Source organism: Coffea arabica, chromosome 9c, assembly GCF_036785885.1.
Source record: "Coffea arabica cultivar ET-39 chromosome 9c, Coffea Arabica ET-39 HiFi, whole genome shotgun sequence".
NCBI classification, from domain to species: domain Eukaryota; kingdom Viridiplantae; phylum Streptophyta; class Magnoliopsida; order Gentianales; family Rubiaceae; genus Coffea; species Coffea arabica.
Genome location: NC_092326.1, coordinates 39,352,552 through 39,476,505, shown reverse-complemented (window position 1 = coordinate 39,476,505; position 123,954 = coordinate 39,352,552). Strand labels below are relative to the sequence as shown.

The window sequence follows — 123,954 nt, the reverse complement described above, 5'->3', positions numbered from 1 at the left end:
AAAATGGGTAAAAAACAAAAAAAATCCCATGTGATAAACCTAATACACAGAAAAGCCTTCCATGGTTTCAAAATATACAACACGACCTCTCATGCTTTGAACTAAATTGTAAAGGTAACGGAATTCGTTAAATTTAACGGAAATGAACAAAATGACCAAAATGCCCTGATATAATAAAGCAAAAGACAACTCAAAAAAAATCATTTGTTTTATTCTCTAAATAGAGAGAATTGAGGGTTAATGGGTAGAATAAGTATATTTGATAAAAATTAGGTATAAAAAAATTTTTTTAGGTTCCAATAAGTCATTTCCGTTAAATTTAACGGATTCCGTCACCTTTACAATTTAGTTCGAAACATGAGGTGCCATATTGTATATTTTGAAATCATAAGGGGCTTTTCTGTGTATTAGGCTTACCACAAGGGGTTTTTTTGTTTTTTACCCTAACAAAATCAATCCAAATAGAAAAACTAATATTGAAAAAGTATTTTAAAAGAAAAGAGATAAAATTTTTATTCGATAAATACCCCTTAGGCATATATATATATATATATATATATATATATATATATATATATATATATATGTATATGTTGTATTAATAAAAGAATAAAAAATATTAAAAATTATAAACAATTAATACACGCATTTCACCGCTCAAAAAATTCAAATTTAATAAATTAGATAACACAAACAAGTAGCAAAACTACAATAATGATCATAAGATTCAACAAAACATACTAGTCATCTTTTTTAACATGATGTTTGTGTATGATTCTTGTGATTTTAAATAGAAAAACTTTCAAATTTTGCCTTTCTTTTCCCTCGTTTCTCTTTTACTTCTGTGAAATTACTTTATAACTGTCACAACTTTAAGAGTTAAAATAAACACCTTATAAACAATCTTCTTTTGGCATGTATTTTATCTTTTATCAAAGTTCTTCTTTCTCACGTCCTGTACAACTGATTTTTTGTCATTGTCAAATTCTATTAATCACAAAATAGCATCATTAGATTTATCAATTGGTGTATTTGGTAACTACAAGTCATCGTTAATCATTAAAAAATTTTCAACTATTATTTCCATTAATTAGTGATTGATAGTTAATTAGTACTCTAATTACTTAATCATTAGATATTAACAAAGGATAAATTAGGAAAAAGAAAGACAAAAATTTGAAATTTTTTCCCAAAATCACAAAAATTGTAACAAATATCATGTCAAATGAGATGACTATTTTATTTTACTGAATCCTATGATCATTAGTGTAGTTTTGCTGTTTATTTGTGTTGTGTAATTTATTGAATGTAAACTTTTAAATGGTAAAATGTGTGTATTAATTGTTTCTAATTTTTAATTATTTTGTTCTTCTACTAATATAACTTATATATATACATAAGAGGTATTTATGGAACAACAGTTCCATCTCTTTCATTAAAGTACTTTTTTAATATTATTTTTTAATTGGACTATTTTTGTTATCAAAACTTAAACTCATTGGAGGTTTGTATAATTTTGCTAACTTAGGAAAGGCTAGTGAAATTATCGGATGCCTTATAGGAGGTTTCTGAAATTATCCCTTGTTTGTTTCTGAAACAATTATCAAGAATGGCTTTTCTCCAAATGGAAAATTTTAAATTTGGTGTAAAGGTTTTACCTTTCCTCTATTTTGTGAACAAAGAATCTATCATTAATGTAAAACATAAATGTGTGTTTGGATTGTAGATTATTTGGGATATTTTTTTTGAAAAAAATACTATAACACTTTTTTGAATGTGATACGTGTGAAGTAAAAATATAGTTGAAAAATGTGTTGCTAATGTAAGTAAACAAATTTTTGGTAATACATTAACCAAACAAACCTAATCAAAAGAAAATTAACATTTAATTACTAGGAAAATAGAAGTTAGGGAATGAAGCGATTGAAAATGTATTCAACCCATCTCAAATTATTAGCAAAAATGAAAACGTGAGTGTAAGAGTAAACATTTATAAGGAGTGCCTGAGATTCTATAAAATAAAATGTATTCGATCCATCTCAAAATAAAAAATGGATTCTTCTAATGGTACATAACGAGCACTTGTTAAAGTATCTAAATCACTCTTAATTCACCGTATAAATATATGCATTAACAACTATCATCTTATATTGCATTTATAAAGTTTATCTATTTAATTATATTTCCAAAATATTAAGTACTCGTTAGACAAAATCATTAATATATATATATATATGATTTTTCTAATTGGTGCCCACTGGCACTCAGTATTTAAAATTTATTTAACTTATCATGTTTATACACATACTATAATAATTATCCCCATTGCATTTATATAACTTTTTTTTATTTAACCTTACCTACCTTTCCTTATATTGTTTAGATTAGAGCTGTTAATGAATTGAACTGTTTATTAGTTCAACTTATCTAGGCTCATTGGTATTCAATAATAGTTATTTGATTGTATATCACATTATGTGATAAGTGAATAACTTATCACTTATTTTTTAAAGCAAATTTCGTGTAGAAAATTCAATGCTATTTAATTAATTCAAATGTTTAATTTTTAATTATCAAATGCATCTGAACATATTAAAATTTGAATCTATTAAATTTAAATGTCGAATGGAATTATCAAACAGTGCCTAAGTCAAATCAAGAGCCTCAAAGTTACTTGACTAATGTTAGGGATAGTTTCACATAAGGGTGCAATCGAGTTGAATAGTGCACTACTTGAATTTTAAAAAAATAGGGTCTGTTTGGATTGCTCGATTTTTAAAAACAAGTTTTTCGTATACAATGCTACAGTAATACACAATTTTATCAGTAATTGTTAGATGACAAGCAATTTTATCAGTAATTGATTTTGAAATAGAATTTATTAAAGAAGAAAATAATTCTCTTCCTGATTTTTGAGTACAATTTCATCTCTCTCATTAAAGTACTTTTTTTAGTATTATTTTTTAATTGAACTAATTTTTTTTATCAAAACTTAAACTCATTGGAGGTTTGTATAATTTTGCTAACTTAGGAAAAGCTAGTGAAATTATTGGAAGCCTTATAGGAGGTTTCTGAAATTATCCTTTGTTTGTTTCTGAAACAATTATCAAGAATGGCTTTTCTCCAAGTGGAAAATTTTAAATTTGGTGTAAAGGTTTTACCTTTCCTCTATTTTGTAACCAAAGAATCTATCATTAATGTAAAACATAAATGTGTGTTTGGATGGTAGATTATTTGGGATATTTTTTTTTAAAAAAAATACTATAACAATTTTTTTAATGTGATACGTGTGAAGTAAAGATATGGTTGAAAAATATGTTGCTAATGTAAGTAAACAAATTTTTGGTAATACATTAACCAAACAAACCCAATCAAAAGAAAATTAACATTTAATTATTAGGAAAATAGAAGTTAGGGAATGAAGCGATTGAAAATGTACTCAACCCATCTCAAATTATTGGCAAAAATGAAAACGTGAGTGTAAGAGTAAACATTTATAAGGAGTGCCTGACATTTTATAAAATAAAATGTATTCGATCCATCTCAAAATTAAAAATGGATTCTTCTAATGGTACATAACGAGCACTTGTTAAAGTATCTAAATCACTCTTAATTCACCGTATAAATATATGCATTAACAACTATCATCTTATATTGCATTTATAAAGATTTTCTATTTAATTATATTTCCAAAATATTAAGTACTCGTTAGACAAAATCATTAATATATATATATATATATATATATGATTTTTCTAATTGGTGCCCACTGGCACTCAGTATTTAAAATTCATCTAATTTATCATGTATATACACATACTATAATAATTATCCCTATTGCATTTATATAACTTTTTTTTATTTAACCTTACCTACCTTTCCTTATATTGTTTAGATTAGAGCTGCTAAATGAATCGAATTGTTTATTAGTTCGACTTATCTAGGCTCATTGGTATTCAATAATAGTTATTTGATTGTATACCGCATTATGTGAAAAGTGAATAACTTATCATTTATTTTTTAAAACAAATTTCGTGTAGAGAATTTAATGATATTTAATTAATTCAAATGTTTCATTTTTAATTATCAAATACATATGAACATATTAAAATTGGAATCTATTAAATTTAAATGTCGAATGGAATTATCAAACAGCGCCTAAGTCTAATCAAGAGCCTCAAAGTTACTTGACTAATGTTGGGGATAGTTTTACCTAAGGGTCTGTTTGGATTGCTTAATTTTTAAAAACAAGTTTTTCATATACAATACTATAGTAATACACAACAAAAACAACTTAAAAAATACAGTATCCATACAATATATAAAAAATAATTCCAAATATAAAAAAAAAAATACACCACTATCCAGCACCATCACTCTCCACCACCACGGTCACCATCTTACTGCCACCACCCCCACACCCATGACCCCTTTCTCTCTCTCCGCCCATATTTCCTCACTTTCTCCTCCTCCTCCTCCTTTTTCCCTACTTCTCTCTTTCTTTCTCCTTCCTTCTTTCTTTTTTCCCTTTCCTTACCCCCCAATTTTTTTCCCCTCCACTGACCACAACTTTTCTAGTCACGATCAAATATGATCACGACCAGAAGCCGCAACCAATACGGTCGCGATTTGAGTGGTGGCTAAAGTCACGGTCACCACCTGCGAGCGGGAGAGGGGTTTGGGGTTGGGGGAAATGAGAGGAGAGGAGAGAAGGGAGAAGAGAGGGGAAAGAGGGATGAGGAGGAGAAGGCTGGGAGGAAATAGAGGGGCGAAGGAAAGAAAGAGAAAGTAGAGGGGGAGGGAAAAGGAGGGAGTGGTGGTGAGTCGTGTAAAATTTTAAAAAAATATCTCAAAAAAATTGTAAATTATAAAAATATTCAAAAATATATATTAAAAATATCTCTAAAAATAATCCAAAAAAATATACAGTAAAATTTTTTCATATACACAACTACAGTAAAGTTTTTGAAAAATATTCTCAAAAAAAGCTAATCCAAACAGAGGCTCAAACTCAAATTCAAACTTGCCGAACTCAGTTACATTTTGTTTTGCATTACTCAAGTTCAACCTCAAGCTCATACTCATTGAATTCAATTGAACTTAATTCGAGTTCAATCGACCTTAATCGAGTCTAATCCAATTGAATAAATATAAATTTATATTTTATATAATTTTAAATAAAGGATAAAATAGACATTTTATACTAAAGAATAAAAATTTTTTAAAAACATATATATGTGAACCTCGATTGAGTTTAACGAACATTTAAACTTCAAATATTAAGTTCGACCTCGAGCTCAAACTCAATTTACGTGATTGGAACTTGAGTTTTGATGATACAAGTTCGTAACGTACTTGATTAAGTTTGATTCGTTTGCACCTTTACTTCCACTTCCACGTTGTTTTTGATCTTCGTCACTAGTGGCTCGCTCTATAAATGGGCTGAGTCTTATGAGGTGTCTAACTACGTAATTCCATTCGACCCATAGGATTAGAACCCGATAGATTTCCACCCTCAAGCACAACTCACCATATTACAAAGGCAAGCCCGCCAGCAGGGATATGCGCCTGGGCTGGAGTAGGAAAGCCTACCATTCTCCGTCACAAACGCTCGTGGAGCAGGTAACGAACCTCCTTGGGTGGACAGAAGCGTAGGTTAAAACTTAAAAGTTCCGTCCTATGACTAAAGAGCGCCACGTTTCTGTCCACAAACATTTTTTGGTAAAAAAGCTAATCTCACCTTGGATCGATCAATCAACACTTTTCTACATTGGTGCTATAATACTTGGCTGCCACCAGTCCATCATTGTAGCAACTAGCCGACAACCGAGAAGGGACCAGTTTTTTCTTACTCAATGTAGCCTTCTTTGCTTTGAGCGCCAGGAATTCCTCCCAACCCCACCACCTGCCATTTTTGTATTTATATTGGGAATATACGCCTGCCTTCTTTGCCGTTACGGATCCCAGATTTCCCATACACACCATAGTTTGGGTCCAATAAAAGTTCAAGAAAGATCAGATTTTTATTCAATTTTTCAAACCAATCCATGTCCTTAATCACCACTGGTGCTAGGCATTAATGTTATAGGAGTACCAAGTATTTTGGAGGAGGAGAATAAACAGAAAAAATGGTTTCTTTAATTGAGATTAACGAAGAGAGAGGAGGAAGGAGGAGGAGCAGCAGAGGCAGTAATTATAGTTCTACTAATGGTACAGGTGCTGGTGCACAGACTACTACTACTAGCAGGAGTGGTAGTAATGGGAGTGAGAAAATGAGGAAATTGTTATTGGGAATCGGATTTTGGGTGCAGGGATTGAGGTGTTTACCATGGCTTGGGGTGAATTTTTTCCTGAAAGATGGGCTGAGAGTAGACCCTGCTACTTCGCAGATTCTTCAGAATTCTGCTACCTTGCCAATGGTGGCCAAGCCCCTTTATGGTATCATCTCTGATTCATATTATATCTTTGGCCAGCGTCGAACTCCCTATATTGCTATTGGAGGTATTACGCTTTCTTAGATTATTTTTTGTTTAATTTTTTTATGTTACTTTTATGCGCATTGGTGTTTTATTTTATTCTAACTTGTTTAACATATGTGGATGAATGCTAATTAGAAAGACTGAGTTGTGAAGAATTCTATGCTCTGAATGTTTTTTTATATTCAAATGATTTGTCCCGAGTAAAATACAATTGGACTCATCGAATTTATATCTTTCCTTTCATCAAATTAGCTTTTTCTAGTAAGTTTCCCTTCAGGCTGTAAATGGGCCTCAACTTTTCGATCATCTAGCAAAACCCAATCCTGTTGAATCTAGAATCTGCAGCCCTGGCTGATGGATTAATGTTCAAGTAGAAATGAGATCAGTAACATATTGTAAAGTAGTAAAAGAGATATACAAATATTTTTGTTTATCTGTATCTATACTTGTATACATATAGAAAGTGTATAATGCAAGAGTAACTTCGCCATGGGGTTGTTTCTTCGACCCCCCCCCCCTCTTTCCAAAAAACAAAAATTTGGGGGCCGGAGTGTATACTTCTAGGCAATGGGGGACTTTTGGGTGGAGATCTGATGTAACAATGTGCCAACGTTTTAGTGATAAACTATTGAGAGCTTGCCTTTAGATCCATGGATGGCTTCCTGTAATAGCAATCGAAGTGCTGCAATTCATTTTGGTACTACAATTAGCTCAAAAGGTCATGAGTGAGAGTACCAGTTTTTATGGCTCCCAATCATTGAAATCTTGCCTACCTTGTTCCCCAGCATTAGAAAGAAGTTATGTGGAACAGATCCCAGGCTTCTGGAGTCACTACCAGTTGATACCATATCCGAGACTGTGCTTCTTATTTAAGCCTGATAAATAGTGACTGCCCTATTGAATTGTAGTTGGAAGAAAGAAATGAGCCGGAAAAATGGGTTCTTCAATTGTCAATGATGAGGAAGGAGTTGGAGGAAGGAGGACAAAGGCAGTAGAAATGGTAGTACACATAGCAGTCCTAATAGTGCTGTTCCTGGTTAACAATTTGTTGCTACTACTAGTACTACGAGGTTAGGAATAGGGCTTTGGCTTCAGGGTATTCAGTTTTGTCCGTGGCTGGCAGTGAAATTTTTACTAAAAGATGGCCTAAAAGTAGACCTGTCTGTGAATCAGTTCCTCGGGACTTACTGCTTATGTGTCTATGATGGCCAACCCCTTTTTGTAATCATCTCTGATTCTTATTATATCTTTGGCCAGCATCATAATGCTTGGGCTTCTTCTTTTTTTTTTTTTTCCTCCTCTCACTTTGGTTATCCTTTGGCTTGTTGCAGTGACTTCTGAAAATATTTGGCCTATTTAAATGATGAATGTCAAGTTGGAAAATGAAGGAAGGAAGATACTGGTTTTATTTAGCATTATTAGTTTCAGTTTTGACCTCTTAATATCCAGTGTATTTGATCTCTAAGTACTGGGTGCTCTTTAATATGTAGCTCCAATTGCAGAGCCCGTTTAATTGTTGAACAGTGGGTAGATATCGATGTACAAATATAGTTTGACATATGCAATTCTGATGTCTAAAACTCAAGAGTCTACTTAACCTTTTATGAGGAATAACCAGCCCAGAATAAATTGTATTACAAGATTTCAGAGTAATTAATGTGGCTGTAGAGTGTCTGAACTGTGAAATTCATGACTCCACTATCAGTTGATCAATGTCTTCCTTGCTGTTTTTCAATACATAGTGTCCACTCATCTTCTCAAACCATATCAAATAAGTGTGATATCAGGCGCATTGCCTGCAGATAGGAGGTTACTGATGTGAGGAAAGAAAAGGGGAAAAAGGGAAGTAGCAAATGTTGTCGAACCTTTGGCATCATTAGTTAGTTTCTCTGCCAAGATAGGATATATATATATATATATATATGTATATGTATATGTATAATATTTCATTGCTTAAGAAGACAGGAATGAGGAGTTGGAGGCCCTTATTCTTCTTTGCCTAATTAGTTTAAAGTTTTTATTGCCTTCATTTCTGTCTAAATGCTTGAATGGAACTGAAATTTAATCCATTGACAAATCCACAGCTTTAGTATTGGAACCTTAAAAGTGATTATTGACAGTAAGAACAATTTTCCAGAATCTAGGTTTAACTGAGTGCTTTTCCCTTTTACTATTGCATTTCAATGTCTTGAAATAAGAAAGTAGGAGTCTTCTAAGAAAGACATTATTTGTTGACGTCTGTTTTCTGGACTTAAACATCTGTCTTCTGTGTGCTGACTAAATGTTTACCTTTGCAGCTATTCTACAATCAATTTCTTGGCTTGCTATAGCATTTCTTTCCAGAACAAGTATCTCATTCTTCATGGTCACGTTTCTTCTCCTGCTTGGCAACTTTGGTGCTTCAATAGTGGAGGTTGCAAATGATGCAATTGTTGCAGAGACTAGTAAACAGCCTGCTTCATCGAAGAACTCAAAACCTTCTTCCTCTGGCAAGCTTCAGTCATTTGTCTGGATGGCCTCTGCCATTGGCGGAGTTGCAGGAAACCTCCTAGGTGGTGTTGCTATTGAACATTTTTCTCCTCAAGTAATATTCTGGATGTTTGGCATTATCCTCACAATCCAGTTTCTCATAACTGCTTTCATTCATGAAAGCTTTCTAAACCTCCCAAAGACTTCATCCAGTTTGGGGATAAAAAACCAACTTTCCGAACTCCTGGCTGCACTGAGGAAACCCGAGATCTTTTGCTCAATAGGTTGGTTTGCAGCAACTTATGCCATAGTTCCTTCATTGATAGGCACTATGTTTTACTATCAAACAGAACATTTAAAGATTGAATCATCTGTCTTGGGGATATCTAAGGTAGTCGGTCAGGCAGCTATGCTTCTCTGGGGTGTCATCTATGAGAAATACCTCAAGTTGGCGCCCCCGAGAAAAGTAATCTCATCCATTCAGGTTACCCTGGCCGTTTTCATGCTATCGGACATTTTATTTGTGAAGGGCGTATACAGAGCAATGGGATTTCCAGACTCTCTATATGTGGTGGTTTTCTCAGGAGTTCTTGAGGTTTTGTTCTTTATGAAAATTCTTCCTTTCTCAGTATTAATGGCTCAACTCTGCCCAGCAGGATGTGAAGGATCTGTCATGGCATTTCTCATGTCATCCATTGCCCTTGCCCTCATAGTGAGCGGATACTTTGGTGTTGCGCTTGCTTCCTACTTCAGCGTCACGGGTAACGACTTCTCAGGCCTCCCAGTGGCCCTTCTTATACAGGCAGCATGCACAGTTCTACCACTTCACTGGTCTTACTTTGTTCCTGATGCTGTGAAGTCCAAGACTAATGCCAAAGAAAACTGAGCAGCAGGCTTGGTTCAATGTCCAGCGTTTATATGTGCAAATCCACTATTTCTTTTAGGAATTCTTTGTATTATAGATTTAGTTCACTTGGCTGTGGATGAGGAATGTATATTTTGGTCCAAAGAACTCAAAAGGCCGAGAGTTTCTCATCTTATATTTGATTTAATATTACAGATAATTCCTCTCAGTCTCAGACCCTGGCCGATGTACAGCCCAGGAATTTATCGACATTAAACAAAAGAAAAAGGGATGAGTATCAATATGAGAAAACAGAAAGAAAGAATATGCAATTCACAATTCTCTTTCCATGCATGAAACACATTTCTTTGTTCGTTAACGTGTACACAAGATTACAAAAAGGCAGGCAAGATTACTAAGGCAGACGGTCGGTAAGAACAGGAAAAGGAATCATGGCAAGGAACTGGACTGGAAAACTGATGAAAGCAAAGGGAATAATGGAACGCAAGAAAGGAACAGCTACTGAGGATGAAGCTCTAGCAGTAAGAGCTGTGCTCGTGATGGCCCAAACTGCAGGATGGACTAAAATGGAAGTCCAATCAGACTGCAAATCCGTGGTCGACCAAATCAATGCAAGCCATGTCCAAGACATTAGCATTGCAACAGTCCTAGAGAATATTGAGGAGAGGAAGGAAGATTTTGAACAGTGCAACTTCTCCTTTGTGTATGGAGCAAGTAACATGTGTAGCCATACACTAACTCAAGATGCAATCAAACTAATACATGACATAGAATGGGACAATGAGTTCCCTGTATGGCTGATGGATATTGCTAGGAGATATATGACGGTAGTTGCCCCTAACTCTTGTACTATCAAGTGTTTAATATATAAAAGTTCTATGGCAGCAACTAGCCATTTTCAATGCAATGACTTGGAACATGTACTTGGGTCTGAGACAAAAGATTAAACCTGTGCTGTTTCTTTGATCGATTGAGACTTTAGATTTCTTGAACGTTTACAACTTCTCAATGTAGAAAAGAGAATTTCGCAGGCTGGCAAACCAACCACAAGCTGTAGAGAAAATGCTGAAATTTCTTAAAGAAACTGCAAGAAAGCTGCTAACGAGCCTTTTGTCACTAGCACGAGTTCCACTTGAAAATGGACAACACTAGCTATGAAAGTCCGGGCTTCTTTTAATCACAGGACATCAAATATCAATTGCACCACACAATATCTCTATACTATATATAAAGCGCAGCAGATGGATTGGTGTGTAAACTTTTTTGTGTCAGCAATATGCATTTCTTCTTGTTTTATTTTTTTAACTTATTTAGTAAACCTTAACTTTTATTAATAATTATCAATTATGGTTATGAATTACTACTAAATAATTATTTGTTTATACATTTAATTTTAGTGAATTTTCTACATATTTACTATTACAACATAAAACTATTTTTCTTCAAAATGATTTTAGATATTCTCAAACAAATTTGATACAGAGTTCTTTTATTAGTTTTGAAACAAATACCTCTAGTAATTCTTTTCAAATACTGCTTCTCAATCAATCAAGTACTTGAGATATTCCTCCACCTAAAACCATTTTTAATCTTTTATAATTAAATTATCACTAGCTATTTCTTTCTTTTTATTAAATAAGTGTGTTTGGATACAAAAATTTTTTCTACACATTTTTTTATAACAATTTAAATATTTTTTTATAAGTATATTCACACTAGCAAATTATATATATATATATATATATATATATATATTATATTATTTCACATATATCACAAAAAATATTAGAATAATTATTTCAAATAATACTACTCTATAATACACTTCTTCTCTTTCTTCCCTCCACTGACTCCATTGCTTTCAGTAAAAATCTGTGAAAACACACAGTCACACACTTGAGCGTCCTTTCTTGAGAGTGGGTGGCTTTCTTACTCTCTAGCTGATAATCGAGATTCCTAATTTGTATAATTGTTTGATGGCGAAATGCTCAAGTAATTTTCCGCCATCATCATCGTCGCCAGCATTAATGCCGGATAGTTTAAAGCCCTTCCAAACCCTTACTGGCATTCAACAGCTTGCTGAATCTCATAAATTCAAGGTAAACAGTCGACTGCTTTGCTTTGCTTTACTATTGATTTTCATCATTTATCAGCTTAATGTTTAATTATCATTTCACCATTTTGCATATTCAGGATATCTTATGAGAATTCTTTAGTTTCATGAGATTGTATATTGACAAATGTACTTTTGTACAAGTTCTTATCAAGTTATAGTTTTTAGTAAATTCTCAAAAGGGTTTTCTTTTTTCTTTTTAATTGGCTTTGTAGTCTTTGATATACTGCCAAAAAGGGTTCTAAGGCATTGCTTAATGCTTATAATTAGGAGGAAAATTCATTATAGACGCGGCAAGGGGCGTTTTGTACTTATGATGGTCAGTGCAGGGTTGGCTATTGGACCAGTTTGGAGTTCTGCACGATGGGAAAAAACCTTATCCTGGGGCAATTTCCACATGTATGTTTTCCTTTACTACTAGCTAGTTTTCACGTTCTGGTAAGCTTGTTGTTTTGCATTGTGTGGTTTGGCTTTGAAAGAAGGAACTATTTCAAAATGGTTACTATCTTATCAACTGCTTGGACTTATTACAGTGGAGAAGTTGGCCAATTACGGTGCTAAGATGGTGATTATAAGTCATTCTTCAAGACGTGCGTGTACTACTTTGGAAAAACTTAAGAGCCTTGGATTTGATCCCTCACTTTTCGTGGGGGCAATCACTAGTGGAGAATTAACACATCAGCACCTTCAAAGGTTATTCATTCTATCAGTTAGATTAATTGACCAGTTTCGCTTGTAGTGTAAATTTTATGGAAGTTTTTATGGGAACTGAAATCAGACTAACTGGAGTACTGTTTTATTTTATAAATTGTACAAGAGGTAATGTTTCTCCCAAACTGATTTTGCTCTCTGATTGTATGTCATGCTAATGTTAAATTATCTGCAGCATTGGCATATTGGTTTGATAACTGTGATGTATGTTGTTATTGTTTATGAGTCTGTCTTAATGACAAGTGACACACATTGCCTTGTTCAGCTGATAATTTTGTAGACGATGCTTCATTGTCTTTTTTCTTTTCACATTTTATAGTTATGTCCTGTGTAAACAGCTGGGAGATCCGCTGATTTTTTAGGTGCAACAGAACTGTATTCTTGTATAGATTACTGTAACATTCCTGTCATGCTTTTCGTTCTAAGTTGAAGAAAATGGAACATGACACTGTCAAGTTGAAATTTAGTTCCATTGAACTAGCTTATTATCTGCCCAATTAGTTCTTTTAACTCCACAAACTTAAGTCAGAAGAAGTATCAGAACCTGCGCCATTTCAGAGCACTAATTTAACAGTACGAGTTCTAATTGGATACAAGTTGGGGTTGAGGATCTTAAACTAAGGACAAAAACTTTTCTTATTTTCACGAGCCAACTAATATTGTATAGAGATTGGTTTCTCTACTTGGTATTCGGATGATGATGTCAAAGGATACCTTTCCCAAGAAAGTGTTTGTCCTTTCAAATTACCTCGAGGGAAGCTATTTCATCTGACTGGCCTATTCATAATCATTTTGAATGTTTCCTTGCATATTTCAGTCATTCATGGTCATATTTCGAGCACAGCTTTTTGTTGCTTTACTTCTATTTGGTTTGACATTCTTTTGGCTGCAAATTTACTGAACAGGAGAGATGATCCATGGTTTGCAGCTTTAGGAAAGTCCTGCATTCACATGACCTGGAAGGATCGGGGTGCTATATCTCTTGAGGTATGATATACTTGTAAGCTTCTCGATGTAGTAACTACATCTAGATGTAATTGAATTTGCAAATCATGATTGGTAGGTGCTTGTTCATTTTAATTGCTTCTTTTCTAGGCATACCTTTTTTCTTGAGATGCTTTTTTTGTCCTCTACCTATCTACTCCCAGATTAAGAAGGCAAAGTACACCTTCTTCACGAGATAGTTGTTAAAATCTACAATACTTCATGAGTCAAAGTGGATTATCCATGAAGTATTCGGGGAAATCGAAGGTCAGAAAGAATAGAACTAGTTAGAACCAACCTTTAAAAAGAAAGAAGCAAATTCAGCAATGAGAGATAAAGGGAGCAATATCTGGATAATAGGCTTAGTACCTTTATTGGCGTAATTTATATGAATTAGTTAAAACCCAAAATGATGTACCACAAAAATTGTCTATCTGGTTCTTTTGATTAAATCACAGATAGTGTGTTTACCAACGAATTTTACACGAATCACTGCCAAGAGCGTTAAAAACTTTTGACCAGCTTCAAAATGGTACTAGACCATTGTAGAAATTACATGAATTCTTGATAAGTCTTTGAGTTGACCTCTCTTGATTCAGGGCTTGGGATTACAAGTTGTGGAAAATGTTGAAGAAGCCGAGTTTATTCTAGCCCATGGAACTGAGGCGCTGGGGCTTTCTTCTGGAGCTGCAACTCCCATGAAATTGGGGGATCTTGAAAAAGTTCTTGAGGAATGTGCAGCTAAAAGTATTCCTATGGTTGTAGCAAATCCAGATTTTGTGACTGTTGAGGCCAGAGATCTGCCCGTGATGCCTGGTAATGGCGATATATACATAATAACCTTTGCGTGTGTGTGTGTGTGTTTCTCTCGGATAACAGATACTGCACAATGATCTGCACCCCACATGTGACAATAATGAAATCTCTAAACTGTCTCTATACCTTTTGCAAATTCACCCACTTTGCTTGACTAGATGCTGCTCAGTGAAGCAAAATGAACTCATTCTGTATACGAGAACCTTTTGACCCTTGGTATACAAAAGACTCTAGAGTTAAATCTGACAGCAATTGCTATCAACTCATTCATCATGGCTGCTTTTGGCTGTATAGCTCCATCCCAGCTCTCTCTTCCCATCCCTTTCTTCATCTGTGCATGCCTTTTTGATTGGAATTGTGAGATTGCAAGTAAAGGAGTTTTCTGTAACTTTTCTAACAGGAACATTGGCAGCCAAATATGAGAAACTTGGCGGTAAAGTGAAATGGATGGGCAAGCCTGATAAGGTAATCTAATTCAGCCGGATCTAAATGTTCAGGAGTTCCTCCATTCAATCATCTTTCCACTTGCTTATGTGGAGGTTTTTTTTTTTTAATCAATGCAAGCATTTTTGAGATGGCTGCAGCATACATTGGGTTAACTTGAATGCTGAACAATGCTCAGAAGCAGAACAACTGAGTAGATCTGCTTTTGTCTGGAAAAAATTGAACTTATTATATTCTATTCAGAGTGCAAATTATTAGGCCTTTATTAGTTTCTTTACCATTATTTGTACTGATAGCTAGTATTACTCAAAAGTTCATTCATGAAATTGTGTTGCATATACTTTTTCAGAAATTTTAAATTAAGCAAGCTGATTAATTTGAACCATAGCAGGATAGTAAGTAATCTGGGTGAATGTCAGAGAATATTTTGGAGTTTTCATTTTTTTATTGACCCTATCGAAGAAGTAGAGAACAACAAAAGTGATGAAGTAGAGGGGTGAGAGCGAGAGAATTAAGGCTATTTCCTTGAATTGTTACTGTGATATATTCTAAATGCATTTACTGCTTTCCCTTCCTCTCTGATTCTCATCTAACCTTGCCTATTAGTTAGTTAATGTGTCATGTTTAGTGGTATCACCATGTGAAACATCCTTCCTGACATTAAGAAAATTGAACATGTTATATGACTTGGAAATTGTAGTTTTTCCATAATCTAAGATTTTCACATGGTCTTTCGGGTTTTGATTTGAGACAATTATCAGAGAAATATCATACAGTGCCAATTTGGTCTCTTTTTTGCTAAAAAAGTTTCATGTTATTCTTTTTAATTGTCAATTTTTCTTTGTGTCTGAATCTGATTTCAAAGTGCTAATCCATGTATGGTCAATTCATGTCAGATCATCTATAAAGCAGCTGCGGAAATGGCTGCTATAGATCCTTCACAGTGTGTTGCCATTGGAGATTCTCTGCACCATGACATAAAAGGTGCAAATGCCGCTGGTATCTCATCAGCATTTATCACTGGTGGGATCCATGCGACTGAACTTGGACTTGATACCTTCGGAGAAATTGCTGATGATTCTTCTGTGGTTGCTCTTGCCTTAAGACATGATGCTTATCCATCATATGTGTTGCCTTCATTCAATTGGTAGTCTGATGGTGAGCTTTCTTTTTTCATACAAGAAAATAATGTTTCTGTTGCAAAATGTATCTTGATCCTTTAATTCTAGTGGACTGTCATCTTAAATCATGGCCAGACGTTGTGCCAAAATGGTATAAATACTGAGTACGTGAATTAGGAATCTTTAGGAAATTTGGGATTATATAATTTTAGGTTACGAGTCCTGGTTTGAAAGGAGACAAGTAATTAGCCCAAATTTGAGCGAGTACCTTTAGTTGGGTACCCAAATAAGCTCCATTAGTTGTTCAAAAATGTTATAGGCTATAATCAACGTTTAAATTTCTTGCTCTGATGTATTCACCCTGTGTTAAAACTGCCATGACTATTCTTACATCAATGGCCGAGCTTGCTGTACCTCTGTCTGCGCATATATTATTGACTGGCGTGATTGCGTATCTGTTGATAAAGTGAGATCTTTTTTTTCTATTTGCAGGTTTGAGAATAGAGGTTCTACTGATGCCATTGCTAATGTTCCATTTTCTATAGCACCCTTTGTAGCTACGGCGGCAGCTTTTAAGTTACCGTTCAAGGAGCCATCATCGTGCTTTTCATCTGTTTTGTTGTGATCAGTTGTCTCAACTACAGCAATGTACGAGAAAGCTGCTTATTTCTTGGTAGCTAATGGGTTACCAGCAATGGGTGGTAATATAGTTTTAATTTAATGACTGTATGTTCTGGGTGACAGGGTGATCAGCTCATTAGCAGACTTGTCTTTACTAAAAAGTTCAGAAATACAAATTGCTCAATTTCAGAATGCTACTTGCAGATAAGGAAATAATGATGCAAACAAGAGATTTTTTGGTGCAGTCAGGTTATGCATTTCTTCTACTAAGAGCTCCTTTCACTGAATTTCTGCTGAATATATGGTAATGATGTGAGAAGATTATCTTCCGTAGTTCTAAATGACTTGTAGATGAGATAACCGTCAATGCACCTTTTTTTTTTTTTTTTTTTTTCTTTCAAATAACATCATCTGTATTTTCCAAATTGCTGTGTCTAATGAGGGGTTTTCTACTTGAGATTTTCCTTGCATCTCCATGTTTCAGCTTAAAGCCCGTGCTTTGGCTCAAGATTTAGGCCCTCCTATTCCTTTTGGAGCTTTTCCTATCCAAGGTTCAAGAATTTGTCAAGTTTGTTTGCTACAAGTTTTTTAACTATTAGCTATAATAATATTAAAAAAATTTTCAAATTTTTTAAATCATATATTTCAAAATATTCAAAAATTTACACACTTTAAAATTTTTTTCTATAACTTTTATAATAAGGTTCAGTAGTAAAATTTTAGATAAATACTTAAAAAACTCATTTGCTAAACGAGGCAAGACTATGGATAGCCTTAACTAGGGACAGTAAAAGAACTCAAGAGCACAAGGCCTAGGTCAAAAGATAAAACCCTTCTGGGTAATTGGAAACAGCCAAGGAAAAACTTCTTCTTCTCATTTTCTTTTATTAGACAATGTGCATAAATAAGTACGAAAGGTAAAAATTCAACCATTTATTTATTTAGACCACAACAAAATAAACAAAGTCCTCGAATTTGCTAATTCAAATACCTCATCAAATGAGCGCTTAGATACAATACTCAATAAATAAACTGCAACTACTGCACAAAGAGCTTCCAGTTTCAGTTCAAAAGCTTCAGCGTATTACAATCTACACCTGCAAAAAGCTGGCATACTTCGCACCTAGGAATAGCCTTTGGATGCACAGAAGGGCATTCTTGGTGACCTCGCCGTTCTCATGGTTCATCAACTTCATCACCCGATCCTTAGCTTTGAGGTCAGTAACTATTACCCGACCAGCAGGATGGTGCTGAATAAATTGTGAGAGATCAAAGCAAGCAACAGCGAGCGTCCTTGGGTCATTGGAGGTGTCCAAAATTGTGATGAGAACTCGCAAGATCTACAGTGAGAGAACAGAAAATTCCCTTTAACACACAAATGACTATGAACAAGATGGATTTGTCAAAGATGGGTATTTGCGACCAATAGGCACAATGTATAAAGGAAACCAAAAAATAATAATAATAAAATAGATTCTTAACTGCATTGTGCAATTTGCCTGTGGATTTTGATTCTTTAAATGTACTTGCATTTTTTAACTTGCTTACAGTTACAGGTTCCCACTCCTAAATATTTCTCTTGTCTTCCTATTTTTTGTGTTGTTATTATAATCACTGAGAGAGAGAAATGATAGGTTGTATATTATTTTAACCAAAAATAAATAAATAAATGAACAGGTCATATTGGTTAATTCAATAGCCTGTGGCCATCTTACACCCCATCCAATTTAAATCCCATTTACACCCAGCACCCATTCAAAACCCACCTGACTTGCTCATTTGACAGCTGTAATGAGTTGGTACAAGAATCCACAAGCAGCAATAGCTTCACCGAAATTGGTTGTAGAGTTCTTATTAAAGCTAAATATCAAAAGAAGCAAATGGCTACCTGGAAGTCATTTTCCTCAAAAGTTGTGATGTTTTCTCTCCAGAAAATGGGATCTTTGTGCATTGGGGACCAATCAAGATGGCCAAGCAGAACTTCCTGCTTGTACTTATCAAAAGAACTCAATTTCTTGATGTTGTCCTTCAACCCTTCTTCCAGTTGATTCAAGGCCTCCAACAAATCCTAATGGATGACCAGAGTTCAGTATATTATTCTACAAGAACAACATTTACTTGCAAAGAAATAATGGAATCTAACTCCTACTTGAAATGGTAAAAAAATAAAAATAAAAAAATAATAAATCTACCCACTTCCACAGCCCAAGAAGGGAGGAGGAGTTCACACGACGGTGTACAGAATGGTCTAATGTCTAACTGGAAACTTAGTTCTATCTTATTGAGAAGCATAGAAAAATGAAAGAGAGATGAAAAGAAACAAAAAACTTGAGGTTTCTGATGACTTTGGCAAGGCTAGAATTATGCACCCTTAAGACTCCAGCCTCTAGCTGAATCAATCTTTGTGATACATGCGATTAAATGTAATATCCAAAAGGGAGGAATGCAAAGCCTCCAAAACAGGCACCATAGCTATATATGCAAAATAGACATGATTAAAAGATATGCACCAAAAGCTATACTACAGCATATACAAGCATTCAGAGACCATCATTAAACAGTGACATCTAGGCAGGTCAACAACCCTTTTTTTTTTTTTTTGAGACAGACAAAATAAAAGTCATGGTCATGAATAGCTAATGACTGAAATTAGGCCCAAAAAGAACCAAAAAAAAGGGTAATGAAGTATTACAAGGATATCAATGAAACGTGACTATCTTGTCCAGTAACCAAATTTCTACATGCATAAACTCCCAATCCTGATGTCTACGAATTACATTGACTGTGAGTTTCTGACATTGTTCGATAATATCACAATACGGTTAAATGGTAATCACTATCAAACCATTATAGAGTACTCTCTTACCTCATCGCTCCAAGCCTGTGCTTTCAAACTTTGAACAATTTGTGGCAGTCCCAAGTCCACCATTTGAGCACCAAAGTTCCCTTTGTGGAGCAAATTCCTAAGCGTTAAGACAACCACCCTGACAACCTAGTATATATGAATGAACAAACGTCACAATGCCTATGATGAGATCTATACCAAAAATAAATTGAAAAAAAAAAAAGAACGAATGTCACAAAATTGGGTAGCATAAGTATTGTTCTATATGATTCACAAACAACTTATAGATGCTAAATTATGCCATTGATCTACAAACTGTGGCTGAACAATTAAATGAAACTGAGAATAAAGAGAGCCAATACTGAAAGAGATAAGCATGACAACACCAATTATATTGTGAAAGCAGGCAGTTTCTAAATAATTGCATTAGAATAATGGGTTCGTTCAGATTGAAGGCTATCTGGAAGATTTTTTGGTTTTAGTATAGCACTCTTTTGATGTGATGTATGTAAGTTATAAGGTGGTTCAGAAACGTGTTTTGTGAATAATAAGGAAAAATTTTTCCAAATATCCAATCCAAACAGACCACATAATTATAAGGACCAAAGATTACCTTTTCCTTCGTTGAACCTTTAACAACTTCAACTAATCGAGGTAGAGCCCTAGAAGTAGCCAGATATTCGAGTGCTGGTTCATAGTAAGACAAAAGCCAGACACACAGGCATGTTTCGTAAAGGAGCTGTTTCATAGAAGAATGATGAATTAGAAAGATCAGCTCCAGTTACCATAAATACAAAAAGCACAACAAATGAGACCCAGACCAACTTTTTGCATTTCTAATTAGTCAAACCAGATGCACATCCACTTAATGGACAATTCAAAGGCCGTGATGCAATGATCAGACAATGTAAATAGTTGTAACTTTAGCTATCAGAAAAGTTCAATTACCTGCATGGACTGCTGAGTTGAAGCTGGAGATATTAAAGGAACAAGTAACTTCACTCCGTCCACTTGAACAAATGAGGATCGAACCAGTGGCTCTCTCAATAGAGTTGCAAGGCAAGTGATAGCTGTTGGGATGCCACGACTAGGATGAGAAGGCTTCTTCAGCTGTGCAAATGAAGAGAGCTCACAATTTACAACTTCTATCATTTACCAAACAGCTTTTATGCATACCCAGAATAGCTAATTAATGAGTGCCTTCATCTCCCTTCATTTCTCTTTTATTTCATACAAAGGAGTTGAATTTTTTTTTTCCTCAATGAAGCATGCTCCTCTTTTTTTTTTTTTTTAGCCGATGTGGAGGCAGGGGTTTAATAATTCTATGTGCATATGTTAAAGCTATAAGATAAGACGCATAACATACCCATCAAATGTTACTCTAAGAAAGACTGTAAAGATCACCACCCGTGATTTAGTCCAATTCAATGAGACAACAAAATCCTAAAGCTGTTTACACAACTGATACACCCTGTTGGATGGTTAGATGGAGCGCCTGTGTCTTCACTTCATTAACCAGTGAAACAGCATATCCAGGCTACCATTCTCAGATGCACCAACTATTGAGTGACAGTACAAAGCAGTGTCTCATATAAATTCCCATTCTTCTTTTAGGCAATGACATACCCAGTTTGACTAGCCAAAACACAGATCATAATGCTTTTACATTTCAATCCCATCGAAAGCACCACTTCGCCCATGCTCCCTTCACCTCCACCCCAAATGTTACCAATTGAAGCACGCAAGCTTAGGAACAGCAGTGACAATTGCATGTCAACTGAATGCTGAAATTAACCACCTTCTCTTGTAAAATACCAAAAGTTAATCCTAATATAATCTGTGCTGTAACTTGATATACATCATGGTCCTTCACTAAACACAAGTAAACTGCCCACCCCTTCCTGACGAGCATAATACCTTGCAGCATACAAGAAAGAAAAACACATCTCATTTAAAGCACAACCGTTAAAGTGGAATAGACATACCTGGGCACAAAGCCACTCCACCAGGCCTTTCAAAACATCATCAATGGTGGTGACTTTCTTTTTTGAATCTGAAGTTTCTCCATTTGTGGTGAAACCATCATGAACCTTTGGTCTAGCACTGCAATAAAAGTTGATAAAATCATATTCAGTGCAAGATCTGCTAGGTTAGAATTACATGACATAGTCATGATTGCAGTACCTTACTAGTAGTGACAGTATCTTACAGCTCTTCTCTTGAATAAACCAATTACCTTTCCAGAGCAATCTACAAGTTGAAAATCATTGCAGTCTTTCAGCTTTCATTCTTATAGAACAGAAAGAAAACGAAATGCACTTAACTGGGGGTCTCTTTGGAGCCTGTATCAATTCAAGTGAGAAAAAAACTAGATGGACTGCAGCAAACAGGGGTCTTTTTAGATCCCCTTATCAAAGCAAATGAGGAAGCACTAGATGGCATGCAGCAAGAAGTTATTGAAGTTTTATTAAGCCTACTTTGTGAGGTTAGCGGAAATAAGAAGAGAAGTTTCTCTGCGTGTTGTTTGGGATTCTAGGAGAGGAGAAAACAAAGGTGATAAGTTGTAAATATTTTACAAATTTAGCCCTTCTAAACTTCTATAGATTCATATAATCCAAAATTTAACAAAAGAGATCAATTATCTCGCACATAAACTTGGGGTATGAGGAATCCAACACTGTCCATTTCTCGTCTTCACTCCCAGTCAGATATTACAAACCAGAAAAGAAAATGTTTTCTCATCGTGTCCTTTGTTTTTTCTTCCAAAACTTACCATCCAAACATAGTGTAAAGGACAGAAGCAAAAAGGACTTGAAATTGGCATGGAGAAAAGATAGAACAATTATCGATATGTTTCCAATAGTTCAGCTACAGCTGTGGTCAATGAGATTATAGATTTTCATCAAGGAAGTGATGTAATTATGCTGCTGTTTAAGACGTTCCCTTGCGAGTAAAAACCTTTTGGATTTTGTCAACTCTTTCATGCAAAACTAACTAAGACTTGATACCCCTGGACAATCCAACATCTTGGGTAGCGCAAGCTGATTCATGAAAGAAGAGTCTAAAATTTTACCAATGATAATAGGCAATATCACTAATACCAAGAAAGGCAAATAGTTCATCACTAACAGCTGCCTTTACAAGTACAAAGTAAAGGAAAAAGTTCAATAGATGTGTGAAGGACTTCTTTGCCTGAAAGAAAGAAAGGAATAAACAATATATTCATCAAACAGTCTTAAGCTCTTCCTACTCAGTATAGCTTTCTCCTTCAATCTTGATCTCATGGGTGAATATTAACTGCAGCTTTAGATGCTTCTCTAAAGTAAAAGAAGAACTACATGGTTCTTGATATTGTGCATAGGCCTGATTTTTAGCCTACAAAACTTGTGTACTAGCATATTTCCCACTCTAATGTTGCCTGTACATGCACGTAAGTGGAAAGTGCAAGGCCATACATGCAATGCTTGTCAGTGGGAGGGAACAGGAAGTGCGGATGTGCCAACTGACATAGAAAGATGAAAGAAAGTTTGTAAAAAGTGAAAAATACAACAAAAAAATATCATTGGCCCATTCTTCAGTTGGCAGGGAAAATGACAAGAATAGGCTAATAACCTTGTTGACAAAAGGAATTTGGATGAAATTTTGTTGAGCAACAAGACTACAATAGGAAGGAAGATTACTGGCTCTTTGAACGCATATGATGACAGGTATATCATCTTAACCAAATATAACTGAAAAATCATAATCAAGTATAAAGAAATAAAACATAAACATTGGAGAAGAAGTTTGCCTTAGGAAAGGTTCATAAGCATCCTCGCTTGCAAGGGACTTGTCATGAAACAATCTTGCCCTTTTGGGATTTGCTGCAAAAGGGAAACAAATTAGGTGACTTGAAATGTTAAAACATTCCTGCAAGCCACATTACTCAGGCCAGTTGGAATGCAAAATTATAAGTGAAGGCTCTATTATTTCCTTCCTTACCAGTAAGCATTTCATCAATCAGAGCTAGAACATATTCCACCGTTTCTTCTTTGAATATGTCTCGTAAAATGCTGACAAACACACGGATATAAGATGGGCCATCCTGTAAGTCAAGTTCATTACAATTATTAATCCAATCCACATTTAGTGACCCTGGATGCTGTCCTATTAAAATATGTCAATTATCAAGACTGAAATACAATGACATCCAACTAGGTAGCACTACGAGACTCAACAACAGTGCGAGCATATAATGAGCCTCCAACACAACCATTTGCTTCCATTAGCGAGGGATATGACTATAAAGGAGCAGAGGCCATTAAGGCAACATAAAGAATCTGATATGACATTGTAAAGATTCAGATGAAACAAATGTAATCACGTGCAACCAATTGAAAGTGAAAACTTAGATATCAGGTAGAGTAAGATCATTAAGTCACCCTAATGTCAGTTTTAGGGCCTCCACATAAAATTTCAACCATGCAATTAATTGCCCAATTCTGGTAGCAGTAATTTACCAGAACATAAATTCCCTCAAGACTAAGAACTGTTAAGGACCTATCCATATTGTCAGCAAATTCATCATCTAATATGACAAGAACATGTTGCAAAAGAAGATGTACAATTATTTATTCGGTATAATGATTATAACAAGTATCTATCAGCATTCTTTATTTAGAGATAGTCAAACGCATCATTTTTTTATGCATAGGATGAAAACGTAACTGTCAAGTTGAATAAAGAAAGAAAGACTCTTGTCGGGCTGGAAACAAAATAGTAATAGAGATGAAAATTACATCATCGAGTAATTGGGCTTTGTAATTTTCAGCCTTTTTATCATATCGTCTTAACAGCTGAAGCCCAGTTCCAGTTATCAGCTTAGTTGTCATGTAGGTCTCCCATGGTATATCCCTCCTCAAAACCTGAAATGAATGAACAGATAAGATTCTTGATCAATTTGATCACCCAAATAAATGAAACATAAAAGAGAAATAAATTTTAAAAAAAGGTGATATCTGAATTTATACACTATCTTTGTACTTATCCAGGAAATGAACAAACGAACAGAACAACAGGGGTGAAAAGTTCATAATCCATTATACTCTTGAGGCATCTTAGAGCTGAGCTAGAATGCTGTGACGCTTTCCTTGAGGGACCAATTATCTTTTCCGGATAAGAAGGAAAATGCTATTACTACATTTTGTTAACCATGGATTAAAAAGAAAAAGGAGTAAGCAACTTGATCATTCATAGCACACTCAGACATACTGCACAGACAGGTAAACCGCACCACTATCAATATTACCAGCAATATCACAGTTCAATACCCAAAACGCGCGGCAGAAGAAACCCGATTCACAAGATTTTTGCCTATCAAAATAAATTAACAGGTTCTTGTCTTTATAATTTAAGCTGTTGACATCGAATTCGAATAGAATCAAAACTAACTAAAGGAAAATGCACAGTATGCTCATATATCTAAAATTACAGAAAAACTCTAAACCCCTTAATCTTTTGCCGAAATCAACTTGAGCATTGCTTAAAAGTTAAAACATTATCTTCCATAGTGCCAAAAATACATGCCCAAAATCAGCTTTTCCAATATACCAACAAAAGTCACCTGTTTACAACCATAATCAAGGCAATTGCAGGATAACATGCGGAATTTAAACCAACAATCTAACTAGATCAGAAATCCAGAACGAAACAAGAGTCAACAAAACAAAAAATCGATTTTCCATTAGACCTACTCTTTTTAACAAATATAACTGCTTAAATGCCTACCTGCTCGGTCGTAAGCTCGGCGTGATCCATCGTCATTGAACAATTAATCCTATATGAATTATACCTCTCGCTTGCGAGATCGAAATGGAGATGAAATTCAGCTGCTTAAAGCTCTAAGATGAGATAGGAGATCGGGGGTCTACGCTCTCTGCTGTCTCTCCCCTCTGGTTTTTATGACACCAACGATTTATTAACAAACGGTAGTTTCCCGTTCCCCCACGATTTTTTCTTCCAGTAGATGACGGATTGCAGATCGTTGCAGACAGTTTTAACTGGCTCGGGAAGCCCAATAAAGCAAATGTTACACAGCGCTTTGTCCAGCCCATTAGTATTTTCACTTCTCAAAACTTGGGCTTGGACATGCAAAGTAGTTCCTTGACGAAAATGAGAATTCATCTCTATTTACTCATAAACAAAAATACAAATGCATAATTTGCAAGTCAAATCTCCAATAGATAGAAGTTATCCTATCCACAGAGTTGCTCATGAATTATGTTAAATGGAAAACCAACAATGGCTAAATATCCCATATAAAATGCAGTATTAACTTTGGGATGCACCAAGATAGCAGTAAAAGCTGTTGAAAAGCGAAGGCGTAAACGAATCGAATCAAGACGAACATTCTCGTGCTCAAACTTGTTTGATTGTATTAACGAGATTAGAATTTTTGTTCGAGATTGATTTGTTTATTTGACGAATCGAACTTGAACGAATTTTTTTATCGAGTTTGAATGTTATCAAATGTAAAATGTTGTTCAATTTGACTAGGTTGCGAATCAAGTTTGAACGAATTCTTATCAAATTAAATTCAAATTAAGCATCAAATAGTTTGATTCATCTTTCAACCCTGGTATTCCATTTTTAGAAGCATAACAAAACTTCCAAACTTCTAATGCAAAAGAAAAAGGACAACGCTTCCATTTACATGTCTTGAAAAAACTTCCAACAACTACAAAAAAAAAAAAAAAAAAAAAACCTAAAAACTCCTTTGCTTTTATTTATTTATTTATTTATTTTAGATTTGCACACACCTAAGGAGTGTCATTCCTACTAGTAATAAAAAATGTACCAAAAAGAAATTTTTTACCAAACTCCCATCTCTCTCAAAAAATAAAGAATATCGATGTTAATGCCACAACTTGAATTTTATTTGCACAAGTATTGTTGAATAAAATGCTAGAATCACCCTTCAAGGTCCAAATGCAAATTTGGATTTGGAAGGGGGTGATTTTATCATTTTTAACAAGAAAATAAAAATTCCGCTATAGAAGTAGCGAAGTGAATTTATATGGATTGTAAGTTTCTATTAAAAATAAATAAATCTTAACAATACAATAGTATATATGAGATAAAACGTAATTAAAAAATGCATAGAAAGAATTTTTCTATAGATTCTGTCCAAGGGCGGAGGTAGATTAGATTTATTAGTCCAGACTTATAAATGCTCGTTTGAAATGATTTGGCGGGGCTGCCGCCGATAATAAAACACTCCCGTCCAAAAAATAAATAGAAAAAGAAAAAAACAGAGGAAACGCCACTTAACTAAAAAGAAAGAAAAGAAAAGACAAAAAAAACTCGCAAGAGAGAGTGTGACGTCTACCCTGCTGACAGTACGCTAGTATGTAGTATTTGTTTGTATCTAATCAAGGGTTTGGGGATCGATATTGTTGAAATGTGCTTTAATCTGCAAGATTTCATGATCAAATCAGTAACTAGGGATTCAATTTTCTGATTGTATGCACTTCCAGAAGACAAATTCTTAAGTAATTAGGGTTATAGTTAGTTGAGTTAGTTGAAAAAGCCCCATGGATTCTTCCGCCGTTGCTCCTTCAACTCCTCGATGGAACCTCGATCGCCCTTTTCTCACCGGCCGCTTTCACCAGGTTCCCTCTCTCTCTCTCTCTTTACTTCCATTCCAATGATGTTTTTATTGCTGCAATATCTTGAGCTGGTTTTTTCAAAATGTTTGTGCAGGACACCATCTTCACTTCTGAATCCAGGGGTTTTATTGCAGATTCTTTTGAGTAAGGCGACATTTTTATTACTAGTACTTAGTGTCCTTGTTTTTAATTGCTAGCATTAAAAAAAATATGAATGAATTGATTTTTGTGTGGATTTTATTGTTCAATTCTATGTAGTGCAAGGTTGGACAAGGCCATAGGTTGCTACCATGCGTCAATTCAGGTTTGTTAATGCAGCTGGATTATGAAATTAATCGCCTTTTTTTTTTTTTTTTTTTCATTTCTTGGTTATCATGTCCTTGAAAGATTGATTAACTCAACATCGCAGTTCTCTTTTCCCTTGCAAGCTGATGGGTGTTCGGTTTTATGTTATTTCTATGCCAGGTGATCATAGGGTTATTTTTGTGCTCCTTAGTGTACTAAAGGTTTTGGAAACAATCGGGCAACTTCTAGTTGATCTAAAATGTAATTAAAAAAATAAAGGTGAAAAACTCGCAGAGCTGCTGTATTTAGGCAATGTGAGGAAAGAATGTGACAATGTGTATAGCTACTATTAATGCAATAATTTTTGGTATTGCACGTCTTATTATAGCTGGTATCTGTAGACCTTATGTTTTGTATCGTAACTATTGCTTGTCTTCATTTATCATTTCTTATTATCCATTTAAGTTTTCAGAGCTCTAAAAACATACAGCATGTAGCGGTTCCATGACTACGAGTAAATGAGATTATTTTTTTTTAGTTATATGCATTATAAAACACATGCAGATTGACCTAACTGGCCTTTCATGTACAGGAATTGATTGTAATTGATGATCTCTTGTCTGCTTTGGTTGGGATTGAAGGGCGGTACATTTCAATAAAAAGAGTGCGAGGGAAGGAAGATACTGTAGCATTTCAAGTTGATCCATCAATGGGTTTGACTCTGCAGGTTAGTATGACATGATCCTTGCTTGCCAGGCTTAACCCATTCCATAGCAAGAGCAATATATTCGTCCGTGATCATGTCATTGCAACTTGGGATTATTTAGATTGCAGAGAAAAATTTATCTTGCTTTAAGATCACATTTTGTAATGTTGAGTTTCTACTGCAGCGTTGGTGTGGTAAAGATGCATTTTTTCTTGGGATATAATTGACGTTAAAGTTAACTCTCCTTTTGTATTATAAACATTGCAGGAATCTGCGAAAAGGATCTTTCCTTTGTGTGAGAGCTATTTGTTAATTAATCAATTTGTTGAGTCGAGGTCGCTGTCCAAGCATGGCTTAGTTAACCATGCATTTGCTGCTGCTCTGAGGGCACTCCTTCTTGTAGGTTTCTTGTGCTGTAAGTCGTAGAATAACTTATTTCCATGAGAGGTTATTCTTGCTTTTTTACTTGACTCTTGCTTCCAGAAACTTCTACTGTATATTCTTTTGCATCCTGGGAAAAATTTTTAGTTTCTTGTTTCCCCCTTTTCAAAGGTATGTGAACACCGTAGGTTCCTTGTAAGTTTTTCCTCCCAAAAAGTCAACTTTTATTTAGTGATCTGTTTATGTATGTCACATACAAGATATAAATAAGCATTCATCCTTGGAGACATCTAAATGGATGGAATTTTCTGCTGTTTGCTCGTGATTCTGGACTGAAGTATGACTTATGGGTACTGCAGTGTAGTTCTAATGAACATTCTTAATCCTGTTGCAGGATTACCAAGCCTTGGTGGCCCAGCTTGAACACCAGTTTAGATTAGGGAGGCTTTCTGTTCAAGGACTTTGGTTCTACTGCCAGGTTTGCCTTGTTCATACATACTAACTTCTCTCCTCAAATGTTTAGCTTCGAGTATGTGTACTAACTTCTTCATACTAACTAATTCAGCCAATGATGGGATCAATGCAAGCTTTGTCAATAGTGATAAGGAAGGTTTCAGCCAATAACTTTATAGGTTCTACAGTTCTCAACCTTTTGCAGAGTCAGGTTAGAAGAAACAAGTATCAAAAATTTTGAAGAGTTTTAGCCTGCTTTACCCGTGGAATGTTAAATTCAGCAGGTCACATCACTTAGTTCCTTGACATTTATCTTTTTCATGATTCTTTATTTCCAGGCCAAGGCCATGGCTGGTGATCATGTTGTGAGATCTTTGCTGGAAAAGATGATACAATGTGCAAATGCTGCATACCTTAGAATATTGGAAAGGTATTCAACAGAAGTTGGTATGAGTTTGGACAGACTCATCTCATTCTTTTATTATACTTTGATTAACGTGCTCACAGTTCAAAATCAAGATTAGGCCATTTTCCTAAGAATAGCAAATCTCATTTCTGTTGTGGAAATGTTGTTAATATCGCCTTAGCTACCTCCATGACTCTTCTTTCACATTATAAGATCTCCGCCTTCCTCCTTTGCGACTTTCTTGATTTTGACCTCTCTATCATCCCCAAGGTGAATTTAATACACAACAAACGATCTATTTGTTACCGTACAGCCTGCATTTACTAGCTGTTAGCCAGATATTCTGTTCTACTTACAGCTGCAACATGGCATACAAGAAAAGCCACACCTGCTTTATGAGTAAGCACAACAAAATGGATTAATATTCTCTACATAGTTGCAACATATACCTAGATACTTCCACAAGAAATTTCAGAATATGCTTTATAAAGTTTTATGGAAATGTTAGCCTACTAATTACACATTGTTGAAAATGCAAAGTTGAAAGTTCTATCTTTTATATGCTCCTTCATTGTCTCGAATACATAAAATCCAATGGTGGAACTGAGTCAACTTACTGAAATTTCAGATGGGTATATGAAGGAGTGATTGATGATCCCTATGGTGAATTTTTCATTTCTGAGAATAAGTCTCTTCAAAAGGTATGGCTTACTTTGGAAAGTGATTAGAATTCTTTCTTTATGCTGATATTGCTACTCTTGTAGGAGAGTCTTGCTCAAGATTATGACGCTAAGTATTGGCAACAACGCTACAGCCTCAAAGATGATGTTCCTAGCTTCCTTGCAACTGCTGCTGAAACAATCTTGACCACTGGGAAATATTTGAACGTTATGAGAGAATGTGGGCACAATATTCAGGTTTATGGAGTTGTTCCATTATGTCTACACTTTCCAGATTAACATCATGGACCTACATTAGTGAAAAATGAATATATCCTTATTTTCCCCCTTTTTCAGTTTAATTGGTTTTTGGTGCATGTCATGAATATTTTACATCCTAATCTTTTCTGAATCACATGGTTCAAGCTCTTGATTAGATTGTTTTCCATAGGTCCCTGTAGCTGAAAATTCAAAATTGACAAGTGTGGGATCAAATCATCATCATCTTGAGTGTATTAAGGCTGCTTATGATTATGCTAGTGGTGAGCTATTAAATCTCATTAAAGAAAAGGTATGATTTTAGATAAGCCTTTGATCTTCCAAGTAATTTTGCTTGTGTGATTTAAGAACCTAGGCTTTCAACGACTGCAATTACTTTCTCCTGTGGTGCACTTATGTATTTTTTCTTTTGTTTTGCAGTACGATCTGATGGCAAAGCTGCGGTCAATCAAGCACTATCTTCTTCTTGACCAGGTATGAGCTCATTCACAAGTGGAGGGAGGGCTTCCTCATGTTATGTTTAAGAATTTGTCTTGGGATGTAAATTAAGATGCACGTATCTCAAACTTATATTGGAGTATAAATAAGTAGGTGATCATAGTTGAGAATCTACAATTCACAGAATTACTTCTAGCTTTCTTTACATCTTAAGGTTCTTGTCATAATTTTTTTTTTCATTGCCTTGACCTACTATTCGCGTAATAATTGTCTTCTCCAAATTTTGTTGATATTCTTGTCTCCATGGAGGATCACCAAGGCTTATGTTAAATAATTGAATTTTCTTGTGTCTTGCCTTTGTAGGGTGATTTCTTGGTTCACTTTATGGATATAGCTCGAGAAGAGCTAAGCAAAAAGCCAGATGATATCTCTGCTGAGAAGCTGCAGGTTCTTGTCTATTTATTATTATGTAAAGCAAGAATGATGCCTAAGAATATATTTTTTCTGATGTTAATCAAAACTTGAAACTGCAAAGTTTGTTTATGTGTGTATCCTTTTCCCATGCAAATTAGTCACTATTGGATCTTGCCCTGAGGACCACAGCTGCTGCAGCAGATCCTTGTCACGAAGACTTAGCATGTTGTGTGGTCAGTAAATATTTGTCTTTTATCTGGGAAACATGAGCCAGCAAAACATTTCGCGAAATACTTCATACCGAATTTTCTGCTTTTAAGGTGTCACCATATTTCTTGCAGGAAAAAACTACATTGTTGAAAAGGTTGAACACCCTCAAAGATCTTGAGATTAGCCAGACTGTCTCTGATAGTAACGAGTTGGAAGAACAATTGAGCATCACTGGGTTGGAGACATTTTCTTTGAGTTATAAGGTATCGGTTCAGTGCATTTCCTCTCCTGATCTTCTGTTTCTCTTCTTGGCAGGACCAGCTTTCTGAACTTGCTTTCTAGAGCTAAATTTTCACTAGCTTTCTGATGTCCAATCATGGCTAAAAACCCAAGGAAGTTCTTTTTTGTTGATTGTGAATAAAATCAATAGGTTGTTATTAGTATGCTATATATTTAGTGCCGAGATGATGTCCTTATCTCCTATTTCTGCTTTTAAACATGTATGTGGGCATATTTGAAGTCCTGTATTTGATTTAGTTAACTTTGTTATGTCATCAATCCTCTGTCAGGTTCAATGGCCATTATCTCTTGTTATCTCGAGAAAAGCTTTGACAAGATATCAGCTTATTTTCCGCTTTCTATTTCATTGCAAGCATGTTAACAGGCAACTTTGTGCAGCATGGCAAATGCATCAAGTATGTGGCTTCTGTTTCTTTCGCTATGTGTTCCTTAGCTATGTGTCCCTTATTCCCCCCTTCTTCTAACCTTGTCTTTTTTTTTTCTTCATGTTGTAGGGTGTTCGCAGACTTGACATGCAGGGGATTGCAATCTCTGTGTCATCTTTGTTGTGTCGCAGCATGCTTAGATTCATTAATAGCCTTGTACACTACTTGACCTTCGAGGTAGTTCTCATCCTATGATTTCCCTGTGTGTTCTCGAGATTTTTGGATAAAAATTAACTGTCACCTTCTTTGCATCCTATCATCCTTTATGACTTGAATTAAGTTTTTAAAGCAAAAATAAAAATATCTGCATATTTTTGCTTCAATATGGCCATTATTTTTGAAGATTGTCGGACAGGCTGATCCTGTCATCATTTCATTCAATATCTTGATTTTCAGGTTTTGGAGCCAAATTGGCATGTGATGCATAATAGGCTTCAAACTGCTAAGAGCATTGATGAGGTAGGAAGAATGCAATCTGCCATAGAACCTCAGTTGTCATGTTTTTTTTTTATCTCAATCATTTTCATCCCTTCTAATTTCCTCTTCTGATATTGATCATTTTCTGCAGGTTATTGAATATCATGAATTTTTCCTTGAGAAATGTTTGAGGGAATGTTTACTTCTTTCACCAGTTCTTCTCAAGGTTTGTAAGATTTATTAGGTTTTTGCTTGCAGTTTGCTATCTTTCCCTGCCTATTTGTTTGTTTGATGTTGTTTGGAGGCTTAAAGGGGATAGGAAAGTCTATTGCAGATATCATATTCTTTGCTCGGAAGGTAGCCTTTCTCAGGAGTTTGTTTTAAACCTTTTCATTCTCTTTTGATACCTTCTTAACTTCACGTCTTCTTAGTCAACAATTGCATCATACAAGTTCTTACTAATGGTTTTTCCTCAACTTGAATTTCCTGGTTTTGATCTGATTAATGAAGTTGCCTTAACCTAGCAGAAGGTGGAGAGGCTGAAGCTATTATGCCTTCGCTATGCAGCAGCAATACAGCGATTAATTACGTCTTCTGTTGACATCCCCACTGGAATTGTATCTAATGGCTCTCTTGAGACTGAAAAGTACAAGAGATTGAAACTAAGGAGCCGATCTCAGACGCTGAAATTAGCACCTGAAAATGCATCAGTCATTGAATCAATCCTGTATGTCAAGACAATTTTGTGCTACACATTTCTTGCTTCATCTCTTTTCTGTTCAATTCTCTCATCCATGCAAAAATTTCAATGTCTAGGAAATTTGAGAGGGATTTTAGTGCTGAGCTTCAGAGTTTAGGTCCAATTCTGAGCAACAGTTCTCGAGCAGAGCCGTATTTGACTCATCTTGCACAATGGATTCTAGGTGTAGGGAAGGACCAGTGAGCAGTTGACCTATTTGATCAATCAGCTGGATGCCTGCCTGTGGTTTCAGTAGTCAATCGAGCTGCCAACCTGCAAGCATATTGCTATTTGTTTATTTACTTCTTTTTGACGTTGGTGTTCTCTTTTGAGTGTTGGGAGGATGAAGCACGCACTTAGCTGCCTATTATTTGTATACAGATGCCATGGATCACTCAGGGAAGGAGAAAAAGGAGGAAATTGGGGTATACACGATAGCTTCAGACTATTACTTTTGTAATTAAATCTATGTATGTGAAGTTCTGCAAATTTGTCAAGGCGCCTGGCTAGGTTTGATTGAGAAGACTTGAATATCAAGCGTTTTGCAACTACGCATCACTTTCATTTGAGTGAAAAACTACTGCACCGAGGAATCAATCAAAGGTGAAATTTACAGAACTCAGCAGAGTTGCATTCCGCAATTGCAAGTTTCTTTTTAATTTCTGAACAGGGACTTGTTTGCTTGGTAAATAACTTCTAGCTCCTCGTAGTCCTCTACACAAATTTGAAACTAGATCATATCAAGAAGGCGCGATGAACAAAATCCCAGAAAACATAAACGCGTAGACCATAAAAAATGATTCTTTGCTTGTACACAATATCACTTCATCTCTAGAGGCCTGGAACAAAACAACTCGGACTTGGCATGCCTTGGGCTACAACATGTTACAAATTTGGCAACGATAATTAGCTTTCTGCATCTGCTCACTAGCCAGCTTCCTCTTTCCTGTTGTTGCTGCCTAATCATGTATTCCTGCCTCACTTGAAGTTCTGGAGGAGGCAGCATTGAAGGAGGTGTTACTTTTGCTCTCCTGGTAAATGTATAGATCGATAAGCATTTTTGACAGCGGTGAGGCTGCTGCTCCCGTTGGACATTTGGTGGCATCTCTGAACTCTAATCCGCTCCACGGTGGTGGTGATGGTGGTTCTGTACGTGAGGGCTTGGCAAGGTGCCACATGCGGGGTAAATGATATGCGACCCAACTTTTGTTGAGCGCCACCCGATTAAGCAGTGAAGTTGGATCCCTGGTTTTATGGTAAGGTACAGCTTCAAATCAGGCATGTGTAACCTGTATCCAGTAACTTTTCCTCACTGAGATCCAAGAGGTCTTCCAGTAACTTTTCCTCACTGAGAGCCAAAAGGTCTTCTATAAAGACTGCTGCAACTGTGAACTTTTCATTCTGTTTTCTTATCCTGCAGATTAGCACGTTCATGCCTGAGAGCTTCTATTCATATTCAAGTCGGCAAATCATCTGGCAAATCCACCAAGATATGTATACATCATTATGAAAATGCTCCCAACCACTTCTTGGTTAGAAGAGTCACAGATCTAATTTAAATAAATTTGACATCTTTTCTTTCTTGGGAAAATAATAAGCAAAAAGGAGAAATGAATTGAAGATAATTCTTGGTTATAGAAGCTGAAGGGCCAAATGCTGCCATCTACTTTTCTATCTTTTCTTTTTTTGTCTTCCACTTTTGTCTTCTTCTTTTGGGCAACAAGATATCTGATTAGAACGCCATCTGAATTAGACAATGGCAGTGTGTTAAAGTCAATCCTGATATAGACTTCTAGAAACTTTTCCTGATCCATCGTCCAAGCACTGGCCAAACAGTTGGGATATACCCAATACCTCAAGCTTTTATAGGTCTTGTGATCTATTCCTCTTCTCTCTTGAATTTCATTTACCTATGCACTGTCCGAATGAAACTGCTGCTTATTAAATGCCACAAATTACTTCTGCCTAGTAATCATTAACATTCTCTTGTGAAAAGTAATCAACAAAACTCTTCAACTTCAATCCAAAATCCAGGGTTTTGTCTCAAATCAAGGAAGGTTTTATGCCTCCTTAAGCCGTTCCAGTGAATTATTAACCCTTCCTCCTTTTTGTTTGTTTGTTTCTGGATATAGTCTTGAATTCTTTAGACTTTGGAAGCATTCTTAACCTTGCAAGCCAGGGTTTTGTTAATTCAATTGAATTGCAAATTCTGCCTCACACTTATTATAAAGAAAACAAGGTAAATTTATCGTAACTTAACACAGTTTTGCAGGACATTCTCTGTTCTCTATGAACTGGATGCAAATACAATGAGATTTATTACATTAAGCTACATATGGTACTCTTATTATCCATTTTCTTCTCAGTTCTCCCAATGAAGGAGATCAGTGATATAATTTTGATAAGCATCTTTTTTAATTCCAAAACTTTTCCTTCATTTTTCCTCTTCAGTTGTGAAAAAAAGGGACTATTTATGCATTTGGTCAAATGAGGAACTTACAGGTACACAGCTGGATATGGTTAAGTAATTCAATTCATGCAGAGTTAAAATTTTAAATTCACTGCATCAACCCTTACTATTAACAACGATTTGTCCTGGGGATGCAGTCCTGTTTTTCACTGTAGTGGGACTAATTCTTAGACGCAAAGTGATTAGAACATACCTTTAGCAAGGACAACCACAAGCTTGCTCTTTAAGAACAATCATCTGCAGAGCGGTTCATTGATGCCTTATGGTATCTCAATTTTTCTATTTCCATCTCCAGAAAATCCAACGTTGTGTCAGTCACATGGTTTGGGGCACATCCTGCATCCAGCATCATCTTTAAGAACTTGTAGGCATCTTTTAGTCTCCCAGCCTTAGAATGAACTTCAATGAGTGTATTGTATGTGATAACATCAGGGCTTATCCCGCTAGTCTGCATCTGATGAAACAGCTTGATTGCCTCCTCTATACGACCTGCCTTCCCAAGTGCATTAATCAATGTGTTATACATAACTATGTCTAGATAACCACCTTGCTTCATCAATTTATCAAGGACAGCACTGGCAAGATCTGCCCTTCCCATCTTTCCCAAGCATTGAATTATAACGTTATAGGTTGCTATATCTGCAGGGCAAAGCATCTCACCCATGCCTTGGAGAACACCCCAAGCCTCATTGAAGTAACCCTTCTTAACAAATGAACTCATTATGGAATTGTAAGTGTAACTAACTGGATCAACACCCATGTTGGTGAAAATCTCAAATAGTTTACAAGCCAAGCTCAACTTCCCCTTGGACAAAAAAATGGATAGGTACGTATTGACCATGTCGATATCAAAAGAATCTGTTTCCTTGGCCTCAACCCTTTTTCCTCTAGACAAAGAGAATAAACTGGCAGGGCTGACTTCATTGGCAAGGAGATCCATATGTGGGGAAGATGACCACTCATCAAAATCATCAACTTTTGGCTCAACATTTCCTGCAGCAAGACTAGAATCAATTTGTCTGTCGGCTGAGCTTAATAGACTCAAAATATCAGTAAAGTTTCCCCTCAAAGGAAACATAGGCGCAAAATCCTTTTTCTTGCTTTGTGGGACTTTTAGTGATGCCTCCATAGTTGCTTTCCACTTGAGAACATTTGACACAAAATTCCCATCTCTAATGTACTTCATCAGTCTTTCTATTGAATCCCACATACCGTTCCTATAAAGTGCAATCAGCAGGGAAGTTATGGTAACCAAATCAACAACAAACCCTCTAGCTTCCATCTCCTCCACCAACTGCAGAGCTTCCTCAACTTGATCCTCCTTACAAAGATGCAAAACAACAATGCTATAAGTTATTTCATCCACAAAGTTATTGCTCTTCTTCTTCAGATCAAGAAACAAGCTATATGCAGCTGCAGCCCTTCCATTCCTGAACAAGCCATCAATGAGTATATTGTAGGTCCAACAAGAAGCCCTGACACCATCTTCATCAACCATTTTCTCGAACAAATTGCAAGCTTCCACTAACTTCCTCGCTTTCAATAACCCATCCAAGAGGGAGTTATAAACAACAGTGTCAGGACGAAACCCCCTATACTGCATCTCAGCAAATATTTTCGAGGCATCACCTATCCGGTAGGCTTTAGAACAGCCCTGAATGAGGATACGGTAAGTGAACAAATCAGGCTCATGACCAGAGGAGCTCTTGAGTTCTTCCCAGACAACAAGGGCATCATTTACCTTCCCAACCAAGCACAGCACTTGGATAAGGCTGTTGTATGTGCATAGATCAGGGCTAAAGGAACCACTCTTATCCTTCATCTCTTTGAAGAGACTTAAAGAAGTAGCCAGATCATCCCAACACCCAAATGCATGAATGCATATATTATAACCCCATCTATCCAATGGAAAGGATCCAATTTCTCTCAGTTTATGAAATACTTGCTTGAATTGATCCCTCATATCAGCCTTCCTAAGACCAACAAGCAGCTCATTACAAGAAACAGCATCAAGAATGCCACTATTTCCATTTGTACTGGAATTCTCCAAGAGTTTGAGGAAGATTGAAAGAGCTATACCAAGCTGGCCTTTACGGACAAGGGCAATGAGGATAGAGCTATACAAATCAGCGTTTAACGAGATTGTCATGCATAAATCTTTCTCCACGTGGTTCAAAATTTCCAGTGCAGAGTCGAATCTTCCAGATCGGATAAAAGCATCGAGGATCAGCTTGAAGGTTGTTGAATCAAGGACCAAGCCATCACGCTTCAAGGAAGTGAGAAGATTAAAAATCTCATCATGGTATTGAGGGCAGTGACAGATTGTATGAAACATCTGAGAGTAAGTACCCACAGAGTGCTTGTAGTTGGGCCTAAGAGAGCACCAGTGAAAGAAATCCAACTTTTTAGATGCTGCCAGAGAGTTCCTGCGGAGAACTTGGAGAACAAGATCCTCAGACAAGTTAACAGAGGCCATGTTCTTATCCAGGTTTCTAGTTCCTCCAGGCTCTGAAAGAGCTTTTGCAATTGAAGCAACAACAATGAGACTCCCAACTTTGGACGCTAATGGTTTTGCTCTCAATCCAGTTGTCAACGTTGTGATAAATCTGTTTTTTGAGCCAAAGATCACAACAAAAGCCAAAGAAGAATGAAACATCACCCCTGCACCACTTTGCCCATGATGCATTTTCTTGTTTGTATTTTTGTTAAATCACCAATAGCCACATAGATGTCTCTATGACAACTAAAACATTTACATTAATAAAACCCAAAGCATATGTACAGAACCCAAAAGCTGATTTCAGCCAATAAAGTCCATCATGATTGCACCCAACTCCATTAGCTGGAAGACAACAGTTCCCAGGAAGCTCTTGTATTAGGTCCTTGATTGTTTCTGGAACTATTACTTCCTTTATTGCTCTTTATCTTCTCACCATTTGAAATTGACAACAGAAAGATTTCGGTCAAACTCCCACATTTGCTTATCTTCCCTTCCAAAGTCCTTATCCCAAATGCTTTTGGAATGCATCAATTTCATTCGTGTAATATTTTTCTAAAAAGTAAGATTTCAAGAAACTAAATCACACCCTATAATAGCTATGTCAGAATAGGACCCCACAAACTTGTCTACAGGACCCGAACAAAATTCTTCCAAAATTTTACTTTCATGAAAAATGTCTTCCAAAACTCCAACTTCTCCCCTACACTACATAAACCCAATTTGTCATCTGAATTTTCTCCCATATTTCACTACTCCTCTCCGGATACCCACTCCATAGGCAAGGCTCCACTCGATACTCCTTCACATCCCAAGTAAAATCCTGGATTGCAAAATAATCAAAATTAACAAGAAATCCATATGGACGGGACTTGCATTCAAGAACTCAATAGATAATAGAAACCAGAACCAGATAAAACAGATAAAGAAACGTGACCCGGTGGTTGGATGCTCGCTCCATAGTGCAGAAGGTGAAGAGTTCAACCTTTAGTAACCTCCTCCCCGTAAAGATCGCTAAAAAACGAACAAGATGATTTCTACAAACAGGTGGTGTTCAAAACATGAAACTGGCATAGACTAGCAAAACCCGTCATGGGAAATTCTTTTCCAATCAGAAGCATTCTTCTTCTATTCATTTCACCATTTTTCAAGAAACTCTTACAGCTTAAACTCTGTAAATTAGCTCACAATCCAAATTAGCTGACTAAATCAAGTGATCAAGTGCCTTTTATTTTCAGGGGGTGGATACTTTCTTGGCCTGAAATTGCCTGTGGTTGCTGTGAATACTGTAAAATAGAAAACGGCGCTACGAGAACATGGGATTCTCCGGGGACTAGGAACAAACGTCCAGGATGTTTTCCACTGTTTTTTTTTTTTTTTTTTTGGATGTTTTCCTCTGCCTAAATTCGTTTTCCTCCACGGTTGGTTGTTATGCAAACGGCCTTTAGGAATTAGGCCTCCTTGTACCCAAAAGGGCCCAAAAAAAAAAAAGTAATGGAAAAAGAGCAAATCGAGTTATCATTCTTTCTTTTTCGATTTACATGCAGTATTTCTTTTAAAACAATATTAAAATGGGATTGATTTACTATTAATTGAGAACAATTTGACATATAGGAATTCATGTAAACTACATGAGGATGTTAACTCCATGTTATAGAAATAATTACCTTGTTATGAATTAGAGTTCACCAACAAAAAAGTGATGAAAATTGTTATGTGTCTAAAATTTTATTTTATCATCAATCCAATTCTCGTTCACTCTTTTTCTTTTTTCTTTGTTTATCAATGAATAGATCTTTTTACCTATATGATTTAGACGTCTCATATTTCTTAAAAAAAGTGATTTTAGTAGTGATGAAGAAAGAGAATTCTTGATTGAGTTTTTCACCTAAACAATAGAAAGAAAAATTGATTAAATTCTATTGAGTCTGACTCATATTGATCATTTATCAAATAATGACTTTGGTTATCAAATAATTGAACAATCTGGAACAATTTATTTACGATACTTAGTTGACATTCATAAAAAATATCTAAATGTAAAAGTAACAAAAAGTTGGATCGCCATTTAATTAGATAGAAATAGGTGGACCCTCATTTAATTGTATAAATTGCATGGTAGAATTTTCCTATGAATTATAAGAAAGTCATGCAAGCACTTTGTAAACAATGGCCATAAGTTAAACCACACAAACTATGCTGAGGAGGGTCAAATATCATACATTGGTTTGATAGTTAAGAAAGAATTTAACTCATAAGATGAATGTTCGCCCCGTGTGGTACCACATTTCATTTAACACGGATTACGCACTGTGTGCGCGAGCACGACCGTACCCGATTGGCCAAGTCATGCACACTATAAATAGTATGTTGGCAGAAAACTTGGACTCTTAATAGACCCACACCTCATTCTTCCAACTAAGTGCCAAGCCTTATTGGTTTGACTAAGGCATGGAGGCTACACCATATGTTGTTAGAAGCATGTAGAATATGTTAGAAACTTCCAAAACGTTCTAAGCTATTCAAGAGTCTTGTGAAATGGCTTAAAGCCTTGCACTTGTAGACAAGAGAGGACTGGTGTAGAGGTTTCTACGGACCAAGTGTAGATGTATATTTTATAGAATTCTCTAGAGTTGTGTATAACTTCTTGGCTTGCTTATAAATAAGCTAAACCCTTTCTATTTGTAGTAACCTTTGTACAAGAGTTCTTTAGTGCAATATAAGCTTTCCTTTGCCTCCCATACTTTTTTGCTTTGCTTACCTCTTTTACGCTTCCGCACAACTGTTGCACATTTAGTAAAACGGCTGAACAAGTCAACCGTTTATAGTTCAAGACTTGAATGATTGCTAATGTCGCACGAAATGTTGACTTGTAGGAAAATAAGCAGCCGGTGACACTTTTATCATTTGAGGTGGGACAAAACCATGAGGCCATATATCAGTCACATTAATCCACAGACTTTAGTATCAACATCATCATGAGCCCAAAGACAGATTCTAGCATCCAACATTTTCCAATGATGACAAAGATTTTAAATGCGAGGACATTTTGTACAATTTTTTTTGAAGTAAAAAGAAAAAGGTAAAATCCTCCCAAACTCGTAAGCATCAAAAAATCGGACTTGGAACTTCAAACTTTTATTCCCCCGTTGCAAAATATTGACATGCAAGTTAGAAAATTTATTCCTCGAATACAGAGTCTTTTAGATCGAATCCAGTCGAAAGAGTAATTAATCTACTTCTGCTGACTGTTCTTTAAGATATCAGTGAGGTGAAGAACTTAAATTACAAAAGCATTCAAGATACCTCGTAGCCATCTCAAATGGGCATCTAAATAGAAACATTGGCCTACTTCCAACTAATTTCTACATCATTAATTAAATAGATCATTCTTCAGAGTTCTATGACTGCTTTGAAGCATAAAATCCCACATTTCAACCATTTCAACATCCCAAACAAGAAGAAGTTAATTCTTGGTCAGTAGGGAATTGATTAAAATGTGTACGTGCGAACATGATCCTCGATCCTGTTTGGATTGCTTTTTTTTTTTTTTTTTTTTTTGTTGAGGTTTTCATAGAAACTGTAACAATTTGACATATGTGAGATAAAAAGATGATTGAAAAATATGTTTAAGAAAAATGTAAAAATTTTCTGCTAGAAAACTATAATTTAAACATCACAATACGAGGCGGTTTTCAACTAGCCTCTATATAGCCTCTGAAGGTCCGCCAAATCCTGATTTCGTTGCATCTATGAAGCATTCTTATTAACCTCACTTGCTCCCCTACATCAAATGCAACACCTACTCCAATCTTACCCAAGTAGAATCACTCATCCTGCATTCTGAATGCATTTTATCTAAATTTTATACGAGATTGATGTGTCCGTATCATCCACAAAAAATTTACAACTCCAATCCAGAGTCACGGATTGAGTTCAGGAATGCCCTATCCATCATTTTACTCTCTATATTGCAATAAATGTCAAACAGTAATAAATGTCTCCAACCCATTGATACTTCAAGCGGTCACCATGACAGTACGTAGAATCGAGAGCTTTTGTAGCTTTCCGTAAATGTACCTGGTAACCAGAAAAATGTTGAAGTCATGACATTGCTTCTGTGAGTTTTTGTCATGTTTTGCCAGCTTCAGTTGTTTCACTTTCTTCAGTTTGACTACCTAGCTTGACAATATCTTCCACAAGGATTTTTCCTTCTGTTGCAGAAACAAAAATAGACTTGATTAATATCAAAGTCATGACTAATTCAGGATTCTGACATTATTATGAAGAAATAAAACATAAGAGGCTCTTCTAAGCCGTCAAACCCACAGAGGAATCCAGAGGATCACGGAGGCTTTATCAGCAAAAGAGCTACCAAAGGAAAGGGATGCAGTCTCTCCCTTGGCTTTTTAGACACAAGCAACATTTGAAATGTAAATGCAGCTTTCACAAGACAAGTTTTCTCAGAGTGCTTAACAAGACAAGTTTAACTCTAGATTCCACTGTGTCTTAAAAGAAGAAGCATCTCCCTCCACCCAGAAAAGGAAAAAGAAAAGGAGATGTATCTCAAGATTTTATAACTCCCAAGTCTTCGTTTTTTGGTCCATCCTTCTTTATCTTATTGAAGTAAGGGCTAATGGAGTCGGGCTATCAATGTAAAACTAAACCAACAAGTCCTTTTCCTTTAAATTTTTCATTTCAGGTGGTGAAGGGTGGAAGGGGGTGCTCAATAATGTTGCGAAGTGAAAATATCAGACAACAAAAATAAGAGAACAATGTCATAACTGACCTTTGTCTTTGGAAAGTTTATTTATAAGTTCTTCAATACCCTCTTTACCGAAGGTGTCCCTCAGGTACATGGCAGCAGATGCTACTTCCTCGGGTGTGACTTTGCCATCATAGTCCCTGCCCAACACATTCAAAATCTCAAACATCATACACGTGATAGGAATGTTTCCTTGCTACATAAGATTGGTGAATCTTAGAAGAGACTAGGATCAAATACTTCCAATGAAAAATGTAGAATACTTAAAAAAAAAAAAAAACCATAAAACCCAAACAAATATTGGATGCATGTACCAGAAGGTCTACTGAGAAGTACTATGCCACAAACTAGCATAGAAACATCAGCAGATCAATCAAGCTCACACACTTACCAAGACAATACCATTTTGTCCAGTCAATTTGGACAGGTAGATGGCTACTATTACTTGTGTCACTTGTGCGGCTCTAAATAAGTTGCACAAATAGATTCATATATGCACCAGAACAAAGCTTAATCATGCAAAAGATTTTAGACACGAATTATAGCCTGTTACCATACCTATCGAGCAAACGCCAACGATCACCAATTGTGGCATCCACATCATCAATTTCTTTTTCAAGCTTTTGAAGCATAGCATCAACCTGAAATTGGGAAGCCAACAAAAAAGTTGATTGTCTAAACACAGAAAATGCTTCAACCAAAAGGTATGTAGCCACCTTTAGCAAAGAAATCAAGGAAAATACTGAAAGTCTGTGGGAATTAAAATCATAAATCATCTTTACCCTGTCTCTGAGTGCTGAATAAACTTTGTCACCTAAAGCCCTCTCTACAGCTTGGTTGCTGTCTTCCCTAGCTGCTCTGTATGCCTTCTTTGCTTCTTCTGCACCATCTGTACCTTCTTTCTCCACCATGCTATTATACAACTCTATCTGCAAAAGAAAACTGTCAGCACAAAAAGAAGATTATCACCTCTAAGATTGCAACTGTATGCAGAAATAGTCTTAGAGTACCTCCTTGTTAACAAGTCTCAGGAATTCTTCACGTTCCTTGCTCACGGACTGGAAGAGAACAAAAAAAAAATAAAGCAAGTAAAAATCTTAATTGGACAAAGAAGCTACCTAGAAACAGCAGATTGGATCCTTACAGAAGCTGATGCTAAAACAGCCAATGCTTTACTGATTTCACAAAGCTGCTCTTGTTTATCCAAAATCGCTGCTTTCATCTGTTGAGCTTCTTTCATTGTTGGAGACGTCATCTCTTCCAAAGCCACATCCTTCTGCTTTTCAATTGACTCCTTAATCCTCGCATGCTCTTTTTCCTCTTTCTGCTCTTCCTCCTGTTCATTTACTACTTTAAAATGAATAACATAGAAGATAATGGCCTAAAAGAACCTATTGTTTATAGGATGAAAGGCAAAGGCCAAAAGGAAACTTGTCAAGCAGAAGAAATAGCAAACAAGAAGTATACGTTTACAACCAACAAACTGTAAGGTCTGAAGCTGAAGAAGTATCTTCAGTTGTGCCCCCATAAAAACTGATAAGAGCATCGTGGAGATCTATGTATGAATTACTGAGGCCTATTAGAGTTCAAATGCAATCTAAAGCTAGATTTGGGATAATGTCTCTGAGTGGTGGGAGAACATTACAAGTAATTAGAGAAACCTCCTAGTCTACAGGCCCACTGGACAGAAGTCCATATCATCCAAGAACAACCTTCTAAGCATGCTCTGTAGGTTAAAACAAACTTTGAATGCTAATTCAACATAATTTTTATGACCATCTATGAATGGCTACACAAGTAGATATTGCTCCAACTTACAAAAATTTCTAATTCTTCTTTGTATATTCATATAGTTAAATACCACTATAGCTCTCAAAAAATGCCAAGATATATGCGACTGAACAACCTTGATTAGTTCTTCTTGCATTTCCAGGAACTCCAGTTTTCTCCTCCTTTCTGCAGCAGAATCTTCAGAGGGCAAAGATGTAACTTGAACAGTATCCACCAGCTCATCTGGCAAAGATGAGAGCGTTGCTTGAACAGCTTCCTCTGGCTTCACTTTGCCGGCCACCAAAAAGGCTCTGCAAAGAGTAACAAAACAGAAAAAGGAGTGCATTGCTGACGTCCAAAACTGAAAAACTCACACACACAAAAAACAAATATTTATAAATGCACATTTCAAAGTTAAATTACCTAGAAAGAATTAACAATGAAGATGGAACAGAATGATTGAGAGATAAGTCCAGCCAATCCCGTAGCTGCAGATGATAAAAGTAAATTTCTCGTTACATCTTCACTATCTCACCATAAAAATTTCAAAACACAGAAAGTGAATCATCATTCATGGATATAGCTAGAAGTGCAATGTTGGAAGCTCTACTAGATAGAAGTAAGATCAAAACCAGGAAGCGCAAATTCTTTGCATAAAAGTCACATTCCTTTTATTATCTTCTTCTTCCTCCAACTGATATCAAAGATGCGTGTTCATGACCCAATGAGTTCTAAAAGCAGCTCAAACCAATTTCCAGAGGCAAAGAAAACATAGTGAGAAAATAAACTTGAAGAAGTTATACAGTTTAAGGCAGAATAACAACAATGATCATGAGCAACAAGAGATTCATATTAACAGCTGATAATTTAACTAACAAAAGAAAAATCTTTGCATTGTTTGAGAACAAGCAAACCTATCACAAATTAATGTTGCAGAGGGATTGCAGGCAAGTAGAAATACAAATGAATTTGTGTGCCTGGATAGATGCATTGAATCAAATGTTATATCCAATTACAGAATTTGAATTCTGCAAATTTCAACTTTCAGCTGGTACCATAGCAACTTTTGCTACTGGAATCCAAAAATAAATCTCTAGTGTTTCAACTTTTCTCCCTTCAGATTAGTATAATGAATAGCAGTGTCTTGTAAGTGTATATGCATATAAATGGTGTACAACTGTCGAAGATATTATCTCCTATGATTATGGGAGATATTATCTTCCATAATTACCTCCCATAATTATGGGATTTTATTGCTTATGATCAATCAAGTTTGAATAGATAGGATATGAGTTGATTATGTAATCCCTAAAATTATGGTTCTATTACCTTAAGTGGTGGCAGAACTATGATAGGGTTGTCCTATATATGCCTACCTTGTAAGCATATTTAGTTAGTGGGAAAATAAAGAAAAGGAGAGGTTTTTGTTCATTTTTTCCTTTTCTGTTAAAGTTTACATGGTATCAGAGCTCCGGCTCTGTACCAATTCCTGCCATGAACTACCGAGCAGCCATGACTGGATCGACTGCTCACACAAGAGAAGACTCATCCTCGTCTTCAGTAGTTATCCAAACTACAGATTACTCCGCTTCAAATTCTTCTTCCCTACAAATAACCGTTCATAAATTAAATGGTTCCAATTATCTGGAATGGGCTCAATCTGTAAAGCTGGCTATCGATGGCAGAGGTAAACTCGGCCACCTTACTGGAGAAATTCAACAACCAGCTGCTGAAGATCCCAATTTGAAGAGATGGCATTCAGAGAACTCTCTAGTTATCGCTTGGTTGATAAACTCTATGGAACCAGCAATAGGAAAGCCACACTTATTTCTGCCCACAGCCAAGGATGTGTGGGACGCTGTCCGGGATATGTATTTCGATATAGAGAATTCGTCTCAAATTTTCAATCTCAAGACGAAATTGTGGAAATCAAGACAAGAAGATAGAGATGTTACAACCTATTACAATCAGATGGTAACTTTATGGCAGGAATTGGATCTTTGTTATGAGGATGAATGGGACTGCCGTGCAGACAGTGTTCGATACAAGAAACGGGAGGAGAACGACAGAGTCTATGTCTTCTTGGCTGGACTAAATCAAGAACTCGATGAGGTGCGAGGTCGTATTTTGGGCAGGAAGCCTCTCCCCTCCATTCGTGAAGTATTTTCTGAAGTCAGAAGAGAAGAATCAAGGCGTAAGGTGATGCTGAAGTCATCACCAAAGTCCAAGGCAGAGGATGAAGTTGAGACTTCAGCATTGGTTTCTAAGGGGACAGATTTGGACGGGGATAAAAGAAGGAAGCCTTGGTGTGAACACTGTAATAAGTCGTGGCACACAAAGGACACATGCTGGAAATTACATGGGAAACCATCGAATTTCAAGAAGAAAAATGGAGGTGATAGCAAGGTGTTGCAGACTGTGAATGAGGATTCTCAAAAGCAACAAACTGACTTTGAGACACCAGCCTTCACAAAGGAACAATTAAGCCAACTGTACAAACTCTTTAAGTCTCCACAATTTTCAGTCACTGAGCCAAAAAGCTTCACTCCTTTCTGTTCTTTTGCTAAAAATGGTAAACCTTTTACTATTGCTCTTTCATGTAAAACATCAAATGCATCTTGTCCACGGGTTATATGGGTTATTGATTCTGGGGCCACTGACCATATGACTAGTGTGTCACAATTATTTTCTACCTACAGTCCATGTGCAGGCAATAAAAAGGTCAAGGTTGCTGACGGATCATTATCCGTCATAGCTGGCATAGGTTCCGTTGTCATCTCTCCTACTCTAACACTTCATAGAGTTCTTCATGTTCCAAAGTTATCATGCAATTTGCTGTCCATAAGTAAATTAACTAGGGATCTCATGTGTCGGATTAATTTTTTCCCCTCTTTTTGTGAGTTTCAGGAACTGACCACGGGGAGGATGATTGGATGTGCTAGAGAAAATGGGGGACTTTACTTCCTTGAAGATGGATCAGATATGACAACACCAATCAAAAACACATGTTACGGGTCTGTCTCTATTACTAGTAATAAAGAGATTATGTTATGGCACTTTAGACTAGGACATCCTAGTTTTTATTACATGAAATACTTATTTCCAGATTTGTTTAAGAATAAAGATTCGTCTTCTTTTCAATGTGAAATCTGCGAATTGGCTAAACATCATCGGTCTACATTTTCTATACATCCTTATCAGCCCTCAAAACCGTTTTTTCTATTACATACTGATGTTTGGGGTCCCTCTAGAATTTCAACTTCATCTGGAAAAAAATGGTTTGTTACATTCATCGATGATCACACAAGAGTTTGTTGGGTGTATTTGTTAAGAGAGAAATCAGAGGTTGCAAGTGTGTTTCAAAAATTCTACAGCATGGTTTTGACACAATTTCAAGAAAAAGTCAAAATTGTTCGGAGTGACAATGGAAAAGAATATTTCAATAAAATTTTGGGAAGTTTTTTTCTTGAAAAAGGGATTGTGCATCAAAGCTCCTGCAATGATACCCCACAACAGAATGGGGTAGCTGAAAGAAAAAATAAACATCTTTTAGAAGTGGCGAGGGCATTACTTTTTTCAAGAAATGTTCCTAAATATCTATGGGGCGAAGCAATTTTAACTGCTACATATCTCATAAACAGAATGCCCTCAAGAACCTTGAATTTCCAAACTCCTCTGAATTTTTTCAAAACCATTTATCCCATGTCTCGATTAACATATGAAGTCTCATTAAAGGTGTTTGGGTGCATATCCTTTGTTCACAATCATGAACAAGGTCGAAGTAAGTTAGACCCTCGAGCAAGAAAATGCATTTTTGTTGGATATGCACCCACGCAAAAGGGGTATAAATGCTTTGACCCCATTTCGAAAAAAATGTTTGTAACCATGGATGTAACATTTTTTGAAGATAAACCTTTCTTTGGAGATCCTCTTCAGGGGGGGACTCGGCATGTAGAAGAACTTGTAGAAGATGATGATGTTTTTCGTATTGAAAATCAAATTCCTGATCAAAATTTTGTTGATAGGAGAATTGATTTTTCTGATTTTTTAGAAGAATCTGCAGCACAATTTCCTCAACAAGAATCTTTTCAAGATAATAATCCTGAAAAAACAAATGACACTCTTCAATTTGCCCGTCAAAAGGATTTTGAAAAACGTGAAAAAATTGATCAGGGATTAGAAGAGGATCTCTTGTCTTTAGTGCCAATAACAGAGTCGAATTCTCTTAGTGAAAGAGATGGGAATGTAACTGAAAAAACCTTGAAAACCTATGTTCGGAAAAATCATCGAGGAAAAGATAAAGCTCCCCCTTCTCTTCACGACAAGGAATCCGAACCTAGGACAGAATTTAATGTTTTTAAGTCATTAGATAAAGTTTCCTCTGATTCAAAGATTGCTGATTTGGATCTTCCTATTGCACTTCGAAAGGGAGTGCGTTCTTGTACCAAACACCCTATGACTAACTATGTCTCTTATGAAAAGTTATCCCTTACCTTCTTGACATTTACTTCACAACTTTCTTCTGTGGAAATTCCAAAGAATGTACAGGAAGCATTACAAGTTCCAGAGTGGAGAAAGGCTATTGAAGAAGAGATGTATGCTCTTGAGAAGAATCAAACATGGGAAGTAACAAACCTACCACAAGGGAAAAGGACAGTAGGATGTAAATGGGTCTTTACCATCAAGTATAATTCCGATGGGACATTGGAACGGTACAAAGCTCGATTGGTGGCTAAAGGGTTCACTCAAACCTACGGGATCGATTATCTTGAAACTTTTGCTCCAGTGGCAAAATTAAACACTGTTAGGGTGCTTCTCTCAATAGCAGTAAACCTTGATTGGCCGCTCCAACAACTTGATGTCAAGAATGCATTTTTAAATGGTGATCTGGAGGAAGAGGTGTACATGGAGTCTCCCCCTGGATTTGAAGGGAAGTTTCAGTCTAGAGTTTGCAAGCTAAGAAAATCGTTATATGGTCTCAAACAATCTCCTAGGGCCTGGTTTGAAAAATTTACTAGGTCGGTAAAGAATCAAGGCTATACCCAAGCTCAGAGTGATCACACCATGTTTGTTAAACACTCCAAGGACGGGAAGATAGCAGTACTCATTGTGTACGTGGATGATATCATCCTCACAGGAGATGACTTAATTGAGATGGAACGGCTGAAGAAAAGTCTTGCTTCTAGCTTTGAAATCAAAGATTTGGGAACACTACGATATTTCTTAGGGATGGAGGTAGCTCGGTCCAAGAAGGGCATTGTTGTGTCCCAACGCAAGTATGTTTTGGATCTTTTAAAGGAAACAGGGATGAGTGGATGTCGACCTGCAGACACTCCTATGGATCCGAATCACAAGTTAGCAGATATAAAAGATGGAACACCAGTTGATACTGCTCGATACCAAAAGTTAGTAGGCAAGCTAATTTACTTGGCTCACACTCGTCCTGATATAGCTTTTTCAGTGAGTGTTGTGAGCCAGTTTATGCATTCTCCATATGAAGAGCACCTTGATGCAGTATATCGAATTCTGAGGTACTTAAAAAGTACTCCAGGAAAGGGATTGTTCTTTAAAAGAGGAGATCGAAAGACCATTGAAGCTTATACAGATGCTGATTGGGCAGGATCAGTCATTGATAGAAGATCAACCTCGGGGTATTGTACCTTTGTATGGGGCAATTTGGTTACTTGGAGAAGTAAGAAACAAAGTGTTGTAGCTCGTAGTAGTGCAGAGGCAGAGTACCGAGCTATGGCTCATGGTGTGTGTGAGATGTTATGGCTGAAGAGAGTTTTAGAGGAGCTGAAAAGACCTATTGAACTTCCAATGAGGCTCTATTGTGATAACCAGGCGGCAATTAGCATAGCTCATAATCCTGTGCAACATGATAGAACCAAACATATTGAGATTGACCGCCACTTCATAAAAGAGAAACTTGAAGGAGGAATTATCTGCATGCCATTCGTTCCATCAGCTCAGCAAATAGCTGACATTCTCACCAAAGGACTCCTCAGACCAAATTTTGAACTTCTTACAAGCAAGTTGGACATGATAAATATATACGCACCAACTTGAGGGGGGGTGTCGAAGATATTATCTCCTATGATTATGGGAGATATTATCTTCCATAATTACCTCCCATAATTATGGGATTTTATTGCTTATGATCAATCAAGTTTGAATAGATAGGATATGAGTTGATTATGTAATCCCTAAAATCATGGTTCTATTACCTTAAGTGGTGGCAGAACTATGATAGGGTTGTCCTATATATGCCTACCTTGTAAGCATATTTAGTTAGTGGGAAAATAAAGAAAAGGAGAGGTTTTTGTTCATTTTTTCCTTTTCTGTTAAAGTTTACAACAACCAATACATCAATGTGCCAATTCTAGAGTAAAACTTGGCAAGTATTGTCGTCCTAAGTACTCAGATTTTGTTACGCAACAAGATAGAGTGCTAGAGACAATGCCACCAAAGATCTAATAACCTAATAGAGCATCGACATCCACGCTCCACCACCCACCAGAACCTCCTTCCATACCAGTTTCTAAGTCTTGCATTAACAGTATTTCTGATATCACATACTAACCAGGACATTTTACGTCAATGAGTCAGAAGCTTAGCCAACTGTTAAAAGGAACTCTGCAGCTACGTGTGCCCATAGATAGAGTTTGGATGTATCCATCATTACCAAGAGATTTAGCCGACCAAGACTGAATGCTTTTGACCTTTTAACTGGCTCACTTACATGCAACAAAAATCTTCTAAGAACTATAATCCGTATATACCATATGGTAACTTTTGTGACTTCCAACTCCTTGTTCAAACTGTAATTCTAGTTACAAGATGTTCCAACCAAACAGCTTGCAGGAACACCAAATGGTTAAAACACTTTCAAAGCCAATGAGTGTGGAATACCATTGATCAACTCTTGCAACAACAAAACTTAATTGTTGTTCATTTGAGATAAAACAAAATTCTAAAACGAATAAGGGAAAAAAACTGACCGATTGACGCAATTCATCTGCTGAGACCAATCCGAGCATCCCCCGATCTCGACATGCTTGGCGGAGTTCTTCCTCAGACAGAGACTCCACACCCTCAGCTTTAATCATCTTATCATCCTCCTTAATCCTACCAAAACAATGAAATCCTGTTCGTGAAAATGTGTGTTTTCATGAACCTCTTGTATTTGCTTTTTCTGCTTTTCAAGATTTCACTATAGAGAAATAAGGCATTAGAATGTTCTCCAAAATGACAAAGAAAACTCTCCTCCACTTCATGATAAAATAAGATACAATAAGATAACTTCGCAATTATGTCCTTTTCTATGAGCATTGTGTTCTGACTCTACATTGGCTTGTCACCTAAGTAATACAGACACAAGTTGCTAAATAGACAAACACTTTGAGAGTAAATAGAACAATATTGCCATTAGAAACTTGTAAATGGAAGATGAAAACCAGCAATAGGCTTAACAAAATCAAAAACCAATAAGGAATAACAAAAGGCCAAAGTTGGTTAGCTTGTTGAATTCGTCAAACCAAAGACGACTAAGCAGTGTTCATATCTTGATTATCTGCATGGAAGAATAATTCAACCAACAGAGACAAGCAGAACTTTATTTTTTAGATTCTAATATGTCCTGTAGATTTATAAAATTCAGGAGAAATTAGCACACAAATTACATTGGGAGGAGGAGAAAAATATACTGACATAGTCAACAATTTCTTAATACCTCAAAACATATTAAAAGAATGTACAACATTGACAAACCCAAGAAAATTATGTGGAGTACATTTGTTCTGGACTATCTGCCCAAACTCTTTAATCAATACTTTGACCAAGGCCCTACACACAACGCACCAAATTTGGTGGATAAGAAACATGAAGTGAGTAGGAAACAAAAGACCCAAAACTTTTAACCAATAAACTTCTTCAATTTAAGTAAACCTTGGTTTTAACTCCAAAAGATATGTTGGCATAAAGTCTTTCAAGACATATGGATGATTTACCAATATTTGTAGTCCAAACATAGAATTCTTCCATAAATAATTCCCCACTTCTTGTAACATTCAAGTCAACCATATGAAATGGTCTTCCAGAACACTCACGGAGATGTAACACTTTGGCAAATGGCATGGGATCTATTTGACAAGAAAGCCAGAAAACAAACCAACAAAATTATGACATGTTTTATGACATAGCATGTCATAACATGATCTTTCAGGAAATAGAGATTTTGATGGTTCTAAAGTGGGCGACATGTTTTATGACATAACATGGTACGGCTTACATCCTACAATATCAAAAGAGTATCTTTTACGCCACCTAACATCATCCTTTAAGCCCCTCAAAGAGTTCAAAGATGCAACTAAAAGACAAAGGTGCAACAAACAGAATTTCAAGCAGCAATTGACAATAATTACCATTTCTTAAGGGGTATATTGTTACTGTTCTTGGATGAAATCGCTGCTGCTAACAAATTAACCCTTAAAAAAACTTTTCTTGTGTTGTGGGACATCCAGAATCCTTGGCAACTAACTTGACCATATACTTGTTAAAGTCCATTAAAATGAAAGCATTCTAAAAGATTTACTTCATAGGAGCAACTGTCTCTGCTAAAGCATTAAGATATAACCATTCAAAATTCAAAATATGCACTTCAACTTACTTTTGCAGTCTCATGCGGAGCATGTGACGGAGATATGCATCTGTACCAAAAGGTTTGATACCCATGTATTTGCACATGTTCACCAACCGAGGTCTGCATTTAGTGAGACCTTTCTTGGATCAACTCAAAATGATATCGTGCATTCATCAGAAACTAAAAGTCTTCTCTAACAAAAGACTGACCTGCTTATGTTATCCAGAGTAAGCTCATCATTGAACAATTTAGCAAATGCTAAAATTTCATCATTTGAAACAGTGTTACCCCTTCTAACCTGACAAATAGTACAATGAAGTATGATTTCCCAAAGAATATAAATAAAATGGAGAAAAATAAATTAAAACAATCAATAACAGATAGGTGATATATAAAATTTGAAATCAATATGACAAATTATCACGTAAAGAAACCAATGGATGAAGAAACCAGGAAAAATATAAGTGAAAAGAAAGGCAATACCTTATCCAAAAATTCATCAAGATCTTCTGCTGTTTTCTTTATTTCTCCACTTCGTAGGTCTTTTACTTCATTTGCCATTTCTTTTACAGTCTCTTGAAGAAACTTTGCATATTCTATCCTGGCGTTTAACTTCCTTTTCAGAGCCTCCTGAAATATCAGCAATCAAGTGAAATTTAAGACGCTGGAAGCCACTAGTAAGCAGTATATACGTAGTTTAAGGACCAAAAATTTTCTGAATCTTGTAGACTGAACTTCGTCAATTTAAAGCTTCTATCTATCTTTTTTCAAGTTACGACCATGCAGATGCAGAGGTATTCAAAAAATTGAAATGATATCTGTCCAATTAAACAATTGGTCAAATTCTCAATATTTGACCATCTTGTCTTTCCCTTCCTTTTAGATGAGAGTTCAAGCCCATCATAATCAACCACTATAAAAGAGCTTCCTAATCACTTGGAAGAAAAACAAATCATTTTGGGCTGTGTGCTCATTTCACTTTCTAAATCTTCTCTTGGATCACAAATTAATGGTTTCAAGAATTACGAAATTCTAGTATGGTAGTGAAATAGAGAAATGAGCAACTGATATACTTAAATCTTAAGTTTCATAATTTCAAATTAAATCAAGATGCAAAACGAACTAAAGTAAGCATCTTCTAAGTCAGCTGGAACTCAGCCAAAGAGATGTAGATGATCTAGCTGCTTAATTCAGAACATCAAAAAGAAATTAAAAACCAAAAAACAAATGTTGAAACTTTAGTTAGGTTGAATGGTAGAAATCCTCAACCAACAGAGGGAATATTTACAAGTGAGAGTTAATGGTGTTTAAATTTCCTTTTTCCACAGCTGGTTCAGTAATAAAATTGTGCAAATTGTTGAGTTTAACAATGAACATCAACTTCCAATTAGATTCTCTGCTACCACCAACTTCCAATGATGGATCACAATCACCAACCTCTCAGTGAAAATTTCAGCCCTTGACAAAGTTCAGAAAGAAGCATATTATGAGGTTATCACTTACATGGCTTCCAGATCCGTGAAAAGTGCAGATGAACAAACAGACTGAAATACTTTGTTAAAACTCAGATGAATGAGCAGAAATCATGGGAAATATATGGTGACAAAATCAAAACTATTACCTGTTCTTTCATCTTGTCCTGGAAAGTTGATGGCAACATGTTGGGAAACAATTTCAGGAATACTGGCAGCAATAACTCCATGAATGGAACTATAATAAAAACTGCAAAAGGAACCAGCCTGAAAATGTCGGCTGTTGTCCGCGTTAGTTGCTGTCTCTCTCTCCTAGAAAGACCCTTCCCACTAGCAAGTTTGTACAGCAACTTAGAGCTTATCCTCACATCAGCCCAGAGTAGTTTCGTACCCAGCCAATAATGTTGCATTGTAGTCTTGAATTCATCTTTCCAATGCCGAAGCTTCTTAGCCCAGTCCTCCCTGGATGAAGGGTAGAAAAATTGAAAGACAACGGAGATAAAATTCCTTCTGGTATCTTTCTTCCGTTTTTGGGGTGGGGGCATGGGTTTCAGGGGAGGGGGGATGTTGACTGAAATGCACAAAACTTTAACCTGCTCATAGAAGCTACAGCTTTCAAAGCAGGACCAATTCCTAAAAGCATTGCCCAAATTCTCTTTATCATAGGTTTGGCATCCTTCTGGGTATCCTGAAGCTGCTTAGCTTTTGCTTTGGCTTTAACAGTGCTCAAACCCTCAACTGCCTGATCACATTCTTCTGGGGAAGCTTCCTTCTTCTGTTTGACAGTTGACTCTTCATTTTTATTATCATCTTGACCCAGATCAGGTTGCCCTGCTGCAGCTGTGGAATACTGGCGGGCATATTCGGTTATCCACTTAACTCCTAATGAAGACCCTCCAATGCCATTCCTACTACCCAAATTCGGTATCATGCAAGAGTTATGCCTAAGATATCCTCTTGCCACATTAGTCAACAACTCATCTTTGGTTAAATTTGGTTCTGTTTCATTTGTTTGATCACAAGTGGAGGATGCATATCTAACTCCCCTGCTCTGATTCCATGAATCAGGAATCATTGATGAACTCCCATGCTCAAAGCTTGAACAACAATGAAGCAAGTATTTGGGCCGGTTGAGGGAATCAAAGAGGTATTTTTTCCTCCATAGTATTGCTCTTGAAGCCATTATGAAAAAAATTTGCTCCCCTTTTGCATATAGTCAAGGCAACAGAAAGACGAGTCCCCGTCGATAAGGAAGATCTGCAGAAGTTTCGGATATGTAGAAGAGATAAAGAATGCTACAAATGAGATACCATAACAAGATATTAGAAAACCACGAGTACCAAAGTTTTAGATTGTGATTACAAAACATGTGTAGTGATGTTTTCTAATGTTTTTATTTAGGAATTTCTTCTAAATTTTTTGTTTATGTCGACCCCCCTCTTCTGTTAGGATCATTAGACAGCTGAACATCATTAACTTGGTAGCACTTCATTGCACATTTCTAGCAGCACAGGAAGTAATGACCAGACGCTAGAATTTTGTCACTTGAAAATTAAATGTCCGATAAAGATGGCTAAAAGTTTGACTGTTCCGTTTGACAGCAAAACCTGCAAATTAACTCCTGATAGCCTATTTATAATTTCATCAGGAGAAACGCTATTCTTAGACTCTGGGCACTTCTATATTTTCAGCTGTAGTCCTTACTTCACCATCATATCATTGCCTAATCAACATATAATTTCCAGCACAGAAATGTACATGCATATATTGAGCAAGACACACAAACACATATTGAGCAAGACGTACAAACACATTCTCCAGCTACATATACTTGTCTTGGAATTTGCAGTTAAGAACATCTACACATAGATTGATAGCTCACATTTTTAAATTTAGTTGCCAAAGGTAACATCACTTACATTTTCCTGTATCTGAAACAATATATATCATAACTCCGCATAACCAACCTGTTCACATCAATAAGCGTAAAGAAATCAAAACAGACAAGAAGAAACAAGATACGTGTTCTAATTTTTTAACCTTTGACTATAGTTTCCAGTTGCCTTTAATCAAGAAAGCTCCATTACCTCATCCCATCCTTGCTTGAAAACGGTTTTGTTAAGCTCAATTCAGTTGTAAGCCAAAACGTACTTATTTCTATTCCTTCACTTACTTACTATACGTCAATATAACTCTTCACAAAAAAAAAAGCAAGAAAACGTGCAACATTCCAGCTGAAATTGAGTCAGCGAATCACTCATTAAGTTTGGATGCGTTTCTCGCGCTGCTTATATTCAACATCAAGTTTTCACAAACCAACCTGAATATATATTTCTCGAAATTCATACAAGCTACAAGGTCTTGAAGATGCCGGTTTTCTAGCTTCAAAATTTGAAACCTCCACTAACTAATTACTGTTGGGGCGAACTCATTCCTCGGGAACCTTTGAAATGATTGTTTATACTGCTCCTCCCAACAAATTCATATAGGTAAATACTGAAAACCAATGTGATCCTCAAATTCTAGCAACGATCAAAATCACAATACCAAGACCTAAAGCACATTGACTAAACAAATAACAAACAAATATGTAAGGAAAATAACAAAAGCGCAATATACTCGATACATAATCGAAGAACTACGCAATTACAGCTCAACATTCAAGAGATGAACAACAAAATTTGAAACAAAAGAAGAAATTCAACAGAAATAAGCAAACCTGAGAGAAGATGATGATCGATTGATTGAAAGCTTCGCGGTCTGCTTTCAGTTTTCTGTTAGCTAATGGAGTAGCAAGGACTAGTAAAAACTGGAAGAATTTTGCTTGTTACAGTGCGTGTCTGCGTGTGTGTATTGTGTGTGTATATTCTGGATTTAGTACGATTTCCTAATTACGATTAATTTAGTAATTACTTGGAAATGGGCCCAGAAGAGCAGGATTGTAGAGGAGGACAAGTGTGGAAATTGGTGAAGGCGAGCGAGACAGTAGCGAGAGAATATACCGGGTCTGGGCCATTTGTGTCCCAGGGCAAAATAAAAAATTTGACTTGTTCTCTTTCTTATTAGAACTAAAATTCCTGTACTATCTTTTAATTCGTTTTCTTGTTGAAAAGATAATTTTAGTTTATGAAGATTATTATTAGGAAAATTAAGTCATCAAGCCGAGCTTAACAAGCCAAAAATTATATGTTTGAGCTCAACTTATTAAAATTATTCCGAGTTCGAACTCAAGTTTGAACTGCACGAATCGAGGTCGAATGAGCTCAAACTCAAAAAAAAAAAAAAACTTAAATGTGTTTGAATATATTATATAACTTTGCAATTCAAAAATATAACCAATTTAATTTGCTTATTGAATGAGAAAAATTTCACTAAATATAAGAAAATTCCCAATATTTAAACAAAACAAAATCCTAAACAATCAAAACAAGATAAATCTACATAATTACTAAGAGAAATTAGTAATAGTAGCTTGAATAAATGTACAAACGAGTCTAAACGAACGCCAAACGCGAATTTATACCATTCAAGTTGAGCTGAACTCACGAACCGCAGCTGTTTAGAACTCCTAACCTATAGTCCAAAGAGTAGGGGTGAGCATCGAATTCGAATTCGGTAATTCGGTAGGTTGAAATCGGTAATTTTCGGTAAATGGTGTTGGGATATTTCGACCTAATTCGTATTCGAATTACCAAATTCCGAATTCGAATTCAATTCGGATTGAATTCGGTAAACACAAATTGACCGAATTGACCGAATTCCTGAAGCAATCGCAGCCTGTTTTGCTTTGTATAATAAAATAATTTCTAACAATAAAATAAGTGCTGTTCACAATTATCATTCATAAAGCTGCACCAAAATAATCAAAAAATAGAAGTAGTAATCACGTCCATAGGCACAATAGCCAGATGATTGCACTACCAAATCACAACATATAAAACCTCTTCCCAGTAGCTAACGCCTACCAGTTCAAAACAGCATTACTTAAGAAATCACAAATCCAAACAGAATCTAGAAAACTTCAAAATTACTAACTATCCCAAACTTCATACATATCCAGAAATGACAAATCCACAAATCCAGAAATCATAAATCCACAATCAGAAATTACAGAAATCAATCCAGAAATCATAAAGGTCAATTATCTAGAAACAATCCACAATCCACAAGAACAAACAATTATAGGTGGTTCAACTCTCAAACTTCAGCATTTGTGACCTCTCAAAGGTCAATTACAGTTGATTCAGTTCCGGTCTTCAGCAACTCTGCAAGAACAAACAAAATTCATGAAGTATCATAAAGGCAATTATTAGAAATAAAGAAATACTTCAAATTTTGCAATAAAAATTTTGATAGCATACCAGATTCGAAGGCTTCAAGTTCTTCCAGATTTTCTTCTACATTTAATTCTGTCTTGGAGGACCGAAACCAATCTTGAGCACATATTAAATTTTGCACAATTCTAGGAGTCAAAGAACTCCTAAATGTATCAAGAACACGACCTCCGGTACTAAAAGCAGATTCGGAGGCCACAGTAGAAATTGGGACTGCTAACACATCACGAGCAAGTTTTGAAAGGATTGGGAATCTAAGGCTATTGGTCTTCCACCATAACAAGATATCAAATCTCTCATCATCTTCCTCACAATCCTCATTCAAATATTTCTCTAATTCAGATTTTGCATCCCTACCCCCAAGTTCCATTTTTCTCTTCTTAAACTTCAACTTGTACCGATCAGTGATTGTTTTAGAGGCATCCCCATGTCCATAAAATGTAGTTTTACTCCTTTGAGATTCACTTGAAAGTGAAGAAACATGAGACACAGAATTTGAGGCAGGTGTGTTGAGCATCTTGTATTCATTAAACAGCTCAAACATTGCATCTTTTGCAAGGCCAGCTATTGTTGTACCATCGGACTCACCATACATTTGGCAAACCACAAATTCAAGGTATTCAAGTTTAGTTCGAGGATCAAGCATGGAGGAAATAAAAATCAGCATATTCATCTTTTCAATCTTTCCCCAATACTTATCATATTTCTCCTTCATTGATCTTGCCATTGAACTTAATTCTTCATTATCACTTGCTGCCATTTCAATTAAAATGCCATGTATGTGACTAATATCAGTGAAAAAATTATTTGAAGTCACATATTTGGAACCAGAAACCTTCACAGTTAGCTGATAAAAGTTCTCCAAAAAAATTACCAAGAATCTAGCTTTTGTCCAATCAGATTTTGTTGGCAGATTTTCTAACTCTTGAAGCATGTAAGGATCCTGCTCCTCGAACCTCTCAAAAGCCCGCTCAAACCTTTGAGCCGTGTCTAGCATTAGATATGTAGAATTCCACCTAGTAGAGACATCTAAACAGAACAATCTTTTGCATTCAATTTTTTCAATTTCCACACATTCCTTGAATTTTTTCAATCTAGAAGGTGACTGTCTAACATATCTAACTGCTGCCCTGATACAATCAACTGAATCCCCCAGTTTTTTGATGCCATCATTAACAATTAGATTCACTATGTGAGCTACACATCTCACATGAGTCCATTTCCCCCCTAACACAGCTTTCCCCCAATTTTGAAGTTTTCCTCGTAAATAGCTGACAGCTACATCATTGGAACTTGCATTGTCAACTGTAACAGTTAGGATATCATCAACTCCCCATTCTAGTAGACACTTTTCTATGGCCTTACCAACTTCAGTTCCCTTGTGACTAGCAATAGGACAGAAATTTAGGATCTTTTTGTTCAGTTTCCAATCATTATCTATGAAATGGGCAGTGAGGCACATATAGTTTATCCTTTGAATGGATGTCCAAGAATCTGTGGTTAGACAAATTTTGCCACTGTTATTCTTCAAGAGATGTTTCAACTTAATTTTTTCATCTAAATACAGCTGATAGCAATCTTTAGAAATAGTCCACCTCGAAGGAATTCTAAATGATGGACAAGCAGTCCGCATCATGTATTGAAAACCTCTACCCTCTACATGTTTAAATGGCAACTCATCAACAATTACCATATAAGCTATGCTTTTTCTAATGGCTTCCGCATCAAATTTCCAACTTATGAGTGCCCCTTTAACCTCTCCCTCTAATGTTTCAGTTTCACCCAAACACAAAGTAGCCTGGCCAGTGTGCTTATTTTTAGGATTTAGAGGACATTTAGCTACATGAGTATTAAGGGGAGTCGTACCATGACTTTTGGGATCCGCGGCTATGTCCTTCTCACAGTATTTGCAAATTGCATGACGAACTCCATTCACATGCTTTACATGAAAATGATCCCAAGCTTTGGACCTCTTCTTGTACTCTCCTCTTTTCTTGCCAAAACCAGATTCTTCACAGCTTTGTGTTGTAGGACTAGGAAGAAGACCTCTAGATGATCCTTCTTGTTCTAACTCATTGTGACTTGGATTACTCTCACCATCATTAGTAGTAGACATACCTTAAGTTTTGCGAGAATCTGAGCAAATAAATTATACAATTTAGTGCAACAATCATTTAGCAATAAAATTGAAATAAAAGACTAGATGAAATTGAAGAACCAACTCAGGACAACATTCAATGAACGCTGAGAAAATCAACTAGAGACACAATGAGTGCTGTCTGGGAATGTTTTTACTAAGACCACAAAGTCCCACGCACAAACAAAAGCATTAGTAATTAATCTAACATCCAAATTCCAATTATATGATAAAGCTGCATAATTACAAGGTCACTCCCATACAAGCAACAGTATGCTCTTGACTCCTAGTCATTTAAGTGGGCATCAATCATCTTCATCCTAAGCAGCATTGCAATCGTAAGCAGTAACATCAGTTGCTACTGGTAAATTTGAAGCTTAATGATAGCCTAGAATAATGTTTACTTTTCTCCTTTCAGATAATCGAAGACAATGGGTATTGGAGTATGTATTCTAGTGGCCAGATAATTGGCACATGTGATAATCTGTACAAAAGACTTCCCACTAATGCCATGACAAAACAGAGGCCAAAACCTCAAAAAAAATATATGGAACAGATCTAAAGCTTTAAATGAAGAAATGAACCAATTTCGACATTGACTTGAGTTCAACAGTCTATCCATTTTGGCAATTCACACGAATAAAACGTCCACGGTCACTTAATACCAGGCAATGTTTCCATTAACAATAATACCTGACAGGACAAAAAATCCAGGAATCAACATTAGATGATTTGTAAATGCAAAGATTAAGAAGAAGAGAGGGAGAACCGGCTCAAGTTTGCTGCACTAGAAGAAGAATGAAACTGATCCAAGTTTGCTCAAGTTTGTACCGGCTCAACTACTCTTATCCAATTCAAAAACTCATAACTTTTATCAAGATTCAATCAGGAAGGAAATTGAGCATCAAACATCATACAAGTTCCACTGAAATTAAATTAGCCCATATAAAAAAACTAGCAAATTAAACAACGACATCCAGAATCAAATACCAAAAGAAAAAAAAAACACCAAATGAAAATCCAATTATTGAGTCTTTTTCATAAACCCATTTACCTGATAGGCTTATCCAAGGCTTCACTGGAATCAGCACTAGCGAACTGTGGTCCTGGACCTCCTGGTGATAGTGGATGCTCCGCTCGGTCAGCAATGGTGAAACCTCGGTCAGAATGGGAAACGGAGAAAGAGTGGACTGAGCAGAGGAGAGGAAAGGACATAGGACTGACTGAGGAGAGGACTGAGCAGAATGAGGAGAGGAGAAGAAACGAGAGAAAGAGGGGAACTGAGGAAGATGGGACTGCGCCGCGGGCCGCGGCAGTGCAGAGGAGCGAGAGGAAGAGGGGACGAAGAGCGGAATTAGGGCACCACGTCTGAAAATCTGAAATTGGACCAATATGAATATCGGACATAATGAACTATTTCTTATGTAACTTAATTCGGGAATTTCGAAATTGAAAACGGTATATTATTACCGCTTTACCGAAATGAATTCGAATTCGGTATATCCGAATTCAAAAACTATAAAATCGTTTTCGAACCTAATTCGATTTCAACTTGTACTATATCCCCGATTTACCGACCGAATTACCGAATTACCAAATTCGATTTACCAAATTGAAATCGATTTCGGTCGGTAAATCGGTATTTACCGTAATTGCTCACCCCTATATATATATATATATTCAAGCTCGCGAGCCGGGTTTAATATTTTGAACTCGAGTTTGAGCTCGAGTTTGGCTCGAACCAGCTCGAACTAGATTCGAGTTCGATTAATATTGAGTTCGACTCGAGTTTGACTCGAGCTGCTCACGAACGGTTCGATTCGTTTGCAGTCCTAGATAGTATATAGTTCATGAACTCATTTTACGAACTATTATCCATCCACTGACAGCGAAAGAAAGGATCGTAATTCCTCGTCCCATTTCCAAAGAAAGGGCTAATACCGCCAAGAACCGAAGTGCCTAGCTAACGGGTTATCTCGGTCTATAGAGGATCGGATATATGTCAAACAATTGAGATTCTTTTGTTTCCTTTATTGTCAAAGAGGGGCTCTTTAGGGACTTTTCTTCTTTTTTTTCTTTTTTCACCTAGGGATGTTTCAATTTTTATTTGATCAGACTAATTCCTTAAAACTAGCCGAACTCCACCCAAGAATACCAGCGAATTATCTTACGAGAGTTGAATCCGAATTCTTGCAGTTAAAAATGATCCGATCGAACTACTTATGACAGGTCCTTAGGAACTTAAAATTGTTCCTTTTTGTCCGTTTTAGTAGCTAGAGGAATAATGCACTATGGCTCAATCTTTGTGTTAACAATTTAGTTGAATCAATTTTATTTTTTTTCCTCTTCATCCCTATTTTGTCATTTTGTTGGATTGCCTAAAAAACCTACCATTATCATATTTTCCATGCTTTTGACAAACATCATACATTACATGCTTTTTCAGTTTGTCAAGAAACCATCTTCCGTCAAATGAACGGAGTTAGAAACCACCAAAGTTAGTATGGGAACGATGTTCTGTCACTTCAATCGAGTCACTAAGCACCAAAGTTAGCAGAACCATTCATTGCATGTAGGCAAAGACAACACCACCTTCCCTCACTTTCGCTTTGACCAAAATTAGTGAAACCAACAGTGCACTTAAGTACCAAAGAAAAAGACCTTCCGTCACTTTTATTCGATCATGAATAATTCCATTTGGATTGCTAATTTTTTTGAAATTTTTGTGAAAAAAGTCACTGTAGCGATTTGATGTGTATAAGGTAAAAAGATAATTGAAAATTATGTTTTTAAGGAACGTAATTGGGAAAAAAAATCTCAATCCAATCAAGGCCACCAGTACGCGTTTGATACATTTCAAAGTATATCAACGAGGAAAGCATTATTAAATTCACAAATCTCCAATGACTTTGTATCGTTGATACTGACTGATTCTTGTTCTAAAACTCATTTTAACGAGTTTTTGAATAACATTTTAAACAAAATTTTAAATTTTTTTGATCACTTTTTTACTCACGCATATTATTATGTGGATTACTTTTTTTTTTTTCTTATATTGACAGTTTGTATACTGTCAGTCAGTTAGATGTATGATAACAATACAAAATTTAAATTTAAAATTTAACTTATATATATATATATATATATCATGAACGTAACGGTAATAGTAATAATGTATAGATTTACTCATATTATTTTATTACGGTATATTTTTCAATAAAAAAACTCTAATTGAATCTGTGTTCCGAACAATGAAAATTCAATAGAAGGGGTTAAATCGTCAACATAACAGAATCACGGGTGCGGCGGGCAGTAATACTTTCCCGGTTTTGTCCAAGCCCCAGTTCTTCTGCAATTATTAAACTATTAATAGTACCATCAAGTATGATTTCGTTTTACTATTAATTAACACCAAAAACACATGCTCTAAACTAACACCCCCGAAGTTACGTGAATATACCCGAACTGTCCACGTGTCCTGCCACTCTTCCCGGTCACAATCATACAACGTGAACCATCTGGTGACAATATCATTTCCGGACTCACTAGTTAAATATTGGCCTCTGCAGAGCAGCCACCAAAGCCAGACAGAGCTATGGCTACAGCGGCGCTGTACCATTGCCGGTTAAAAACCAATGCGCCACCGCAATCGCTGCCGCGGCAACTGCTGTGTAATGCTAAAGCAGAGCTAGGAATTTTGAGGCCTAGAGCCGAGAGGTTATGGATGAATCCCCGTCTTGTTGTACATGCAGTTGCTGCTAGTGAAAGTGGAAAGGGAAGAGGTGGCACTGAAAATGCAGCTGCCGTTTCTGTCGCGAAAACCGCCGCGCCGCCGTCTCCTCCTCCAGCTCGTCCTTCCCGGTACGAGTGTGAAAGTATATTCTGTTGATTGCTTAAAGCGAAGTTTTTGAATTTCTGGCGGCTGTACTGTTCTATATCTGATAATGCTGCATAATGTTGTTTTGTGAATCATTGAATTAGGATGAATTCTGGTTTTATTTGAGGAAAAAACTGTCTCTGTTTATGGGTAATTAGCTGAAACAATTATGAAAATTTGCTGCTTTGCTACCTCAGGTGTCAAGTTCTCACTTTTTTCTTTTAACCCATTAACTCAGAGTTTTTTCTTGCATACTTTTGTAGGTATGCAGTTTTTTTTTCTTTTCTTTTGAACCAGATATGTTTCTGAAGTTAACCCAAACCTTAGTTACTTTAACACTACCGTCCACAAAAGTATGGTTGGTGAATTTGCTTCTGCGTTTGTGGCCTATGAAAAGGCAGCATAATCTAGATGATTTGTATCATTGGATCTTTCAACAAGAAATTGTTTCTGAACGTATTACAGCACAGCATCTTATATTCGACATATTCTCTAGCCAATGATAAATTTTGTTCAAATTTTCTCTGATACTGTAATCATTGGCTATACTTGTCAATCTTCTGGGCTATCTGATCTGTGATTGGCGTTCTCCTCATTTTTTATGCCGAACGAATGTGTTGCCTTTTCCTCTTCATTCCCTTTGGAGTCAAGAGAGTTCGAAATTGGGTATATAAGCTCATTGAACCAATCGGAAAGAATCAGCTGCTCTAGAAACCTGTGTTTGGTTGAGCACTGATGTTGACCGCTGGGCTTAAATTATTGAGGAGAAATGCATTTGTGAGAGTTGTAAGTTGTGTAGTTGAAATACTTGACCTAGAAGCCTAATATTTAGATGTGAATTTGTTCAATTAATTGTGCCTGTAGCTTGATCTTTCTTGTAACTGTTCAACTCCTGTGCAACATCTGTTTAGCTACAATTTGCTGTACAGTTTTTGAAATAAGTGCACTCATATATCTCAGGGTGAAACGTCATACAATCTCAGTTTTTGTTGGAGATGAAAGTGGAATAATAAATCGAATTGCTGGTGTTTTTGCTCGGAGGGGTTACAACATTGAGTCTCTTGCTGTTGGATTGAATAAAGATAAGGCCCTCTTTACAATAGTTGTCTCTGGAACTGAAAAGACTTTGCAACAAGTTGTCGAACAACTCAACAAGCTTGTGAACGTCTTGAAGGTAATAAATCAGTTGTCCTGAGAAAAGGTTTTTAAGGGAGTATGTGAGGTAACTAGGCAACCAGATTGCTCAATAACCATCATTTTTAACTTATCACATGTTAATGTTCTTTTCTGAAGTGTTTAGGAGTTTAATTTAGTGAGTTGATTGTTGATGTATGATGCTTTACTTGTGCATAAATAAAAAAAACCTAAGCACGTACATGCATGAGAATCCCTCTGAATGTGCATATTGCTTGATTATATTAAATTACATTTACTGTTTTGATTCATTCTGGTTCGGAGGCCAAATAAATACAAAAAAACGCCTTTGTGGTTGAAGGCTGCTTGCTGAGGGAATCTTTTAGCTAAGCCTACATTTCAAATTCAAGATAAAACCTATGATAAGGATTGCAAAGCCAATTTAGGCATGCAAAAAGAAATAGAGTATGGTTTTCTCCATGCATTATTATTGAATCACTTAAGTAACACTTTGTCACTCATGAAATTCATTGTTACCTGGAGGATCTACGTTGACTTCTGCCTTATGTGCAAAGAAGCTGAACAGACTTATATATGCTTTCTTACTCCACCATGATTCAGGCTGCAGCATTGTTGAAATCCTTGCTAGTAGTCATGTTCCAAGATGGAGAATTTCCAAGGCAGTCGAACTGTTATTATGAGTATAGGAATTGTTGAGGGAAAGGAAGAAAAATACTGAAACACTGGGAACACCATTACATTTTAGAATTCTGACACTAATAGAGGGAAGGAAATAGCAACATATTTGAACGATTAAAAGGCATCATAAGTCAGAGGAAGAGGGATATCTATGTAGCTAGAATACGTTATAATGTATTCTTAAATTTGTCTCTGCTTCCCTTTTTGTGATCAAAAGTGATGTCTGGACTCTGGTTGAGCTGCATTTCTTTTTGCTCTTCATCATTCCTGATTTATTGTCAAACAATATATCAGGTGGAAGATCTATCCAGAGAACCACAAGTCGAACGTGAACTGATGCTCATAAAGCTCCACGCAGATTCAGAAACAATAGCGGAAGTATGTAAACAAATTTCTCTTTCCTTTGTTTACTGTAGCCATGCTTTTTATTTTTAGTGTCTTTGGAGGACATGTATGGATACCTTGTTAGTGTCCTTTATAGCACCTTTTCACTGCTACATTTGATTGATTAACTACCTTCGACATTGGTCAAATCCCTATCAAATTTTTTTCCTTCTACACAAACTGTGTTGAAAGTCCAATATAAGTGAAAAGATCTTTGAATTAGAATTTAATCCTTGTTTTTGGTGACTTATAGGATAACAGGAATGCATCATGCAAATCTTTCTTTCTCATGTATGAGTGGATAAATCTTTTGATCAAATTGATAGAGTCCTAACTTCTCCTCGAGCAGGACTATGAATGAGCCATTAGTTTTGTTACAAACCCTTAGATGCACAGGTTGCCATTTATAACTAAGCTAGCAAAAGTCTATTCCAAGGTTGACCTTTTTTTTAAACCCAGAAATGAGCTGAAAGGTCAACCTTGAGCTTAGATTCGCTAATTGGCTAACTTCTGCTATACTTTTACATATTTAAATTAAGTGTTGGTTTATGATCCTGATATTGCAGATAGTAATAAAGTATGATACGCAAGGGCACACACACACATTCTCTCTCTCTGTCTCTCTCTCTCTCACACACACACACACAGAGGGATGTCTACAGAGAAGACAAAGAAGCAATGTGAAAATGGAAATGATGCAGTCGCTATTAATGTCTTTATGGAAGCAAAATGTCATCTTTAATGCTTTAATTTATAAGCTCGGCATCTGCCCAGGAACACATACCTAAAATTTTATAGAAATGCCTGTCAACATCGCCCTCTTTTTTAACTTTTTTTTGTTATTTATTTAAAGCACATATCTGATTGTAAGGCATATATGGAACTTAAAATCTAATCATCTTGAAGCATATTTGATTTTGGTAACTTTTTGCTATCCCATATAAATAAATCGTGGATTCCTTGGCCTCAAAGTATCCATGAGTGCCTGTTGATGTTTGATGGGACAATTAAAGTTTTCAAAATTGATTTCTATATTCAGGTCATGTGGTTGAAGGATATTTTCAGAGCAAAAATCGTGGACATATCAGAGCATTTTCTGACTGTTGAGGTAACAACATAAATTTTATTGGTTTTGTTTGTATTCTAAAAGTTATGCTGAAAGTCCAATTTGGTTTACTAGATGCTTGGATTTTAACGTATTTGCAATGGGAACATTGTTAGCATAATGAGGGATCCTCTGATATGAGATAGATATCCTAAAGAAGGGCGTAGTTGGGGTTAAGATTTGGTGAGTCCAGAAGCAGAGAAAAACCATGGAAAAGTCATTTTATTGGTTTTATAGTATAAGTTATTCACACAAACACTTTAGATTCAGATGAGAAACTATTTAAGAGGTATAAATCTTACTAGCACCAAATTTTCAATCGAAGTGACTTATCCTGTTATATAACATGTTGTTGCATTTTCATCACATTTTATTTAACTACGGACTTGAGTGTACTATTTCAAGGTATTAAGGTTGGGTTAGGTGATGGAGAATCTAGCTAATGCCATTTCTTATGTTATATTCAGGTCACTGGAGACCCTGGAAAGACAGCTGCTGTTCTAAGAAATTTTAGCAAGTTTGGAATTAAAGAAGTCGCAAGAACTGGAAGGGTTGATTCTTCATTTTTAAGTGCTTAACATAGTCTTTTATGAATTGTCAACAACTTGTGTGGAGTGTACACTGATTCCTGAAGTTTGCAATGGCTTTTAATCTGACTTGTGGTTCCTAAACCTGTAATATAGTGGGTTGTTAAGAATGTGTTTATTTATTTGAGATTCTATGATCTCTTCATCAAGTTAAGGTCACTAGTGATCTTCCATACAAATGATGAAGAAAATCCATAGTTACTTTGGGAATGTCTATTATATTTCTCAGTTTTTTGCCTACCAAACTAATTCCAAGGATCATAGGACTAATTATTCTGACCAACTCTATGAAGGTTCCAGTCTTCATCCCTTTATTTGTCTATGTCTATTTAATTGAATTTAATAGCATTATTTGAACTTTATGCTGACATCTAAGATTGATGCTACTTGAAGATTGCTTTAAGGAGAGAAAAGATGGGTGAGACAGCTCCTTTTTGGAGGTTTTCTGCAGCTTCATATCCAGATCTCGAGGGAACAGTACCTGCTCAACCAATTTTAAAGAATAGAGATACACTGTCCGGTGGAAACTCCAGTGACCCCCCAAGAGTACATACTTTATCACATGATTTTTGTGCTATTTGCATTGCCTTGTGTGCACAATAATTGTCTTTTACGGGGTGGTTTATAAACTTATTTCACTTCTGAAAAAATTACAATATTCAGCAAAAGTAGGTGTAATATTTGTTACATTAATCCAGATTACATTTTGAGACTGCTATGTTTCAGCCTCATTGAACATTCTTTTTGTGCTGAGATTGGGAATTTTTTTTTTTAAAATACTGCTAAGGCCTTTGTCTTTATTTCAGATTGAAATTTGGAGTAGGAAAAGTAAGGCTTAGTGCCCTTTAATTAATGCATACAAGAGAAGCCTTGAAACTGAAGCTCATCAATTTGAAGCATTGCATATTTCAGCAGCACTTCACGTAGTCTTGTTTGACCATTTCATGTCTTTTTAGGTTGAAAGATGGCTATAATGCAAATTTGAGTTCCATCTTGTTATTTCTGTATCAGGTGGTTCAATAACATAAATGGAAGATGCTTTTGTTCTATTTGTCAAGAACTGGAATTACTTTTTCATTTTTAAACTTTCTTGGTTTAAGCATGTTTTACTGTTTCCCACAGGGCGATGTCTATCCTGTGGAACCTGATGACAGCTACGTAGCAAATCAAGTTCTTGATGCCAACTGGGGTGTTCTATATGATGAAGATGTAAGAAACTTTCTAGTTCTTTTGATTCTGTTCTTCTCCCCCTGCTGACTTTTTTTGGGTCATTGCAAATCATTTAAAGCAATAGACGGTATTCTCATTCATTCTTTTGTTCTTATGCATATTTCTATCTTACTCTCATTCTATTGCTACAGTCAAATGGACTTCGATCACACACTTTGTCGATGCTTGTTAATGACTCACCTGGAGTTCTGAATCTAGTCACAGGGGTTATATCTAGGAGAGGCTATAATGTTCAGGTCTCTATTGCTTCACCTAATTCACCTTTTTGGGTGATTTTTTTTCCTTATCTATATGCAAGTATTACTAATGATTCCATTTACTGTTTGGGTTCAGAGCCTTGCTGTAGGTCCTGCAGAAAAGGAAGGGGTTTCACGCATTACAACTGTTGTTCCTGGAACTAATGAAACTATTGGTAAATTGGTGCAGCAATTCTACAAGTTGGTAGATGTCCATGAGGTGAGAATTATACACCTTCTGGTGTTTGATAATTGCCCTTTTTAAATCTGAATTGCTCAATGGCTTATTAACTTGAAGAAAGCTACTTCTTCTGATGTTCTGGAGTGCCATTGAATTATGATAAGCATGAGATATTAAGGACTTGAATGGTTTGCCTTTCAGAATGTACTGTGATCGTACTGTATTTAATTAATGCTTTTAATTTAGTAGTGTCTACCCCATATATGCCATTATAGTAGTGATTTAAGTAGTATTCTATTTATTCCATGATCATCTTATTTTTCTCTAAATAGTAAGTTTTGACCTGTATATTATTGGTGGCAGCAGTATTTTTTCATCAGGATCCAAATTCTTGCCAGATTGTAGTATTATTGGTGGCTCGATGTTCCAAAGTATTGTACTGGCATCTAGTGACTGATCAAATGCTTTTGTTTTTGGCCTCAATTTAAAGGCATACTAGAATTAAGGAGACCAAGAGCCTACAAGTGTTTAGGTCGTTTAATTAAGACTTCATCTGCTTTTTTCTTTGTTTCTTTTTTTCTTTTTCTCTGTCAATAATCTCCTGAATGTTTACAAAAGGTTTTGAAATCCTAACACTAGGAAAACCTCAGTAATGAAAAGGTTTGATGGTGGTTCAATTGCTGTTCTTGTCCATTACGAGAATTGTGTTTGCTTAGCAGTTCTCAACACCTTTTTTTGGTTTTTTTGAGCTTTGGTATTGTATTTTCTTATGAGTAGTTAATAATGATATATATTCAAGCTTAGGCACAGGATTTGCAGCTTTCAAGTCCTTGATTCAAAATTTGAACTGCAACTTTGCTTCAAGGTTTCCTAAGTTCCTAAGATTTCTTGGCCTACAAGTTTTAAGTTTGGTCAAAATTATGAAGTGTTGTACTAGATCTTGTTTAAGAATTTTGCTGAAATTGTCTTTTCCTGATGCTCTCTTTTTTCTTTCAACTTTACTACGCATCATCTGTCTTAAATAGTTTCTACCAGAAATATTTTCTAATATCCATAATCTCTTTGTTGGTGTTGCATTGCTCAGGTTCAAGATATCACGCCCTTGCCGTTTGCGGAGAGGGAACTGATGTTAATCAAGGTTGCCGTGAATGCTGCAGCTAGGAGGGACGTCCTTGATATTGCCAGTATTTTCCGAGCTAAACCAGTTGATGTATCTGACCATACAATAACATTAGAGGTAATTTTTTTCGTTCACATTTTTGGTTATCTTTTCATTTTAGTAGTTTGCCAGGTACAGATATGTATGTATGTATGTAGGTAGGTAGGTGCATATGTATGTACGTATGTATGCACATAATACATATGTATGTATGTACGTATGTACATACGTACGTACGTACGTATGTACATACATTTGTGGTATGCATGTACGTACGTATGTACATACATTTGTGGGTGCATGCATACTTCCTCATTCACAAAGTATGTGCTCTCTGTTATTCTTTTTAAAGTGTATTTTCTACCAGGAAAAGCATGTGTTTGTTGCATGTTTAAGGTCACAAAATGAAAAATAGTGGTTTGTGAGCTTTGTTTGGGATATAATGATCCTCTAGATTAGGGACATTTATGTTCCCAGTTCTACATTATGTAAATGGTTGTCAAGTTAGTGAACTTTCAATACACCATACTATTGTTTGGTACGCAAAATAGATGCATGAAATTGAAAAGAAACCTTATATATAGTCAGCCTACAAAAGCTAGTAACTCGTAAACCTTCTACGCAGATGTTCAACAAAAGGAGGAGAATCATGTTAGTCAGGAATTTTACGGTTTTTTTCTTTCCCGGGGGAAGGACATAGATTCCTTGAACACATTCATCTAACTTTTGTGGATAGGAATTTAATTCATTTAACAAAACACGGTTATAATTGCTTGGTGTCTTTAGATACTGGGTTTAAATTATTTGCTGTAGATTTTTCTGGTTGCTTGGAGTTCAAAGTAACCTGTTTTTTTTGAGTTTGTCTTGTATGCTGTAAAAGTTGATGGGATGGAGGTTAGTTTGGCATTTACAGTCTTAATTTCTTTGTGTACCGTTCATTTTTTTTTTTTCCAATTTTGGACAAATAGTGCAACATTTAGGTGATAAAACAATGTGATAGTTGTGGAGGCTTCCTCCTCACTTTGTGATAGTTGTGGCCTGCTCGAGCTTCCAATCTTTATCTGACCATTTCCTCTTGTGATTGCTACCTATCTCTTCATGCTTTTCTGACACTGTTGTTTTTGAAGAGATGATTTTCTGTTGTTTTAATTTATTTTTCTATATGATTGTTCCAGCTCACCGGAGATTTCAATAAGATGCTTGCATTGCAGAAATTGTTGGAGCCTTATGGGATTTGTGAGGTTGGTTAGCTTGTCCATGTAGCTTCTGATTCTCAGTAACAAGCTAATTTTTAAAGTATGGCCCTGCATATGTTGCTTCTCATTGGGCATGTCTAGGTTTCTCGTTTTTCCATTTCTTCTTTTAACGGGTTCTGGATGAATAATGATATTCGCTGCCCTTCTTAGCTGCTAGCACACTTCTACCATGCATTTTGAAGCCAAATGACAAGGATGTTTAGTAGGCAAAATACATAGTTTGGGTGTGGAAGAAGCTAAAATGGGGGGTGATTGATGTCATGTCTAAATAAAATAGAAAATGATATGAATGCCCTTCAATGAGCGTAGAAAGTGAAATTGATACAAGGAAATTCTATCGGCATCTGTTGCAGTCACCATTATGTCCGATCCTAAGTTGTAATAGGATTTAAGCGCAATCATCCAGGTTGTATTTGAGATGACTAATTTACTCCTACTTACCAACTAAATGAACAAATATATATTTAAAGTAGAATTTACTATAGTCATATCAATGATTTGTATTCATACGGCCTACATCTTTGCCAAACTAGATGCCTTGCTTGAGATGATATGAATAGATACTAGGCTTTGCCAGGCAGTCATTATCATTTGGGGATTATTTCACATGCTCAAAGCATTTAAAACTGTATGCTACTCTCCGAGTTCTTCGTTCAATGTATCTATAGATTTTGCTTTTTGCATAGCTGGATTCCAATGTTATGCTTGCTTGGATTTTTCTATCTTTCTCAATATCTGCCACCCCCAGTTTTACTTTGTAAAAAATGCAATTCAGTACCTGCCTTTCCATGTAGAACTATATGATATAATTATAAATGCCAGCATAGCTTATTATAGAAGGCCTAAATCCTCATAGGCCTCAAATAGAATTACAGAATATGACGTCTTCCTCAGTGAAAACTCAATTGTTTTTCAGGTGGCAAGGACTGGACGAGTTGCATTGGTGCGAGAATCAGGTGTGGATTCTACATTGCTTCGAGGGTACCCTCTTCCTTAATAGTAATCGTATATGATCTTATTGCAACCGAGAGAAAAAACTAGCAGTGTGGATGAAACTTCAGTCTTAGGTTTATAGAGAAGGGGCTAAGTGACAGATTTTGTGCCTTTCTTTAGTTGAGGAATCTTGGTTATCATGAAAGGGTGCTTTTTCCAGATAAGTCCTTCTTGTAGTGTTGTACAATTATGCAATGTTATATCAGGAACGTTACAGATATTCAAGAACTGGCAATATATTCCTCTTTGGATGCTATTGCTCAAGATTGCCCTCTTCTCCCCCGTGTACACAGATGCACGGTGACATGAACTTTGTTAGGATATTCTTCTTTAGAGTCGACAATAGCAAAATTTGTTGAGGGATTATAGTGCCAATGATCAATCCAGCATAAAAGCATTCTGGAAGGTACTGCACAATTCTTGCCGTAATACTTTACTAGAAGAGCAGGCTAAAGAGGTCGCAAACTTAAAACAGCTCACGGTACCCATTTGGGAGCTCACTCTTTTAACTCCTGTATTTGAAGACGCACAAGAATTGGGAGCTCATTTTTTGGTCTTTCATTACTAATTGATGATCTGATCACAACGGCAGTTGTCTGGTTTAGCACTACCACCTTTTAGGGTCGTCTGTATTTTACTTAATACACGTTCCCTCTTTAAGTTTGTTCATCTGAAACTGTGTCCGATAAGATTTCCCTGCGAGTTATTATTTGTCTTAACCTTCCTCTCGTACCATGGAAGATGGCTTATCAAAATTGGCACAAAAGACATTGTGCAATATGTACTCTATTTTCTCACGCGAAAAGCAGCAGCTCATGCAAGATTGGCGTCCAAGTCATGGTTCACTGCATGGCAGACGTGCCATAATTTGTGTTTCGTTGAACCCACCTGTGCAAGAAGTTCAACATGAACCATTTGAATGATGAAAATAACACCCTAAAATTCCAGTTTTGTGGACAAAGTCTTGCTGAATTACAGTGAACATAGCAACTGGACATGCAAACTTGAGCAGAATATGAGTTTTTCTGGATATGCGAACTCAAGCTGAATATGAGTGTTTCATATGATTCAGCTCATCTTTGTCGATGAATGAATGAAGATTGCCGCAGAAAGTGGCTTGAAAAAGCTCCAACTTCGTACATTCATCCCTTGAAGATTTGGATTTAAAATGGTGCAAACTTGACCAGCAAGGGGTAATGTGTTGCAATCTTCGATAATTAGTTCTCAAGTTTGTTAATTTAAGCAATGAAGTGTTTCAAAAGATAATCTCCCAAGAACCAGTTAATTGAATATCTGGAGATATGTCTCTGCAAGGGTTTGAGAAAGATTAAGGTAACTAGACTTGGAAAACTTGTTTGCTATTCGGGGATGCAAAGTCTTGAAGGTAATGTACCAAACATAGAGTTGAATGTAGTAAATAGAGAATAGATGCCGCTGTTTGTTCACAAAAATTTTGCACATCAAATTCTAAGGCTTTTAATATTACTAGCATTGGCATAACTGACACGTTTTTCGCCAATTTGACTATGAAAATGCCTCACCTTGAGGAGGACTAGACAATCAGATGCAGGTCCTTGCACAGACTCCATATTGCTAGTAATTCTCTTAGTTTATGCTCCAAAAAACTAACAAAATGGTATCAGAGCCTATATCTTAAGGGCCTGACTCTTTTTTTGAGAGTGAATGCGCTCGGTGAGAATCCTTTATAAGTTTAAAGTCACGATAGGAAACAAATTTTTGTCAGATGTTTCAACTTTTAGTGGTGAAACTTACCAAATTTGGGCCATTAAATATTGGACTTATTTGATAGTCAATGATCTAGGGATATGGTGGAGACCATAGAGTTGCAGTTAAACAGAGATCTAAGGCTGGCTTTCATACATCATTTTTTGATGCTAATTTCACAAGGATAATGGCTTATGATTTGATTGAGAATAAACTCTTCTCAATTAAAATGAAAAGAAAAAGTTTCACTATGAATTGGTCGGATTTTGACAATTCTAAAGTGAAGCATGATGAAATCAAGAATTCAGATCCTGAGAAAATTAAAGATGAAATCATTGATAAGTCAGGTTTTGATGGTGATGACAAAATTTATAAAGAACCATGCAGAATTTCATATTTTCTGTATAGGTTCAAATATTGTCGAAGGGTGTTCCACTTTGAACCTATGAAAAGATTATTTGGATACATAAAAAAAAAACCGTTTGACATAAGAAACCAAAAGAATCAGTTGCAGAGCTTCTTATAAAAGTCTTGTCCAACACAAGATCCAAAGATTTGAGAAGATAATCCAAAATTTGCAGCAAAAGTGGCAAGAAGGAGTGTTGAAATATGTCAACTTTTCCTATAGATTTTACTAGATTACATTTGGTATCAGAAAAATTTAGTAAGTAGAAGAATAAGGATATTTGTTAACTAAAAAATCATATTGGTTTGTTAACCAAAAAATTTAGTTATTATGTGACTCTTGGGAGATTTTCATCTACCATCTTTAGGGGCAATTTTAGGAGGAAAAAGATGGAATACCGTTCATTTTGTTAAGTGAACAATGCTGTGATGTAGACTCTCCAATGGTTTGACTATTAATATACCCTTTCTATGTAGTACTTGGTTTGCATTACAAGCGATATATTAGGGCCAGGTCAGCCAAATCATGTTAGGGGCGGATATCCGACCCGTGTCCACTCCTAATAAACTAACAGATTGTTAAATGCTGCTTATGAGTGAAAAGTGACCTGTTTACCCTCCAAAGTAGCTGCTAAGTGTACAATCAAGACAGAAAGCCACTTCATTCTATTGCAAACTACTGGCAACCTTGAGAAAAGCAGTTTAACTTCTCCAATGGATGTGGGAATGATTAAAATCAGCAATTGAAGTGTGTTTAAGGCAACGTTAAAGCGTGAGAGGTGAAAAATCATTCGATAGCATGTTGCATGCTTAAGTGCAGAAATTTTCGTCTTGTTTTTCCTCAGATCAGCAGTTGAGCTCCTCCAAAGAATGGAAATGATTAAAATCAGTAATTGAAACGCATTTAAGACTACATTAAAGCGTGAGAGGCGAAGAGTCATCATTTGGAGAGAGCACATTACAAATGCAACTGCAGAACCTTCCACCTTCTTCAGCATTTGATGATCAGTTTCTAGAGTTAGCTACAATAATGGCCATTGTTGGCTTAGGTGCTTATGTTTCACATTATCAGACTGGTGTTTGTAGAGGTTTGTTTATTTGCTTTCTTCTTTCTGCACTTTTCCGTGTATAGCTTCCAAAATAGGTACTCCTAGTCAGCCTTTGTATGATTTGTTCATTAGCTACTGGCTGAATGTTTGTCAGATTGTTCTTAGATTTTGTAACACTACTTTAAATTTCTATATTTGTTATGCATTATTAAGAGAGTTTAGATGGATGAGGCTAATTATGTTTGGCTTGAAATTCATAGGGAAGATTTCAGAAAATTGTTGATGTAGGCAAATCCTCTTCATAAGTGTCTATGGATGGTGTGAACACCCCAATTTACTTAATTATTATGTTTTAAACTTGAAGAGCACATTGTTTAATTTGGTTTTTGGTGACATGAATATTTGATGATCTAATTATTCATGTTGTCAAAGAGGGTGGTGAGAAATGCAGGTCTGAAACTAAAGAATTGAGGGCACCTTTGATACACTTGAGTTTATTGTCTATTATACAAAAATAGTTTTGATATTTCAAACGCTTTGGCAAGCTTAGTTGGACGAAGTTCTAGAATTCAAAGCAGAAAAAAAGGAAGAGTCTTGAAATTTAATGATGATGGTGCTGAAAATGAAGATGTCAATGTTTGGCTTTGCAAAAGCCAAACATTATTGTTTTGGTAAAGAGTCCTTATTAATTTTTAGATTTTCCTAATAGTATAATTCTAACTTGTTTTGCCTTTTCAAGGTGAAGAAGATTAGCTAGTAAAAAAAGTCAAGGAACATATTGTAATTTACGTTAGCTTTGTTGTGGTACCATTTAATTATTTTTTGACAACATATTAGTGTCTTAATTACCAAGCAATAATGGAGTGTAATCTCCCAAAGGGAAAAATAAGAAGAGGTTATTGAGAAGTTCTACTATTAAAGGCAAAGCTGTAGAATATGTATACAATGATAGATTCCAACTCTTTACCATATTATACATTTCCAATCTGTGTAAAATTTTTTGAGAACAACTAAATTATAAATTTACTATTTACAAGTATTCACGACAAGTACTCACTCTTGCATCTTGCATGGGCTTCGCTCCTAGTATAAAAAAATATAAGATCAAATATACAAAATATCGTAATGTCCCCCACGAGATAGTAGGGTAGGAGGGCAGAGATGGGAGAAGTGGGGGATTGGGACAGGCTCTCTCGCGCCAAATCCGTTCCATTGCCATCCTTAAACTCAGTCAAAAGCTGGTTGGATCAGTAAAAATCGATAAAAATTGAAAGGGTCAACCGAAATTCACTAAATTTAAAAAATATTTTAATTGTGTTCAAATTTTTAATACTAAAATAAATAAATAAATAAAAAGATTAAACTTTTGAACTGAAGTTGAATCGGTCGAACCGATTGAATCGTGAATTGAAAGCTCTTTTGATTCACTTTCTGGTATGGGGCTTAAAACATTGGTTATCAAGAGTTAGCTAAAAAATTTAACCTAAGAAGGCCAAATACATACACATGTAAACTCTAGAGTCTATATAGAAGTTTTTGAAAATTTTTGGAGGAGCAAACAGATAAGCATATAAAGGAAGCTTTAAAATCTTCAAAATTTTAGGAAAAAAAAAAAAGGATGAATTTTTAAAGTTTGAGAGAGCGCCGTCCCTCCCCGCCTCCCTCTAGCTCATCGCTTGCTCGTCGTTGGACTCACAAGCATGGATACATAGGGTCAATATTTAGCAGCAAAAGTTTTGCAGTTGCACTATTTCTCCTTTAACAAATTTAATAAGATTTCCAGTTCCATCTTTTAAAAGAATTCTACAAACAAGGAATTTATTTTGATGAAGAAGGAATTTATGTAAAAAAAAGATCCCATTTCCAATCAACTTCGAATTTATTAACCCATTCAAAGTACTTGTAGCCACTATAATAATTACGGATTATATTTATCATTGGTTTGTTTAATTAATACTAGTTGTTATGAATATGTAAATTGACATCTCACACATTACTAGGGACTAATACTCAATGCACATCTAATGTATGTACAATCAAAAAATACATAATATTTATGATCATATGTTTTAAATAAAATTTTTATTACTTAAGAAGGGATAGCTACGTTGAAAACATATATTTAAATAGTTAAAAGTAAAAATAGTCATAGGTAATTATAGATAGTTAAAATAAAAGTAATTCATATAAGAATAAAAAAAAAAAGTTCGTAAAATAAAAATAAATGTTAATCACAATATTAACCCTAAACCCTTTCCTCAAACTTTACATATAGTATAGACATCAACAAAATTTTTCTTAACCCCAACACCTAAATTAAAAAAAGAAACATAAGCAAGTACTCCTATTAGGTACCCCTCCTGGGCAGCTCGGTTGGTCACGGGAACCCTCCTAAGATTCCGTTGTCTATTCTCCCCCACCAGAGATTGAGTCCCAGTGGTTATCAGTTCGAGAGGATGGGACATCTCCTCTCGGGTCTCAGGGGGATTAGTCAGGCCCAGCATACCCGAAGCCCGAATACCTCCTGAGTAGAAAAAAAAAAAAAAAATACTCCTATTAGGTACCTGAGGCGGTGGCATTATTGTTATATTTTCACCTACCCCAAAGCTACCACCGCCAGATCTTGGTTGCGCTAATAAAGACATCATCGTACTGAAGTGATAAACTGTGCTTTAAGGGATCCCCAGCCCCTTTATGGTAGGAACCGTTGACCGTTCCTACCCTAGGTAATAGGTAATGGCTGGACGGCCGATGCTCGAGTAGATTCGATTTTCAAATATTTAATAGACTAGATTGTGTCATACTATTTTATCAGTGATATGGTACAATTTGAATCAGTGAATCTATGAAAATCAGATTCATCTAAATTTTGGTCATGACAGGAAAGCTCGACACGTGTGAAAGTATAAATGTGGTTGAATTTCAAGATGGAAGGCGTGCACACATGAATAACGTACATGCAGGGAAAAAGTTAATAAAATGCGCGCGAATGAGGTGTGTGAGGAACTAGAGTGGAAAATACTGCGGAACAAGTTTCTTTTTTGTGCATTCGCACAGGCACTTTTTATGTTTTATAATTTTATATTTTTTTGAACAAGAATTGTTATAAAAGAACTTAAAATACTATTTTATAAAATTTAATATACTAATGGTAAGACAAATGGTAAAATTAAATATATTAAAAATAGCTAAATTGTAACAACTTAATAATTAGTTTCAGTCGAATCTTATCTAGTAATTCAATTACATATACTCTAATTAATGATGATGGCAAGTCAATATATGAGTGAAGGAAATATATCAGAAAATAAGTGCAATTAAATATTTGATTCTTTCACCACTAAAAAGAATTTAGAAAGCAAACTAATAGATGGCGAATTTATTATTTGATCAAATTATTAAAAACTAAAAAAATAATAATAATTTGGGACAACTTTTACAACCCTGTGTTTATATGAATAGTACTTTGTGGTTTGGGTGACTATGTTCAATCGTCCTTTCTGATGCGTTTGTGCAGCTAACAATGTCCTTGACAAGTTCTTTGTGGTTTCATTAGTTTTGGCTAATTAATTGCTTAGTGCCCCTTTACTCGAGGGAAGCTCTGATGAACTTTGGACGAAAGAAGACCAAGAAAGAAAAAGAGAACAAAAAGAAGAAGTTATGACACTCATTCTCAAACTCCTTTTTTGATGTTAATGATGCTGTAAATTCAATGCGAGTTGAAAAAGATAATACACATTGCTGAATACCAGGCATGCATTACTTTTTAGCATAAAAGACCATCTATCTGTACATCATATAGGAGCATTTCCAACATTTCTTCAACCTGAGGTAACTTGTACAAGTGTTCCAGAGAAACAAGACAAGTGTCTTCAAAAGAAGATCAAGAACTTTCATCTCGGTCAAAGTACTGAGAATTGTTATTTCATAATCCGATTGCAGACCAAAAAGCGTTCAATTTTCTAGGAGGGGCAGTGGTAGTGATTTGTATTAGTGATAGGCAACTCTGATAACCTGCTTGCCCACATTTTTTCCAGAAAACAAGCCAACAAAAGCAGCAGGACCACTTTCTAGTCCTTCATGCATATCCTCTATATAAACGATCTTCCCTTCCTTGTAGAGACTGATGACATTTTCCAGGAAACGAGGAAAAAGGTGCAGGTAATCACTTTGCAAGAAACCCTGCATTCTTATGCGTCTTGATATCAGGGCAAGCAAATTGTGTTGTCCTTCTGGGCTGGAAATGCTGTGCTGAGACACCATCCCACAGACAGCAATCCGACCATGAATTCTCATATTAAGAAGAGCAGCGTCGAGCATGGCTCCACCCACATTATCAAAGTAGATATCAATGCCTTCTGGAAAGTATCTGCTCAGTGGAGTATAAGGATATGGTTTTAGTTTAAGACATTTGACCAGTGTAATATTGGTAAATCATTAAAAGTAAAAAAAAGGTGCTTCAAGATAAAAATAATGAAGTGCATGTGATGTTTGATCTGAAACATTTTGTTTGGAAAACTTTGACATGGGAAAGAAATACTACTTAAACTGACTTGTTCAAAGAAAGGATAGGTGCTTTGATAAGAACGAGACACAAAAATCATCAATTGAACTGTGACAAGATTGGACTACAGAAGGAGAAGTTAACCATATGATGAAACTAATGTAGTAGGCACAATAATCTAGTTCACTGGGAGATGCAATAAGCAACAAAGCCTTTACCTATATGCTGTGGCTTTTCCCCTGAGTAAGATATTGAAAAGTGAGAGTGCGACTTAATTCGCTTGTTAACTGACACTTCCACTCACCTTTTCAAAGCTGCATCAAGGTCTTGTTCCTCTTTGTAGTTAAAAGCCTCATCAAATCCAAGCTTATTTTTCAGAATATCAACCTAATGGTATGCAAAATCAGCTTCTACGGAAATGGTGCCAACAGTTTTAAGCAACGTAGATGAACTGTTGACATGATACACGAGTAAAATAAACATAAATATCTGAAAGAATGGTATCTTGGTACAACAAGAGACTTACTTTCTCACTTGTTCCAGCACTCCCAACTACATAACAGCCATGCAACTTTGCAAGTTGGCCAACAAGCTGACCAACTGCCCCAGAGGCAGCAGAGACAAAAACATAGTCCCCCTTTTTGGGAGCACAAACCTCGTAGAACCCAGCATAAGCAGTAAAGCCTGGCATACCTGAACCCAAATTATAGTTTCATAGCTGCTGTAAGTATTACAGTTTTTGACATAAAATATTAAAAGACTATGCTACATGGATACTGGAAAAGGAAGAAAACAATTATTTTGTTGGGAAGAGCTGAAATATAAAACTAGGAAAGATGTAAAAGATCTCATATCGTGTTCAGGACTAAAGTCTCACTGAATATCTATGCAGAAGTTCAAGGAATATACAACCCTCCCAAAGCTATAGCACAGTCTACTTCCAATCCAGAAATTAAGTTATCTAGATTACTACAAATGAATGCATTAGCTATAACTGGTCAAGCAGGAATTATGAATCTTCAAGCCATGATTCCATACCATTAAATCCCGGATTCTTTGTGACTGTTAAAATTACATGACCATCTATCTAGCACAGGACAAATTCAAACGAGGTTTTCCATTCACCTTAATCCCCAAAAAGTCCAATTGAGAAATTTGACTGAGGAATTGAAATTATCATTCCAGATTGACTATGGGACAATATACGGGAATAGTGGTATACTAAAGACCATCCATTTCAAACAAGTTCAACTAATGGTATACAAAGCATGTTTAACTATATCCAGATAGAGTTACAAACACAATCAAGGAAGTCTATACATGTCTGGAAGCTTTGAAATGCACGCGAGAAACACAGGTTAGGCAATTAATGATCTGAGATGGACCTACCAAGGAGCCCAACATAGTAGGAAAAGGGAATATCATCCGGCTCTATTTTTCTCAACTGATCAGTTTTGTAAATTAAGCTGTACTCCTCCCAACCTGTAAGTCCTGAGACCAAGTCACCAGGCCTTAAGTTTGGATTATCAGAATCTAAAACTTCAGACACACCAAACCCTTCGATAACCTACAACCAAAGAAAGAGCAGTTAGCACTGCTGAGTTGGCAACACACTAAAGCTGACATCAAATGCAAAATTAATACATAATGAACAGATGACACCATATGTATTCCAGACTCTTTGCCATTTTTCAATGTCCAGATTCTAACGGAATGTCATTAGCACTACTGTGACCTGGTTAATTTCAGCAATGGAATGTGACTGTTGGACATTCCTATGATTGCTGAAGAAATAATTGTATATATCTACTTCTCAAGAATAGGCTACGGATCAGAAGAACTTTGACTGCAAATAGAAGAATGAAGAATAAAAGCAGCAACATGTAGATGCATACTTCAACTTTGATAGTCACTTGATTGAGACACCACATCAATGTCTTTCTTAGGTGATTAAAAAAATGGTAAGAAAGAAATTCCACATAATTTATATTTTGGAATGGTTAATAAATGCTTCCAAGCGAAAAGGAATCGGGACATTAAGGGCATTTTGGATGTTATTAAAAAACTAATTTTGTTGATGATCTTCAGAGGAGCTACGTTGGTTGCAGTCACCCCTAATGTTCTACAGCATTAAACTTTGGGCATAACCATCCCATATACATTTAGTAATGTTGTGATTCTGTGCCTTTTCAAGTTTTAGCAACACCTAAAAATTGACAGCATAATTGGAAATCTGATGGACTGTAGTTGTTCAATACAATCAGATAATTCTTTTCTATTTCTTGGACAGGAATTGACTTTTGCAACAAGATTTTTATTATCATTGTACAGATCAAGTCCTAAACTGGAAAAAGTCAACCATATTAGACCACTATCCAACTACTCTAGTGTGTATCAGGAATTTAGCATTTTCCTATGCCCAGAAATGAATTTTGACACAAGCAGAGAGCCTAACAACCTTCAAGTGTAGAAATCTCTCAGTACACAAAGTCCTAGTTCTGGATATTCTCAAAAATAATAATTAATACCTAAGAACAAGTCAACTTTACCTCTGCAGACAATCACAATTTACAGCAACATTTTAAAGGGCAAAGCCAGATTACAGGGCTTCCACGATCAGAGAATGGCTACGTCTGCATCAATTATTCTTAACGAAACTTAAACTAAGCATCAGTAGTGAAAAAAAGAAACAAAAGTATTACTGCAATACGAGTAAAACAAGCAAAGCATAGCACTACTTAATACTTATATTCGGGAGTTAAGAAAAGAAAAAAAAGTAAAACGTGTAAAAAGCATATCAGTTGTAGGAATTAACTGAACCAGGGTTGAAAGGAGGGATGTAAGAGCCTTGGAAGTCCCGCATGCGGCCACGCATGTATGGATCACAGGACAGGTAAAGATTCTTGACCAAGAATGCACCTGACCCTTTTGGAGCTTCAAGCTTGATCATGTTTCCAACCTTCAATTCCATGTCTGTTTCCTTAGGAACTCCTTCTATGTATCCCTTGAATATGACTTGCTTGTTCTCCACCATCTCCCCCACCATTTTTTTACCCCAAGAAATTGATGGTATAAACTATAAAGTATGGCGTATGAAGTTTGTTGTTTATGGTGTTGTTTCTATAGGCAATAATGCAAGCAACGACAGTCTGTAGCCTGTACAAAGTGATCATATGTTGTTTCAACATCTTTGGTTTTCCTTTGTGCCTTTTTTTTTTTTTTTTTTTTATTGTTGTTACTTGTTAGATCGAATCATAAAGCTTTCAAGAATGGTTCCATTTCAATTGTTTGACTTTTGTTCTTCCCAATGAGTTAGTGATGAGATTTTCCAAGAGATATTTTAATCGAGCTACTAAGAGTTTGTTTGGACAGTGCTTTTATTTCAAATAATATTTTACCTGCATCATAAACACGTAAAAGTTTCAAAATTCTTAATATGGATACTCATCGAAAGTGTAGATGTCAAAATGAAATTTTATTATTTTTTTTTATTGGTTGTATGAATCCACGAGAATGCTAATTTAGCCAGCATATTGTATTATCTCAAAATGAACAAGCAAGAAAAAGCAATTTTATCCAAGTTTATGTTCTTAAATTCATTTAGCAAAATGTGAGATGCGTCAAAGTATTCAGATCATCCTTAAATGATGGCTAGAAAAGTCAGGTCCAACCCATTATTTCCATCATTCATCAACAAAATGAAAACATTTCATTTCTATAGGCCGTACACAAGCAAATCTTTGAGCAAGTTGTCATATTGAAAAGATAGAAACTAGTGTATGGAGCTAAGTAGAATTCATGATGTTCCTGCTCCAGGTTTAAAAAGGAAAAAACAAATAAGAATGCAGTTTGAATTACATGAAGAAAAGCCAAATTTAAAAATAAAAAAAAAAAAAAAAAAGCATAAGTTATTACTCAAGTCTGACAAAAATTATTAGCATTCTTTACACAAGATGATCCGACCCAAAATTCCTATGCTGGCTACCTTTCCTGGTCACATATTATCACACAAAACAATTGTGATTACAATACAGCTTCAACTAAGAAGTCACATATTTTGTGGACCAAAAAGAAAAAAGAAAAAAAATGACAGGCCATACAGAGAGCTGGAAACAACTAAAAACACTTCTCGAGCCCTCACTTTCTCTGCAGATGTACAAGAAGACTAGGTATCAAACTAGGCATTTCAAAAGAGCAAACAAGTCAGTCATATACTAACAAGGTACAGCTTCGAGACACACTGGATTTTGGTATTCTATGAACAGACGGGAAGGTCCAAATATTGGAGGGCAAAAATTCACAAGGTAGATGTATTTTCAGATTGACTCTAGTTATGAAAATATGCTCAAGGAGATAAATGCTGCAGGAGAATGGAGCGTCCCCATGTCCATATCTGCAGGTATGTACATGAGAAGAATACGACAAAATTGGTTTGAACGAGCAGGGACCAACCAGCACTTTTGGTTTACTAGAATGGCCTTACACATTCAAGGACTGTGCAGATTCCTTAGTTGGTCAACAACATCAGAGGTGCCACTAAGGCGCTGGAATTCAGATCGATAAAGGACATTGGATGGGGGAGGCTTAGGATTATTTATTCTCTGATTCATACGCCTAGGCTTGCCTGAAAAGCTGTGTCTCACACGAATTCGGTGACTTTTGGCCTCAGCTGACAAGCTGCCGCGCACCTTTACTACCAATATTACTTCCTTATCCCTAGCATCTTCACACCACGAATTCTGTGGGGTACCATCAACAAACTCTTCCAGTGTCTGATATTCTTCATGATGGACTGAAATCTCAGCAATATGATCAGGTTTGATTATGCCAGCAGCTGGCGTGACCTGGTTAAACATAAAATGCACACTAATTACTTTTCCAGCAGGCATGAAATTTTGTGATATTAAAAAACTGTAGCTAGGAGAAATACAGCTCCAACTTGACAATTTCCATGACCAAAAAAATAGCACACTTCCTTTCAATCACATTCCATTGAAATTTGGTCATTTAGAAAGGAGAATATGCAACTTATAAAATGGAAAATAATAAAAAACAATTCAGAATCAATAAGTCACTGGCTAAGTTGGACCTTGACAATTCAAAATCAATAGACAGCCAAAGGAGGACATTAAATGCATACAGCAACTACCATCATCCGCAAATCACAAGCTCAAGGATCTTAGCCTTGTAATTTTCAACTGCGCTAATCACAGCCCTAAAATATCTGAAATCAATTACTGTGATAAACATAATGTAGTAACATCATCTTTATTCTATAAGGGCCAGAGCCCCAAACTTTATACCCTGAAAGGCAGGCTACCAAGGACAATAAGCCTAAATGACACATGGATTATGTTGAAGAGATGTCAAGCACATATGAAAAGCATAACATGCTGAGAGAATCAAAGTAAAAACCACACTACCGATTAGCATATTTGTACTGAAACAAAGAAGCGAGTCTTGGAAAAATCATGATAAGAAGTGGAAAACTGTTTTATGAGTGCCTGATAATTTCCCTACCTAGTCTAAAGAATAATGAGACCATCACTGCAACCACAAAAAGGTTTAGCATAAAAAATAGAGATGATTTCCTTGAAGACACTTAAATATATGAGCAATAGTAATAGTAAAAATAATACTAAAACAATAGGAATGATAAATAATATTAGTAACCATTATACTAATAATCATAGTAATAGTATTAGTAGCAATAATAATAATGGTAACAATAATATTAACAGGAAATTACCTCAAGCCACTGAGGGAAACCAAAAGAACCTCTAGGACGATGATCGGATGCCTGTCCATCATCCTTAATGGTGGACTGACCTTCACATATTATTTCGAAAAGAGCTTTCGTCCTTCCAGATTTATTTGTTATACGCAAGATAGATACATCCTGGTTCTGAAGGATTATGTTGTTTGTACTCATAATTGCTTCTGGAATTCTACATAGTTCTTCTCGCAATTGCTTGATTTTCCCATTGGATTCAATGATTTCTCCAAACTCTTGTCGCCTCAAAGACTCATCAACTCGAGCAATCTCCACACTGAATATGCAACGGACAGGCTTGTGATCACTGTCTGTAACATCCATGCAAGCTTCATACCTAGACAAACGAAGAAAACTCTGTAAATTCCAAGCAGATAAATACAATGAAGACATTCGGATACAGAGCCTTCTGCATGTCACATACACGCATCAGAGAGAGAGAGAGAGAAGCATGTACAGTAAACCCACAGAAGTATGCTAAACGAAAAAAAACAAGGTGATCAACATGAAAGTTGAAAAAAATTAACACCAGACACAAACCGTGAAACTTGTGTATGAGGTGACATCTTGTTTCACTCCAAAGGACACCGTGGGTTTAATAAGCGGTCAAATATTAGTTATTCAGGAAGTTCAGCATACATATGCCAAAGACACATGCTTCCAGAAAACTTACTGCAAAACAGATGAGACTACAGGACATTCTAAGCTGCAAGGAGACGCTGGAGCTGAACGACTGTCACGGTACATAATTCTGTCACACCAGGCAGGAACGCGTTTCTTTTCACCAGAATCATAACCTTAAAAAGGAATAAGATCCAGATCAACTTCATTCTGACCATTCAAAAAGCATTTAAAATTTCTCACAAGGTACCAGGGAGCATTCAAGTTAAAAAAATGCAGCCAGGCTGCTGCTCTAAGCTAACATCTCTACTAAAAGCTACCTGATAAACCAGCCTGATGCCTCTCAAATTTATATGTAGGAGGAAATTTGATAACAGCTTCCCGCACCCCCTGGAAAACATTGCCAGCTTTCATTTCTGCTCGCAATTGATCCTTCTCTCTAAGCCAGTCAAAGCATCTTTGGGAAATAAAATCCCTTGCTTCATCATAAGATATACCATCAAGCCTATAATTCAAGTCACCCAGAAAAACAACCATGTCGGCCTCAGATAGTTCTGGCATCCCCTCAACAGAGTATATACCCGTAACCTGCCAGGTATAGAGGATTATTACTTTTCCTTAAGCTTACCAATGAGAAGTTACTTAAAGACATGAGACTGCATCAGTCAAATAAAAAGGATATAATTTAGAAAGACACTCTGAGGATGGGCAACTAAAAAGTTAACATACACATACATTAGCATTGCGAACAACTTGAACTGCAGTTGAGACACCAGCTGCAACACAAGACCAAGGGCAAGCATAAGCAATTACGAAGCCAAAACAAGTATATCGAGTATGCGAGCAAGCAAGAGAGTAACAGGTGATAATCATACCAGCTGCAGTATTCAAGGAACCAGATGGTCGACTAAAAACCATGGTTCGATATACATAATCAAAATCGGCATTACGACGACTGACAGCCTCTAAGTGTGCAGCAAAGTGGCAATTCACAAAGCAAAAAATCCGACCGTACACCCTCATCCTCAAACCAACAGCTCCCTGTACAGAGATAAAGCACCAAACTAAGAAGCAGAAAAATAAACAGACTCCTCAGAAAATGAAAGGTTAGACCCATGAGTTTCTTCTTCCAGAATTAATATTTCCCTACGAAGTTATCCTAAAGGAAAAAGGGAAAACATGCCCGTTAGATCAAAAGCATGTAATACAAGTTCAATGGAAATATCCCAAGCATTCATTGCTAGACTTCTTACTTTGACATTCCCTATGAAATATAGACGAACTATCTAACAAATCATTATATACATAAAGGTGCAATAGGTGGCTTGCACTTTTTCATAATACACATTGTCGATTAGTCCCTACGGGACACTAAGGCAGTGTTTGGATTGAAGGAAAGGAAGGGAAATGAAAGGAAAGGATACCAATGGAAAAAAAAAGGAAAGGAGAGTTGAGGAAAGTGATTTCCATCCATCTTGTTTGGATCAAGTATGGAAGGAAAAAAAAAACAAAATACTGAATTTTTGTTTGGATTGAGGAAGGAGAAGAAAGGAAAGGAAAAGATCAAGTGTTAATTTACTAGAAAAGATAAGAAAAATTGATCTTTTAAAAAAATTTACATTATTTCAATAAATTTGTTTCATTTCCCTCTGTTTCCACCCACTTTTGGGCGGAAACTATAACTCAACAAAAGAACTAGACCCTCTCCTTCCCTTTCCCTCCCAACCCTTTCCTTTCACACTTCACAAATCAAACCAACCAACAAAAACTAAATCCCTCCAATTCCTCTCCTTTCTTTTCCCTCCCATTCCTTCAATCCAAACAGTACCTAAGGTAAATTTGGCAACATATTGGCATATGCAAGCCATCAACTATAACCAACAGCAAAAGAAAAATGAAGTGGCAAGCTTTAGAAACCATCTAAATATTAAGAATCAGGCTGATACTATAGATCCCATTAAGTGCTCATAACCTCTTCCTGATTGGCCAGCTTATTATCATAGATCAGTATGGAATCAAATTGTTCACCCTTTGCCTGGTGGATATACCAGTAGAAGGGACAAAAACAACTATACCTTGTTCCCAATAGCACGGCCCCAACCACAAGGAACCGCTGCAACATCAACATCTCCTACATGACTTCTAATGCTGTTTCTGATCCTGAAACATAATTTATTCATTATATGCAATAAGCTAGGCAAGAGAATCAAGCAAACAACAACATCAAAAAGAAGAAACACAATAGGGACCTTCGGAAAACCAGGAAAAAAATTTTCATTGAGAGAGAGAGAGGGGTGTAAACATAAGCACATTCCAAGAACTAAATTTTTTACATTCTTGCAAGACACACTGCATATTCAGTTGATTATATAGACAGACAAAACAAACTACAAGAGAAAAACGATATCAATAGGAAAAGAAGACATCTTCTCTGTCACAACTGTATAACCTATCTAATGTCACATAATCAGTCCAAGATGACATAATTTCTCTCAACCAAGAGTTGAGAGTAATGTTCCCATCATATGCAGCATGATGGAAGAACACCCCAACCCAAGCACTCAAAAACCACAATTCAAGTTCAAGAAGAGGAGAGTATGCAATAGCAATAACCAACAGACAGAGACTTCCGCACCATAAAAATAAAAAGCAATACGATCTACAAGTATACTTACCAGACAGAAATAAGCAAGCCTGCAAGCTGCCTGGAACCAACTCCCACAAATGTTGATCCTTCATCCAAGGTTTTTCCTATCATTTCTAGCCACCATTGTCCAACAGAACTTCCCTCAAGCCCTACCTGCATTACGATACCAATAATAGTTACACAAAATCCCCGTAAAGATATATATTCAAATTGATTCTAGAAAAGAAACTAGTCAGCAAGTAAGGTGTCTTACAGTTTCTTTAGCAGCAGACATTGCAAGAAAACCAGCACCCATTTCCACTTCCTGCAATCCAAGGACTACAATGTCACTGTCTACAGATGCAGAACCTATCCAGGAGATAAGTGAATCATATGCAGCTCTTCCTTGTCCAACATTCCATGTACCAGCCAATATTTTTAAGTTCTCCGTTCTGGTATAGAGAAAATCCCTCCCAGATAACTCTGAAGACAATATACTATCCAGTGGCCCTGGAGATGTAATACTCCATCCACGTATACCACCATGATTAGCCAAGGTGAAAACATAACCAGCTCCAACAGCCAAATCTATCACTGGACTTCTATGAGCTGTCCAGCCTCCCAACAGATTGCCACTGAGATCTACTACCTGGATAGTACCACTGCAATAACCTACCCATATATGTGACCCAAATGTACAAAGGGACAGAATAGAATACGAGTGATACTGGAAATCTTGCAGACGATTTCCATTTCCATCCCACTGCACAAGTAATCCATTAGTGCATCCAGTCCAAATCATTCCATCAATAGTTGCAACTAATGCTTCAGTTCTTCTATTATCCTCTCCAAAAGCTCCTTTTACTGCAGCTCGACGAACAGCGTCAGCTGCTCCTAGAATAGCGTTACGTGATCGCTGAAAGAAATTTAAGTTACTTTGTGGCTTCTCCTTCTTTGAACCAGAAACAAACCTCAACCTAATCTCCTCCTCCATCATCTGATCTTGTATACCTGACATGTTGTCAATCTGACCATCTATATTGAACACTTTCAGTAATTCCCTAGTTCGAGAATCCCTGCAAAACCATAACATTGATGATGAAGCAAATTTGTAACAACATTACAAGACAACACTTCTTGTACACTGATGATAAAGCAAATCACATGAAGATTACAAGACAACTATAAGAAGATAGTAGACACCAGACAGAAAAATAGTAAAGAAAAAATGACTTAAACAGCATCTTGGTCCACCACAAATAACAATATCAGTTAGAAAGAAGGTCAATTATAACTTGCAGCAAATTTGAACATGAGAACAGTAAGAAAAATGAAAGGAAGAATTTACAACAAACTAAACTCTTTAAGACTAGGTTCTAACTCAGTATCATATGAAAGCAAGCAAAAGACCTCGTTCAATTCTAGCCATCACCCCCCAATTACAAGTTTGCACATTTCATGCATGCTGAAAAAAGTTATAATCATCATCCAGGAATAGGTTAAAGCCTACAATAAAAAACACTCCACAGCAACAACTTCAACTTTTGGGTAAGACAGTAGTTCAACTTCATACACTCATCATAGGAAACTATGGTTTAAATCCAAATAAATGAAAAAGCTGTCATAGAAATTGAAGAACCCGAAGCATCGACCTATCATCAATAGTATCGCCAGCATGACATGCAAACACAAGAATATAGAAATATCAAATGCATATAATTAGCTGTCCAAATAAGCAGTTGCTTGTAAATTGATATGTAAGGTCTCATGAAACAGCTCATTAACATAATACATGATGCAGAAAAGGGATAAATAACTGAATTATGTTAAAACGGGCAGTTGATCCAGATAGGGAAAAAGTGAAAACTAACCAAATCGCAAATGAAAGATACCCAGCAGTCCACACTTTTGCTCTGCAATGGTCAGACAACATAAACTTTATATCAGTGGTAAATATGCTATTGCAGCTACCATTCAAGGTGGCTTGGCTCCTCAGGTCAACATATGACCTCTCTACCAATAAAGAAGCCATATGCCTTTCCTCTGATGTTAGAGAAAGTGACTTTTCAATAGCTTCCCAAGGCCAAGTCTTAATCACACCACCTTCAGACCCTGACCACAGATCCCCTAGATGAAAGTAAAACTAAGAAAATTAGCACAGAATGACCAGTATGCCTAACTATAATGGTGCAATGAGAAATCTATCAAATTCTATAATCAAATTTCAGTACCCAACCTATACCAGAACAAAGCAAATTCAAGTTCACATGCTTGACAATTGCAGTTTAAGCAGAATACATAACAACAAGAAGGGGAAAAAATTTGTCTTCCACAAGTAGTAAAGTGCCCTGGCGTCATGAATTCAAACGGGTAAAGAAAGTACAATCAACTGCCCAATCACATGTCATATACCATAAGAGGTAGGGACAACACACAATTTAAGGCCTAAAGTGTATCAAACACATCTATTGTCAGGATATTGAGGCTGGATTGTAGCATTTTAGTCCTTTGTTCAAAATAGTTTCAGATACTTCTGGCAGATTGTGTCCTAATATTGCAGCTTGTCTGACACCCCCGTCCCCCTATGTTGGTCTTCAATGCACATACAGAATATGAGCTAGAGGCCAGAAACACTAGCAAGAGTACAGACATAGAGGTCAGTACAACAAAGGACAAGCAGATTTTCATGTTTGATCCATGCCTAAATTAGAAGTTAGAATCTCTTATTCCTAAACCCCCTTAAGTATGGTACAACCATCAACAAAGAGGATGATTCCTTGAAAGCATTTTGCTTTTATACTGGCCTAAAATTCTCAGCAACTCTCCATGCTGGGGCAAGGTAAAACATTTTGTTTACCAATTATATTTGAGTACATATAAGATTAACAACATGACAACACAAAACAAAGAAGATCATGGGATTGCAAGAAAACATCCTAGTTTCATGACTCCGAGTTAAATTTGCATCCAACATATGCACTCTTTCATACAATAAGTTCAATGTAATTAACTTAATCTTACAACATGTAAAGCACAAGGCAAAGTTTTGGTGTGATATCATATTTCCTGATCTCCACAACTGCCATTCAAATCAAAAGAAATGTCAGTATTTTTTATTAAACCATTGGGTAAAACATATAGGGTTTGTTTGGATTGAGATGATTTCAGATAAAATAATTTACTTCACAAATTCCAATCACCTTTTTATCTTCCCAATCACCTTTTTAGCTCATATACATCACAACACAAAAAGTGCTACAGTAATTATCTCAAATAAACTCCTGTCCAAACAAACTCATAATTTCTAAAGTAATTTTGTAAACTACCCACCCACCCAACCAATCCCTGCTTATAAGCACATTTATGGAGTATGTACCCAGCACGAGTTATATACTAACCATATGACAGATCCAAGTGTTAGCTAATCTCACATCACCATTAGGAAGAAGCAGATCCTTGAAAGCATGACAAATAGGTGATCATGCTCATTTATGTGTGCCAACGACTGGTATAAATCCAGTGCGTGAATGTGGGCTTATTTCAAGAATAATTTTTTCTTTGGATAATTTTACAAAACCAATTGTGTGCCTTCAATAAACTAGAATCCAAAAGATTATATGCTCCTTTCCTTCTTAAGAGCTTGAAGCATTGGTGTCTGATATGGTCTTTTATGTACAAATCCTAGCAAGCAAATGTCAAAGTCAGGCAAAGCCAAAACGGTGTTGGATTACAAATACACAAGTAAACAGAGGCAAACACATAACTCAAAGGGGCTATGACACAGGATATAAGCAGTTACTAGCGAAAGCGCATCCTTTTCTGGGTAGAATGGAAGTCCAAAAGTCTGTTAAGTCTCTACGTGAAACCTCTATCGACTGAATTTTTTCTTTTTATGGGTGCTTCAGGAGGGAGGGAGCGGTAAGGAGACAGTATTTTTTATATCTAGCATCACAAGTTCTAGCCTGAAACAGCATTTGTATTACTATGACAAACAATACCAAACACTGGCGCACACACAAAGTTTCTTAATTCCTACCATTTCCATGACTCTTTCTCTTCAAGATTACCTACAAAGTTTATTAATTTCTTCCATTTCCATGACTCTATCTTTAAAACCATAGACAGGAAAAGGTTTGCAAATTGCAATATTAAAGATTAATTACTCTCTATCAAATAATAGTCAAATGTACAAAATGAGACCAATTAATTTCAAGTTCTCAATGTCCCTACTAAAATGTGTAAAGAGCCAAAACATCTAAGCCAATACATTCTCGAGCATTCATATAATCCAATTACAATTACCCAAAAAAAGCAAAATTTCAAATATAACAATCATGATCCCAAGTTTACCATGAGAAGTCGTGACCATGGAAAGCACCGGACCACGATGAGCCTGCCAAGAAAGTCCTTCTTTAAACCGACCTCTACTGTTGTTATTGATACCATCCATTTTCCAGCACCTAATTTTTCCATCTTTATGCCCACTCCATACCAATCTATTCCCATCATCTCCCACAACACACAGCGCTCCCACCGTCCTTACAGACTCAACATAGGGCGCCGCATCCTCCTCCACAAGCCCCTCAAGTTCACCCCATTCCTCATCGACGTCGAACTCCTCCTCCACCTCTCCTTTCGCCACCCCAGCTCCATATACATTCCCCAAATCCCAAGCCCGAATCCCGCACTCCGACCCAGCCCACATTTGCCTCCCGTCATCAATACACGTAATATTCCTCAAAAACCTCCCAATTTGCTTCTCCCTCAACGGATGCGGACGCACCTCCAAGCTCGGGGGCCGGACCGGATTCACAGCAGACCTCACCGGAAGCTTGAATATCCCCGTCCCACCGCCCATGGCAATAAACTCCGGGAGCGGCTGCCGAGTCTGAGGATGTCTCTGACTCTGACTCTGATCAGGACTCTGAGACTGACCCACCTTGCCGACGTCAGCAGGATGATCCGCGGACATGGAGAGCTTCCGGTCGAGGTAGTCCATCATGTAATCGAGCCGCTTCCGGACGGCTTCGTGCTGGGCGTCGGAGCAGTAGAATTCGTCATTGTCGTCGGACGAAGTGGAGGAGTCGTCAAAGCGGTCAAATATCTTCGGGGCACATTGGTAATTTTGGGAAGTGGAAGCAGAGGTCGGCTGATCATCATCGTCATCGTCAACGGGGATGAGTCTGTCGGAATTAGCAGTAGTGGTGGTCGGCGGAGCAGTGAAGACGTCGCCGTATTGGGGGAAGTGATCGGGAGGTGAAAAGGGAAAGTTCTGCGAGAAGGATGAGTGAGGAGGCGATTGGGCAGTGGGTCTAGGAGGACTGGTGGTGAAGAAAGGGTTTAAGTCGTCACCGTCTTCGTCTTTGATCCGACCGTCCATCGCTAAAATTAAAATCTAGAGAAATGGCGAGTTGGAGGCCGAAATGGATGGTAACAGCGGGAACTTCGGGCTTCGCCGTCACAGAAAAAAAAAAAGATAAATACAAAAATGGACCGCTGTTGTCAAAATAAAATTTTTTTTTTTTGGGGGGCGTTTCCTATAATGGGATTTATGCCTTTATTTTTGTGCGAGAAGGGTCAAATGTCGCGCCAAAGGAGGCTGGTCAACGACATCCGCCGTCCACGCAATATAATGTTTTTTTAATAAGTATGGACTTTAAAAGAATATACATTAATAGATGGGTTTAAGTTTCTCAGCCGCACCTCCTGTCACCAATTAGTTAGATGGTGTTGGTTTGTGGATCCTCCTTAGATTAGTCTCTGACTCAATTTAGCGATGACTTCCTAAGTGTTTTTAATCTAATTAGGTGTTTGTGTTTATTGTCGTCTCGGGAAAAAACAGACCATTTCTTTGGCGAGGGTGTGCTCGGGAGGGGGGATGGGTTTCTGTCCCACATCGAAAGATTGTGGGTTCTTCAACCTGGGTTTAAGGTTCTGTACCGCACCTCCTGTCACCAATTGGTTGAATGGTGTTGGTTTGTGGGTCCCCCTTAGATTAATCTCTGACACAATTTGACGACGACTTTCTGAATGTTTCTAATCATTCCATCTGGGCCACTTTTTGAATGTTTCTAATCATTCCATCTAAGCCATCTCGTCAATATTATTTGGAATAATTACTGTAACACTTTTTGTGATGTGATGTATGTGAGATAAAAAGGTGATTGGGAATATAAAAAGATGGGTTGAAAAATGTGTTTATGATGCAAGCGAAATACTATTTGTGATAAGTTTTATATCCAAACACTCCCATTGTTATTATTCTTTTTCCTTTTACAAAGGGGTTGTATACCAATTTTAAAAAATAAAATTAAAAAATTTGCTGACAATTTCTGTGACAATACACACACACATATAGAAACCTAGCACCACATCTAGAACAGCTATCATTGAATGAGAATTTAAACATAGGAATGAAAAAATAAATAAATAAATAATTTTAGTACAAAATAAATTAAAAATTTTTTTAAAAATAATCAGATCAAATCAAATATATAGGGATCACAAAAATTGTGATTTGTATTTGATTCACATATAGTTTGGCGAGTGGGATATTCACAAAAAAGTGGATCAATGTGAATCATAAGGTAAGGATTTTTGGATCTTTTGATCATTTTGAACACCCCTAAAATCATTTTTGGGTAATGTTATTTGCAAAGCACTTCTTTGCTTGAGTTCTTCGAATGATAATTGATAGTAATATATAGGCCGTGTTCTTCTTTGTTTTAGATTTTATAAAATTTAATTATAGAAAGTGATTATGGTAAATAGGGGTGGCAAACGGGTCGGGTTCGGGTTGGCCGGTCGGGTTGAGGCCTAAGTATAACAAAGTAGGCCTGTCAATCGGGCCTAATGAGCCGGGCTTTGATGAGTTCAAGCTCAACTCATTTAATTTGAAACATTTTCGGACTTCGGGCTATGAGTTTCGGATTCGTAAATGTGAAACTCATACTCAACTCACATAATATTCGGGTTGTGAGCCTTAATCGGGTTTAGCCCAAGCTCACTTATTACTCCTTAATTTTCTTAATATAATTACTATAACTATTAAGTTGTAAAACTAAGTTAACATTTACAAGACTATAATATTAAAACTAAACATGAACAAATAATAGTTCTTAAAAAGTATATAAACCAAAAATTTTTTCAACAATATTTATATTTAATCCATTTAAAATGCATGAAAAATAGTAATAAAACATGCGATCATAAGCCAATACATCTTTAAAAATTGAAACTTTTTTTATAATCTTGTGATTTAAATCCAAATATGCTTGATGATTTTGTGTTTGTAGACCAAAAAAAAATCAACCAATAATATGCCAATACAAAAATTTACTGAACCAATAAGAAAAATTAGAGATTTAGTTATGCATTACTAATATTGACTCTCAAGAAATCTCATGAAAGAGTCTTTAGATGTATTTTTGTGTTTTGTAATTTATATATATATTTAGTATTTAGTAAAAATATATTTGGATATATAAATATACATAATATCAAAATATAAATATTATATATATAGGTAATTAAAGGGCCGGGCCTATATCGGGTTTGGGCCTAATAAGGCCCAAGCTCAGCTCACATTTAATTCGGGCCTAATTTTTAGGCTCAAACTCAGACCGGCTCACTAAATGATCGGGCTCATCGGGTTTTTTGTCGGGCCGAACGAGCCGAGCTCGGGCTGGCCCAGCCCCATTGACAGTTCTATAACAAAGAACCTGCTGACCCGAACCCGACCCGCCAACCCGAAACGGGTCAGGGTACCTGACACGAATCCGAAAATTTCGGGTTGGTGGGTCGACCCGAAATGACCCGAAACTTAATTTTAATTTATTAATTTATCACTGTAATTTCTAATAAAATCAATTTTTCACAAAATTAATTACATCATCAAGTAATAAAAATTTAAATAAATAATTTCAAACCAAATCTAAAATAAATTAAACACCATAAAAGTGTTTTATCCCAAATTAAATATAAAATAAATTAAAACAGCATAAAAGTAAAAAATAACATAATATATTATTTGTCCAAATATAATAATTTTAACTTCACACAAGTTAAATAAATTCATTTAAGATTAAGTAATTAATGCCTTTGGAAAAAAAGAATGATTTAGTTTAGTTAGATAAAATAATTTTTATGTTTATTAAATTAGTTTTAATTCGTAAACGGGTCACATCGGGTCATATCATGTCACAACGGGTTGACCCGAAATTGACCTATTTTTTTTTTCGGGTTCATCGGGTTTGACCCGATTCTGACCCGAACTCCCAAAATCCCAACCCAAACCCATTAATTTCGTGTTAGGTTCGTGTCGTGTTTTCGGGTCGTGTCAGGAATTGCCACCCCTAATGGTAAATAATTAGAATACGCAAAAGTAACTCTTTGCTTGATTATGAATTTTAATTTTTTTTGTCTATTAAAAAAATATATAATTTGAATACAAAAGCAAATGAGAATATTAGAAAATTCCTAATTAGTATTAAGGACTTACTTGTAATTAAAGTTCTTGGATTAAAATGAGCGTGGATAGTGGAAGCCAATATGAATGAAAGTTTTGACTTTATTGGAAACTAGGAGAAGTAGGAGATGGTTTACAATGGAGAAGGCTCAGATCACATAGATTGATCGATGCCTGTCTTGTGAAATCCTACATCTATTTATACATGAATTGAAATGTGCATTTCATTTTTATTTTATTTGAATCTTATCTTCTTATCTTCGTAATCTTGAAGGCTTTATCTGATTGGATGGAGTAATTCGTAGCCTTTTGAAATGTTGCCAATGGCCTTTAGTAGTCATACGAATCTTGAGCACATGGTCCACCAAAAGGGTCAGACGTTTGAGTGGGTGATGACGAAGATTCCTCCGCTGTAGTGGATCCAGCTGTTGTGGGTCCTTGATTTGAAATTCCTTTGTCTTCTTTTGTTTGTTCCTTCAAATAATTCAAATATTATTGAAACATATCCGGATTTGTCATCATTTTTGAAAGGAAAAAATCTTGAGGCGGATTTGCTGCTTCTGTCTCTTTCCCTTTTGAAGGGGTATTTGGCCTTTGAATACTTGAAGAGGCAGCGACCTTTCGAAACGGACTTTTTTCTTTTGTTTGAACTGCCACTAATTGCTGCATGGTCCATTTGAGTTTTTCGCCCGTTTGAAGAAATTTGAGTACTGTTTCTTGGGAGCATATTTCTTATTTGAATTCATCCCACCATTTAACTTTGAATTCTCGAACCAAAGACATTGGTAATAGTGCTTCTAAATCTTGCATAATTTTGAAACTCCAGCAAAATATCCAAGGTACTTTGAACTCTGTGTGCAATAATATTGAACGGGTATATTCTTCTCCTTGAATCTTTTTGCAATAAGTCTGAAATCCCATTAATACTTTTGGAGGATATATCTCCTGTTGAGGTCCATAATATCTCTACCAATGATAGAACCAGATTGGAAACTCCTTTGGGCAATGTTCATGGAATATAAAAAACCATGAATGATCAAATGGTCTGTATAGAAAAGCTCTATACCAGGCCTGTTTGTAATCCTGATAGGTGAATCCGTCTGGAATCCTTCGGACTGAAAAGTTCTTTTTTGAATAAATAGAGGCCCATTCTCCTGGGGAGCAAACCTTTTTAATTATACATTTGCAATGGGCTATTTCCTTTGGATTTGAAGGATTGGATTTTGCAATAATTTCGACTGATCCAGTATCAAATATTTGTTTTGAGACAAGATTTTTAACATCTTTTTGTAAAACTTCTTTTGTTGATTTGCAATCAACTCTTAATAAAAAAGTTTTATTTATCAAATTATCTTGAAATTTGGAAATACATAATACAATAGCTAAAATTTATTTTTTAATAGTAGAATATTTTTGCTGTGTGATATTCCATGCTCCTGAATGGAACCTTACTAATTGTTCCTGGGAATTTTCTATCTTTTGTTTGAGTATGCCACCATATCCTTTTTCGGAGGCATCTGTTTCTACTATCATTTTAGCATTAGGGTTTGGAATATCTAAACAGGGTAATTCTATAATCTTAGCTTTTAAATATCTTATTTTTTGAGTATGTTCTTCTGTCCAAGGAGCGGGGTCCTTTCTTAATCAGCCGCACCTCCTGTCACCAATTAGTTGGATGGTATTGGTTTGTGGGTCCTCCTTAAATTTGCCTCTGACTCAATTTAGCGATGACTTCCTGAGTGTTTTTAATCTAATTAGGTGTTTGTGTATATTGTCTTCTCTGGAAAAAAACATACCATTTCTTTGGCGAGGGTGTGTTCGGGAGGGAGGATGGATTTCTGTCCCACATCGAAAGATTGTGAGTTCTTCAACCTGGGTTTAAGGTTCTCAGCCGCACCTCCTGTCACCAATTGGTTGGATGGTGTTGGTTTGTGGGTCCCCCTTAGATTAGTCTCTGACACAATTTGGCGATAACTTTCTGAATGTTTCTAATCATTCCATCTGGGCCACTTTTTGAATGTTTCTAATCATTCCATCTGGGCCATCTCGTCAATATATACCGTGACGCAGTATAAGAAAAATACAAAACATTGTTATTATTCTTTTTCCTTTTACAAAGGGGTTGTATACCAATTTTAAAAAATAAAATTAAAAATTTTGCTGACAATTTCTATGACAATACACACACCCATATAGAAACCTAGCACCACATGTAGAACAGCTATCATTGAATGAGAATTTAGACATAGGAATGAAAAAATAAATAAATAAATAATTTTAGTACAAAATAAATTAAAATTTTTTTAAAATAATCAGATCAAATCAGATATATAGGGATCACAAAAATTGTGATTTGTATTTGATCCACATATAGTTTGGCGAGTGGGATTTTCGCAAAAAAGTGGATCAATGTGAATCATAAGGTAAGGATTTTTGGATCTTTTGATCATTTTGAACACCCCTAAAATCATTTTTGGGTAATGTTATTTGCAAAGCACTTCTTTGCTCGAGTTCTTCGAATGATAATTGATAGTAATATATAGGCCATGTTCTTGTTTGTTTTAGATTTTATAAAATTTAATTATAGAAAGTGATTATGGTAAATAATTAGTATACGCAAAAGTTACTCTTTGCTTGATTATGGATTCTAATTTTTTTTTGTCTATTAAAAAAATATATAATCTGAATACAAAAGCAAATGAGAATATTAGAAAATTTGATTATGTATAATCAAAATCTACAAATAAAACTAATTATTATTGATGATTTAAGTTATAGTAGTATTCAAGATTGTTAAAATTTATTAGATGAAAAATCTATTTTATAGATGAGTACTAAATTGTAGCTTCTTTCAAAGTTGTTGTCAAGTAAATGATGGACTTCTATTTGGTAGAATAGAAGAGGTATTAGCAGCATCCAAACAAAGTCCAAAATGTGTGCATTGACAGGAATTAGTCAAAGAAGCACATTTTGCCTCCATTTGGAAACACAGCTAATGACGCTTAAGCGAAATAATAAATTGTTTTGCACAAATGTGAAGATTCACACCATTAAACCTTTTTCAACCACTGGCCAATGGTTCAGTGGCCACCAGCGAGGGGCTTAAGTCCCTCCTTGGGCCCTCACCTGCAGCGAAAAAAATTTAAGGGTTGTGTCATAGCATTTTCTTGGTCGAGTTGGGTTTGTATACAATTAAACCTTTTTTTTTTAATTTTTCGCCCAATATCGGATGAAGAATTATCATCATAGTAGGTTCATAAGTTCTTCTGTACATGCCCAACTTTTTTTGACTTGTCTGTCTTATTACCTCATTTCATTTTAACTTGTCCAAACAGTCCAAACCGCCAATCAAATATCCTCTTTAATGTGGACTGGTAGTTCCACTGCAATTTCACCCGCGTCCCCACTCCCCACCAAGAAAGAAAGAAAGGGAACTTGACGAGCAACTTTAATGGAGAGTAATTAGGGCATAAACGCGCCGTGAGTAGTCCGACTGATACATCGTAGCTTGGTAGTTATTAGTAGGTCTCGTGATCAGTAAGTCCCGTAATCGACTTTCATGTACTATCTCGCTGTGTATTTTTGAGGTAAGGCTTTACACAATTTTAGAGGATTAGTCTAATCGAAAAATTAAAATACTTCTAAATAAATAGTATCACTTTGCTTTATTAATAAGATTAATAGTATCACTTTATTCTGTAGTATAAACAAAGCAACGTTCCAATTGCAAGAATAGAGAATGATCCATGAATTGTTGTACTAAAATTTGCGTATATTTCAAGCCCGGTACAGCTTTTGTAACTACTAGTTAGAATCTTGCCGATGGATAGCAGTCACTATAACTTGTAGGAGTTGTTGCTCTTACAGATTTTTGTTTCGACTCTTCCAATTAGATTTATCCAACCCAAATTCAATTATGTATTAGTAATTTATTGCTAATATATACTAGAGTAAGGTGCCTGTTTGGACTGTAATTTTTTGGAATTTTTGTAGAAAATATATTGTAGCGATCTGATATATGTGAGATAAAAAAATAATTGAAAAATCTGTTCACGGAAAAAATGTAGAGAGTTTTTGGTGAAAAATCCCTTTCCAAGCAAGAAAGTTCACAATGTGGAGATGGGAGCTATCTAAGTGAAGGAGGGCTTCAAAGGATTATAGTTTTACTTTTGATAGAAGACAAGGGAACCAAGTTAGTCACAGTGTGACAAAAATTTGCCCCAAAATTGAAATAGATGAAAGTCGGAAACAGTATACCCATAATTGAATTTTGTTTGATTAATTTTAATAATTAAAATTTTGCAATCAAGAAAATGTCGTCACTTCTTGTCAAATAACATGCAAAAAAAAAAAAAAAAGTAGAATTTTAAGTAAGTCGTGAATGAGTAATTGAATATCCCTATATTTATTTCTTAGATGAGCATAAATGAATTGATTTATTTTGATTCATTTATTAAATAAGTATAAATAGATTGGCTCAATTATACCAATTATAATTCGTTTAAACTCATCCGAATCACCTATTTTCACGCCTTTGATTCCAATTTGAGCTTTCAAAGACTCGATTGGGAACCAAAGGAGGGGAATGGTTATGAGGCCCTGAATAATCAATGGTGGGAGAAGGTTAAAAAGATGACATCAGGATTGGAGTAAGTGGGCCGTTAAGTTATAAAGGCGGGAGGAATCAGTGGTATTTCCCATCCCGGCCAATTAAATGCGGACAAAGAAACTTCACGTACTAATTTAAGGGGTTTCAAAAAGTGGCAAAAGAGAACGTCGAACGTTTGTTTCTATTCAGCAGCAAATCCAACCAGACAAGCACTCCAATGTGGCACACAAAACACGCAAGTCCATTCATGGGACCTTAATCATGGTTTTCAACAATCATCACTCAATATATTTATAAGTTTTTTAACATAACAGAACAGAACAGATAAGGATTACATCATCATCTAGTTCATTTTTCTTGGTTGTTGAACTATATAACGTAGCATATTAATTCCACGATCCAATGCTTTAGGTGCAGTAGATATTTTCAGATTCTTTTCTTCCTCATTGTTGTCCCCATTACTGAACAGCAGTGGGGTTTCAAGAACATTGGTTCAGAAGCTTTCCTGCAATTTATAATCTGACTCTGACAAAGAGGTAGGCCATTTTCGGAGAATTAAGGAAAGTAACGTGTGTCTGTTGTGCTTTTCTTCTGCATTGGGTGATGACTGCAGAAGGGTACATATTGGAATTCTTTCCCTTCCTGATTTGGCATTTTAATGATTTAACATTTGCTGATATCATGGTATAAACTGATTGTTGTTCCAAGAAATTCAGATTTTTGGCCTCTAGATGGTAATGCAACTTATAATTTACAATTTGAACTGTCTGTTAATTAATACATCAGACTAGTTTAAATGAAGAAGGTCGGATGGATGGTTGGAACTGAATCTTTTTCTTTGTTCTTTTCTTGTCCATACGGTTTAAGTGACTTGCAGGTCATTCAATTCGCTCCATTTTTTCTGTAGGGGGTAGATACTGTAATGGGGAGAAGAGGGATTTTTCTTGGGCTTTTGTTGGTTCATATTCTTGTGATATCAGTTGCTGATACTCAGAAGGAGAACTTGTATATATGGCCAATGCCAGTGTCGGTGAGCCATGGACAACATACACTTTATCTTAGCAATGAGTTCGAGCTCAAGACTGATGGAAGCAAGTATAGTGATGCTTCAGGAATTCTCAGGGATGGCTTCTCCAGTATACTTAAAATTATTAAAGGAGATCATGTAATTGAAGATGCTCCCCGTTTTGGTTCCTATCTTGTGATCAAGGGAATTCATGTTGTCATTCTTTCGCCAAGCGATGAGGTGAAACATTTAGCCTTTAAATTTTTTTTTTTTGGCTCTCTTTTGTTTTTATTCAATTGGACCAAGAAGAGTTAGAAAGATCATCATATTATTTAGAGATCCTTTTTTTCATTGCTGCCACCTCGTTTTATCTGGTCATTGCAAATTGATGAGTTTGACATTCGTTACCACTTTCTATGTGTCTGAGTATCTTCTTTTAAGAAATGACTTTGCAGTGCTAGGCTATCAGAAACCAATTTTTTTTTTTTTTTTTGGGTCTGAATAGCCCTGCTAATTCAATAAGAGCCTTAGGTAAATTTTCTTTAGTTCTTTTCCTGTCAGATGAACTAGTCATTTGAGGTTCTAAGGTAAAAAAAAAAAGAAAAAAAATTCCCTTTTGAGTATCATTACGAGGACTGGTTTAAAAGTTGCATATGTTGATTTGGTTGCTTCTAAGAGCATCCCTGAAGGTCTTGACTCAGAGGCTCCATAATGGTGCCATGCAAAAGAAGCTACTCATCTGATACTGAATTCCTAAGAGTAGACTATGAGTAAAACCTAATGATCAATCAGAAGGAAACCCTAATAGGCTAGGCGAGTAGAAGATTCATGCGTTCTGCATCAAGTAGAAAAGGAGGACATTTCAGGTATGCAGAAATATCTGCATAAAGTTTCGCTGATATTTATGTTCTAGTCCAGTCATGGCTTTTTAAAAGTTCTTCTGTTGAAAGTATCTTTTAACATGGACCACTGTCATGCTGCTAGTATTTTCCAGATTGCATATTTTCTGTCTCGTTGGCTGATGGATAGAGTGAAATCCATTAAAAAAAAAAGAAAGGAAAAAAGAACTACAGAGTGCAAATAAACAACAAAAATCGTTGCAGCATAGTGTTGAACTACCATAAAATCCTTCATTGCAAGCAACTCTTCTCCTGCAGGTTTTGTCCAGCAGAATGAGTGATTTGCTTCTAGTGTTTCTTTCACTTCACTTTCTTAGATACTAAAATAGGATGGTTTGGAATGCAGTTGCAGCATGGAGTCAATGAAACGTACAGGTTATCAGTTCCCGTTGATGGAAATCCAATTTATGCACATGTTGAGGTGAGTTTCGCTGAAGTCTCTTGCACTCATAAGTTGGTGACGCAATAGCATGGAATTCTGGTGTTGCAAGAAAATTTTGTGTCAAATGCAGGCTTAAAAAATGAAAACAAGATTATTTGCTCAAATGAGATGACAAATTTGCAGATTTTCAGGCTTAAATATGACTAGTCAATGGAATTTTAGCACGATTGTAGTTTTCTTCCTTAGAAATAGTGAGTTGTGTATTATGTATTTATGCAGGCACAAACAGTTTATGGGGCATTACATGCACTGCAGGTACCCTTTTTTCACTCATGATGCTAAAAAAGGACTTTTTCCCTTTTTTTTGTTTGGGGGGTTGGCTGGGGGAGGGGGGAGGAAGCAAACTTATCTGACATAAAATTTTTACTTGGAATACTCTGCTACAGACATTCAGCCAACTTTGCTATTTTGGATTTGAAACCAGAGTGATTGAAGTTCATCAGGCTCCATGGACCATTTTTGATCAACCAAGGTTTTCTTATCGAGGGCTTCTAATTGGTGAGATGACTTACAGTTCATGGTTAAGTCGGCTATTTAATGGCATTTCATTTTGTACTAAAAGAAATAAAATGATTATCCATCTATGTGCTCTTTGTTCTTCTTCTTCTTTGTTGGAACACATAGTAGAAGAAAAAGAAGTATGTTGTTTATGCAAGCGCATACTAGCAAGTACATCGCCACTTTGGAACTATTGTAAAGTATGGGGGAGCTGAACACCTGTGGGTGGTTCAGACGTTCCTAAATGCATATTAAAGTCCATTCTGAAAAAATATCTGAAAAAAAGGAAGCCCAGGTTGAAGTTTTCGTGGGATAAGGAAAGGTAGAAATGTAATGCTTTTTTCCCCAATCTTAACCTTTCTGTCCAAGAATTGACAAGCAAGTTAAGCTTGTTAAGTGGTATGAAAGTGTTTTCTACTTTAAAGATGGTCTTTGGCAAACTGAGAAATTGATCAGTAAGATTTTGGTGACCTCCAGGAAATTATTAGTCTAGTTTTTAGGACCTAAATGCGGTCAGAAATTCTTGCCATTGAAATCTGCTGGTCCAAATACAATTATTATCTCTTTTAATTGGAACATTTGGATTGCACATGTATCCACCTTCTTCTGGAGGTACAACGATTGCCTTCTATTTTGTAGTGGCTTGGTATTGGTCCATGGAGTGCCTGATGTTGTTGTAATTACGCCTCAGTTAACGTTTCTTATTTTGTTGGTTCTTTCAGCATGAGCGTGTACTCAAGCATCAACTCTGCATTGATTGCTTAGTTTCATATTTGATCATCTGAAGCAGTGATATCATCCATCAACTTTCATAATTGCTTTAGTTTCTTTCCGGGATTTGAGCACTACTTCATGGTTCAAGATGCTAATGCTTATCTTCTGCCTTAAATGGTACCTTCTGCAGACACATCTAGGCACTTTCTGCCATTGCCTGTGATAAAGAAGGTCATCGATTCTATGACATATGCCAAGTTGGTAAGTAAAACACCAATTTCAGTTTGACTGTGCGAACCAAGGGTCGACCTATTTGTTTCTTTATCTCGATCATTATCATAAACCGTATCCTTAGTTTCATAGGCTCTCATTTATCTCAAATGTTGAGTAAGAGGGGGCGGCGAGGGACACAGTACCACATCCCCAAGGACTTTGATATAAGAAAGACTGCTCCACTCACAGCCAAACAGTTTTGAGTTGGATGCATAAGTTCTTTCACAGTACCCCTTGGAACCAGAAAATTTAGCTGAAAATGTTTACAAGAAAATTCTAATATATTCTTGTCTCATTATAGCAATTCAAAAACACACCATCTCTCTCATCTGCTGCCAAGAGTGTGAAGGTTGATTGCAGAAGAAATAATTTGGTCAGTAACAGATACTAATACTATTTGATGGTACTTATGTGTGCTGCAGAATGTGCTGCACTGGCACATAGTAGATACGCAATCTTTTCCTCTTGAGATACCTTCATATCCCAGATTGTGGGATGGTGCTTATTCTAGATCAGAACGATACACTATGGCGGAAGCTGCTGAGATTGTAAGGCAAGTTATTGTTATCTATCTTCCCTGGTTTTCTTTTTAGGTCTTGTGAGATCTTTTACCACTTCATCTTTCTGAATTTCTGAACTCTGATGTTGCAGATATGCTCAAAGGCGAGGCATTCATGTATTAGCTGAACTTGATGTGCCAGGGCATGCTGAGTCTTGGTAATTTAAAACACTTTCCCTGCTACAACTTACTCATGATCTTCTTTTTCATGCTAATGGGACTTGATGAGTTTCAAAAATAAGCAACCACGTTGTTTAGGTCTTTTAGATTATTTATCTGATGATGTTATTCCAGTGGTATAATTCCTGCAATGCCACAGCTAAGCTTGTAAACTCTAGCAATAGCCTTTTTTTTTCTTGGCTAAATTTATTTTTATCTGGGAGAAAACAAGCATTTTGCATTTTATACAACCTAGTTTTATTATTTGATAAATCATTGCATGAGCAAATTCATCACAGTTTCTAATCATTTTGTGACAATGGGAGACATGGGTTGACTTACGTTTTTCCTATGTTCTGGTTAAGGGTGCAGTCATAAGCAGTTCAGATAGACTGCACATTCTTCTAAGAACTTTATATCTGTTGCCAATATATACATGGCACATTGCACGGTTTTCAGTTCGTTTAAGTTATTTTTGCAATTTAAGGAAATAAAGAGTCTACCTAGCTGTAGTTCAATTCTTTGGACTAGTTTTAGTTTCTGAGTGGTTGTTCGTTCCACAGAGATTTAAAATTTTCATACTTTTTTTTTTTCTTTGGACTTTTTGTTGAAAGATCATTGGAAAATTTATCGATACATCTAATCTTCACTATGGAGGGCATTATGGTTATATTTGATAAGGAGGGTTTTATTGGTAATCCTAGACCTAGTTCACGAAGCTCAAGAAACTGGAGTTTACTTTTACATGTTCTTGGTGAAACATTTGCGTGTTATCAATGATTTAGGGACTTGCTTTGAAATTTAAGACTTCACTGAGTTGCCTTCTTTCGTCATTCATTCTGTTTCTGCTTTTCTGCAATTTAGTCTTTACAGCTATGAATTTTCATTTTCCAGGGGTATTGGTTATCCTTCAATTTGGCCGTCAGAAAATTGCAGACAGCCCCTTGATGTTAGCAATGATTTTACTTTCAAACTTATAGATGCAATTCTCTCAGGTAATACCTCTTTATGATGTTAACTTTCTTCCAAGGCTAGAAGGAATTTAACAATTTGAAAATCTTCATTGCAGATTTCAGTAAGGTCTTCAAGTACAGATTCGTTCACCTTGGGGGTGATGAAGTGGATACAAGTGAGTTCTGGATTTTCCTTTGGGTTAATGCTCATATTGTTGTACAAGTTATTGTCCTCATCAGACTACATGCTTCGAGATGCTAATCTTCTGCTGTGAATTAGATATTCTCTGCTGGTTGAATGAATTCAATAACCAATTAATTCCCTTTTCTCCGATGAAAGTTCGGTTTCTAAATGCAACTGATGTGGATTGCAGGTTGCTGGACTTTTACTCCTCATGTTAGTGACTGGTAATGCTTCTAAACCTTTGGTTTCTCCTTTTGTGTCTTTGTCATTGAGTTTCTTAACCCTCTTTTGAAGGATTTTGTTGGTTTTTCCTGGAGCATGAAACCATCTATGTCTTGTTTGAGCAGATGATGTGACAGAGTTTCAGCTTTGTACTGTGCATTTATATATTTCTTGTCAGGAAGATTGAGCCCTCTTATTCATTGTTTCAGTTGACAAACTATTGAGAGAGATCAATTCATCTCATGAACATTACAATTATCTCTGAGTTGACAGGTTAAAAAAGCGAGGCCTTAATGAATCTGGGGCTTACCAGTATTTTGTCTTGAAAGCACAGCAAATAGCTCTATCCCATGGTTATGAAATCATAAACTGGTATGAACTCATCTACTCAAGAAAAGCTTTTACGGATGAGTCCAATCCAGTCTAAATTTACTTGAAATTACAGGGAAGAGACCTTCAACAATTTTGGTAGTAAGTTGAACCCAAAAACGGTGGTACACAACTGGTAAGAATCAACCATCATTTTCACATTCAATTGCCTATTTTTTACTTACACCTGTAAAACTATTGAAGAATCAAGAAGAGCAGAATAGGTGCTAGCATTAACCAATTAATTTGATTCACTTAAGTGGACATAATCAAATTCTGTGACAGGCTTGGGGGCGGCGTTGCTCAGAAAGTAGTGGCAGCTGGTTTGCGGTGCATTGTTAGTAACCAGGACAAGTGGTACTTGGACCATCTGGATGCAACATGGGAAGGTTTCTATTCAAACGAGCCCCTTGCAAATATAACAAAGCCTGAGGAACAAGCTTTGGTTATAGGGGGAGAAGTATGCACGTGGGGAGAACATATTGATGGGTCAGACATTGAACAAACTATATGGCCACGAGCAGCAGCTGCAGCAGGTAATCTCTTAGTTTATAACAAGGCACTATCTTGGAAATCTTGCTGATATTTTGTCATTAACCTTTGTCTTACCTCCTAATGAAGAGAGACTATGGACACCTTATCACAACTTAGCCAAGAACTCAAGCGAAGTTACTGCAAGATTAGCAAATTTTAGGTGTCTGTTGAACCAAAGGGGAGTTGCAGCTGCTCCATTGGCTGGACCTGGTCGCGTGGCACCCCTCGAGCCAGGTTCTTGCTACAAGCAATAGTCTGCTAAATTTTTTGAATTGACGGTAATTATGTAGGGAATTCTGTACGTGGAAGTGAGATCTGAATGCATCAGGCAGCACTCAACATTTTATTCCTTGGAAAGTGTTGAAAATGAACCTCAATTGGTAATCTTTTCAGGTCCATTCTTTTAATTTGTAAGAATTCCTGGAATAAAAATATAATGGCTTCAACTACGGTTGATTTCAGCTAGTTCGACTTTGATGTTGGCATAATAGAGTAGGATACAAACATCCAGTTAGAAGTATCAAATCATCGCTGCTCAATTCTATCTTGATTCCCTCAAACTTAATCTACTCCTGTAAGAATGTTCTGGTTTACAATGCACTGTCCGGTACAAAGCTACCAAAACAATGCAATGTGGAATCACTAAGCGAAGTGGGCACTTAAACTGAATTTTGTTGTTATAGTACATTGATCATCATCTGTGAGTCAATGTACCAAGCTCGGTCTAACTCTCTCTTCCTCCCCGGTGGGGAGAGGGAGGGAAGGAAGCAGACTCTGTAAGCATTGAATAACATATTTACTCAATTGCAGTAAACTTATACTGGTAGTTTTAATCAGTTTATTGTGCTCTTGTTCACTCTGAGTTCTCAGTCAAATGATTGTATCAGATGTATCATAACGTTTTTGTACAAAAAGTAACCAAGACATTATCAAGTAAAAGAAAATTTGAGGTGATGCAGAACATCTGTTTCCATTAATCTTTTAGGGCCTCCATGGTGGGGGTGGTGGTGGGGTAGCTGGATAAAGTGGTGGAACTGCAGAAAAAATTGTGTTTCTGTCGACTCCATTCCCAGCAGTGCTTGTCAGGGACACCAATGCAGCAACTAAGCCTGCATTTCCTGCAAGCGTGGGCTCTGTGTAGCTGTAGCTCTTACGCACATCCTGGAACTTGTCAAACTTATCCGGCCCTCCAACCATGGCACCCGTAATGGTGTTGGGATTTGGATTCCGGCTGTCACGCCACTTCCATCCGCCGGTACATGAAGTTTTTACATTATGTGGTGTTGATGCACCACGATGGTGTACATGTTTGGGGAACTTCTTGCCGTATCCAACCACATAGCTCATATTTAGGGGGTTTTTGCCGAGAATGTAGTCCATCTGTATTTGCAAGGAAAACCAAAAAAAGAAGTGTTATGAACACCTTGATCATTCTCTGGTAGGAGAGCTTGATAGCATAGATTATAGCAACACCGTTCAGCTTTGAAATTTAGAAGGCTTTTGCAGCAAATTGTTGCTAGCTAGCCTGATAGTTCTTCTCGTATTAAAGATAATCACTCATCTTTTGCATCATTTGTTTCTATTTTTAAGCATTTGTTATGCAGATGTTGTGAGGAGAAATATAGAAACAAATACAGATAGGTGGATGAACAAACCTGAGAAGCAGCAAATTCGCGGATTACATCCTGAGACATGAAGGAAGAGCCACAATACCACCCTGGAACATTAGTGGCATTCATATAATCAGCAAAAACAGATGCCAAGAAGGCGGCGTTGGCCACATATTGCAGAGGCTGTCCTCTCCCATGATTTAGCTGAATCATTCCCCCTATACATTTTACAGGAAAAAATATTGTCACCGATGGGATAGTTGGGAAGATGAGAGAACTGAAGCTGGCTAATAAAAAGTTCAGAATACCTTTAGTCCAGTTAAATACATGGAACGTTTGAAGATAAGAACACATGGTGAGACCAGTCAAGTTGTGATAGCTCCCCAGCATTTCCTCGTACGGATAGCCCGGGTTCAAGAACATTCTCATTCTGGTCAAGAGCAGCATAGCACCGGGTAACTTGTTGTCCCAACTGAATACACTTAAATCTGGAATCATCAAGGCTGCTTTTGCATGCTTAGACAAGCGCGGGTCTGTTGCAAATGAGATGTAGCTAGGGTTCCCTGTAGCATAGTACATCCAGGCTGCACCCCACATGTAATCATCCCAGAATCCGGTGGAGTTGTAGAATGGCTCAATAACAGGATTGCCTCGACTATATGGAACCCTTCCTCCAAACCTCCTGGCAAAGTTAAACGCTGTTGTGGCACCTTGAACAAGCTTTCTGGAGTAAAGATTGTCGTCGCGAAAAACTATGGATGCTGCTGCTAATGCTGCTGCCATTTCAGAACCAAGATCTGGAGCTCCATTTGCCATTTGTACATCTCGAGTATAATCCATGTCTTCTGGCTTCTCCCAACAGTAATGATCATCTGGTGTAGTGGAATTCAATCTTGCCCCACCCACCTTGCCATCAAAAGGATAATTTTGAGTTAGTTCCCAACTGAATTAATTTGCAGTCCCAAGTAACTAATCCAATAAATCTATAAGTTCTTGATTTGACGAGGGGTAGTAGTTAATTACCTGACTGTAGATTTTGTCAATTCTGGTTGCAGTGGAGTTGAAGGTGAGGAGCAAGTAATCAGTGCCCCATTTGATAAGGTCCCTGATATGATCATACTCTCCAATTGCTCTATACTTTTGTTCATACTCAATAGCACTCCAACTCAACATGGTCATGGCAAATGACATGGGAAAATGGAACTTTATGTTATCTCCAGCATCATAGTATCCTCCGACCAATCCTCCTTTAACATCAGTCAATTTTGATCCATCAGACAATCCTGAATTCCCTCTCCAAGGTACACCATTGTTCTTGGGCAATTTCCCAGCTGCATTACCAAATTAAAAAGAAAGCAAGAGGCTAAGTTAAATCAACATATTTTTTTGGGTATCTGAATGAAAGAAGTTTCTAAGACCACAAAAGAGCAAGATCAGTAAATTTTTGTCAAGATCTAGTGTAATTTTTTCATACTAATTCAAAATTAGTAGTAAATAGTATTAGGAGACGTGGGCTCTTCATTTTATCTTATTTTATCGTAGTAATTTTTTGGGGGCGGGGGTGGGGGGGGGGGGTACGAAAGACAAGTAAATGAGAGGGACGTCACGTAGATGGAGGCGACGTGCCAATATGGGAAGCATGACTTCAAGAAGTGCTCACCTAATGGCTTTACTAAAATACTAGTACTAGTACCAGTATACATTATTATTATTCCAAGCTCCAAAGTCAAATGTCCCTTACTATAAATGCTAATCCCAAACTAGTTTGACGAATTCCAAATACAATTAATTGCATGTTGATGGGAATTTGGATGTCACTTTCCTATTTTCCTCTCTGAATAATATCTTGAGATTTTTGGATTCTTTATGTTTGTTTATCAATATATGCATGTTGGATTCTTTTAATATCATAGCGCTCTGTACCTGGTTTGAAATGTAATTTTTCTTTAAAAAATTTCTACGTTTTCAGTGAATACATTTTGCAATCACCTTTTTACTTCGCATACATCAAATCGTTACATTACATTTTTTTTAATAAAAACTCTAGAAAATAGCAATTCAATCGACTATAAAAAAGAGGAGTATTTCAAATGGTTTACATTGGTACATAAGAAAATTTTACCACAGTGATTATGATATTAAATCATGTGAAGGATTTTAGTCTATATGCTCATTACTAAAGGTATAAAAACCTAGTTTTATAAGTATATTTTAATTAGATTAATGGGTTTGAAGTTTGTGAGCTTTTCTTTTTTTTTTTTTCTCTCAAAACGTCAAGAACACACGCACACGATTAGATTAATACTCAGGGAGTCATCAAAAAACGGCTCAAAGGATAATCTAAAGGGGACCGACAAAGTAACTCTGTTCAACTAATTGGTAACTAAATGAAGCATCTGTGGATCTTAAACTCAGAGTAACTAGCCCATGATCTTTCAACGTGGGACGGGAAGTTTGAAGTTTGTGAGCTTTTCAATCAACAAAATCTACCAAACCTATACAGACACTCACATGGAGAAACAAAAGCCAGCAAAGCTACAAGAGCAGCCCATGAAACATGTCAACTACAAAGAACATGCATGAACATTCTCCTTCTTTCTCTTAATAGTGTACTTTTTTCAAGGAGCAAAGCCGGGATTGTTGGCGGCTTATAAGGTTAGAACTTACGTATTGTAGCTGGATGGTCAAAGTCGTCACTCGCCAGTCATCATAACCCTCGAGCCAAGCAACGACTTTTCACAGTCATTTGTTTAATACTACAATTTTATTTTAATTTATAAGGTCCAATTAAACCCGGTATTGAAATAGTCAAATTTCTTGTGTAGCTTCGTAGTTGCTGTTGCATCTTCAATTAGAGCTCCAGACTTTTTCTCTGGTTTAGATTAGCCATTTTTTTAAAAACAAGTTTTTCAAGTACAATGCAATATACAATAATTTAAAAAATATTTCATTCATACAATATATCAAATATTTAAAAAAAAAATTTATAGTAAAAATTTTTCATATACCCTGTTACAGTAAAATTTTTTAAAAATATCCCTAAAAACAGTTAATTCAAACAAAGCTAAGCCGTCCTTGTTACCAAAATGAAAATGTGGACCTTTTCCTTTCCTTCTCCCTAACCCTTTACTTTTTAAAAAAAATATTTTAAAAATATGAGACATATATATATATATATATATGTATATAAAATGTGTGTGTGTGAAAATAGAGGTGAGACTTGACTATTGATGAATTAATAACAGGAATAGTTAATAGTGCAATCGTTTCAACGTCTATAGATGAATAGATAAATACTACTTGAAACTTACATATGATGTTAAATATTTTTTCAAAGTTTAAAATTTGACCAATCATGACATTATTAACATTTGGGAACGCATGGCACTTGAGGACTGATTTTACTCCTATTTTACTTGCTACAAGTGTACTACTACTAGTCCCAACCATTACTAACAAAAACAACAAAAAGTCTTCTCGCCCTTCACTTTCATTGGCAAAAAGAATACGTCTTAGTCTGTGTAATGGTGACACCATACTAGTTTTGCTTTTGAGAAACTATGAAGTTAGTACATGATTGATGGAAAACCATCTTTTAACATAGAATTTGACTTGGTCAAGATAATGCTAAAAGGGTTCATTTATCATCCCACAAACAATGTGAATCAGTAGCATATAAAAGAACGAATAAGTCTTATATACACTGTCGTCATCGTTGAATTCATGACACACATGTAAAAATTAAATTTAAAATTTATATAATTATCATTCATTCAATACTAATAAACAGTATATATACTGTCAATATTAAAATGATTAATCCTAAAATATGAAGAGGATTAATTTTCTGTAACACTTCTATTTACAGGGTAAATTTTCTATGACATTTCTACTCACAAGTATGAAGAGTGTGAATCTACTCTTTCCCTAAATACAAAAGGTGGATTCCATAACCATGGACTATGATGCCGCCCGGTCAAACTCCGCGGATTGCTATAACAAACCACTGTATGACCAATTTTAACGCGTAAACCAATCAGCCAACCCAGTCCCTTCAGTTACTTCCCATTTTTCTCTATGCATTTTTTCAATTTTTACTCTCTCTCTCTTCCCATCCATGTACAGCTAGCTTCCATACTCAACGTATCAAATTCTCCAAATTCAAAACTCATCCATGCAAGTCCCCCCAAACCCCCCCCCCCCAAAAAAAACAAACAAAAATTCAATCATTATATTCTACTTCTTAATGAAAAATATTAATAGTAATCCACTTTTTTTTTGTTAATCGCATTTCTACTATTTATTTTATTATATAGTCTAATAAATAAAAAAAAAACATATGATAAAATAATGAAAAAGGGAGGTGCAATTAATATTTTTCCTCTTTACTTGCATAAAATTTAACTTACAAAATATAAACTTTTTTTGAAATAGAGAGCTAAATATCGAGTGCACCTCTTGTCTTGTGGCTTAAAATGTAGGGAATAGAAGAATTTTGATACCTAATGGGAAGAAAGAATGGACATTTTGACTTGATCAAAAGAGAAGAAACAGCAATATATATAAAGATAAGAAGAAAAAAAAAATGATTCATTATGGAAAATGAAAAAAAAAAAAAAGGAGTTATACGTACATTTTTGGGCGTTGAAGAAGAGGAGGGCCTTGTGGAGTGCGAGTGTGTAATTATCGGGAGGGGAAGGATGATGTTTATGCTTAGGCACCAGCTTGACTATCATGACCGGCAAACCAATCACAAAGAACGCAATCAAGATTCCATAAACGGTCCATTTCAGGGCTTTTGTGCTGCAAACGACGCAGCCCAAGTCGACGTACTTCTTCTTCTTCCTCTCCGGCGGCCCCAACAGCCAACTTTGTTGTGTCTCGTCCAAGTGTTGATAGTGTTGGTATGAGACGGAAGCCCTGTCCCATTCCATGTTCCTGCTCTTTTCATCTTCTGTGGCTGAATCCGTCGTACTTATCTCCAATGATCCTCCCCAGTGGTTATGCATTTTGATTTCTCGAGTAATAGAGATTGATTCTTGTGTATTATGCTTACGCGAGGAGGGAGGAAATCATGAACTGCCTGATCATAAATGGTCAAGAATACAAGGAAAGCGGAATCATCGAATTTGGAAATGTTGAAAAGCAGTACAAAGATTGGTATTATTGATGAATCAGAAGAAAGAGAAAAAAAAAGAAGGAAGTTTCCGTTTGAATCTATAGCTGGAAGGGAATTGGAATGAATACGGCCAACTGGAAAATGAATTCTTCCAGCTAAAGCTAGAGCCGCGTAGGTGGTCACAAAACTCAAAAAACTCTACTGCTACTGCTTATACATGTAACCCTTATAGCATCATCTACGGTTTGTGTTTGGCGTAAAATTGGGAACAGGGATGAGAAAAGAAAGAAGGAATCTTAGATGAGAGAGTTGACTAGGAAACTGGTTAGAGAAATGAAAATCCCCTCTGATTTGTTGGTTACCTCATGGTGTTCCAATGGATTTTGATGGTTTGAGAAAGGGACTTGAAAGCTGGAATGATAGCGAAACCTTCACGACCAGTAGTTTACAGCTACACTAGCCACACACACACACACACACACACACATATATGTAATAGTAGAATGTTTAATCAAATGAATGGGAGTTTCTAGGAAGGTTTCCAACTAAAAATGCAAGAAAGTGGTGTTATAGTTGATGGAGCGGCTGTGTGGAACGGAGATCCCGATTGTTTTTGAATTTTTTAGCCACGCCCTTTATTTGGTCACATTTTGCATATTTTTAGGTTCCGGTTTTCAATTTTGACCAGCTACTCTCCTTTTCTCATTTATTCATCCACTCGTTCATCTTTTTTTGATTGAACTACATATGGAAATGCTAACAATAAATTATATTGTTTTGATCTCCCAACCATTATGTATCTAAAAAACAACTTATACGTGGTTACTTGTTTCTAACTGAACTGTGAAATTTGAATTTTAAAATCTGAAAAATTAAACGCTGAAAGTATTAAGTTAATTGATGAATGCGTGCATTTGGAGCGAAAGAAGTGTGTGCGTGTGTGTGTATGAGAGAAAATAATGAAACAATTTAGAGAAAACTCGTGTGTAAGAAGTGTAGTGCGTGTAGTCAATTCAGAAAATTCAATAAAAAATTTTCAATTAAAATTTTGTACACAAATTAAGTAGTGCTTAATATATGAAATATTAACACATTTTTATTATCAAATATATTGAATTCAAAAAAGATTTGAACGAATTATTTTCGGTATTAAGTAGAGTAATTATCAAACAGACTCTTAGATGTATTGAGATGGACATTGTTATAATATTATTGAGTTGTAATTTATTCGTACGTATTGATTCTCTATTATGGAGTAACTCTAATCTCATGTTAACAAAAAAAAAAAATTCTAACAAGTGTCTAATGGATCCTCATTAACACGTCTAAATTTGGTCCATACTATTATGTATATATATATATAAATTAACAATTATTACCTTTTCATACAATTATACACCTTTCTTAATTAGTTTTACTTTCTTAAAAATTCAATACTTAAAATACATTTTAACAAGTGTCCGTGCCTATTTAGACAGGCTAAAAAAAAAAAAAGTTGTCCAATTTGAAACTTTATACAAAAATAAAACTAGGAATCCAAGTAATGTTTTATCATATATAAGGTTAAAATATCTCTATTGATGAACAGCAACTGAACAATCTTGGCCGTGAAACCTGCCATCATGTCCGCCATATCACTAAACCCAAGAAATAAATGTATCCCGTGAAATTAATATAGCTGTTAAATCAATTATTTCCTAGTAGATCAATACGGAAAATTCATTCTAGTGCAAAATTATCCCACCGGCTGTGGCCTCACTTCTCTGTCTCTGATTTCATACTTGAGAATGTCAAAGCACGTGAAAGTATCCAACTCCTTGATAAAGTTTTTTTTTTTAGGGTACTCCTTGGTAAAGTCAACTAACGTTTTTACCTTTTAGATTAGTCACCCTCCCATTTGGACTGATATTTTCTCGATTTTTTTGCCAAAAAAATATATTATAGTAATTTGATATGTGCCAGACAAAAATAGTCCTACAATGAAGAAGGAGTCTGTTTAACAGGCGCTCATAGGACACGCGTTAAAATATATTTTAGTTATCATATTTTTAGAAATGTAAGATTAATTAGAAAAAGTAAATAAATAAAAAGGGAGGATAGGTAAGATTAAATAGAGAAAGTATATAAATGCATGGGAGAATAATAATTGTTAGTATATGTATAAATATGATAGGTTGGTGAATGTTAGGTGTGTTAACGAGCGTCATAGGGCAACTATTAAAAAAACCCCATAAAGAAATGATAAGGAGGTTTCAAATATCATTTGTTTGAGAAGAGATGATTTGAGATAAAATAATTTGCTTCACAAATTCCAATCACCTTTTTATTTTCTCAATTACCTTTTTATCGCACATATATCACATCACAAAAAGTGCTAAAATAATTATTTTAAATAAATCATCTAAATAAACTCCTATCCAAACAAACTGGTGACACCTATCCTTTGGACCCTAAGAAGTGATTGTCTAGGAAGCGAAAAAGGTAGTATACCCCATTTACAATGAAGGAGGCAAGGTGTAAGTTTTTGTTGAATTCTTTTTTTCGTCCTTTTCGGTAAGAAAAGAATTTGGATAGATTCGATTTTGATCACTGCTACGAGTCAGGATATGCCACTATAAATTTCATCTATGAGAGAAAATAAATTAAGTAACACGCTTTTAGCTAATAGAGGATGTTCTATTTCCGCTTTTTCCTCTTCATGCATGCTTAAGAGTTTAAGACCTTAACTTGGTTTAAGACAGAGGATTAGCTGTAGCAAACAAATTGGACCCCGATTAAGGAATATTTCTCATGTTTGATGCGGCATTCGCTATCAATGTACAGAATTAAACGAGTTGACCTCTAACAGTTATGCAATTAATTAATCGGATACGAGATTAAACTGCAAATTAATCAAGCATGCTTGAACGTTAAATTAGGTAGACCAACCACAAAGACAAAATCTTATTAGCCGGCTGGTGATGGGAACTGATTTTGCCCCCACAACGCCCATTTTTTATATGAATATTCTGATTTCTGTGAGGTATGATAAAGCATTTCTTGCATTTTTCTTAATTACCAGCAACTTTTTCACTTAGTCAAGCCACCATTAGAATTTGGAACAAAATGACAAATGTAGAAAGTGGTACAAATGTTCTTTCAAATGCCAGAGAAATAATGTGATGCAACCTCTAGATTTGTTGTCACTCGATTAAGGATGATTCTCGAAGTATTACTATACGCGTTTGCTTTTCCATTTCTCTTCGTGCTAAAGAGAGTAATTGGTTCCTATATATATATATATAGAGAGAGAGAGAGAGAGAGAGAGAGAGTAATTAGTTTAGAATAATGAGAGATTGTTAAGGGACTAATTCTTATAGATCTTTTTAATGAATGCCCATTAAGACGCAGTTCAGTTATTAAATTTTTAATATATAGGGGATTATAGTAGCATCACATAACTTTCATCACTTTTATTGCATGGGATATTAAATACTCGAGAAAGTATCTAAAATTGAAGGGGTGAAAATGCCTAAAGTATAGGAATAAGGAGATACTATATAGGATAATAAAAGATTTAAAAGTTCAATTTAAGACTCCCGTTAAGAGGGTTTTCACGTGTTAGATTTTTTGGTTTGTCCAACAGGTGTCCTATAGGCACTCGTTAAGATTATTTCAGGTGTTAAATTTTTAGAAATATAAGATTAATTAGAAAAAAATGTATAAATGCAAGGGGATTAATTAGGAAAAGTGTATAAATGTAGGAGAAAGTAATAATTATGAGTGTGTGTATATAGATGGTATGTTAGGTGGAATGTAGGTGTGTTAACGAGTGTACATAAGGCACCTGTTAGAAAAATCCTAGGTTTTTTAAAAAAAAAGTGTAGCTAATTCGAACAGGTGTCTAAATACGAGAGGGGTACATTAATTGCGATTATTTGTAGTAACATGGTAAGTTATGCATGATTTAGATGTGTTAATGAGTATTCCGTTAGAAAAATTCTTAAAAATTTTGGCTCGGATGGTTTCGGGGTAGTTAGGTCCCGAGGTCGTGTGTTTGAATCACCTCTCTATCGCTTGTGTAGGCGCATGGAGATTAGTCTGGCAGAATTGGGATACTTGCTGTGTTGAAAAAAAAAAAAGAGTGGTTTGTAAAAGTTAGAGCGTCCGTAACATTTCTATTTTCCATTTATAGGCATACACCAAATTGAGAATAAAGAAGCAATAATTAAGAATATATACAGAATCACTTATATTTAAAAAAAATGATACACACCAAAATCAATTAAGATTGTCAGTCAGCAATCAATTATGTAATTTTCATATATTCTGTAAGTTCATTTTCTTCAATCATTTGGGGATCCCTTTTTTTGAAAAGTATTTGTAAATCCTATGAATAGAAATTTTGGTTGCGATGAAAATATAATAGGACAAATGGAAAGACCGGTCACGGCAGTTGGACCATGGAAGTTTTCTAACTAAGAGTAATTTTTTTTTTTAATAAATTGGGCCCGAAGCTAATCAATTTACGCGCTGATACTTGAGGACCCCAAAATGGATCGTCTGAGAAACATGTGCGTTTCATTTATGGGCTTCTACAGAGTTTGGACTTTCCCAACACAAAGCCCAATGCCTGATGTGGGTAAGGCCATGGCTTTTGCGTAACATTCACTCGTTCGCTTTCTTTCTTTCATTGACTCGTTTTACTCTAGGCCACGAGTTAGGGAGCTGGATCAAAATGGAAGAACCAAAGGGTTAAATTCGAGGAGGAATTAATCTCAATTTGATGTTGAAATTTAAATTGAGATTATTTGTAATGCATCTAAACTAGTTAGAATATACACTGTTAGTGTAAAAAAAGTTTAATACTTAAAGATATTATAAAAATGGTAGAAAAGGCTTAATCCTTGGAGATATAGTAAAAAATGGAGATATAAATATATTTCTATCTCATGCAGGAGAGGGGAAAAAAAAGAAAATATATCCTAGAAAACAACTTTTCTTGAAGTGACATGTAAAATGGGATAATTAAACACTTTGCATAGAGAAAAAAATTATTATGATCCTTTCTCGAATAATAAATGTTGTTCGAGGATCATGAAATCTCAACAGAAAAATTATTATAAAAACTAAGGAAATTTTTACAAAATAAAAGGAAAATTTTTAGATTTCTAAGTATTTAATTTGAATTATAGAATGTCATTGCTATAGTTCACCCTTACACATAATAATAATAATAATAATAATGAACAATATGTAGTTAAATTTCACTTGTTAATAGGCTATATTTTTCTGCACTGTTCTTGTTAATTGATGATACAAAGAATTGCAACTTGGTCAAAAAGAAAACTCTTATGTCTAGTTTGGGAGTTTAGGATAGAAAAGAAAAGAAAAGAAACCTTAAGTTATGAAAGAAAAGAAAGGAAGAGATTTTGATGTTGTTTGGGCGTTTAAAGAAAGAAGTGGAAAGATTTTGGATATATATGTCATTAAAAATTTGTTCAATAACCATTTAAGGACATAATTGGCATTTTGAAAAAATTTTGTAGCCACTTTTCTACTTTCCTTCCAAATCAGGCCAAAATGGGCAGAAAGCTTTTCTCTACTGTAGCTTCAAAATGAATCTGATCAAATCAGCCCGTTTCCTTTTTTTTTTTTTCTAACATCAAAAATCTCCCAAAGGGTGGAAAATCAATTCCCTCGGTTACTTTCTTTTCTTTTCTGATCAAATCTCTCCTCCCAAACGCACTATTAGTCGCATGTAAAGCAAAATAATGTGGCACTCAAAACTTTAATCAGTCAATTATTTAAATAAGTAGATGCTTAGAACCCTAAATGTCCCCAAGTGAAGGGTTCAATAACATATTTGGAATCTGAATTCAGGCCAAACGATACAAGTTTAAGCTACAAATTACTAGCATTTATCAAGCCCCCACTTTCCAAGAGATGTATATCTTATATACTACATGAGATGTCAGAATTAGGTACAGCATCAAAGAATTAGTTAATGCAGTGATACACATAAACACCTAATATTTTCTCCTAGAAAGAAAGAAATTAGGCTCATGTACCATGTTATTGACCTATCACAGCAACAAAATACGAAACTCTCCAAGTCAAATATTGCAGCCAGCTGCTGCAATGGTGTCCGCGGTACACTAGTACCGGCATTGTGTAGCAGTACAGGGTATGACAAGGTGATGCATTGCATGGTATAATGCAGTCAGTAGTTAAACATTTTAAAGAGGCAGAGAGGACTGAAGAGGGTAAGTTGGTGCAAGACTTTCAAAAAGAAGGGGGGACAAAAGGGATGTAATTAATTGAGGAATAAGAAATGAAAGGGAGTTGTAAGAAGAGATGTAAGAGATGTTCCTGATGTGTTGTTTTCTTCTTCTTTCCTTACCAATTGGCAATTACCATCCCCCCTCTATTGCTTTTATATCTCTCTATCTTTCTCTTTCTAAGAAGTCATTGTAGGAAAGCGTGCGTGCCAAACTCCAAG

The 123,954-nt window shown here is 36.0% G+C and overlaps 13 protein-coding genes across 20 annotated transcripts; 6 read left to right on the top strand and 7 right to left on the bottom strand.

The window, feature by feature from the left end:
* The first annotated feature begins 5,993 nt into the window (after positions 1 to 5,993).
* On the top strand, positions 5,994 to 10,021 carry LOC140014327 (probable folate-biopterin transporter 7). The gene is made up of 2 exons (XM_072065012.1): positions 5,994 to 6,501; positions 8,777 to 10,021. Exons 1-2 carry the CDS (start codon positions 6,129 to 6,131, stop codon positions 9,832 to 9,834), a joined length of 1,431 nt encoding a protein of 476 aa, XP_071921113.1. The 5' UTR covers positions 5,994 to 6,128; the 3' UTR covers positions 9,835 to 10,021.
* Positions 10,022 to 11,653: 1,632 nt separating this feature from the next.
* On the top strand, positions 11,654 to 16,867 carry LOC140014075 (uncharacterized). The gene is made up of 8 exons (XM_072064426.1): positions 11,654 to 11,912; positions 12,256 to 12,325; positions 12,460 to 12,619; positions 13,543 to 13,624; positions 14,221 to 14,437; positions 14,838 to 14,902; positions 15,778 to 16,039; positions 16,495 to 16,867. Exons 1-7 carry the CDS (start codon positions 11,790 to 11,792, stop codon positions 16,030 to 16,032), a joined length of 972 nt encoding a protein of 323 aa, XP_071920527.1. The 5' UTR covers positions 11,654 to 11,789; the 3' UTR covers positions 16,033 to 16,039; positions 16,495 to 16,867.
* Positions 16,868 to 17,539: 672 nt separating this feature from the next.
* On the bottom strand, positions 17,540 to 25,474 carry LOC140014074 (V-type proton ATPase subunit H-like). The gene is made up of 11 exons (XM_072064425.1): positions 25,235 to 25,474; positions 24,247 to 24,372; positions 23,450 to 23,552; positions 23,259 to 23,331; positions 21,653 to 21,718; positions 21,454 to 21,571; positions 20,417 to 20,578; positions 20,082 to 20,207; positions 19,490 to 19,615; positions 18,512 to 18,691; positions 17,540 to 17,963 (listed from the first exon to the last, which is right to left on the bottom strand). Exons 1-11 carry the CDS (start codon positions 25,268 to 25,270, stop codon positions 17,715 to 17,717), a joined length of 1,365 nt encoding a protein of 454 aa, XP_071920526.1. The 5' UTR covers positions 25,271 to 25,474; the 3' UTR covers positions 17,540 to 17,714.
* Positions 25,475 to 26,823: 1,349 nt separating this feature from the next.
* On the top strand, positions 26,824 to 33,844 carry LOC140014335 (gamma-tubulin complex component 2-like). 3 transcript variants are annotated; one of them, XR_011821078.1, is made up of 21 exons: positions 26,824 to 27,117; positions 27,209 to 27,258; positions 27,373 to 27,418; positions 27,992 to 28,126; positions 28,373 to 28,504; positions 28,881 to 28,964; positions 29,052 to 29,150; positions 29,278 to 29,369; positions 29,974 to 30,046; positions 30,110 to 30,262; positions 30,456 to 30,575; positions 30,704 to 30,757; positions 31,085 to 31,168; positions 31,294 to 31,368; positions 31,477 to 31,608; positions 31,915 to 32,040; positions 32,140 to 32,247; positions 32,467 to 32,529; positions 32,639 to 32,844; positions 33,015 to 33,214; positions 33,304 to 33,844. XR_011821078.1 is itself a non-coding variant. In XM_072065037.1 (21 exons), the coding sequence occupies exons 1-21, from the start codon at positions 27,040 to 27,042 to the stop codon at positions 33,428 to 33,430; spliced, it is 2,106 nt and encodes a 701-aa protein (XP_071921138.1). In that variant the 5' UTR covers positions 26,824 to 27,039; the 3' UTR covers positions 33,431 to 33,844. The 3 variants fall into 3 exon arrangements, 2 of the variants coding, with proteins under 2 accessions (XP_071921138.1, XP_071921137.1); XM_072065037.1 differs by having other exon boundaries at positions 32,639 to 32,713; XM_072065036.1 differs by having other exon boundaries at positions 32,746 to 32,844; positions 33,304 to 33,674.
* Positions 33,845 to 33,980: 136 nt separating this feature from the next.
* Positions 33,981 to 39,662, bottom strand: LOC140003782 (pentatricopeptide repeat-containing protein At4g01570-like). Of its 2 annotated transcripts, none has more exons than XM_072065035.1 (2): positions 35,890 to 39,662; positions 33,981 to 34,640 (listed from the first exon to the last, which is right to left on the bottom strand). In XM_072065035.1, exon 1 carries the CDS (start codon positions 38,380 to 38,382, stop codon positions 35,920 to 35,922), a length of 2,463 nt encoding a protein of 820 aa, XP_071921136.1. In that variant the 5' UTR covers positions 38,383 to 39,662; the 3' UTR covers positions 33,981 to 34,640; positions 35,890 to 35,919. The 2 variants fall into 2 exon arrangements, with proteins under 2 accessions (XP_071921136.1, XP_071921135.1); XM_072065034.1 differs by having other exon boundaries at positions 33,981 to 34,699; positions 35,890 to 39,595.
* Positions 39,663 to 42,030: 2,368 nt separating this feature from the next.
* On the bottom strand, positions 42,031 to 57,860 carry LOC140014033 (uncharacterized). 2 transcript variants are annotated; one of them, XM_072064337.1, is made up of 15 exons: positions 57,561 to 57,860; positions 55,435 to 56,098; positions 54,991 to 55,303; positions 53,853 to 53,999; positions 53,579 to 53,667; positions 53,397 to 53,489; positions 51,730 to 51,856; positions 45,152 to 45,216; positions 44,865 to 45,039; positions 44,103 to 44,294; positions 43,969 to 44,016; positions 43,741 to 43,887; positions 43,517 to 43,599; positions 42,983 to 43,098; positions 42,031 to 42,407 (listed from the first exon to the last, which is right to left on the bottom strand). In XM_072064337.1, exons 2-15 carry the CDS (start codon positions 56,022 to 56,024, stop codon positions 42,325 to 42,327), a joined length of 2,268 nt encoding a protein of 755 aa, XP_071920438.1. In that variant the 5' UTR covers positions 56,025 to 56,098; positions 57,561 to 57,860; the 3' UTR covers positions 42,031 to 42,324. The 2 variants fall into 2 exon arrangements, with proteins under 2 accessions (XP_071920438.1, XP_071920439.1); XM_072064338.1 differs by having other exon boundaries at positions 55,435 to 56,136; positions 57,561 to 57,698.
* LOC140014034 (uncharacterized) lies at positions 46,115 to 47,821 on the top strand. Its single transcript, XM_072064339.1, has 2 exons — positions 46,115 to 47,300; positions 47,636 to 47,821. The coding sequence occupies exons 1-2, from the start codon at positions 46,223 to 46,225 to the stop codon at positions 47,668 to 47,670; spliced, it is 1,113 nt and encodes a 370-aa protein (XP_071920440.1). The 5' UTR covers positions 46,115 to 46,222; the 3' UTR covers positions 47,671 to 47,821.
* An 813-nt stretch (positions 57,861 to 58,673) lies between the features above and the next one.
* Positions 58,674 to 62,682, bottom strand: LOC140014365 (zinc finger BED domain-containing protein RICESLEEPER 2-like). The gene is made up of 3 exons (XM_072065153.1): positions 62,367 to 62,682; positions 59,203 to 61,311; positions 58,674 to 59,106 (listed from the first exon to the last, which is right to left on the bottom strand). Exons 2-3 carry the CDS (start codon positions 61,289 to 61,291, stop codon positions 59,063 to 59,065), a joined length of 2,133 nt encoding a protein of 710 aa, XP_071921254.1. The 5' UTR covers positions 61,292 to 61,311; positions 62,367 to 62,682; the 3' UTR covers positions 58,674 to 59,062.
* Positions 62,683 to 64,792: 2,110 nt separating this feature from the next.
* Positions 64,793 to 74,417, top strand: LOC140014322 (acetolactate synthase small subunit 1, chloroplastic-like). The gene is made up of 12 exons (XM_072065003.1): positions 64,793 to 65,173; positions 66,150 to 66,363; positions 67,317 to 67,400; positions 68,446 to 68,514; positions 68,979 to 69,062; positions 69,492 to 69,644; positions 70,221 to 70,307; positions 70,460 to 70,564; positions 70,662 to 70,784; positions 71,830 to 71,982; positions 73,080 to 73,145; positions 74,077 to 74,417. Exons 1-12 carry the CDS (start codon positions 64,908 to 64,910, stop codon positions 74,155 to 74,157), a joined length of 1,485 nt encoding a protein of 494 aa, XP_071921104.1. The 5' UTR covers positions 64,793 to 64,907; the 3' UTR covers positions 74,158 to 74,417.
* A 6,585-nt stretch (positions 74,418 to 81,002) lies between these two features.
* LOC140014403 (2-alkenal reductase (NADP(+)-dependent)-like) lies at positions 81,003 to 85,014 on the bottom strand. Its single transcript, XM_072065257.1, has 5 exons — positions 84,652 to 85,014; positions 83,226 to 83,403; positions 82,363 to 82,529; positions 82,141 to 82,223; positions 81,003 to 81,701 (listed from the first exon to the last, which is right to left on the bottom strand). The coding sequence occupies exons 1-5, from the start codon at positions 84,880 to 84,882 to the stop codon at positions 81,323 to 81,325; spliced, it is 1,038 nt and encodes a 345-aa protein (XP_071921358.1). The 5' UTR covers positions 84,883 to 85,014; the 3' UTR covers positions 81,003 to 81,322.
* A 714-nt stretch (positions 85,015 to 85,728) lies between these two features.
* LOC113710196 (type II inositol polyphosphate 5-phosphatase 15-like) lies at positions 85,729 to 96,372 on the bottom strand. The gene is made up of 11 exons (XM_027233068.2): positions 95,207 to 96,372; positions 92,728 to 92,983; positions 91,131 to 91,932; positions 90,906 to 91,030; positions 90,306 to 90,390; positions 89,106 to 89,271; positions 88,966 to 89,006; positions 88,551 to 88,818; positions 88,283 to 88,406; positions 87,586 to 87,946; positions 85,729 to 86,680 (listed from the first exon to the last, which is right to left on the bottom strand). Exons 1-11 carry the CDS (start codon positions 96,234 to 96,236, stop codon positions 86,324 to 86,326), a joined length of 3,615 nt encoding a protein of 1,204 aa, XP_027088869.2. The 5' UTR covers positions 96,237 to 96,372; the 3' UTR covers positions 85,729 to 86,323.
* Positions 96,373 to 104,191: 7,819 nt separating this feature from the next.
* On the top strand, positions 104,192 to 111,209 carry LOC113709712 (beta-hexosaminidase 3-like). Of its 4 annotated transcripts, none has more exons than XM_072064731.1 (15): positions 104,192 to 104,468; positions 104,810 to 105,178; positions 106,184 to 106,258; positions 106,499 to 106,534; positions 106,666 to 106,777; positions 107,682 to 107,752; positions 108,187 to 108,317; positions 108,416 to 108,481; positions 109,377 to 109,477; positions 109,552 to 109,611; positions 109,810 to 109,843; positions 110,115 to 110,213; positions 110,287 to 110,346; positions 110,496 to 110,746; positions 110,832 to 111,209. In XM_072064731.1, the coding sequence occupies exons 2-15, from the start codon at positions 104,855 to 104,857 to the stop codon at positions 110,996 to 110,998; spliced, it is 1,587 nt and encodes a 528-aa protein (XP_071920832.1). In that variant the 5' UTR covers positions 104,192 to 104,468; positions 104,810 to 104,854; the 3' UTR covers positions 110,999 to 111,209. The 4 variants fall into 4 exon arrangements, with proteins under 4 accessions (XP_071920832.1, XP_071920831.1, XP_027088357.2 ...); XM_072064730.1 differs by having other exon boundaries at positions 104,800 to 105,178; XM_027232556.2 differs by having other exon boundaries at positions 104,192 to 104,549; positions 104,840 to 105,178.
* A 339-nt stretch (positions 111,210 to 111,548) lies between these two features.
* Positions 111,549 to 117,883, bottom strand: LOC113709710 (endoglucanase 12-like). Its single transcript, XM_027232553.2, has 5 exons — positions 116,988 to 117,883; positions 113,378 to 113,685; positions 112,663 to 113,260; positions 112,400 to 112,572; positions 111,549 to 112,124 (listed from the first exon to the last, which is right to left on the bottom strand). Exons 1-5 carry the CDS (start codon positions 117,361 to 117,363, stop codon positions 111,726 to 111,728), a joined length of 1,854 nt encoding a protein of 617 aa, XP_027088354.2. The 5' UTR covers positions 117,364 to 117,883; the 3' UTR covers positions 111,549 to 111,725.
* Between the last annotated feature and the right edge of the window lie 6,071 nt (positions 117,884 to 123,954).

Excerpts from the sequence above, each read along its gene's own strand:
- LOC140014327 (XM_072065012.1), top strand. The coding sequence starts at position 6,129 with ATGGTTTCTTTAATTGAGATTAACGAAGAGAGAGGAGGAAGGAGGAGG. Across the intron at positions 6,502-8,776 it reads TCCCTATATTGCTATTGGAG|CTATTCTACAATCAATTTCT; the intron begins GTATTACGCTTT and ends TTACCTTTGCAG.
- LOC140014075 (XM_072064426.1), top strand. The coding sequence starts at position 11,790 with ATGGCGAAATGCTCAAGTAATTTTCCGCCATCATCATCGTCGCCAGCA. Across the intron at positions 12,326-12,459 it reads TCCTGGGGCAATTTCCACAT|TGGAGAAGTTGGCCAATTAC; the intron begins GTATGTTTTCCT and ends GACTTATTACAG. Across the intron at positions 14,903-15,777 it reads GGATGGGCAAGCCTGATAAG|ATCATCTATAAAGCAGCTGC; the intron begins GTAATCTAATTC and ends AATTCATGTCAG.
- LOC140014074 (XM_072064425.1), bottom strand. The coding sequence starts at position 25,270 with ATGACGATGGATCACGCCGAGCTTACGACCGAGCAG. Across the intron at positions 24,373-25,234 it reads CCGAGCTTACGACCGAGCAG|GTTTTGAGGAGGGATATACC; the intron begins GTAGGCATTTAA and ends CATTCATTTCAG. Across the intron at positions 20,208-20,416 it reads CAACTCAGCAGTCCATGCAG|CTCCTTTACGAAACATGCCT; the intron begins GTAATTGAACTT and ends TCTATGAAACAG.
- LOC140014335 (XM_072065036.1), top strand. The coding sequence starts at position 27,040 with ATGGATTCTTCCGCCGTTGCTCCTTCAACTCCTCGATGGAACCTCGAT. Across the intron at positions 29,370-29,973 it reads TACCTTAGAATATTGGAAAG|ATGGGTATATGAAGGAGTGA; the intron begins GTATTCAACAGA and ends CTGAAATTTCAG. Across the intron at positions 32,041-32,139 it reads CAGCATGGCAAATGCATCAA|GGTGTTCGCAGACTTGACAT; the intron begins GTATGTGGCTTC and ends TTCATGTTGTAG.
- LOC140003782 (XM_072065035.1), bottom strand. The coding sequence starts at position 38,382 with ATGCATCATGGGCAAAGTGGTGCAGGGGTGATGTTTCATTCTTCTTTG.
- LOC140014034 (XM_072064339.1), top strand. The coding sequence starts at position 46,223 with ATGAACTACCGAGCAGCCATGACTGGATCGACTGCTCACACAAGAGAA. Across the intron at positions 47,301-47,635 it reads CTGTTCTTTTGCTAAAAATG|GAACTGACCACGGGGAGGAT; the intron begins GTAAACCTTTTA and ends TGTGAGTTTCAG.
- LOC140014033 (XM_072064337.1), bottom strand. The coding sequence starts at position 56,024 with ATGGCTTCAAGAGCAATACTATGGAGGAAAAAATACCTCTTTGATTCC. Across the intron at positions 54,000-54,990 it reads AGGACAAGATGAAAGAACAG|GAGGCTCTGAAAAGGAAGTT; the intron begins GTAATAGTTTTG and ends CTGATATTTCAG. Across the intron at positions 45,040-45,151 it reads TCATTGTTAATTCTTTCTAG|AGCCTTTTTGGTGGCCGGCA; the intron begins GTAATTTAACTT and ends TACTCTTTGCAG.
- LOC140014365 (XM_072065153.1), bottom strand. The coding sequence starts at position 61,291 with ATGTCTACTACTAATGATGGTGAGAGTAATCCAAGTCACAATGAGTTA. Across the intron at positions 59,107-59,202 it reads ACTTGAAGCCTTCGAATCTG|AGTTGCTGAAGACCGGAACT; the intron begins GTATGCTATCAA and ends TTGTTCTTGCAG.
- LOC140014322 (XM_072065003.1), top strand. The coding sequence starts at position 64,908 with ATGGCTACAGCGGCGCTGTACCATTGCCGGTTAAAAACCAATGCGCCA. Across the intron at positions 65,174-66,149 it reads CCTCCAGCTCGTCCTTCCCG|GGTGAAACGTCATACAATCT; the intron begins GTACGAGTGTGA and ends CATATATCTCAG. Across the intron at positions 70,565-70,661 it reads GGAGAGGCTATAATGTTCAG|AGCCTTGCTGTAGGTCCTGC; the intron begins GTCTCTATTGCT and ends GTTTGGGTTCAG.
- LOC140014403 (XM_072065257.1), bottom strand. The coding sequence starts at position 84,882 with ATGGTGGGGGAGATGGTGGAGAACAAGCAAGTCATATTCAAGGGATAC. Across the intron at positions 83,404-84,651 it reads CTCCTTTCAACCCTGGTTCA|GTTATCGAAGGGTTTGGTGT; the intron begins GTTAATTCCTAC and ends CTTTGGTTGTAG. Across the intron at positions 82,224-82,362 it reads GTGCTGGAACAAGTGAGAAA|GTTGATATTCTGAAAAATAA; the intron begins GTAAGTCTCTTG and ends GCATACCATTAG.
- LOC113710196 (XM_027233068.2), bottom strand. The coding sequence starts at position 96,236 with ATGGACGGTCGGATCAAAGACGAAGACGGTGACGACTTAAACCCTTTC. Across the intron at positions 92,984-95,206 it reads CATGGTCACGACTTCTCATG|GGGATCTGTGGTCAGGGTCT; the intron begins GTAAACTTGGGA and ends ACTTTCATCTAG. Across the intron at positions 89,007-89,105 it reads TTCCTTGAATACTGCAGCTG|CTGGTGTCTCAACTGCAGTT; the intron begins GTATGATTATCA and ends CTTGTGTTGCAG.
- LOC113709712 (XM_072064731.1), top strand. The coding sequence starts at position 104,855 with ATGGGGAGAAGAGGGATTTTTCTTGGGCTTTTGTTGGTTCATATTCTT. Across the intron at positions 106,259-106,498 it reads CAATTTATGCACATGTTGAG|GCACAAACAGTTTATGGGGC; the intron begins GTGAGTTTCGCT and ends GTATTTATGCAG. Across the intron at positions 109,844-110,114 it reads ACTCCTCATGTTAGTGACTG|GTTAAAAAAGCGAGGCCTTA; the intron begins GTAATGCTTCTA and ends CTGAGTTGACAG.
- LOC113709710 (XM_027232553.2), bottom strand. The coding sequence starts at position 117,363 with ATGCATAACCACTGGGGAGGATCATTGGAGATAAGTACGACGGATTCA. Across the intron at positions 112,573-112,662 it reads TGTATTTAACTGGACTAAAG|GGGGAATGATTCAGCTAAAT; the intron begins GTATTCTGAACT and ends TAAAATGTATAG. Across the intron at positions 112,125-112,399 it reads GCGAATTTGCTGCTTCTCAG|ATGGACTACATTCTCGGCAA; the intron begins GTTTGTTCATCC and ends TTGCAAATACAG.